Source organism: Glycine max, chromosome 9 (assembly GCF_000004515.6).
Source record: "Glycine max cultivar Williams 82 chromosome 9, Glycine_max_v4.0, whole genome shotgun sequence".
Classification (NCBI taxonomy): Eukaryota; Viridiplantae; Streptophyta; class Magnoliopsida; order Fabales; family Fabaceae; genus Glycine; species Glycine max.
Window position 1 is genome coordinate 14,727,753 of NC_038245.2, and position 144,179 is coordinate 14,871,931.

General features: G+C 37.8%; 1 non-coding gene across 1 annotated transcript; it reads right to left on the reverse strand.

The window, feature by feature from the left end:
• Positions 1-71,555: 71,555 nt before the first annotated feature.
• On the reverse strand, positions 71,556-71,662 carry LOC112997972 (small nucleolar RNA R71). Its single transcript, XR_003263019.1, has one exon. It is a non-coding gene; the product is annotated as a small nucleolar RNA R71 (small nucleolar RNA).
• Between the last annotated feature and the right edge of the window lie 72,517 nt (positions 71,663-144,179).

Below are 144,179 nucleotides of genomic sequence, written 5' to 3' on the forward strand. Positions count from 1 at the left end.
CCTGGAAGTGGTCTGATGTTGAAGCTTCTGGTGGGACATCTTGACTTGCTTTCCAATCTGACATTCCCCACAGATTCTGCCTTCTTCTATTTTCAGATTGGGAATGCCTCTAACAGCACCTTTGTCAATGATTTTCTTCATGCCTCTTAAGTGCAGATGTCCAAATCTTTGATGCCATATTTTGACTTCATCTTCTTTGGAGGATAGACATGTGGAGGAGTAACTGGTTTCTTGAGGTGTCCATAGGTAACAGTTGTCCTTTGATCTGCTGCCCTTCATTAGAACTTCACTCTTCTCATTTGTCACCAAGCATTCTGACTTTGTGAAGTTTACATTGAATCCTTCATCACACAACTGACTGATGCTGATCAAGTTTGCAGTCAGTCCCTTCACCAGCAGTACTTTGTTCAGACTAGGAAGTCCATCATGGACTAGCTTTCCCATTCCAGTGATTTTTCCTTTAGAGCCATCTCCAAATGTCACATAGCTAGTGGAGCAGGGTTCAATGTTCACCAGGAATTCTTTAACTCCTGTCATGTGTCTGGAACAGCCGCTATCTAGGTACCAATCTTCCTTAGCTGATGCCCTAAGTGAAGTATGAACAACAAGACTAACAATCTTGTGTTTTGGAACCCACATCATCTTCCTTCCGCTGCTGCTACTTTGAGTTCCATGATGTGGATGGCCATGTAGATGATAGCAAAAGGGCTTTATGTGACCATACTTGCCACAGTAGTGACACCTCCACTTCTTTCTTTTGCTCTTTTTCTGCTGCGTTCCATGATGTCGAGACCGATGTTGTGGCATCGTGGCTCCAATGCTGTTTTTGGCAGGAACAAATTCTGTCATGGTTGTTCTGCCAGCAGATTTATGATTAAATCCAAGTCCTCTCTGGTTTCCAACATTCTTCCCAAGCTGTAGCACCTCATCAAGCATATCTGAGCCTTTATTCAGCATCTTTATTGATTTTGTCATGTTTTCCAGTTTAGAGTTCAGAAAACCAATTTCTCTGATGCAAACTCCATTGGAGCTTGTAGGCCTAGGATCTTCTTCATCAATGGATTCCTTTGCTTCTTGGAAGATAAATGGCAGCGGAATGGAGAAGGAAGAGAGAGAGGAGACGCCACTTCAAGGAGAAGATGAGTCTAGAAGAAGCTCACCACCATAGGAGGCCATGGATAAGAGCTTGGAGGAAGAAGGAGATGAATGAAGGGAGAGGGAGAGAAGAGCACGAAATTTTGTGCTCAAAAGGAGCTCTGAAATCTGAAGTTAATATTCAAATGATCAAAGTTGAAAAAAATGCACACACATGACCTCTATTTATAGCCTAAGTGTCACACAAAATTGGAGGGAAATTCAAATTTCACTTGAATTTGAAATTGAATTTGTGGAGCCAAACTTTGGAGCCAAAATTTCACTAATTATGATTAGTGAATTTTAGTTATGGTTCAGCCCACTAATCCAAGATCAATTCCAAGATTCTCCACTAAGTGTGCTTAGGTGTCATGAGGCATGAAAAGCATGAAGGACATGCACAAAGTGTGACTATATGATGTGGCAATGGGGTGTAGTAAGCAAATGCTCACCTCCCCCTCTAAAATTTAATTGGATTGGGCTTCTACCAATTCAATTAAATTTATTTCCAACCACACACATCAAATATCCACTTAGTGCATGTGAAATTACAAAACTACCCCTAATACAAAAACTAGTCTAGGTGCCCTAAAATACAAGGGCTGAAAAATCCTATATTTCTAGGGTACCCTACCTACATTATGGAGCCCTAAATACAAGGCCCAAAAATAATGAAACCTTAATCTAATATTTACAAAGATAAGCGGGCTCGTACTTAGCCCATGGGCCCGAAATCTACCCTAAGGCTCAAAAGAACCCTAGGGCCTTCTCTTGCATCTCTGGCCCAATCTACTTGGAGTTTTCTATCCAATGCCCTTGCGGGGTAGGATTGCATCATTCCCTCCCCCTTGAAAAGGATTTGACCTCAAATCCCGAGGTTCTTGAAACTCTGGGCTTTTTTCCTCAACACCTGTAAAAAGAACAAAAACATATGTATTAGTGGTGTTTAGTATGTTGAAGTAAGGTAAGGTCTGGAAACTCATTTCCTGGGCATCTTCCCATGAAGGAACATGGTTCCTCACCAACTCAATGAGTGGTGCTACAAGTATAGAAAAATATGGGGCAAACCTTTTGTAAAAGTTTGTTAAGTCTTGGAAGCCCCAAATTTTTCTTACACTTGGTGGAGCAGGCCACTCAGGAATGACCTTTATTCTCTTAGGGTTCATGGGAACCCTTTGATCACAATTTAAAAAATTAAGAAAAGTAAAGCAATAGAACATACCTTTTTCTGTATTTTCATGTTGATTATTCCTACCAAAAAGTATGACAAACCTAAGGTGTCCCATATGAGTGCCTAAGTTTGTATTGAAACTAAAAATAAGAACAAACCTACCTAATGAGTCCCTATGTACACAAATCATGAAGATGTTGGGTGCATGAGTAATTTTACAAAAGAGTGTTGCACCACCCAAAGCATTCATCACACCACCTATTTTAGGGATTTGGTGCCTAATAATACCTATTTTGGGCACCAACAAAGCACAAGGATTTAATCTCTTGCGAAGCAAACCCTCATCCAACAACTCCTTTACTTGAGGAATAAACTCAAGCCTAAGAGATGTGGCAATGCTAACAAGTGTCTTTTTACAAAGGAGAAAATGTGGAGGTTGTCTAAGAAGGGAAATTTCTTTAATATTTGTCTTTATTTCAAAATGTCTTTCCTTCTTAGCTAACCTCTTGGAGGAGACACTTACCTCCTTACACTCCTCCTTAACCATTAAAGGTTGTCCTTCTTCTTGGGGGTAGATCTCTTCACTAGATTCTTCCCCTTTTGCTTCTTCACTTTTACTAGAGGAAGGTGAAGTAGTAGCCTCATCTTGGCTACTATAAATGTCTTGGCCCCTCATAATCATGGTTTTCTTGGTGGGGCATTGAGAAGTAATGTGTCCTCTTCCAAGACATTTAAAGCACTTCATGGAGCTAGTCTTCTCTTGCATACTAGCCTTAAGGGGTTGCTTTTCTATTGTCTTCCCCTTATCATCTTTGGGCTTAGAAGGTCTCACCCCTAAGATTCCTTGACCTTGGTCTTTCTTTGGATAAGAGTGAGAGCCATAAGATTTTGAAGTAGACTTCCTTTTAAGTTGTTGCTCTACCCTTATTTCCCAATCTAAATTGGCCTCTACATTGTCCTTCCCATGGAAGTATGGGAGTTTAATGTTAACCTCTTGAGGCTTTCTTTCATTTTCTCTCCTATGGGAGTGAGGTCTAAGATGTGACCTATGCCTTCCTTCATAATAGTCACGAAGTTCTTCACTTAGGCTCTTGCAAGAGTTATGACTACTATAGGAGACATGTTTTTCTCTTTTCATTTCTTTCATTATTTTTCTTCTTTCTTCCTCTCTTATTTTCTTTCTTTCATCTTGACTTATTTCTTCCACTCTTTTTTTACCTTTTTCTTTTCTCTCTTGTTTTTCTTTCCACAACTTAAGGGATCTCAACTCATCTAATATCTTATACAAGGGGTCCTTAGGAGTAGAACCCTCACCATTAACACTAGATGAAGAATGAAGACTCATGTTGGTTCCTAAGTTATGGTTCTTTCTTGTTGGGGGTTTGAAAACAAAAGGTAAAATAAACTATGGTTGAAACTAGCCAAAATAAACACTAAAAGAGGTGTGAAAGATAAGGTAAAAACTAATTGGTAAAAGGCAAGCTATCTAGGCGGTTTGACAATGGAGGGTAAAGGAAATAAGCTATGAAAGTAAGCAAGAAATTAAAGTGCAAGAAATGCAAACTAGGCGGATCCTAAGAGTGTTTGGATGACCTCATTTAAGGTTCCCAACAAAACACTCACTATCCTAAGGGAAAATTGCCTAAAACTATTACACACAAATGGAAGTAGGGTGACCTAGCGGAGGCTCCCAACTTACTTCCAATGAAAGGCCTTTTTGTTACAAAATTTGAAAGCAAAGCAAATTGCCAATTACAAAATTACAAAGAAAAAAGTCCTCAATTGTGGTGGCTATTCTCTCTTTAGTGTTTCACTCAATTTGGAGTGCTTCTTAGTCCAATAGCTCTTAAGGTGGTTGGCCCCTTGCTTCTTGACTCAAATTCTTCAAGATATGGCACCAATCCTCCTTTCCAATTCCCTATATGGCAACTCACAAGCAAGGAAACAAAGAGACAAGCAATAACCAAAGACAAAAAAAAAATGAAATGAAAGCTAAACCAATAGAGTTTTAACAAGACAAATTTCCAAGGATTATTCAACAATTAAAGCAATGAAAAGCACAAAAAGTAAGCTAGGACTCAAAGAGAAACCTAGAATGGCTCTAGAGTAGAGTAGAAAAACTCTAAAAAAAAAGACTCAAGAAACCTCTAGTTTTGGCACTTGTTTTCACAATAATGTTCAATTGAAATTTCAGAACTAGGATTGGTATAAAATATGCACCAATTATAGAACAAATTTTGAGCCAAAACAACAAGCACACTTTCCTTTCACTTTTCTTTTTTTTTCCTGGACACTGATTTTTCTGCCAACTTGTGAGATTTTTATTATTTTTTTCTTTAATCCAAATCGCTTGATTCTTTTTTTATAATTTTGGTCCAGATGTCTAGAAAATTCAGTAAAAGTTTCAGCTCAAAAAACGTAGTTACCAATTCCCAGTAATTTATACAAGTTCGTATGTTCAAGCTGGCAGCACCAGCGATTTCAGCCTAGAAATCAAGAGTAGTGTTTATGTTGCTTAAGGCTTGGATAGTTACAATTTGTGTTTGCTTATGCTCAATTATCTTGAATAACACAATTAAAGAGAGCTTAAGACTTATTTTGATTCACAAATCCAGCCACAACTCAGCACCACAACTCAACTTCATCATAGGCATCATGTAGGAAACTTAGAAAGCAAAAAAAAAAGTTCAAGAACAAGACTACTTCTAGGAATTGATTTAGAACATGTTATGAACTAAATAACATGCATGAATTAGACTCAAAATTCAAAAGATAGGCTAAGAATGACAAGAATACATGAACAAATGTGTCTAGAATTCAATAAACAAAATAAAATTCAACACAAACTTAGAACATAATGTGACAATTACTATGACTAAACATGACTCTAAGACAACATGGATTAAGTGATTTACACTTAGATTTTTGTGTTTTTTTTTTTCTAATCAATATTTTGGAACAAAATTTAGATCTAAAGGTTCAGAACAAGAATATTATGAATGAAAATTGATAGAACCTAAAATCAACACAAAAACAAGATTCAAGAGTAGATCTACAAAATTTGAACCATAGAAATGCAAGAACAAGTGTAGATCTAAGATTTAATCGGTTTATTTTTTTTTAATCTACTCTAAACAGCACCAAACCACAAGACAATGGAGGATATACATGGAGAATAAGATGAAGAAAAAGGAATTAAAGAGAATTCACCGAACAAAAAGATAGAGGAAGCAAAAGAACATCACCTAGATGAAGATGCTCTGATACCACATGATGCAAACTCCATTGGAGCTTGTAGGCCTAGGATCTTCTTCATCAATGGATTCCTTTGCTTCTTGGAAGATAAATGGCAGCGGAATGGAGAAGGAAGAGAGAGAGGAGACGCCACTTCAAGGAGAAGATGAGTCTAGAAGAAGCTCACCACCATAGGAGGCCATGGATAAGAGCTTGGAGGAAGAAGGAGATGAATGAAGGGAGAGGGAGAGAAGAGCACGAAATTTTGTGCTCAAAAGGAGCTCTGAAATCTGAAGTTAATATTCAAATGATCAAAGTTGAAAAAAATGCACACACATGACCTCTATTTATAGCCTAAGTGTCACACAAAATTGGAGGGAAATTCAAATTTCACTTGAATTTGAAATTGAATTTGTGGAGCCAAACTTTGGAGCCAAAATTTCACTAATTATGATTAGTGAATTTTAGTTATGGTTCAGCCCACTAATCCAAGATCAATTCCAAGATTCTCCACTAAGTGTGCTTAGGTGTCATGAGGCATGAAAAGCATGAAGGACATGCACAAAGTGTGACTATATGATGTGGCAATGGGGTGTAGTAAGCAAACGCTCACCTCCCCCTCTAAAATTTAATTGGATTGGGCTTCTACCAATTCAATTAAATTTATTTCCAACCACACACATCAAATATCCACTTAGTGCATGTGAAATTACAAAACTACCCCTAATACAAAAACTAGTCTAGGTGCCCTAAAATACAAGGGCTGAAAAACCCTATATTTCTAGGGTACCCTACCTACATTATGGAGCCCTAAATACAAGGCCCACAAATAATGAAACCTTAATCTAATATTTACAAAGATAAGCGGGCTCGTACTTAGCCCATGGGCCCGAAATCTACCCTAAGGCTCAAAAGAACCCTAGGGCCTTCTCTTGCATCTCTGGCCCAATCTACTTGGAGTTTTCTATCCAATGCCCTTGCGGGGTAGGATTGCATCATTCTCCTTTAAGTTCAGAGATCTCCTCTTCATGTGCCTCCTTCTCAGCCTCCAGATTTGCAATGACCTTCTTCAGTTGTGCTTCTTGCTGAAGAATCTTCTCACTTTTGATGCATAGTTCTCTATAGGATATAGCAAGCTCATCAAAGGTGATATCAATATCACTTGAATCTTCATCAGATTCAAATCTCCTAGTGAGTGCATTCACATCTCTGTCAGAATCACTTTCTTGTTCACTCTCTGTATCATCAGACCAACATACAGAAAGTCCTTTCCTCTGCTTCTTGAGATGGGTGGGACATTCAGCTTTGATGTGTCCATAGCCTTCACACCCATGGCATTGAATTCCTTTGCTGTGTCCACTAGAATAGTATTAGTTCGAAGATCTAACAGCCACTGTATACAACCTTCTCACCTAATCACTACCCATGCAACTTCTACCTAAGAGCCACTCTTAGATATGAGAACCCCTCTCACTCCCTCTCAATCACTTACCCGTGTTTACAAACAAATCAAAGACACACCAGAGATTGCTCTCTGAACAATAGAGATCAACTCTACACACTCAGGTCCAACACTTGATGTTAGGGTAACATCAAGGTGGCTCACAAAACACTCAAGTCCCAAAACTCACAAAATAACTCTTCAATCTTGGACTTGGTACAAAACCCGTGCAGCCTTCATGTTTATATAGCAGTGTACGTATCTGGGCTGCAACAACTTGCGCTGGATAAGATCTATCATTCTCCTGAAAAATCTGCACTTAAAGATCTAAAAGATAAAGTTTGATCTTTTAGTTTTTATCTTTAATCTTTAATCCCTGAACGAACTATTCAAGTTTGTAATTCGAACTTTAATTATCTTTTAATTCGTTCCTAAAGATAGATCGCCTAATCTGTTGCTGACTGCACATTAATCTGTTAAAGGTATAACAGATTTATGTGTCCAGTATTTTCGGGCAGGATGTCCTGGACATTGTATCCGACATCGTGGATCCTGCAGCTTCAATTCTTCATTTGACATTTTATCTTGCCTTGTGCATTGTGCAGCCCGATCTGATTCCTTGACATAATGTTAGACATCATGTGCAGCAACTCCAGCTTTCCTTCATTGTCTAAGTGCTTATGTTTTAACAAAATTTTAGCCAATCTTTTAAAACTCAGTAAAGCCAAGCACTAACACTTTGAATAGCACATGAATTTTTGACAAAACCTTTTACCAAAGAGTTTTTACTCTCTGGTAATCGATTACCATATTGTTGTAATCGATTACCAGTAGCAAAATGAGTTTGAAAAAGTTTTCAAACTGAATTTACAACGTTCCAATTATTTTCAAAAAGCTATAATCGATTACAATGTTTTGGTAATCAATTACTAGTGCCCTTGAATGTTGAAATTCAAATTCAAATGTGAAGAGTCATATCCTTTCACTTAAAAGCTTTGTGTAATCGATTACACTAATTTGGTAATTGATTACCAGTGACTGTTTCTAATAAATCAAAAGATGTAACTCTTCAAAAGGTTTTTGACTTTTTCAAATTGGTTTTAAGTTTTTCTAAAAGTTATAACTCTTCTAAATGGTCTTCTTGACCAGACACGAAGAGTCTATAAAAGCAAGGCTTTGGTTTGCAAATTAAATCAATTAATTCATTCAATACTTTTACTTTTCCAAACAATCCTTTACAAGCCTTGAATCTCTTTGAACTTCTTCTTCTTCTTTGTACTAAAAGCTTTCTGAAGTTTTCTGGTTTTCCAAACCTTGAAAACTTGTGCCATTAATCTTTTCATTCTCTTCTCCCTTTGCCAAAAAGAATTTGCCAAGGACTAACCGCCTGAATTCTTTTTGTGTCTCTCTTCCCCCTTTTCCAAAAGAACAAAGGACTAACCGCATGAATTCTTTTGTGTCTCCCTTCTCTCTTGTCAAAGAATTCAAAACGACACACTCTGAGAATTCTTTTGATTCTTCCCATTCCCTAATACAAAAGTGTTTAAAGGACTAACCGCCTGAGAATTCTTTTGTATCCCTATTCACAAAGTATCAAAGGTTTAACAGCTTGAGATCTTTGTCTTAACACATTGGAGGGTACATCCTTTGTGGTACAAGTAGAGGGTACATCTACTTGGGTTTGACTGAGAACAAGAGAGGGTACATCTCTTGTGGATCTATTCTAGTGGAGGGTACATCCACTAGGTTCAAAGAGAACAAGGGAGGGTACATCCCTTGTGGATCTTTGCTTGTAAAAGGATTTTTACAAGGTTGAAAGAAATCTCAAGGACCGCAGGTCGCTTGGGGACTGGATGTAGGCACGGGTTGTTGCCAAACCAGTATAAAAACTCTTGTGTGTTTGTTTCCTTCTTCCCTACTCTTTTACTTTCCGCTGTGCATTTAATTTCCACTTTTACTTTCTGTTAAGTTTCTCTTCCACTCCTCATTCTCTTAACAATTTAGTAAAAGCCTTAGAAGAGTAATTTTTAATTAGTAAAGGTTTAGGAATAATTAATTCAAACCCCCCTTCTTAATTATTCTGAGGTCACTCGATCCAACAAAAACATGCCGGGGGAAGTTCATGAGGGCTCTTTTGGTACGCACGCTAGTAGGCACGCCATGGCTAGAAAGATCTTAAGGGCGGGTTACTATTGGCTCACCATGGAGAGCGATTGTTGTCTCCATGTGAGGAAATGTCACAAATGCCAGACATTCGCAGACAATGTCAACGCTCCGCCCTTGCCTCTGAATGTCTTGGCCGCACCGTGGCCGTTTTCCATGTGGGGAATAGATGTGATTGGGGCCATAGAGCCCAAAGCTGAAAATGGACATCGTTTCATCCTAGTGGCGGTCGATTACTTCACTAAGTGGGTCGAAGCCGCGTCGTACGCTAGCGTCACCAGGAGTGTGGTGGTCAGGTTCATTAAGAGGGAAATCATCTGCCGATATGGTTTGCCGAGGAAGATTATCACAAACAACGACACCAACTTGAATAACAAGATGATGGGGGAAATGTGCGAGGAGTTTAAGATCCAACATCACAATTCCACACCCTACCGACCAAAGATGAACGGAGCCGTGGAGGCAGCCAATAAGAATATCAAGAAGATTATCCAGAAGATGATCGTGTCATACAAGGATTGGCACGAGATGCTCCCATTTGCGTTACATGGTTACTGAACCTCAGTGTGCACGTCAACCGGGACAACACTGTTCTCATTGGTATATGTAATGGAGGTTGTGCTACCGTTTGAGGTGGAAGTCCCGTCATTAAAAATCTTGGCGGAATCCGGATTAAAGGAATCGGAATAGGCCCAAGCACATTTCGATCAACTTAATCTCATAGAAGGCAAGCGTTTGGCCGCCATGAGTCATGGGCGTTTATATCAGAAACGAGTGAAGAACACTTTTGACAAGAATGTACGTACGTGCCGGTTCAGCGAAGGAGACTTGGTGTTGAAGAAAGTCTCCCAAGCTCTGAAAGACAATAGAGGGAAGTGGGCCCCGAACTACGAAGGGCCTTTCGTTGTAAAAAGGGCTTTCTCTGGAGGGGCCCTAGTACTCACCAACATGGATGGCGAGGAGCTACCTTCACCCGTGAACTCCAATGTTGTCAAGCGATACTACGCTTAGGATCTGGGGCAATTGACGAAGTCGCTGCATGTTCTTTTATTTTTGTGTGTCCTTCTTGGTTTCCCCCAGAGATTCTTGTCCTCTGTATTTTTCTCATCGCAGTCTTTTAAAAGAAAAGAACATGGGATTGAGGTTCCAGTCCTCACTTTGTGCTTTAAACTATGTCCAGAATTTGATAACCTGAGCCTTTTTTCTCAGTCCATAGGATGCCTCAGGCGCATAATTGAAACTGAACCTGGCCAGCTTTCACTAAAAAGATTATTGCATTTTAAAACTCTCATGCATACGCATACGCATGCATATTTTTTATCTTATGATAGGAGCAGAATCATCTTAGGCGATGGTCAAATACCGGGCCAAATCCAAAGGCAGAGACGAATCGAGGTAAATGGTAACGCGGCCACAGTTTGTTGCGCAATGTCGTTTCCTGCTTTCAGGTACTTAGGGACGAACACAAGTAGAGGCTAGGGCCATGATCGATGGATCGTCGTCCCATGCCCAACTCCGGACAAGCGGGAAGCGCAGCTAGGATGCCTAATCTACCCTAAAGGGGGGGGGGTTCGAGTAAGTGAACGCCAACCCATAGAGAGCGCATACATGTGTCTTCCCTAAATATAGGGTTAGCTCGCTTGGGCGAGCACCCCTGCACCTGGAAACATAAAAACGAGGGGAGGGGGAGTGTCTCTCCACCCAAAACTCCCCTCCCTCATTCAAAAAACGCAACACCCACGGGTTTTGCATATTTTCGCCCCTAGGCCACCATTTTTGCGCTTTTGCTTCCATTTTAAGTGTCTTTGGTCACTCCATACAAGTAAGTGCACTACCCTTTGGTTTCTAGCTTTCCATTGATGCCTTTTGTGCTTTGAATGGTACATAATTTGACCAATTCCGTGAGACAATTTGGGGCGAATTTATGCTTTGTTTCTTTGAATTAAAGGGTTGTAGGGGATGGCCTTAGGCCTAGGTTGTGTTCTGAGATGATGGGGCAATCCACATTGCCCCCATTCCCTTGTTGTTGGTACCTAAAAGTGCGCCCACCAAGTGCTCGGTGAAATGCCTCAATGGTATTTTCACCTAAGTTTGTAAAAATGGCTTTTAGATTGGATTTGTGTATGTATGATTACCATTTTTTGGATGTGGACAGCTTGCGAGAATTAGGATAAATGCCAAAACATGACTTAGGCCTAGGGGGCCCAAGCTTTTGTTTGTTGAAATACAATAAGGCATGATGGGTGAAAGCATGTTGATGAGGTTTCCCCTTAAGGCCAACACCTGGTTTGGGTTGCACCATGTTTTCCTTGTGCCTAGATAGTGTGAAAATGTCGTTCACCATGTACATGTGTATGTTGAATAGGTAGCTAAATGCTTTGCAAATGTGCATATATGTTGAAAATGGCACGAAAATGCGTCTCAAAGTAGGAACATATGATATGAAATTGCCTTTCAAGAATGTGAATGAGTAGTACAAAAATTACTTTCCCAACGAAGGTGCGATATGAATTTGTTTTCAAATGAGTGTAAGCATGTGCGAATATAACATGAAGTTGCCTCTCAAATGTATGAACATGTATGTGAATGAAATGTGAACATATAGCAAAAAGAATGGGGTAGGTGGGCAGCAAAAGCCTTGGAAAATATGTATGGATAGTTTGACACATAGCGTAAGGAATTTATTTGCCAAAAAAATAGGTGCATCTTGTAGGGTGCCGTTCATCAAGAGAAAGATAGGTATAAATATATGAATATCCTAGGAGAACCGCACATTAACGTGTAAGCATTCCTTTCAAAATTCATATGGATGTTCATGCTTTGTTGGAAAAAGGGTACGCTGTTTGGCTTGATCTGGCTTTTGTTTTGATTATGTTTTTCTTGAACTAACTTTCTAGACGATTTTGCAGGAAATGGCTCCGAAGAAACTCTCCATGAAGAGGTCTAGAAGAGATGCCACAGCGGAAGGGTCCAGTGCCACCCCCGAGTTTGATAGTCATCGTTTCCGGAGCGCCGAGCACCAGTAGCGCTTCAAGGCCATCAAAGGATGGTTGTTCCATAGAGAGAGGCGTGTCCAGCTCAGGGAGGATGAGTATACGAACTTTCAGGAGGAGATAGCTCACAGACGTTGGACGTTGCTGGTGACTCCCATGGCTAAGTTTGACCCTGAGATAGTCCTAGAGTTCTATGCTAATGCTTGGCCAACAGAGGAGAGAGAGCGAGACATGCGTTCATGGGTGAGGGGTCAGTGAATTCCCTTTGACGCATATGCCCTCAGCTAGTTCCTGGGTGACCCACTAGTTTTGGAGGAAGGCCATCAATGTGAGTTCAACCAGAGGAGGAACAGGGCCGACGGGTTTGACGAGGAGGCCATTGCCCAGCTATTATGCACACTGGGGCAGGATTTCGCCCGGACCGCTGTAGGGACGCGGGTGCGGATCATGCACACCAGCATGACCACTTTGACCCAGACGTGGATGACACTGCTGCTCAGCAATGTCTTGCCTAGTGATCATAACTTCGATCTCCCTCTGCCTAAGTGCCAGTTGGTGTATGCCATCCTGACACGGATGAGCGTCCACGTGGCCCAGGTGATTGCTGATGCCATCTATTTGTTTGCAGGTATGCCACCCACCAGGCACCCTCTGGACCCGGATAAGCCTAACAGGGCCCTGGGGTTTCCGATGTTGATCACGGGCCTCTGCAAGTCATTTGGGGTTCCCGTCACCCCCAATAAAGTGATCCGACCGTCGATCACCTGGGCCTTCATCGAGAAGTATTGCACGCCTAGGCAGGCGCAGGGTGATGCACATCAGGCCACAGACGCACTGCCACCACCTCGGCAGGCCGATCCCGCTGGATCACTAGGCATGGAGCGTTATCTACAGCACTTGGTTCTCCAGCAGGCGACCAACCACCGTGGGCAGGTGCAGATACATGAGTGTCTCTACCGGTTCAGCCTCAGTCAGCTGGGGCAGGGTTCCGCTCCTTTTGCATGCCCTACTCCGGAGCAGTTTGGGGAGGAGGTCGCATGGCCCGGAGACTAGCCCAAGGCCCAGGCAGGGGAGGAGCCTGCAGGATCCCCTGGTGAGGCAGAGGAGGCCCGTATGGATGAAGATATGACTGACTTGCTCGGTTTCTTGGGAGGAAGCGGAGCCACGTGACCGAGGTCACTGTACTTTTGTTATTGACATTATTGTTTTCTGTTATTGTACTTTTGTTATTGACATTACTGTTTTCTGTTATTGTCTATATGGTTACTAACGTTGCTGTTATTATTTTTTGTTTCTGTTAGAATTTGGCGTTATGGCTCTCAATTCTTTCGTCACTGTTTTTTATTGCAGCTTACCATTACATATTTTTTCGTTTACCTTGTGGTTAGGCATGAATAGGTAGTGTGCACCCTCGTCCGCACGACCTGTTCAAAGAGAAAAAGAAAAAAGAAAAAAAAAGGGGGAAATAAACAAATGATAATAACTTAAAAAGGGAAAGAAACAAGGGGGAGAGAAAATATATCTTTCGGCTGAAAAGCTAGCACATTTTTTAAAAGAAATAACTTCCAGCTTTTCTTTGAAAAAAGGATTCGCTGATCATAACCAATTTTTGAAAAAAAAATGTGTATGTACCTGAAGGGTGAATGCTGTGAAGATTTTCCCGAACACCCAAAATGGACTCGGATGAATGCATAAATTGATAAAGGAGCATATTTTGAAAAAACTGGGTTGACTTAAATAGGAAAAATGAATCGAGCCCTAGTGTCACGTGACCAAAAAAATTTGATGCTTGAGTTTCCACATGGGTGCGTGCATGACCAGTTTTGCATAAAATTTCCAAATCATCATTGTTGCGTGTGTGTCGTGGAAATAATATGGGACATCCCTTTTATCCCTGAACCGCTGGCCAAACCCACACCCTGACATATATCATGTCCAGCCGTTCTACAAGCCTTGAGCCAAATCCCAACTTACCATAAACCTTGACCCAGGGTGAGAATGTCCATCCTTGCTCTCGGAAGAAAACAAAAAAAGGAAAAAAGGAGAAAATGAGAAAATTCCCAATCAAAGAGTGGGAGAAAGCAAAAAAAAGAAGAAACTTGGTTAATCCTGCACAAGGAAAGATTTGTAAAGGCATGGACAGATAAAGTCATGCACTTGGGTAATACAACAACCAACATATAATTAACTTATAACCCATGGTCTATTAAACTAGTATTTGTATACAATGTTCATTCTATTGGGACGTTTGTTGCAAACTTGTTTTGTAGGGTTGAGTCTGCCCATTGGGTGTTGAAGGGGTTGCTCCAGACTTGCATGGGAGACTTGTGTAAATGTTGGAATGCAATCAACAACATCATCATTATGCAACATAATGAAATTAAAGCCTCATTTGAACATTGATTTCACACCATATGAATTCAATGTATTTTTTTATGTAGAGATGATTGCTTTTCTAATTTAGCTTTCACACCATATGAATTCAATGTGTTTAATTTAAACAAATTGGTGTGGATAAATGGATGATTGTACCAGACATGAGGTATGTTATTGCAAGTCGGTACAATGTAGTTCTTGTTTTGTTGTCGTTGAAGCAAAACATCAGTTTTTTCACTCTTAGAACTTAACCTCAGAAAGATAGCTTCATGCATCGTATCATATGCATAGGTCATGTTAATGGGAATTATTTTGTTTAGGTAAACCATTTGCTATGCTAAGAGTCATAACAAACTATAAAGTAGATTTTCACAATGTGACTATGTTTTTAATTATGTTATGTAGGTACATTTGACAAATTGTTCTCCCATACCAAGGTCTGATGTGTTGTGGTCCACACATCGTTATCCACTAGAAATAGAATATGTCATCCCTTATGTTAGCAGGATACAACAGTTTTCACAATTAATAACTGTTATATGTGATTATGTCAACCTTGGAGATGATTGATTTATGAAACATTTTGGTCATTTATGGTGTAGTCGGTTATGTTCATGTACTTTCCTACCATTTTTATGTAGTTACTTATTTCTATTGAAAATTTGACATATCCTCTTCTAAATAAATTACATACGCATAATTTGTCAATTTGTACATTCACTAAAGATGACGACAATAAGTTCATAAATTCATTAATGATAAATATAATAAGTCAATTACCACAACTGATTAGTTAATCTCAACACAGACATAAAGTGAACAAGTAAATAGATAATCTGGGCAGTAATACAATCCAACAACTATCAATGTCCTCCTTTGCCATGCCCACCTTTGGTGTCACCTCGTGCCCTATTGGTGTTCATAGCACCATCATCAGTTACTCCACGGGCTAATGCTAATGCCTCTTCAGTCACAAAATATGCATCAGTGCCTTGGGTAACCAACCTATGATCAATCATACGCTGTAGTAGTCGACCAATCCTATGACGTGTTTCCTACCATAGATACAACAAAGAAGTAAGTAAATGTCAGAACAATATACACATTATACAAGTAAATTCATTTACACATACTGTTGCAGGATTTGCTTAAACTATAGGATGTGATTGAACTCCAAGTTGGGCTTGATCCATAGATGCATCAAGGGGTGGAGCAAAATATCTTGGTTGCATAAAAGGATGCAAGACTCTGTAGAACCACACATAGTAACCAACATCACAATCTCATGGCTGAACTACACCCATTGTGGGTTGGATCAAGTGATTCTACGAGTGCAACCACCTATTGTCAACCTGTTGTAGGGTGGGAATCTCATCAGTGAACACAAAAGGGTGTTAGGGAATATTCTAGAGATACCCATATTGGTGCAACACCCTCCCTGACAAACAAAGGTGTAAATCTAGGCCTAAACGAATATATTTAAAGAATAAGGATATATTCTCAAACAGACGATGAGTCCTATGCGTCTCATATGGAGTCTACCTAACTCATTTGATGACCAGCTCATCAATTAGTTTCCTGTAATGGATTACTAACAAACACGACTTATTTGACCACCAACTAACATGTGGAGATGTATCTTCATATCCTAAGACATCGTTCCTAGAGCCAATGGTTACAAAATGTTCATAGATCCATCACTGTGTCACCAACAAAGGTATATACTCACTTTATCAATGACGATGTTAATAATATAACAAACAAATTACCGGAGAAATAATTACCTGAAGAAGAGTGGCATAGGCACTAATTTGCTTTGTGCCATCAAAACTAGCACTAGTAAGATGCTCACAAAGATAAGTCAAGGTAGTTGTGCCACATGAATACATGGAACATCCTTTGAGGTCACGAAAAAAATCTAAGAATTTTACCTCCACATAGGTTGCAATTTTATTAGCAAATAAGGTGCAACCGACTAGATGAAACAAATAGGCTCTTGCTGCTTCATCCCATCTTGTAGAAGCAAACTTCATTGCTTCATGATGATGAATCAAGATTGATTCAAGGTGTTTTGATGATAACAAAGATGATGACAAAAAGCACATGAGAATGATTTCAAGATTGAGTCAAGAACAATTCAAGAATCAAGAGAAAGATTCAAGAGAAAGTTTCATCAAGAAGATTCAAGATTCAAGAATAATCAAGATCAAGATTCAAGACTCAAAGATTCAAGAATCAAGAGAAGACTTAATCAAGATAAGTATTAAAAAGTTTTTCAAAACATCGAGTAGCACAAGAAGTTTTCACAAAATCATTACCAAAGAGTTTTACTCTCTGGTAATCGATTACCAGATTATAGTAATCGATTACCAGTGGTTTTAAAACGTTAAGATTTTCAAAATTCAAAATGAAGAGTCACATCTGTTGATGTGTAATCGATTACACCTTTATGGTAATCGATTACCAGTGACTGTTTTCGAAAAATTCATTTCCAAAAGTTACATTTCTTCAAGTGACTTGTTTCTGAAGATTCTTTCAAAAGTCATATCTTTTTAAGTGATTAGTTTTAAAGGAATTGCCAAGAGTCACAAAGTTTTGACTTGAGTCATCAAGAAACTATAAATATGCGACCTTGGCATGAAACAACAATTCAATTAATTCATATCCATCATCTCTTTCAATCATTCTATCTTTCAATCTATCTTTCAATATCTTCTTTCATTTCTTTCAGAACTTTCTGGTTTCATCTTCTCTTCATCTTTCTAAAAGTTTTTGTTCAAAACTTTCTCTTCCAATAAAAGTTCTTTGTTCAGAAACTTGTGCTATTCATCTTTTTCATTCCCTTCTCCCTTTGCCAAAAAGAATTCGCCAAGGACTAACCGCCTAAATTCTTTTTGTGTCTCTCTTCTCCCTTTTCCAAAAGAACGAAGGACTAACCGCCTGTATTCTTTTGTGTCTCCCTTCTCCCTTGTCAAAGAATTCAAAACAACACAGTCTGAGAATTCTTTTGATTCTTCCCTTTCTCATAAACAAAAGATTTCAAAGGACTAACAGCCTGAGAATTCTTTTGTTTCCCCCTTCACAAAGTTTCGAAGGACTAACCGCCTGAGAACTTTGGCTTAACACATTGGAGGGTACATCCTTTGTGGTACAAGTAAAGGGTACATCTACTTGGGTTGTTGTGACTGATCACAAGATAGGGTACATCTCTTGTGGATCAGTTCTAGTGGAGGGTACATCTACTAGGTTGTTCAAAGAGAACAAGGGAGGGTACATCCCTTGTGGATCTTTGCTTGTAAGAGGATTTTTACAAGGTTGAAAAGAAATCTCAAGGACCGCAGGTCGCTTGGGGACTGGATGTAGGCACGGGTTGTTGTCGAACCAGTATAAATCTCTTGTGTTTGTCTTCTTCTTCCCTACTCTTTTAATTTCCATTGTGCACTTTAATTATTGCTTTTACTTTTGGTAACATTAAGAAGGATAGATTTTTAATTAGTAAAGGTTCTTTAATAATTAATTCAACCCCCCCTTCTTAATTATTCCGAGGCCACTTGATCCAACACATCTCTCTTCTTCACACCTTTCCTTATATTCACCTTGCAACTAGCATAAACAGACTTGTCCTCTTCTTGTTTTATTTGTCTCATCAAAGGCATCCTTATATTCAACTCCAAGTAGCTCAACTAGCACGAGAATTGCTGCTTCCTTAACCATATGTTCACAGTTGTAAAAAGCGCTAGTAATGGGAATGTCAAGTAACGATGCCACATCATCAAGTGTTATTGTCATCTCTCCCACGGTCAGTTGAAGGTGTTTGTCTCTCTATTCCATCTCTTAGTAAAATAAACAATAGTCCCTTGTCTATTGTCTAATAACTGCATGTAGTCAACGAGAATAAACCAAACCCCTTGACTACATCGTGTATCTGATCATGTAGCACAATCTCTTACTACAACTTTCTCCTATGTGATACTAATTTAAGCTCACCATGCTCATACAACAACATAGATATTTACTAAATAAGTCCCAAAAAAAAACTTTAAGTGATTGAATCAATTTTCAATATTCAAACAAACATAGTAGTTTACCATGCCACCCTATACTTCCCAGGTCACATGATCAACGTATGAGGTCAACAATTACATTTCCTTAGGGCCACCTGGAAATCCAAGATCTAGTTCTGGCTCTTGTTGGTGCGTAGGCTGCACATGCTTAATAGGCTCCACTTCCTAAACAACATGGACTTGGTCAACATGCTCCACTTGCACAGGTTGCTCCAAAAGGTCCACCTGTTGAGCTTCTACATGTTGCCTTCATTCAGACATTGTTGGTCTATTGTGTTTGTCATTGTCATCATCACCATCTAAACATTAAATTTTAATCATTAAATTCGATAATCAGATAGGTTAAAAGCATTGCAAAGAAATTCATACAAATTGAGAGGAATTCTTTTACGCAGTTCTAAATATTTTGAACAATTTAAAAGAAAATCAAATTATAGCATTTATCTAAGTAATCATAAAATGTGTCTGTCATTGTTATCAAATATCAATAAGATATACTACACATACCAAATAGGAAATCCATTTGCAATGTCAAACCAAAGAGATTGAATTTGTAATCACAAGAATTACCAATAACTCATTTTGTGGGGTTTCATTGAGTATTAGTGGTGAAAATTGATGCCATCTTCAACCCAAAATACTAGTTAATTTCATAAAGAAGTATGAAGTTCCACCTTTATCTTCCCAAGTTAACTTTATAAATATATAATTGATGAAGAATAAAGGGTGATCATACAAATTCTAAAACAAAATGTACAGTGGACGAATATATTTCATAGTCAATGGATGATTATAGAGGTAAAAAAAAAGTTGAATTCACAAAATAATTATGAGAGATAATCTTAAATGAAATTTAAAGGGACATGAAAAGTTTTAAAAAAGAAAAAAAAGCCTTGAATAGCCTTCTAGAACAGGCATTTTGGAATAGCCTTCCGGAACAGGCATTTTGGAATAGCCTTTCCGAACAACCATTCCGGAATGACTTTTTCGAAGGAGGCAATCCGGAATAGCCGTCCAAAATGGCTATTCTGGAACAACCATTCCGGAATTGCTATTTCAGAAAAACCATTCCAGAATGGTTGTCCTGGAATAGCTATTTTGGAAGGCCTGTTCCGGAAGCTTGGTATTAACCCACCCCCACCCCCACCCCCATCCAAATCGGAACCAAACCTCATCCCATCCAACCTAAAACCAAAACCCACACCCAATAAAAACGAACGAAAGAGGAAGGAAGTAAGGACTTACTGATCAAGTCGAAGGAGGAAGGCAACTGTAACACCCTGTTTTTTCCTAAAATAAATTAAAAAATGGTTTTATTTAAAAATAAATAGTGTTTCAGAAAAATAATGAGGCTATTGTAATTAAATAAATAAGGAGAAATAGTTTTATTAATTAAAATAATGGTTTTAAGGTAAATAAAATAAATATGTGTTTTAGAAAATAAAAACATGTTTTATTTATTCATTTGATAGGAAGGAAAATACAGTTCATTTTTATAAAATAATAAAATAAATAAAAATAGAGTAAATAATAAACTCAGAGTACCCTAGTTATAAATAGAGATATATTAGGTCAATTTTTACATTTATGATATATTTCTACACTCTCTCTTTTTGCCAAATTCGTTCTACCTTCTTCCTTTCCCAAAACCCTCTCTTTTTTCCACATACACCTAAACTTGTCTCAGTAAAACTATGATCCTGGACATATTAACCGTTGGATCGTCCTGAAATTTGGACACCACCTCTGGATCTCATTTTCTTATATTCCTATAGTTGGGATTTGGAAAATAATGTCTGTTGAGGGAGAAATGTCCCTTGCACAGAGACAATGAAATTGAGGTTCCAATCCCTTCTCCTTTTCTCCAACGCTTGGAAACCCTAGCAATGCAACCAGAGAAAAAGCTTGAAGAATCTTAGGGAACCACTACAGATGTTGTTATCGCTACCGGACTATACACATGAGCTAGCTTAGAGGTAAGGAAGGAGTTTATTGCAATTGGAGTTAGAATGAACATGTTTAGGGATCCTAAGAGGATCAAATTGGGATTAATTTTGGGGTGTTTTATGCATTTTAATTTTTCCTGTACAATGATAACTATGAATTTCTCATGTTTGATGGGTCAATTTGATGCCCTAATGCGAATTGGATGGTTTAATTCCGTGTTTAGCTTTGAATGTTAGAAACCTAGAAATTTGGGAATTCTTGATTCTTGCATATTTTCTTGAAATTGATTGAGGGGTTTTGTTCTCCATGATGTGATAATGTGTTAGTGAGAATGTTTGATGAGACATGTGTTGTGAAAAGGTGTGGGATTAATATGTTCCTCAATGTGATTATACATCGTATTGTGAAGTGTAAAGTGATGGCATTGAGTTGTGAGCTATGAACTGTATAATCAACAACTGTAAGACCCTTTAAGGGCAACGAGTTAATGTGCAATGAGTATTGTGATGGGATCTATTGTGGGAACTGACAAGTTGAATTACTTTGAGGTGCAACGAGTTAAAATCATTTTGAAAACAATTTAGTAGTTGTGAGTATTGCATAATTCAAACTCCAATGACATATATATGATTTTAAATGTATGTTTTAATGAGATGATTAGTTATATGAATACAACATATTAATATTATTATTGTGTGATATGTATATGATGCATGAGGCATAATAATGCAATGTCTTGGGATTATGAAAGTGTGATGAACTGTGTGTAAGTGACAAGTTGAGTATGTGTTAAATTGTGAGAACACACATGTATTGAGATGTTGTGTGCATTGAGTTGTGAGCTATGAACCATACAATCACATGACTGTAAGAACCTTTAAGGGAAATGAGTTAATGCGCAACGAGTATTATGATGGGATCCACTGTGGGAACCCAACGAGTTGAATCACTTTGAGGTGCAACGAGTTAAAATTATTTTTAGAACAATTGAGGAGTTATGTGTTTGTATAGTTTATAGATAGAGTTTGCATGTTAAAATGTTTTCTGGGTTGGACCTGAATTAGGAGGGAGATGCCCTGATATTCTCTTCGAAATCTATACCTTAAGGGTAAATACACCCGGTTTGAGTGTTCTTTTAAGCCTGTGCCAATTCCACATGGTTAAAGCATTCTCACAAAATAGCATGACCTTGACTGGTCTTCCTATGATTTTACCTAATGAGAGTGACCTGACTTACCAGCGTGTGATCTATCTTGTCATGTACTCCTAGGCGCCTGACGAGGTTTTTCACTAACATGGTAGCACATTGCATATAAGATTGCGTCTTAGTGTATTTGTTGCATGACACCTCTGTAGTGATCATTGTGACTTGTTACGTAATGGTGGGTAATGAATTATGTGAGTTCAAGATGTTGTGTTGTAATTGAGATGTGTTGTTCTGAACACATGATTAATGTGAAGGTGTGAAATATGATTTTGTGATTAAATCCTTGGGACAAGTGATGTTACACAATGAGTGGTAAAATGATGCAAATTGTACTAAGTTGAACTTGTTATACTTATATATATATATATATATATATATATATATGCTTTTGTTTATCTCTACCTGTTTAGGAATGCGATAACTAACTCCCTATGTGTTGTTTGTGTTTGGATCCTCTGATAATTTCGAACCTTGTGTTCGTGGGAGAAGATGGTTAGGTGGATGACTTTAAAGAACCTCATGCTAAAGGATGCTGGAATACAATGCTCTGATAGGATATGGCATTGGAGCATGAGTTTCTATATTATTTGCATAATGTTCTCAACATGTTACTTTATGTTTTTCTGTTTCTTAACTTGTTTTCCTTTTAAAAATAATAATAAAATTGGACGATTTTGTTTTGGGCTAGAGATGTTTTCATATCCTTATTTGATAAGTTTTTAAATTGATTATTATTGTGGATGTGAACCTTTTACCCACGTGAACTATTTTATGCTTAGAACATAAAATATATTTTATGTAATTCCACATTTTTATATATTTTATTATATAAATATGTATATTAGGGTAAAGGGTGTCACAACGACGAAAGAGGAAGAAGGTGACGTGTGTCATTGGGGGAGGGAGGTGTGTTGTGGGGAGGGAGTTGATTGGATTTTGAGGGATGGGGGATAAGTTAGGGTTAGGGTTTCATTAAGGGTATTATCATAATTTTACCTAAAAGAGGGAGGTGTAGGATACAAAGAAGGAGGTGCAAAATTCAACACCCTATATTTTATATGGACCTTAATTTTTGAAATCTAGTTAGATCTGGTGGCTCACAGAACCGACTCATATTGGTTTCCATTTTACTTTTTTAGTCTAAATTTATATAAATTAAAAAAACAAAAAATAAAAATACTAGACCAAAATAGGCTTTGTTGAATTTGAGCTTATGTTTCTTGAGTCTAGTCTAGTCCAACGGATTCATTGGGTTGATTCAAATAGGTCCAACTTTATTTGGACCAACATTTTTCAGTCTAACTCAAACTAGGCTGATCCATTTTTCAAACTCTAGAGGGAGGGTTTCTAATATCTTATAGACTCATACATCACTTCCTTCTTCTTTATTTGCTTAGGCTGAATCACATGTGTATAGTAAGACTTGATTTTACTTTTTTTCTTTTTTCCTTGTTATTTGTTTAAGGAAAACAAACTTAAAAGGTTTAAATGTAATTTTTTGTTGAATAGATTTTTTCAAAATCTTTACCAATTCGTTCTTAACACAAATTAAAAACACACCTTTAAATCAATCAAAGTTTCTTCAAAAGATCTTTTTAAAACAAAAAATTCAGTGATTAAAACATGTATAAAAACAAATTCTATTATGATTGCCATTGACATCAATTACACTACCAAGATGAATATAAGACTCACAGTTTTGAAGAATAAGAGAATCACACAAGAGTTTATATTGATTTAGTCTCATCTGGACCCACATCCAGTTGTTCTAAGTCCTCTTAGAACTTCCACTATATAGAGAACACAAGTACAAACACTATGCACACCCAATTCTCTAATAGAATTCAAATCTTTGCCTTGAACCCTACTAGAAAAGACTTAGAACTGAAACTCTATTAGTTTTCTAACATCCCTGATAACCCTAACCAGGAACCACAATCTAAAAGAATGAAAGATTGAATACACTTGAAATATGTAGATCTTCAATTTTCAATATTTCTTCACAAGATGATCAATTCATGATGATAGAATGAATTATTCTTTGATCAACTTCAATCTTCAGACTAAATGCAATGTTATTCTTTTAGAAGACTCTCTTGAAATATTTTTCTCCAAGACTGAATGTATCAAGAGTCTCTCACAAAGAAAACACATAGGGGTATTCATAAATTTTGACAGTCAAATAGATCTAATCGATTATAAAATCAGGTAATCTATTAATTTATCAAAATCCCCTTTGTCCTACATTTCAAGAAACTGGTTAAAGTATTATTAAAAGGGTAATTGATTAATTCATTTCAATCTGAGAATTTTGTTCCTTCTGTGTAGTCTTGATAATTGACTATCATGTGCGGTAATTGATTATAGAATTACACAGATAACTTCTCTTTGTTTCCAGGAGCTGGGTAATCGATTATCCTAACCTCTAGATCCTTTCTTCTTCTGAAATTGGCTTGGTCATTCGATTACCAAGTGAGGCAATAAATAATACGGTGTTGCTAGCCAAATTTCAAGTAGAAGTAAGTTTTTAAGAAATTAGAGAATAAGAATACTTTGTTCACTTCATATCGATCAAACACTAAGCATAAAATTGACTTAGACTATATCATACACATGCCTAGTCTAAAACATTCAATACAGATGCCTCATCTATTAAACATGTTAGACATTGCAAAATTATCAGACCAGAACTAGAAACTAAGGGCTTTAAGCTTTGATCAAACAATCTCCCCCTTTTTGGTTTTGATCATGCCAAATCCATATGATGTGTTTTTATGTTTCCTTTCACGGTATCTGTCCTACTACATGCTTCACAAATACGTTAGTAGCAACTTTTCAATTCAAGTTTAAATGGTACAATTGCTTAACTTCAATCAATTAGCCATCAAAATCATCAATCTTTCTCAAAACATCAAAATCTTTCTCCCTGTTTTGGCATCACAAAGCCAAAAAGAGTGTGTATCATAAAGAATACAAACAATAACAGTTCAAGACAGACTAAAATAGAAAAGAAAGATATCGTATCATTAATTAAAAAAAATTACAATTGATTAATAAAACAAAGAATAAAATAGACAAAATATAGAAATAAACATAGAACAAAAGTCAAGGCTAGACTATATGCTTATGAGCTGGGAGGCTAACTATCTTAAGGCTCTAAGTGGATCTTAAAGGATAGGTCAGGTTAGATATCATCCACATGGGGTGCTCCCATAGCATCCAGCCTTTCTGAGGTAGACTCAAAACACTACTTAAGCTCAGTATAGTCTTCCTTATCCATGCTCATCCATCTTTGCTAGCATCATTTGCTCAAAGGGGCTCATGGGCTTCTCTTCTACTTCTTCTTGTTCTGTTTGATCCTCTCTGTTCTTCTCAATCCATCCAATCCCATCTTCTTCAATCTTGATGTACCCCATTTGCTTCAAGACTTTTGTCTTCACTTCAAACTTTGCCTCAACAAAACCAAATACTTCCTCTTGGGTATCAACACCAAAATAGTCAAGAATCCTGGAGATCAAAACTGCATAGGGACACTTGAAAGAGCCAATCCTCTTTGTCTTCAACATGATATAAACAAGAATGTTAATCCATTTGATCTTCATCTTCCCTTGCATTAGATTGATAAGGAGAAGATCCTCCTCGGTCAACTGAGCATGATTGCTCCCCCTCAGAGTAATAATGCAAGCAACCACATAGGCTAAAAGCTTATGCTCAAGCATCAGTGGACCAATACCAAAACGCTCTTTTCCCTTTGCTTTTGTAACAACAATAACATAGGTAGAAGGATTCTTCACACTACTACAGAAAAGGGTTTTAACATTAGTTCTAGAGGACTTTCAACATTGGTTAAGAACCAATGTTGAAATGATCGTCATTGAAAGTAGGTATTTTTTGACATCGATTTTAAAATCAATGTTGAAAATCAATATCTACATCAGTTCTCACTGAAACCAATGTAGAAATGTGGGATAAATTGTGTATTTTGAAGCGCTTTCTACACCAGTTCTGAAAAAACGATGTTGAAAGTTGCACACAACATTGGTTTTGCCAAACTGATGTTGTTGTTTTTTTTTGCAATTTTTTTATAATATTTTGTCTATTTTTAAAATGAACCAACCTGCAAATCAAAACCAGAACCAACCAAGATAGTTTGTATAATAATCGTATATATATATATATATATATATATATATATATATATATATATATATATATATATATATATATTCAAATTATTATTGAATAAATAGCTTGCAAATTATCACAAAACCATGATTGAAGTTATTGAAAAAATAGTGCAATAGTGGACAGATTGCTACAAGTTATGTAACATAATTAGGATAAGACACATAAGGGAATTTCTATACATTAATGCACCCCATAAAATAATTTTTCCTATCAAGCACATTTGTAAGTATGATGTGGTATAACACACTCGTTATAATCTCCCTTTACACATTATGATAATTAGATTTAAATTAGGATAACTTCTGCAATAAATCATTTTTTTCTACCACAAAATACTAGAATTCAACTTACACATTATGCTCATAGATATTTTTTGATAAACACCTCCATTAGAAGTCAAAAGTAAAATTAGGAACATTCCATCATAAAGTGGAAGATCTAAAATTTCTTGAGAATTCCCTTTCATAGTAAAGTCATCAAAGAAATTATCTATTTATAAAAAGAGATTAGATATTGCTAGTATTATTTTCAAGTGGACAGGAGAAAGAAAAATATAATACTCGTGATAACTTACAAAAGGGGTTAACAAATGGCTACAACTATCACCAAGTTTGAACTTTCGGATTCCTCGACTGACCTTTGTGACCTTGCTAGTTATATTAGTGCCTATAACAAAATGTAGTATCTTCAACATGATACTCTTGAAATATCTGGAAAACATAAGATAATTAGTAGATGATTGTAAACTATATTGTACAATTATAATTAAAATTATGTTTCAACATTAGAAGACTTAAGTATCAAGTTCAAGTTCAATATGCAGTATGTAATTGAATTAGAAAAAGCTTCATGTATTTTTGCTCTTGATTCAAGATCTTTCAGTTGAATAGTGAAATTGCAAAATTAGATCTATAACAATTTTATGTAACTAAGAAAGCCTACTGTATGAGTAAATGTTTCAACTTATCTGTCATATACTGGAAAAAGTAGCAATGGACTATGAGATCAAGAGGAAGACATTGCTACTTCAGTAATATATAGTATTTTCACAGAACATATCACACCCATGTCATTCCTATTTTTCTTATTCTTTCTCATCTACACCTTAGCATAGGTAAATGAAGGGGAAGAAAAGGGAAATGTAATGTTAGATTAATATCATCTTTGAAAGACAATGCTATAAATTCAAAAAACAAAAGATAGATAAAGGTTCAAGTATTATTTTGTATAAGTTAAAACTTCCAAGTTCATATAAAGCCCTAAACTCCATAATTTTCAAAAGCATGTGATAATTGTAACTAACTCACAATATTTGAAGGTTAATCAAGTTCTCTAGATCTGCACCAATGGATGTTATTTGATTGAAACTCATGTTCCTAAAAAGTTGAGCAACTATTAGTCTACTTTGCACAAAAACCAACATTCGAGGTCATGCTCTATGGAGACATTACAACTTCTCAAGATGTTGCAATTCATCCAAATTCTAAATTTCACTAGTAATCGACTTGTTGTGCAAATCCATGATAAATTATGAGGTTAAAGATGGAAATAATAAATTGAATACCAAAAACACATATAGTGCATCCTTGGAAACACTTAAATTTGGTGAAATAATGTTTTATTTTTTTTATCTCAAATTTATGTCTCAAAGATCCCTAAAAAATGGCATTGCTATTAGATCTCCAATGAAATAAAAACTAGTAGTATATTGAGATAAAGAAAAAATATTAGCGTATTGATTGCACACAAAATGATGTAACAAGGATTCCTTCATAGTCCATTTTCTCCCATGGAGAAGGAAGGCATGGTTCATCCTGCCATCCAAGATCCAATCCAATGGATTGCTAGATAACTTCCAGTGTTGAATTTGGAATTCAATTTGAGCAAAAGAATAAGTAATGAAACAAACGATAGTTACTGGAAAAAAGAACGAATTGTAAGCTAAGGCAAGGTGGAGAGCAACTTGTGGTTGAGGAGGAATCAGATGGATTATCAACCATCTTATAAACCTTCAATTCATTGATCTGAGGGTAAAAGCTAATACTCGTTAATGTTATATTCAAGCTCCCAATTCCCTCTCACGTTACGTATAAAACACTAGTTTTTGAGCTATTTATTGTGTAGTTTGATTTGACTAGTTCTCCATTTATAAGGACATCAAATGATGGGAAGATAGGAAGAATTCCAATAAATTACAACCAATAACAAAGTGTATGTTTAAAAAAGTGTGTTAAAGAGTCTGTTACTAGCATTTCTTACCTATAGAATCATCGGAGTGTCCAAAATCAATTCTATAACTCTTCCTTAGCAACTTATTAGAAAAATCTTCCATGCCATTTGTGTAGGCTCCTTGAGGAAGTGGCCTCAATTCAAGGGAAGAAATTATAGGTGAACCTTCTTTTATAATTTCATTTAAGCAAAATAACAGTGTATCCTTGTTAATAGTCCATAGAAACTATTCACTCCATGGATTTGATTCAACAAGATTTATGCTTGCACCAATAGCTATCCCAATGGAAACTGAGAACTTAAGGGATTTCCGAAGTCCATCATAGTTCTTGTACACAAATTTTGCTCTAACTAGAACCAATGTTACTGAATTGTTTGTTGGTAATTTGTAACATTTTCACCTTCTGGAATACGGGAAGAATCACGCTGAGATGTTCAATAATGAGGAACCATCACTATAAGTGATGGTGGTAGTCTTGCTTGAGGTTATGTAGGTGGTGTCTAGTACCCATGAAATGTTAGATGAATCCTTGAAACTAGTTATTCCACCACAAGAAAGACTCAAGAAACCTATCCATTGATAATCTATGAGAATTTTTTATTTTTTATTTGTTTTGTTGAAGAAAATCTATATGAATTTGGAAATACATAAGGTTGACTTTACTATGAAATTTGGGCATGTCTTTGACATTCAAACATGGAATCATCAATCATAGTGTAAAACAACATAAGTACAAAAGTTATTATTAATTGCTGAGAAAATGCAAAGTAATAATAACCTTTTTCATACCAACATTGCATTTTAGAGAACATTTACTAGGTAATGTCCTATTTTTAAGTACTGCCACAAAGCTAAAATCATGCTCATCATTTTCACTTCTTAACATATATGAAACCAAATGGAGAATAATTCCTTGAAAAAGGGAAGCCAACATCGATACTCAATGTTGTGAATGGTCTAAAAAAAGTATATATAAATATATATGTGAAAACAAACATGGCCAAGTGTCATACCCTAATTTCGTCCGGGGACCTTTGCTTGATGACATGCGACCTTTCTTTGGTCCTTGTGAGGTGCTTGGCACCCATCATTAGGCAATTTGTGAAATTCCAGGACATGCCGGAAAACCAAAAAATATTGATGCACAATCCGTAAGTTTCCGTGACACACCGGAAATCAAATGGAAGCATCGTTACATAATTAAGTGAGATTCCGTAACATTCCGTAAGTCAAAAAGGGGATGATTATGTAATCCGCAAGGTTCCGTAACATTACGGAAAGAAAACAAGTATCGTTACGAGATTCGTAAGTTTCCGTAACTTTACGAAAAAAGAATCACCAAAAAAGGTAAGGGGGTGAACTTATCAAGATAGGGGTGTAAATAGCAATTCAAATCTAGGCCCTTCCAGAACATTTTGGAAGTTGGGTTGCTTAAGGAGGAAGAACTGGGCGGCAAGCTCCTCCACGTTTTTGAAAAATGATTTTCGGGGCTTCCGCGGCTTCTGTAATACTTCCGTAAAATTTCCGAAAACCTTGGGTAAGCATATTCCACTTAACATTGGTGAAAGGGAAGAGAAAAAAGATGAAAATCAAATTCGAAAACAGTTCCGTAAGGCTTCCGTAACTTTTCCGTAAAATACGAAAAGGGGGGTGAACTTAGTAATTCGGGTGCGCTTAGAAATCTTCTTCATTAAGTCTTTGGGCGGCAAGCACCTCCCTTTTTTTCTATAAATAGGGGAGGGGGGAGCTGTTTCAAAATGTTCAAGACCCCTTTGGCTATGCATTTCGGCTATTTTGGGCAAAAAACACGTTTTCGTGAAGAAAAATCAAGTCGAAGTACTTCCGTAACGCTTTTGTAAGCGATTTTGTGGAAATTCTTCATCGTTCTTCGTCGTTCTTCACCGTTCTTCATCCGTTCTTCGTTCGTTCTTCGTTCTTCAACGGGTAAGTTTTCAAATCCGAGACTTTCAATTCATTTCTTGTTTTGTGTACTTTCACTTTAATTTCGTTTACTTTCAGTTTTCTTTTCTTCCGTTTTTAACGTGCTTTAACCATTTATTTAAGCCGTTTTCTCGTCTAATAAATGATAAAATGAATTTCAACCGATCATTTGTGTTGTAATCTCGTTTAATCACTGTTAAAACGAAATCTAACCGATCGTTCACGCTATAACCTCGGTTAAACCAAAAAAAGTAAAATAATAATAAAATAATCAAAATATCTTGAAAAATAATAATAAAATAATCAAAATATCTTTGAATAAAATAATAAAAAAAATCAATCGGACGTTTTTCTTTGGAAGTTTCCTTGAATGAATTGATTAATAACCAAAGTGAAACTAAGACTAAAATCAACTCACAAATCAAGTTTTTTCTGAAAAATCACTAAAAGCCATTTTAAGGTCCAACGCCTTAAACGGTCCTCTTTGCTTTTATCGGTTAACATGGACCGTTCAAAAGCATAAAATCAACATGTGACTTTACCGCTTTTGCAAGAACTACGTAGGTCTGATTTCCTCATCGCAATTGAGGATACGTAGGAGCAAAAGCCCCGCTTTTGTCGACCACCCCAAGAGATCGTTAATGGTCCAAATGCCTTAACGTTTCTCTCCTTTCAAAAACAAGAGATCGTTAATGGTCCAACGCTTTAACGTTTCTCTCCTTTCAAAATCAAAAGACCGTTTAATGGTCCAACACCTTAAATGACCTTTTGTTCAAATAAAAAACATATTTTGCAAAAAAGACAAAAAACAAACTTAAACCAAACACTTTGTTCCGAAAGAACTACGTAGGTCTGATTTTCTCATCCCAATTGAGGAATACGTAGGAGCAAAGGGAAACACCCTTGTCGACCACAAAAAGAGAAAAAATATAAAAAGGGTATAAAGGATTTAAGGACATAAAAGGGAACGTAAAAATCAAAGTCATGTTTGCACATTCGATTAAAGGCTGTCGTCCCTTGTGACGGACGTGTGGGGTGCTAATACCTTCCCCGCGCGTAAATACAACTCCCGAACCTTTCACTTAAAAGTTCGTAGATCGCGTCTTTTCCGGTTTTTCCGACGTTTTCCTCAAATAAACGTTGGTGGCGACTCCGCGCGTATTCCTTTCGTGGAACACGCATCCCGCGAGTCACGCGTCGCCCTTCCGCCGAAGGGTAGGTTGCGACACCAAGGAAATAGGATATTGATTTTCTTAGTTAATTTTCCACGAAATAGAAAAAGGTTAGCTAATAAAATGGCATTATTTTATAGGGAATTATAGACATACCATCTTGTTCAAAGAAAGTGACAAGCTAGAAGCTGCAAAACAGAAAGAAGCCAACTCATCCATCCCTCAAGTGCATGAGGTAATGAACACTGATGTCTATTATCTCTTTTTCTTAACTATAGATAATAAGAAAATCCATCAATGCATATATAGTGTCCAAGGTTGTACATTGAATTGATTCATAATCATAATCATTTCTAGAAGTAAAGAAAAATGATGAAAATAAAATGTAGGACAAAACTTGAAGGAAAGGAAAAGGAGTGGAAATTTAGAACGAATCTTTGTTTGGTGGGGTGAACAAATTATTAATGATAGAAAACTATGTTGAAGTATAAAGATCAGAGAACATTACTATTAACATGTTATGTATTGCATTATGAAAAGGTATGCATGAAGCTCTATCTAAAATATAGTCTAACATGAACGAAGGTAGAATGCAAGTTAATTTATCTGCATATTCATGCTCAACGAGATAGGCAGATGGCTCACCGTATGCATTTGCAGCGTTCACAACAACAACATTAGCCTCATTGTTAATTATTTTTATATGTTCCTCACTACCAAAACCTCCAAGTGTTGAAACAACTGTGGTAGCTCCAACAAGTACTTCATCCCAATTTACATAGAAAATATCTCCTACTCATCAGTGAAATGAAAATATCACTTGAAAAATTGCTTACATGGCATAAAGTATATTATTCTATTAATTTTATTCTTAAAAGTATATTCACTTTCATAATTATTTTAATAATATTATTTTATTAATTCTTTAAGAATCATATCAAACCTATTTGTCATTTTATCCAATATATATTTACCTTAATAAGAAATATATCCACTTTCATAATTCATGAATATAGCAACTTTGAAGCCAAGTTAATATTACATGCTAGAATCCAAATCAACATGTCCAAGCTAAGAAAAAATTCATTGGTTTGCTTTTTTACACTAATTTTTTTGTAAAAGCATGTCCAAACAATTAACTATATTATTTGATAAATAATATAATATGTCTTAAAAAGATATACTTGAACTTTTGCCTTGTATATATTTTATACTATTTTCTAATGGTCTTGCAGCCTAACTGATTCCCAATCTTACTATTAGAATGTTACTAAAGGTTGATATATACAACTGCAAAATTTCTTAAGCCAGTGAACACAAAGACCCACTACTAGAAAATAGGCTTTAAACATCGGTTTTTAGGAACTTTCTACATCAATTATGAACCAATGTTGAAACTACCGTCTTTAAATGAATCATTTTTAACATCGGTTATGAAACCAATGTAGAAATCTACTATATAACATCGGTTCATCCAAAAAATAATGTGGTATAGTAAGAAATATACAAAAAATGCAAAACAGCATCGGTTCAGCCAAAACCGATGTTGTAATGCACCAAACATCAGTTTTGGCATAACCGATGTTGTTTTGCTACCATACAACATCGGTTTTGGTCAAAACTGATGTTGTATGGCGCATTACAACATCGGTTATGCTAGAACCGATGTTGTTTTTACATTTGTTTAATATTATATCTATTTTGTTAATATTACCCAAATTAAACCTCCAAATTGAAAATAGAACCAATCCAGGAAGTATCAAGACAATACAATATATTATTGAACAAATACTATCAAATAAAAAAATACTGAAAGTAATTAAACAATAATCTCAATACATAAAATCATCTATAACCTAAGCTAAATAGAACTCTACTATTGTAAAATTCCTTAAACACTTAGTGCTTCAATTTTAACTCCTAGAAAACATCTTGCCCACTGAATGCGAATTTCCTTTATTCTCTTTTGTTCCAATGATCTTGGATCAGTAAATACTAGATGATATAATTAATCATAACTTAATTAGTGTAAATAATAACAACTATAACAAATGAAATTAGTTTTGAAGTAGATAATTATCATTTCCCAATTATCCTTGAAACCTCCTAGGACTATGATTGACATTCAATGCATGACGTAATAGCCACACTCAATGCTTCCTTTTTGCTTATTACACTAAATTCAATAAGATATTCAAAATTATCCCAAAATTAATGTACAAAGTAATACAATGTCATTTTGAAGAAACCAAGCAATGTTTAAATGACTTACTTTAATTGGAATCAATTTAGTAGGTACCTTTGATTTAGTTCCTTGATTATCATTTAATCCCTTCAAAGCATTGGTTAAGAGAAACATGCATGCATATTGTACAATTAAAATGTTGATGACAAATAGTAATGGTAAAGTAAATATGCTACAAATTAGAATTGACCTATTAACTATTTCTTTCAAGTAGTTGTCGGGCTTATTGTCCAAGGAACAGAACTAGGAGACAACATTGTCCTTAGGACATATAACCAATAGTTGTAAATGTCTACTACATTGGAAACATTAAGTTATTATAATGAATACATTATTTAAATTGATTTGTTCAGTTTTACATACCCATTCAAGTAGGCTTCTAGGTAAACATCTCTCTGTGAATTCTGCATCCATTTCTTAATATAATTCTCAGATTCAAATTGTGATTGCTCAGATCTCTGTATGGACGGTGACTCAAGAAATTCATACACAGAGGCATTCCTCAATCATAGACTTGAATCATTCATATGGCTATTATTGATAAAATAAAATAAATTATGCATCAATTTAAAACAATCAATTAGGTGATGGACTGTAATTTAAATTTACTTACATAATCCATAATTGTATAACAACGATGTTTAGACATTGACCATCGTGTGTTATTTCCCCAAGATCTTCATTCTTTATGTACAAGGGGACGTTATCATTGTACACCCATAACATAGTTGCATTCCATGACACCTGCATAGGCTAGAGGAAAAGTTGTGGGATCATCAATCTTATATGATATATGGGATCTTCGTTAGGTTCTGGCCTATGAACAAGTTTCATAGGTCCCTTTGGTACTTGTTTATCCTACACAATAAATAAACATAAGTCAATGACATTCAACACATTATTTGTAACAAATCCTTTTTTAATGATAATAAACACAACAAAAATGAAATACCTTTTCTATAAAAGGTTGTACAAGATGTGTCAACCTAGCAAGGAAGGTGTTAAGGGTTTACCCTACTAACTAAACCTTTTTAGTTTGTACAGGAACACGAGCATCAGCATCTCAAACTTCCTCAATGCCCACCTTCACCAGATGACGTGGTGCACGATTGTCAACTGTTAGTCATCACTTACGACTAACTTTTGTATAGAAAAGTTTTATAAAATGTTTATCTTTTCCCCAATTTATGGTTCTTTTTGTAGGTTTGTACATATTTTTAGGTTTAGTTTAATTTTATTCAGTAAAAATGCCCAACATTGTGAATTTAATGTGTTTCAACTTCAATTTCAGGTAAAAAGGATGAAGATTATGAAGGCTTGCAGTTGGTGTCTCGCTAAGCGAGGCTTGTGCACTTAGCGAGAATCATGCGCTAGGCGAGGCACTCAACCCGCTTAGCGAGTTAGGAGAATCTGAGAAACATCTGCGTGCTCAGCGCATCATCAGCTCACTCTACGAGGCATTTGTCTCTTCCCACGCTAAGCGCACCCAGCTCGCTTAGCGGATATCCACTAACTCACGCTAAGCGCAAAAATGGCGCTAAGCGAGCCTTCGAGGACAGAAAGCCCTTTTTAAGGTTGAAGTTGGAAAAATAAAGGGAGGCAAAAATTAGGCTAAGAGAGAGTAGAACAGAGGCAAAAAATAGAGCATGGAAGCCAAAAACCTCAGCCTTTAAGAGGATCTTAGGTGTAGGAGTAATTTCTAGGTTCGTAGTGGTAGAGGAGACATCTCCACCACTGTGTAATCTGTTATTTTCTTCTCAAACCCTCATCTTGTAGCTGAAAGGTGCTGCCTTGCGATGGAAGGCTAAGTATCTCTGTTGGGAAATTCTGCTGAAACTTGATGTAAATTCTTAACTATCTATTTAAAGTTGTTTTATGTGTTCATTGCTTCTATCTGCACTTAATTATTGCATGCTTTTGGTCTGATCACCCATTGGTGTGTAAAGTTAGAATTTTTAGCATTGGAAAATGTATTAATTCTTAGAACTGGATAGAGTAGGACTAGACAACTGCATTGCTAGACATAGAGTGTAGGGTTTTAGTTTTTGATATGTTGTGATTGTAATGTTGTTCGGTTAGGCTAAGTTTGATGAGACATTCGAGAACGAGGTTTAATTAGAATTAGTCCATTCACACGAGGAATCAATGTTTGGTATTTTAGTCTTCAGCGTAGAACAAGAAAATAACATTACAATCACAACATATTAATCATCTATTTTCTCTCCCGTTTTGGTAAGCGTAACTTGTAGTTATTTAGATTAAAAATATATACATCCTTTGCTCATTTTTATTTACATGACTTTATATCAATGTCTGCTTGTTGAATGAAACTTCACTAAATGAAACAAGTTCCCTAAGTTCGATACTCGGTTTCTTACCGTTTTATTATTACTTTAACGACTTGATACACTTTCTGATAAAGTTCAGGGTTATGCAGGGCTCGAACATTGACCCCTTACAAACTCTTGCAAGGGCAACCAAGCAAGGAGGATTGTCATCAACATACAACCCACGTCTATCTGATGCATCCGTGTTTGGGTCTTGCCCCGAGGGATTGACACAACTTCCTTTTGTGCTGACATGGGCAACATAAAGAGCTACCTTAGGCTTAATAGAAGTTATGATTCCTTGGGATTGCATCTAGGACTGCATTTGGCTAAAGGACAACATTAGTTGTCTTATCACTTTCTCAGTGATCGATTGCTCTAGCTCATCCCTAATATCCTATGATATCTCCTCCTTAAGATTTTGTTTGATTTTGTCCAATTCTTCTGGGCTGATCAATGTAGATGTGTGGGAGCTTGCTGAAGCTGGTCGAAAGTATTGCTTAATTGTCATACTAGTTCCAGCAGCACGGACTCGACTAGGGTGCTCTAGTTTCCCAATGGAAGTAGTTAGTACATCCTAATGTCCATGGGCTACAAAACTACCCTGTGTGGGCTGCTCTTCCTGAGAATCATGGAATAAAAAAAATGAAACTATTTAAGGACTATTGCTATTATTATATATAATGACCATTGAAACCAAAAATTAACTTACAATCCTATCAACAATTTGGTGTGCTGCCTTAGATGTCATCTGACCCAATTTTTTTTGTGCGAGCCATCTTTCACTTCATGTGTCATCTAATGGGAAATGGATGATCAATGATTGTTTTGGTGTTCCTAGATTGGGCTGCTTGCTCCAATTGGGTTTTTCTTTTCCTCTATTAACTTCTCTTCAAGATAGTCATAACCCCAACGAGACAACACTTGAGGAGTAGTGTTTTGTTTCTGAACAGAATGTGCCTTCTTTCTAACAACCTTTGACAAATAGACAATATATCAAAAACCTGCTTAAATTAATTGCAAATGTAAATTTGAAAAAGTTGAAGGATCACAACTAACCTCCTATGAAGGGTCTCTATGACTTTGAAAAAATTGGTTTAACTTCTCTTTGCTGATATCGTACTTCTTACAGACTTTTTCATCATCATCCTCCTTGCCTTGTGCTAGAGCCCATTTGGAGGTCAAATCAGACTTAAATTGTCTCCATCGCTCTCCTACGGTCTAGAAGATTTTTCTTCTTTGTCTTTCTATCGGATGTGTCATACCCTAATTTCATTCGGGGATTATTATTTGATGATATACAACCTTTGATTGGCCACTTTGAGACACTTGGCGTCCTTTGTTGCACAATGAATGAAATCCCGAGACGTGTCAGAAATCAAAAGGAAGCAGGCTTGCGCAATCCGTGAAATTCCGTAATGTGGCGGAAATCGGAAAGAGGTGTTTTTGCGCAATCCGTAAGTTTCCGTAACTTCTTCGAAAGCTAAAAAAGAGTAAATACATAATCCGTAAGGATTCGTAACCTTACGGAAGAAAAATAAGTATCGTTACGAAATTCGTGAAGTTTCGTAACGTTACGGAAAAAGAATTACCAAAAAAAAATAGAAGGGGGTGCATTTAGTAAAAAGGTGGGTACAAATAGCAATCTGGCCCACTTGGGCCTTCCAGATCCTTCCTCCAGAAGGTTGTTGCTTCTGGAGGAAGCAACCTTGCTCGCCTGGGCGAGCTGGGTGGCAAGCTCCTCCCCTATTTTGCTATAAATAAGGGGAGGAGTGAAGAAGAAAAAGGTTCAGCCTTCTTGGCACTTCTCTCTCTCTCGAAATTACTGAGGAAAATTATTTCCGTGAAGAAAATCCAAGCCGAGGCGCTTCCGTAACATTTTCGTAACGTTTCCGTGAGTAATTACGCGAAGATTCTCGACCGTTCTTCAACATTCATCGTTCATTCTTCATTTTCTTCAGTCTTCAACGGGTAAGTACCTCAAACCGAGCTTTTCAATTCATTCTATGTACCCGTGGTGGTCCACATTTTGTTTCATGTATTTTTATTCTCGTTTTCATTTGCTTTTTATACCCCCTTTTGACGTGCTTAAGCCATATATTTAAGTCATTTCTCGCTTAATCTAAAAATAAAATAAATTTCCACCGATCGTTTAAATTGTATCATCCGTTAATTTCGGTTAAAATGAATTCCGACCGTTCGGTTGTGCCGTAACCATGTTGGAAATCAAAAAAGAGGTAAAATAATAATATAATAATAAAAAAATGCCTTTTAGTAAAAGAAAGCGAAAAATCAATCGGACGTTTTCTCTTTGGGATTTCTCATTCTTAATTGAATTGACTAAATAACTAAAGTGAAACTAAGGCTAAAATCAACTCGCCTAGTCAAGCTCGTCCGCAAAAAATAGGGTTTTGAAAGTTTATCATTTCAGTTTCTTACCAAGTAAAATGGATCATTTTTAAGGTCCAACGCCTTAAAATGATCACCCTTCAAGTAAAAAGAATCACTTGATTCACGCATAAGAAAGAACTACGTAGGTCTGATTTCCTCTCCAAAGGAGGGTACGTAGGAGCAAAAGCCCCGCTTTTGTCGACCTCAAAAATAAAAAAAATAAAAGTTAAGATAACACAATTCCACAATTCTAAAAATAGGCTGTTGTCCTTTGAGACAAACGTGAGAGGTGCTAATACCTTCCTAAAGCGTAAATACAACTCCCGAACTTAGAATTTTCATTTTGACCGGTTTCCTTCGGATTTTTCCGACGTTTTCCACAAATAAATGTTGGTGGCGACTCCGCGCATCTTTCCTCCTTTGGAAAGCGCACCCGTGAGCCTCGCCCTCGCTCGCCCGCGAAGGGCACGTTGCGATAGTTGGCGACTCCACTGGGGACTATTTTTGTGAGTTAGGCCTATTTTAAGGAATTGTGAATTTGTGAAACTTCGTGTGTGCATTTGTTGAACTGTGTAAAATGTAAATAACTGTTGTCTATTTTGCATTCTTTACACTGCATTCTAAGCACCCACGGGTTTGAGTAAAAAAGGGGCCCTATACCCGGGTTCATGGGAATTTAAGGAGTGGAGACGAATCTATTATCATGCTAGGTCTCCGACTTGCTTGATAATAGTGAAACCTCGTCTAGAGCTTTCTCTCTTTATAATGTGTTGTCGCTGGTATTCCATACCGCCACAATATTATTATCTTGAGTGATGATACCTCTAGAAACCAGCCGTGTGAGTTATGAATTGTTGGGAAGTAGTTATTAGAGATCCCTAGATATTGTCCTATAGGTTCCCAAATAGGGGCAAAGAGCAAACACGCTCCTGTGCCATTCGTTCTCATGCATTTTTGGTTTATAGTTTTTGCTAGTGATGTTTGGTTTCTTTAGAGTAATACGTAACCTTTTTAATGCTATGTTAAGGCACCATCATGCCCAAAACGTAGCATTAAAATTGGGTCTCTGCGGTCTCGTATGTATGAATTACCCCTTTTCTTGTTTTCTTTCCGTTTCATGCATACGGATTGCATCATTCATGTCGGAGTCTTGATCCACCCTTTTTTAGGTAAATGATGGGGACAAATCAAAACGGCAAAAGGTTTTATCAAGTCAAGGTTAAAGGTCTAGATGTCACTAGCCTCAAGGAATTGGGACGATTGATGGGACCTCTCCAAAGGCAAGCCTTCCGCAAAGTGTACGGGAAGATTCTAGATTTGGCCGCAGCGGAGGTATTTACGGAAGCTGTCGTATCCCTCGCCCAATACTATGACCAGCCGTTGAGGTGTTTCACGTTTGGGGACTTCCAAATGGTACCAACTATTGAAGAGTTTGAGGAGATATTAGGATGCCCTCTTGGGGGAGAAAACCGTATCTTTTCTCCGGCTTTCTTCCTTCCTTGAGCAAGATTGTAGCTATGATTGGAGATTCAGCAAAAGAGTTGGATCGCATGAAACAAACTCGCAATGGAATAGTGGGCCTGCCACGGAAATACTTGGAAGGCAAGGCAAGGGATATGGCGAGCCAAGAGAAGTGGGGCCCGTTTGCGGATATTTAGCTTTGCTAATTTTTGGGGTTGTCCTCTTTCCGAACGTTGACGGTTTGGTAGAATTAGCCGCCATTGATGCTTTCCTCGCATATCACCATAGCAAGGAAAGTCTAGTGGTGGCTATCTTGGCAGATTTGTTTGACACCTTTGACCGGAGGTGTGAGAAAAATAGTGCACGGATCGTCTGTTGTTTACCCGCTCTCTGTGTGTGGTTGATTTCACACCTATTCCAACAAGACACAAGACACCCGTGTCCGCTTCAAAGCTATCGCTCATGCGCCGAAAAAGGAAGAGTCGATTGGGACCAACATTTGGCTGGGATAGGGGACAGCGCGATCAATTGGTTTCCTCGTTGGAAGGAAGGCAAGGAAGGAGTTCTCTTCTCGTGTGGGGACTACCCTAATGTTCCACTGATAGGGACTAGGGGTTGTATTAATTATAATCTCGCACTCGCCATCAGACAGCTAGGGTATCCCATGAGGGGAGCGCCGACAGAAGAAAGTCTCTCGCCTTTCCTTGTGAGGGATCTAGGCGCGCAAGTCTCAAGGTTATACAAAGAATCCACAAGGCGTGGAGAAGTCCGTTGAGGAAAGACAAGGAGCTTAGAGGCATCCGAAATGGCGTCATCGGTGGTTATCATGGATGGCTAAGATTCAACGCAGGGTTAGATTGGCTCTCCAAATTGAAAGTTATCATGAGGAGAACTTCGAAGCTCCGGAGGAAGATGAAGAAGTCCGAGCTCTAAAATTAGAGCTAGGGAAGGCGAGACTCGCCAAGGAGAAGTTCAAATCAGCTGCTACACACATCCGGAAAGAGTGTACCGAGTTACAAGAGGAAAACGCGGCCACTGCAAGAGCCCTTGAACAAGAAACAAAAGGGCCCACAAGGAGGAATATGGCCGAGAGAAATTCCGAGGAGCATTGTGGGGTAGCAACAATGAGCTCAAGCTCCGAAGAGAGGAAAGAGACCGGTCACGGGTGCATGGCATGATCTTAAAAGAAGAGTTAGCTGCTGCGCAAGTCCAAGAGGAGTTTGGCTCAACACTTGGAAGCCACGGAGCAAAGCATGCTAGCTATCATAGGGCAATACAAGGAAGAGTTGAACCAGTCTGTGGCCCATAACAAAAGCTAGTGGAGGATTTTGCACAAGTGTACGCCGAAAAAGAAGCAAGAGGGAGGGTGATTGATGCATTGCATCAAGAAGCGACTATGTGGATGGATAGGTTCGCCTTGACCTTGAATGGAAGTCAAGACCTCCCGCATCTATAGCCAAAGCAAAAGCCATGGCCGAAGTGTGTACGGCCCCCGAGGAGATTCATGGGCTAATCAATTACTGTCAACACATGATAGATTTGATGGCCCATATAATTAGAAACCGTTAGGTTCTCTTGTAACACCTTTGTATAATCTTGGCTAGATGAAAGCTTTGTTCTTTTTATAAAATGAGAAGTTCTGAACTCATCATGTTATCTAAAAAACCTTGGGGTGGATCCAAGTGCTCCGATCATTCATTTGCATATTCATGTTTTGGTGGCATACTCACCGTTGTTTATTTCTTTAGGAATTTCATCATAACTAAGAAAACACCAAGGCACCCCTATAACACTCGATCCAGAAAAAATGGATAATGAAGAGGGCGTGCAGGAACAGATGAAGGTCGATCTATCGGCCTTAAAAGATCAAATGGCTTCCATCTCGGAGGTCATGTTAAAACTCCAGAAAACCATAGAGGATAAAACCACGACAACCACCTCCAGTACAGTAAGGGAAGCGGAGCTGGTGCTGCAGCCCGCCTTGAATCCGGGCCTAGACAGAAACACGGCCGTGTTCGGTCGAACGTATAGTCCGCAAGCTTATCCTTATGGCCTGCCTCCGGACTTCACCCCCCGTGCCACCCCGGAAGATTTAAGCCAAGCCCTTACTTTCGAGGGGCAACTCCCACCTTATGAAGACTATCCCAGGCTAGACGATGGGGAAGGAGATACCCATCTTGGCCCCCTGCTCCACCTCAAAGATCCGTCCACACATGAACTACCCCAACCGAACATAGTCCGCCATACCCCGGCCTCACCCACACCCGTAAAAGAATTTGTTCCCTTTGCGGAAGATAAGGGAAAGATTGAGGCGCTTGAAGAAAGGTTAAGAGCAGTCGAGGGCCTCGGCAATTACCCATTCTCGGATTTAGCGGATTTATGTCTTGTACCCAACATCGTCACGCCTCCCAAGTTCAAAGTACCAGACTTTGATAAAGTACAAAGGGACGACATGTCCAAAAGGGCATCTCCGGATGTATTGCCGGAAGATGGGGGCGTATTCCGCAGACGAAAAATTGTTGGTCCATTTCTTTCAAGACAGCTTGGCCAGGGAAGCTGTAGCATGGTATACCAATCTGGAAGCTTCCCAGATCCGATCATGGAAGGACTTGGCAACTGCCTTCATTAGGCAGTACTAGTACAATACGGACATGGCTCCCAATCGGAACCAGCTTCAGGGTATGACTAAACGAGAGCATGAGTCCATTAAGGAATATGCCCAGAGATGGAGAGATCTCGCAGCCCAAGTCGTACCGCCCATGACGGAGAGGGAGATGATCACAATTATGGTAGATACGTTACCCACGTTCTACTATGAAAAGCTGATAGGCTACATGCCAGCTAACTTTGCGGATCTTGTCTTCGCCGGAGAAAGGATTGAATCCGGACTACGAAAAGGCAAGTTCGAATATGCTGCCAATATGGCCCCCAACAACAACAGAAGAGCCCCAGTAGTGGGCGCGAGGGAAAAGGAAGGAGACGCCCACACGGTCACCACCGCCCCAACATGGATGAAAGCACCCCAAAATATCCAAAGCTCCTACCAGCCCAATCCCCCAAATTTTTTAATCTGAGCCGGGAATTCCCTCCCGACCTAAGTAAAAGGACCACCCGCAGCAGAAAGAGTGCCGACCCAACGCACAGCTCCAGCCGCACCCCGGCCAGTTAATAATACAGCCCCCGGCGCGACCTATAAATATGCACAGCACCCGCCCCCGAAAGACAACTTCCCTCCTATTCCCATGGCATACTCCGAGTTATGACCTTCATTATTGGAGAATCATTTGGTGGTGGCCATACCCGGGAAGGTTCTCCAGCCACCCTACCCCAAGTGGTATGACCCGGGTGCCAAGTGTGTGTACCATAGTGGAGTTCCCGGACACAATATTGACTCCTGCATCCTGTTCAAGTATAAGGTGCAGCACCTGATTAGTGCCGACTGGCTATCGTTTCAGGAGGAAAGCCCAAATGTTAAAACCAACCCGCTAGCTAGTCATGGAGGGGCTAGCGTGAACGCCGTCAAAGAGGATGGCCCATCGCGAGCAAAGAGATTAGGAGAGGTGGCTACTTCTAGACGCTTCATCTATCAATCATTGCAAGCGGCGTGCATGGTCTCCCGTGGTGGAGACGAAAGGGATGAATGTTTGTTTCACCTCGGGGAGTCGCATGACATGGAAACCTGTCCCGCGGTAGAAGAATTGCTTCAGCGGCTCATGGATTGGGGGCAGCTTGAAGTGTCCATAGGAGGGAGGGAAGAACCACAAATTTGCATGCAGTTGGAAGAGAAGAAGGTTCCTCTAACCCCCAAGGCCCTAGTGATATGTTTTACTAGGAAAGGGACCGGCTCCACACCCATATACCCCCGAACGGCGCCCAAGCCAACGCCACTTGCATATCAATGTAATAAGGCCGTTTCGTGGAAGTATACCCCTCCCGCGTCCAGCGAAAGAGTTGCAACCGAAGTTGACTCCCTATCAGCTAAGGTAACCAACATCACCGGCCTCAGTGGCGTAACCCGCAGTGGTCTGGTGTTCGCTTCCCCTCACCCGGCGGAATTTCCCTCTAAAGGGAAAGCGCCCATGGTCCAAGAGCCCACAGACATGGCCACCCCCTCGAAAGAAGTAGATCCTCCAGTGGTAAGAGGGGTCGAAAAGAAAGAAGGTCTTCAAGGAAAAACACTGACTTTGGAAGAGGCCCATGAGTTCCTCCGCCTCATCCAACAAAGTGAGTTTAAGGTAGTCGAGCAACTGAATAAAACTCCAGCAAGGATCTCCTTGCTTGAACTACTCATAAACTCCGAGCCTCATCGTGCGCTGTTGATGAAGGTCCTTAACGATGCCCATGTAGCACATGATATCTCAATGGAGGGTTTCGAAGGCATCGTTAATCATATAACCACCAACAACTACATCGCGCTTGTGGAAGAAGAGATTCCCGTTGAGGGGAGAGGACACAACAAGGCTCTACATGTGTCGGTGAGATGTATGGACCACGTTGTCGCAAAGGTACTTATCGACAATGGATCGAGTTTAAATGTAATGCCGAAGACCACTTTGGAAAAGCTTCCTTTTAGTGCGTCACGTTTAAAACCGAGCTCGATGGTGGTGCGAGCCTTTGATGGTACTCGGCGAGAAGTAATGGGGGAAATCGACATTCCCATTCAGATAGGCCCCCACACTTGCAATGTGGTGTTTCAAGTAATGGATATAAATCCCGCCTATTGATGTGCCATCATTTTCTTCTATTTTCTAAACCCTTTTTGCACCATTTTAATTATTGATTGGTCTTAATTGTCAATTAATTAGGCAGTTTTATTATTTGGGCCCATTCAGCTAATTTGATGTTTTTAATCTAATTTCAGGAATTAATGAAGCATTCGGCTTGAATCTAGCATTGGGCTTGAATCTAGAATTGGGCTTGGACTTGAAGAGGGCAGACTAATTTATTCTATAAAATTAGATCTTATCTTATCTAGATATTATTTAGATTTGATCTCATCTAGATATAATTTCATCTAGATCTTATCTTATCTTATCTTATCTAGATTTGATTTGATTTTACTTATGGGCTTGGATTTAAAACATATTTGTAAGCTTTGGGGCTGAAAAAAAACTATATAACAACACCAAGGTTCTAGTTTAGAAGGCCCCCTCTCTCCCTCGCGGGAGACTCTCTCTCTCTCCTCTCTCTCTTCGATTATTCGTTTTTAGTTTTAGTCTCTCTTCTCTTTCTCTTTTATTTTCGTTTTTTTACAATTCCAGTTCAGACTTTTAGTTTTATCAATAAAATTTCATTCTCTATTTGATTAATGGAGGGCTAAGTCCGCAGCGTTGTTTTCCCTTGAGGATCAAGCACAGTTCTCTTTGAGGTTCTATTATTACTGTTAAATTCTGTTTAGTTTTTCCTCTTCACTAATTACTTTGAATTTGTTGCTTTTAATTCATGCATGCTTAGTGCTTGATTAATTGTCTCTGCGCTTAATTTACGTTCATGCTTAATGATCGTTTATGAGTAATTGGTGTATGTGATGCTTAATCACATAATGAATGCCTTATGTTGAATTTCGCTTAGTAATTTAATTTAGGGTTGGATTAAGTGGTTAAACTGATAAAGGATAAACTCTCGTAACCTAGGATAAGAGACTTGCTTGTGAATCAAGGGGAAGCAACGTGTTTTAATTCTGATATTTTCTAATTCACATATATTCGCTGTTTAATTTACAAAAGCAAACAACCCCCCCCCCCCCCAATTTGTTACTATTTCCTACTATCTGTTATGAACATTTGGTTTATCATTGCTCGTTGGGAAACGACCTAGGATCACTTCCTAGTTACTACATTTTAATGTTTATTTGATTCGGGTACGGCCTCGATCAAATTTGGCGCCGTTGCCGGGGAGCAGTGTCCAAAGGTTCATAATAGCTAGCTATTGTTGTGTGTTTAATCCTTTCGTGTTTTATGTTTAATTGTTAGTATTGTGTTAGTATGTGTGTTAGTGTTGATTAGTTCACTGGTATTGATAACAGACAAATCCAGAATCCATATATCTAGGCTAATTAGACTTGTCAGGTTTTAGCGATTTTAATATATAGATTTTAGTCCTTATTTTCATTGTCGGTCTTCCTTAGAAGTAGTTATTCCTTATTTTTTACTGTTGGGTTTTAGGAGTAAGTATTTAGATTTAGTAGATTTAGATCTTATTTATTTGAATTTCTTAGAAGTAGTTATCTTTTTCGCAATTTAAATATTTTATCATATCTTATCTTTAAATTTTTTATCTTATCTTATCTATTATCTTTATTTTCTATTTTGATCTTTCAATCTCTTATCTTCGAATTTTATCTTTAAATATCTTATCTTTTCTTTTATCTTCTAATTTTATCTTTAAATATCTTATCTTTTCTTTACCTTATCTTCTATCTTCTATTTTAAATTCTTATCTCTTGCTTTTAAATTGGGTTTGCATTAATCTAAATACAAACAAAGTCCCTGTTTCAGTCTTGGGTGTTTTGCTGTGAAGATTGTGCTTGAAAACTGAGTGAGTTAGATGAAATCCGCCTAGACGCCTACGAGAATGCCAAGTTCTACAAAGAAAAGACCAAGAAGTTCCATGATAGCATGATAGTTAAAAAAGACTTTGTGGTTGGGCAAAAAGTGTTATTGTATAATTCTAGGCTTGGACTCATGAGTGGTAAGTTGAGGTCTAAGTGGATTGGTCCTTTTGTTGTTACTAATGTTTTTCCTTATGGTACAGTTGAGATCAAAAGCGACTCCACAAACAAGAGCTTCAAGGTCAACGGACATCGACTTAAGCCATTCCTCACGAACCCTTCTTTAGTGGACGTAGTGGTGGAAGATACTTCCTTACTCCACCCTACTCTTCCTCCACCATGACTTAGGGAGTTTTTCTTTTCCTATCTCCTTCTTTGCTTTTATTACACTTGTCCGATTCTCTTTGATGATTTAATTGTTTTTAATCTTTTAATTGTGCTACATTGAGGACAATGTGTTGTTTAAGTATGGGGGGGGGGAGTGTTCTTTGGTTTTGCTAGTTTTGTTGGTTTTGTTAATTTGTTAGTTGTGTTAATTTGTTAATGTTGTTAGTTTCGTCGGATTTTCAGTTTAATATTTTGGGTCAATTTCGTGTGCACGTACGACTTTGCATGTTTTTCTTTGAATTATAGGATATGTTCAAGAAATGGGTAATTGTTTTGAAAATAAAAGTTCTTGACATTTTGTGACTTGAAATCCTTGATTCTTCTCTACATGTCATGATAGTTTTGAAAGCTCAATTTGAAAGTGATGATTTTACCTTTGTGAGAATTTGAGCCATCCATCATTATAATCATTTGGTGTGTTTTGCCCCATTGATTGCTTGCACAATAGCCTTGGCTTGATTCTTGTTGATGCGTCCTAATTCACATGCATATTTGGAAATGATTAAGGCAATTTTGTTCTTATAAGCTTCTAGCCAAATGGACTTACCTTGAATTAATTCCTTTGATAGCCCTTTTGAGCCTTGTTTCCCTTTCCTTGTTTTGAAGCTCACTACAAGCCTTAAGTGAAAAACCATGATATTACCATATCCTTAAGGAATTTTGGAGCTTTGGAATTGTTTTGGGAATAAGTGTGGGGGGTTTTTGTTTCATTGGACAACTTGTTTTGTTGGCTATGCTTCATGATGTATTTTGGGCCATACTTGATGTACATTGTATATTGGTTAAATGTTGGACATGCTGAATGAAATGTTGTTTCTCAAAGGCAAAAAAAAAAAAAAAAAATTCGAAAAAAAAAAAAGAAAAAAAAAAGCAATAAAGTTGAGTGAATAAGATCTTAAATGGCACAAGAATGATGAAACTCTTGGTTCTACTCTTCATGTTTAATTTTTATCTTTACTTCTTTTTATTTTCTTATTTTTTTTTCTTAATATGCACTTATTCCCCTTTGCTCCTCTATTCCTTTGGGATTTAGCCACTTATTCCATATTTCTCCATACCTTGTCCTTGGCCCCATTACAACCTTAAAAGACCTTTTGATCCTCATGTGCTTGTGTTTATGGGTTGATTGTCAATTTTAGAATCTTGCCAAGTTTATGTGGTGTTTGCTTTCATGGGTGCTTTGAGGGTAAATAGTAGCCTAGACACTTGAGAGATAGAGTGTATATCTTGTGAGGCTTTATCACTTTTCATTCTTGAGCTGATTAACTATTTTGCCATGATTGGGTTGCTTGGATGATTTTCATGAATGTCTTGACTTTTTGGATCTCCTTATGTTAGATGTTACCCATTCCTTTTATTCCTTGATGTTCATTGAGAAATATGTGAATGTTTTTGTTTGTCTCCCTCTGATATCCTTGGATTTTGTTCTTTGTTTCATTTTGCCCAGGAGTGCAAAAGGCTAAGTATGGGGGGTTTTGATGTGCCATCATTTTCTTCTATTTTCTAAACCCTTTTTGCACCATTTTAATTATTGATTGGTCTTAATTGTCAATTAATTAGGCAGTTTTATTATTTGGGCCCATTCAGCTAATTTGATGTTTTTAATCTAATTTCAGGAATTAATGAAGCATTGGGCATGAATCTAGCATTGGGCTTGAATCTAGAATTGGGCTTGGACTTGAAGAGGGCAGACTAATTTATTCTATAAAATTAGATCTTATCTTATCTAGATATTATTTAGATTTGATCTCATCTAGATATAATTTCATCTAGATCTTATCTTATCTTATCTTATCTAGATTTGATTTGATTTTACTTATGGGCTTGGATTTAAAACATATTTGTAAGCTTTGGGGCTGAAAAAAAACTATATAACAACACCAAGGTTCTAGTTTAGAAGGCCCCCTCTCTCCCTCGCGGGAGACTCTCTCTCTCTCCTCTCTCTCTTCGATTATTCGTTTTTAGTTTTAGTCTCTCTTCTCTTTCTCTTTTATTTTCGTTTTTTTACAATTCCAGTTCTGACTTTTAGTTTTATCAATAAAATTTCATTCTCTATTTGATTAATGGAGGGCTAAGTCCGCAGCGTTGTTTTCCCTTGAGGATCAAGCACAGTTCTCTTTGAGGTTCTATTATTACTGTTAAATTCTGTTTAGTTTTTCCTCTTCACTAATTACTTTGAATTTGTTGCTTTTAATTCATGCATGCTTAGTGCTTGATTAATTGTCTCTGCGCTTAATTTACGTTCATGCTTAATGATCGTTTATGAGTAATTGGTGTATGTGATGCTTAATCACATAATGAATGCCTTATGTTGAATTTCGCTTAGTAATTTAATTTAGGGTTGGATTAAGTGGTTAAACTGATAAAGGATAAACTCTCGTAACCTAGGATAAGAGACTTGCTTGTGAATCAAGGGGAAGCAACGTGTTTTAATTCTGATATTTTCTAATTCACATATATTCGCTGTTTAATTTACAAAAGCAAACAACCCCCCCCCCCCAATTTGTTACTATTTCCTACTATCTGTTATGAACATTTGGTTTATCATTGCTCGTTGGGAAACGACCTAGGATCACTTCCTAGTTACTACATTTTAATGTTTATTTGATTCGGGTACGGCCTCGATCACCTATAGCTGCCTCTTGGGAAGACCGTGGATTCATGCCCTGGGAGTGGTCCCTTCAATGCTTCACCAGAAATTGAAGTTCGCAGTGAGTGGACTTTTAGTGATAGTGTCGGGTGAAGAGGATATGTTAGTGAGCTGCCCCTCCTCCGCACCGTACGTAGAAGCGGCGGAAGAATCATTGGAAACGGCTTTCCAATCCTTTGAGGTGGTGAGCTGCGCCTCGGTGGAACTAAGTCTGTCGCTACCTTCTCTCTCCAACGCGGCCATAATGGTGGCACGTGTTATGCTCAGGAACGGATTTGAGCCCGGAATAGGTCTAGGCAAGGACTGCCTCGGGAATGCCGACGTGGTCGATATCAAGGGAAATCCATACAAGTATGGACTAGGGTACGAACCCGGGATGCAGAGGAGGAGGAATGTGCCGTCAAGATTTCGGGTGGATAGGATATGGCCCGGCCGTATTAGCCAGTGTTTCACCAGCGCTGGAATGGTGTCCGAGGAGGAGGTGGCCGCAATAGAAGAGGAGTTCCCTCAAGACCCACCAAGTTTTGTGCAACCATGCCACCCCGATTCCCAAGTGGGGAACTGGCGCGTGATAAGCCAGTCAGAAGTCTATACCGCTGATTCAATGTAATTAGAGCCTATAGATTTCCGTTCTCTTTTGTTTTGTGAAACCTACCTTATTAAATAAACAAAGAGATCTTGTTTCATCTGTTCTTGCAGTACCACCCTTTCTCATATCATTTTGCATGTTTTTTGTTTCTTTTGTCTTGTTTGGTATAGATATGAGGGTCGATTCTTTGAGGATCCTAACAACGAGGGTTTGACAATCGATTTCGATCGAGATATAAGCCAAACGATAAATGAGGAAGAGGAAGAGGACGTCCTGTCACCAGAGTTGGAGAGGTTGGTCGCTCAGGAAGAACGTGAAATGAAGCCTCACCAAGAAGAAACCGAATTGGTAAACTTAGGGACCACGGAGGAAAAGAAAGAAGTAAAGGTAGGAACCGGTATGACCGCGCCTATCCGTCAAGGCTTGATAACCCTTCTTCAAGAGTATCAAGATGTCTTTGCGTGGTCATATCAAGACATGCCCGGTCTGGATTCCGACATTGTGCAGCATAAGTTGCCTTTGAATCCTGGGTCTTCCCCGGTTAAGCAAAAGTTACGAAGAATGAAACCCGAGATGCCTTTAAAAATTAAAGAAGAAGTAAGGAAGCAGTTTGATGCAGGATTTTTAGCTGTGGCACGGTACCCGGAGTGGGTGGCCAACATTTTCCCAGTCCCGAAAAAGGACGACAAGGTTCGAATGTGTGTAGACTACCGGGACTTGAACCGAGCCAGTCCTAAAGACAATTTTCCCCTGCCACACATTGATATATTGGTAGATAATACAACCAAATTCGCCTTTTTCTCATTTATGGATGGTTTCTCGGGGTATAATCAAATAAATATGGCACCCGAAGATGTAGAGAAGACCACTTTCGTCACCCTATGGGGGACATTCTGCTATAAAGTGATGGCCTTCGGGCTGAAAAATGCTGGGGCAACCTATCAGCGTGCCATGGTGGCATTGTTCCATGATATGATGCATAAGGAAATAGAGGTCTATGTAGATGACATGATTGCCAAGTCTCGGACTGAGGACGAACACCTTGTCAATCTGCGTAAGCTGTTTGGAAGGTTGCGGAAATACCAACTAAAACTAAACCCAACCAAATGCACCTTTGGGGTGAAGTCGGGGAAGCTGCTAGGATTTATCGTAAGTCAGAAAGGGATAGAGATAGATCCCGAGAAAGTAAAGGCCGTCCTTGAAATGCCAAAACCACGCACGGAGAAGCAGGTTCAGGGGTTTTTGGGCAGGTTGAATTATATCGCGAGATTTATCTCGCAACTCACCCCTACCTGTGAGCCCATTTTTAAGCTTTTACGTAAGAACCAGGCGGTCCTGTGGAACAGTGACTGCCAAGAGGCCTTCGAGAAGATCAAACAGAGTCTCGCGAATCCCCCGGTGCTCATGCCACCTGTAACAGGAAGACCTCTTTTCTTGTACATGACCGTGTTGGACGAGTCTATGGGGTGCGTGTTGGGTCAGAATGATGATTCTGGGAAAAAGGAGCAAGCCATCTACTATCTGAGCAAGAAGTTTACCGTATGTGAGATGAATTACTCAATGCTAGAAAGGACGTGTTGTGCTCTGGTATGGGCATCACATCGGCTTAGGCAGTATATGCTCAGCCATACCACGTGGCTTATTTCCAAAATGGATCCCGTGAAATACATCTTTGAAAAACCGGCCCTCACGGGACGAATCGCTAGGTGGCAGGTACTATTATCTGAATTCGATATCGTTTACGTCACCCAAAAAGCGGTAAAAGGAAGTGCCTTAGCGGATTATTTGGCCCAGCAACCCCTCCAGGATTATCGACCGATGCACCCCGAGTTCCCAGATGAAGATATCATGGCCCTGTTTGAAGAGAAGCGGACCCACGAAGACATAGACAAATGGATTGTTTGCTTCGATGGGGCATCCAATGCTTTGGGCCACGGAGTAGGGGCAGTCCTTGTATCCCCGGATGAGAAGATAGCACAAAAAATTTCAGACAAAAATTCAAAGTCTAACTATGAAAGCTAAAATTGGTAGGTTAAGAAAAATAAGTGAATAAAACTTGAAAAATAAAAAACTTTTGACAGAATCGCTTTCTTTGGACGATGGAGACCTCAGCCGGCTAAGGCCGGCTGCCATGGCGTAGGAAAGTTTTTTCTACCCCAAATGCATATATAATAATTGCGATTCTGATAACCGGAGCAAAAGTTATGGCCGTTTGAAGTTTTGACAAACACAAAATTTGCTAGTTTTTTGGAACTTTCAAATCTGACCAAACTAAAGGCTCTAGCTATTTTTCCCACAAAATATGGATTAAAAGAAGTTACCACAAAAAAATTCAGCCAAAAATAACAACCCTAGCTACTAAAACAAAAAATCACAAATAATTCAGCATGGGTGGTCGCTAAAATCCGTCTCTAATTGATTTCTACTACTACTCTGTTTTTCCGCAAGCTGATTTCTACTACTACTCTGTTTTCAAGCACAATCTTCACAGCAAAACACCCAAGACTGAAACAGGGGAAACGCTTAATGGGAAAACTGAAACAGAACACACATTAAACAAAATACCAGGACACTAAACAACACTAACACACATACTAACACAATACTAACAATTAAACATAAAACACGAAAGGATTAAACACACAACACTAGCTAGCTATTATGAACCTTTGGACACTGTTCCCCGGCAACGGTGCCAAATTTGATCGAGACCGTACCCAAATCAAATAAACATGAAAATGCAGTAACTAGGAAGTGATCCTAGGTCGTTTCCCAACGAGCAGTGACAAGCCAAATGTTCATAATATACTTGCAGTAACAGTAACGAGGGGGGGGGGGGGGGGTTTGGTTGTTTGGTAATTAAAGAGCAGAACAAATAAAATGGAATACGAAACTACTAATATTAAAAACGGGTTGTTTCCTCTGATTCAGAAGCCACTCTCTTATCCTGGGTTATGGAGAATTCGTCCCTAACAGTCAACCACTTAATCCAACCCTTTTTCAATTTACTAAGCGAAAATCAACTTAGGGTTTTCAATACGTGATTAGGCACCACATACACCAGTCAGCCCTTCGTCCATTAAGCATGAACGCAAGTTAGGCTCAGAGGCAATTAATCAAACACGAAGCGTGCACTGATTAATATTCACGAAATTGGGATAATTGGTGAAGGGAAAACTGCCAGGAAACCACATTACAAACGAAACCTCAAAGAGAGTTGGGCTTCGTCCTCAAAAGGAAACAACACCAGAAAATCTAGCCTTCCATGGATTCAAACAGAAAACGCAAATGAAACATGAAGCAGAAACGTAAATGAACAAGAACGTAAATGAACAGAAACGTAAATGAACAGAAACGTAAATGAAAGTAGAAGAAGAAGCAAGAATGAACTCGTAATTAGAAGCAGAAAACGGAAATTTGCATTAAGAACGAAAACTCTAACAAGGGAACAGAAAAACGTGAAAACCTAAAACCAAAGCTCTGAATAATGAAAATAGCATAGCAGAATAGAATGCCCTCACGAATCCCAAGGCAGCTATTTAAAAAGAGTCACTCATAGTCACTGGGCCCTATTACAATACTCTGGCCCAAAACGAAATAAACATTGAACAACATAAAATAAAATTGCGAAATTTCCTAATTAGAAATTAACTAAGGTAAGCGCTGCTTTATTTGCCCTCTTCAAGTCCACAACCAAAATCCGGATTAAGCCCAATGTTTCATTAATTCCTAAAATTAGATTAAAAACATCAAATTAGCTAAATGAGCCCAAATAATAAAACTGCCTAATTAATTGACAATTAAGACCAATCAATAATTAAAATGGTGCAAAAAGGGTTTAGAAAATAGAAGAAAATGATGGCACATCAATGACCGTGTTGGACGAGTCTATGGGGTGCGTGTTGGGTCAGCATGATGATTCTGGGAAAAAGGAGCAAGCCATCTACTATCTGAGCAAGAAGTTTACCGCATGTGAGATGAATTACTCAATGCTAGAAAGGACGTGTTGTGCTCTGGTATGGGCATCACATCGGCTTAGGCAGTATATGCTCAGCCATACCACGTGGCTTATTTCCAAAATGGATCCCGTGAAATACATCTTTGAAAAACCGGCCCTCACGGGACGAATCGCTAGGTGGCAGGTACTATTATCTGAATTCGATATCGTTTACGTCACCCAAAAAGCGGTAAAAGGAAGTGCCTTAGCGGATTATTTGGCCCAGCAACCCCTCCAGGATTATCGACCGATGCACCCCGAGTTCCCAGATGAAGATATCATGGCCCTGTTTGAAGAGAAGCGGACCCACGAAGACATAGACAAATGGATTGTTTGCTTCGATGAGGCATCCAATGCTTTGGGCCACGGAGTAGGGGCAGTCCTTGTATCCCCGGATGATCAGTGTATTCCTTTCACGGCTAGGCTAGGTTTTGATTGTACCAACAATATGGCCGAGTACGAGGCATGCGCCCTCGGGGTTCAGGCGGCCATTGATTTTGATGTAAAACTACTCAAGGTGTATGGAGACTCAGCTTTGGTGATACGCCAGTTGAAAGGAGAATGGGAAACTAGGGATCCGAAGTTGATACCCTATCAAACTCACATCTTGAGGTTAGCCAAGTACTTTGACAACATTTCCTTCCACCACATACCTCGGGAAGAGAATCAAATGGCTGATGCATTAGCCACCTTGGCATCCATGTTTCAACTTGCCCCACACGGGGATCTGCCGTACATCGAATTCAAATCTCAAAGCAGGCCGGCATATTGTTATGCAATAGAGGAAGAGCGGGATGGGAAACCGTGGTATTTCGACATCAAGCAGTATGTCAAGAACAAAGAATACCCACCAGGGATTTCTAACAATGACAAAAGGATGTTGAGGAGATTGGCTACTGGTTTCTTTGTAAGTGGTACCATCCTGTACAAACGAAACCACGACATGACTCTCTTACGATGCATAGATGCCAAAGAGGCGAACTTCATGATTGAGGAGATCCACGAGGGTTCCTTTGGGACACATGCCAATGGGCATGCTATGGCCAGAAAAATCCTTAGGGCCGGTTATTATTGGCTCACCATGGAAAGCGATTGCTGCGCTCATGTCAGGAAATGTCATAAATGTCAGGCATACGCGGACAATGTCAATGTTCCGCCACATCCTCTGAATGTTATGTCCGCCCCTTGGCCCTTTTCCATGTGGGGAATAGATGTCATTGGGGCCATCGAACCCAAAGCGTCGAACGGTCACCGCTTCATTCTTGTGGCGATAGATTACTTCACCAAATGGGTCGAAGCAGCTTCTTATACTAATGTCACAAAGAATGTGGTAGTTAGATTCATAAAGAAGGAGCTGATTTGTCGATACGGACTCCCAAGGAAGATCATTACTGACAATGGAACCAATCTGAACAATAAGATGATGCAGGAGATGTGCGAAGACTTCAAGATCCAGCATCATAACTCTACCCCTTATCGGCCAAAGATGAATGGGGCTATAGAGGCTGCGAATAAGAATATTAAGAAGATTGTTAAAAAAATGACAGTGTCATACAAAGATTGGCATGAGATGTTGCCTTTCGCCCTACACGAATACAGAACCTCGGTACGAACTTCTACTGGGGCAACGCCATATTCCTTGGTTTATGGGATGGAAGCAGTGCTCCCATTTGAGGTAGAGGTTCCTTCTCAGAGGATAATGGCGGAGTCGGGCCTAGAAGATTCAGAATGGGCTCAAGCACGCTACGACCAACTTAACCTTATTGAAGGTAAGCGTTTGGCCGCCATGAGCCATGGGCGTTTGTATCAATGAAGGATAAAGAACGCATTCGACAAGAAGGTACCCCCGCGCAAGTTCAACGAGGGGGACCTCGTGCTGAAGAAGATGTCCCACCCTGTTAAAAATAATCGAGGCAAGTGGGCCCCGAATTATGAAGGACCTTTCGTGGTGAAAAGAGCTTTTTCTAGGAGTGCTCTGATACTCACCCACATGGATGGCGAGGAATTGCCTTTTCCCGTGAACTCCGATGTAGTTAAACGATATTACGCTTGAAATCTGGGGCAATCAAGGGGACCGTTGCAGTTTCTTTTAATTATGAGTTTTTGTTCTTCTTGGTTTCCTCCAGGGATTCCCTTCCTCTGTATTTGTCTCGTTCTTTTAAAAGAAGAAAAGATGGGCGAGGTTTTTGTCCTCCCTTTGGTTTCAAACCTTGTGTTTAAGATTTGTTATAACTTGAGCCCTCTTCGCTCGGTGTATGGGGTGCCCCAAACGCTTATTTAAAATTGAATCTAACCAGCCTTCACTAAAATAAAATCATCTCATTAGAAACATTCATACATGCACATGCACATGCATATCTTGTGATAGCAAGGAGCATAATTGTCTCAGGCCACGGTCAAAAGTCAAGACAAGTCAATGGCAGAAATCAACCAAGGTAAGACGATGACGGGTCACGATTGGTCGCATATCATTTGGCTCTTACTTGCAGGTACTTAGGGATGGAAGCGAATGAAGGATAGGATCGCGACCGACCAAGCGCCACCCCTTCCCGGCGCTAAACGAACAGAGAACGTCGCTGCAAGGCAGCCCAGTATCCTTTGCGTTCGCAGTTTCTTTTACTATTGTTTGTTTTAAATAAGTAATCGACACCTAATTCTAATTTAAGTCGGTTCAAGTGGGCAAACGCTAACCCATAAGGAAGGAGGGGACATGGTTAATGTTCCCCTCCAAAAAAAAAATGGCAGGTTAGCTCGCCTGGGCGAGCAACCCCTGCATTCAAAATATAAAAACGAGGGAGGGGAGCGTTTTGGCATCCAAAAAAACTCCCCCCCCCCCCTCATTCAAAAGAAAGAACACGAAGGCTTGCGGTTCTTGCTCCCTCAAGCCACTTTTGGTTGCCTTTTGCTTTCATTTTTGGTGTTATAATTCACTCCAACAAGTAAGTATTCAATCCTTGATGTTTTTAGCTTCCCATTGGTATATTTTCTTCATCTTTTGGTGCTCCAAATTGTGAGAATGCGCTTATATTTGTGGGGCAGTTTTGGTTTGTTTTTATGCTTGTTTTCTTGAGTTGAGGATTTGAATGAGAAGGCCTTAGGCCTATGCTGTATTCTGAAGCAATGGGGCATGCCACATTGTCCCCATTCTCTTGCAATTTATGTCGAAACGTGCGCCCACCAAGTGCTCGGTGAAATGCCCCAATGATGTATGAATATAATTTTGTAAAATGGGGAGAGTGGGACTGTTTCTTATATGTAGGTACAGTATAGGAGATTCAAAATAGGTGCCCAAATGCAATTCCAAGCTTAGGAACCCAAACTTGTAGCTTCAATGCAAGGAAACATGCTTATGGCTAGGAATCCAAAATTTGGTTTTTAGAGTTAGAAAAACATGAAAATTAGGATTTGCTTGTGAGAGTTTTTGCTCGAATTTGGGCTGCCCCATGTTTGATACTTTACATAGAGGCAGCGTGGAAAACACCTTGCAATAGTGTGTATACATAGGTAAATATAAGGAGTATGAAATTCCTAGCAAAGTATGAATAATTGTTTTCTTAAATGAATGTATGATAGTGTGGAATGCCCTTTTTGAATGCAAATATGTGCAGGATGTAATTAGCTTTCCAATATGCATATAAATGAATAGGAGTGAAACAGTAAAAATTTGTATGGTGTACTTCAAATGTATGTAAGTAGTTTGTAATAGCAAATGTTTAGGATATAAATTAGGTGTAAAGTTTGACGCAACACTTTGAGCATGAAAGTGTGTTTTCTTTTTTAGAATGTATATAGGTGTATGGCAATTAGAATATATTAGATGTTCTTGTATGTTGACATGGGTAATAGGATACTTTCTACACATGCGCGTGTGCATAAATGGATTACATGAGTTTGGTCTAAATCAGAGGGGCTAGCACGGCATTTTTGCGTTAATATAAGCATTATCTTGTAAAACTAACTTCTGAATGTTTGTTCTCGCAGGAAATGGCCCCGAGGAAACTTGCCTCAAAGAGATCCAGGAAGGATAAAGCGGCCGAAGGAACTAGTTCTGCTCCCGAGTATGACAGTCACCACTTTAGGAGCGCTGAACACCAGCAGCGCTTCGAGGCCATCAAGGAATGGTCATTCCTCCGGGAGCGACGCGTCCAGCTCAGGGACGACGAGTATACCGATTTCCAGGAGGAGATAGTTCGCCGGCGGTGGGCATCACTGGTCACCCCCATGGCCAAGTTCGATCCAGACATAGTCCTTGAACTTCATGCCAATGCTTGGCCAACAGAGGAGGGCGTGCGAGATATGAGATCCTGGGTGAGGGGTCAGTGGATCTCGTTTGATGCAGATGCTATCGGCCAGCTCCTGGGATATCCTTTAGTGCTGGAAGAGGGCCAGGAGTGCGAGTATGGCCAGAGGAGGAACCGGTCCGATGGGTTCGATGAGGAGGCCATCGCCCAGTTGCTATGTATACCGGGGCAGGATTTTGCCCGGACTGCTGCCAGGAGACGGGTGCGGATCATGCGCACCAACATGACCACCCTGACTCAGATCTGGATGACTTTGCTGCTCAGCAACATCCAGCCCAGCGACCATAATTCCGACCTCCCCATGCCGAAGTGTCAGTTGGTGTACGCCATCCTGACGCGGATGAGCATTGATGTGGCTTAGTTAATCGCTGATGCCATCTATATATTTGCAGGTATGGCGCCTACCAGGCACCCTCTGGACCCGGATAAGTCCAACAGGGCCCTAGGATTTCCCACCTTGATCACAGGACTCTGCCAGCCGTTCAGAGTCCCCGTCGCACCTAGCAAGGTGATTCGGCCGCCCATCATTCGAGCTTTTATTGAGAAGTATTGCACACAGAGACAGGCCCAGGGGGATGCTCCGCAGGCCGCAGACGCGCCGCCACCTCATCAGGCCGGTCCAGTCGGATTATTTGATACGGAGCAGTATTTGCGGCATTTGGTTCGCCAGCAGGCGGCCAACCACCGGGCACATGTACAGACCCATGATTGTCTTTATCAGATGAGTCTCAGCCTGCAGAGCCAGGGTTTTACTTCTTTTCCGTGCCCTACTCTGGACCAGTTCAGGGCAGAGGTCGCATGGCCTGGAGATTGGCCTGAGGCCCGGGCAGGAGAGGCACCAGCAGAGGCTCCCGACGAGGCAGATGAGGCCCGCGAAGACGAGGAGATGACCGATTTACTTGATTTCTTAGGAGGGAGCGGGGCCACATGATTGGGAGATCCCTTGATCCATATTTCTTTTTGTTTCCATTTGTTTTTTCTGTTACATATCATCTTATTTTTGTTTGACTAAGGGACTAACGTTTGTTTCATGTTTTGACTTTTGTTTTGTACATACATATCATTTGAGTTGTTACGTCGGTACTTGTTTCGTTGTTGTCAATAATGTTTGTTGAAATTCCGGAACCGTGTAGAGTTTTTCATTTAGGAACGTCGTCCTAAAAAATAAAATGAACCAAAAATCCTAATAAAAAGAAAGAAGCGTTGTGAATAAAAGTCATGTTCATAAAGAAAAGAAAAAGGTTTTTATCTATACATGTATGTAAAAGGAAAATGTGTATAGAAGGTCTTTGTGTGTAAATGATGCGTGGAAAGGAATTCTTGTGTGTGTGAGCAACGAGTGTATATGAAGAAACTTTTGTGTGAACTATAGGTGTGCGTTGGAGAAAAACGAAAAAGATATTTGAATGTAAATAGGGTTTGTATATAAACCGTGTGACGTAAAGAGAAAAGTTCTAATGCGTGTACAGAAAAAGTTTGTCATAGATGTACAAAGGAAGGTTTTCCTCATAAAGGACCACAGGTGTATAATTTTAGTGAATATATATAAAAATAAAACAAAAAGTAAAAAGAAAGAAAGACCGCGAAGGTCGACATGTTATAGTTAAGAAGTATAAATCATTCGTAAAGAGCAAACATATCTTCTGGAAACAAGGGACTGATGCTAAGAGTTTATTTTCCGGAATGAATCGAGATAAGGATGGATGAATTCATTGAACTGATGAAAGAACATAACTTGGAAACGTTGGGTCTGTCTGTGTAAATTCCCAACCGTAGTATCACAACGCCATAAACAGGATGCTTGAGTGCCCACCTGGCTGTAGCCATGACTAATTTTGCACGTTGTTTTCAAATCATCATTGTCACGCGTGCCTTATGGAACAATATGGAAGCTCGTCCCGAAATCGACACCTTGACACCCAAATTTGTTTCGCCCCAGATATCAAGATTGGGTTCACACGATAAAAGACCCCATTGAAACACAACCTTAGACTTTTTGAACCTTGGCCTATAAAAAAGGGAATCCTCATTCTTTCCCCCGAAGCAAAGGACAGCGGAATCTCCTCAAGGGAGAGCGAATAGAATGCTAAAACCCGATTTCCCGAAGAAAGGGATGGGGAAGGAGAAGTGAAAAGAAAGAAAAGGAAGAAATGGAAAGAAAGAAAAAGAAAAAAGATGAAAATAAAGAAAAGAACAAAAAAGAAGAGGAAAGATTCCCGGTCGAAGGTCGAAGGGAGGTGAAAAGGGAAAATAAGCAATTCTCAATTAATGAAAGAAAGAGGACAGAAATTCTTCAAGCCAGATTGCCACTCGAAATCGTTCTCGACTGGCAATATCCCACCCTACATGAACAAAGAGGAAAAGACCGAAACACCCAGCTTCCTCTCCAAAAACACCACCCTCGAGAAAATCCTATTGATCCGTGATCGTACGTGTGATCTCTGATTCGATAGGAAATCGTGTGCAAAATAAAGTCATGGTACAGTTATGGTTTGGGAATAGGATAAAACACTTGCCTTGTGAGTTTTATACACTATGAGTGATTTATTTTCAGCTTAACCCGATGTTTCCCCTGCATGTTCATTTAAAAGCTAAAAGTTGGCATCCTACCCTTCATTCTCGATTACAAGGAAGATTACCCTTGGCACAAGTATATTGTTTCCCTAAGATATGGTGCTCTCGCGAATGATTTATTTTTCTTTACAAAAAGCATGTTTGCCTTTCAGGTGGGAAAACCCGGTGGACCGTTCGGTCCCGCCAACCCCCTTTTTTCGGAGCTCCATGAATTGCGTTTTCGTTCATGTGTCCTCCACTTTCGAGTTTGGAGCTGTGTTTCATGATTGCCTAAGTGCGGACCCTCAAGGCAATCCTCCATTCTCCCCCTTTTTCGGAGCTCCATGAATTGCGTTTTCGTTCATGTGTCCTCCACTTTCGAGTTTGGAGCTGTGTTTCATGATTGCCTAAGTGCGGACCCTCAAGGCAATCCTCCATTCTCACCCTTTTTCGGAGCCCCATGAAGGTTATTGCCTAGCGCTATTCATGTATCCTCCACATTCGAGTTTGGAGCTGTGTTTCATGATTTCCTAAGTGCGGACCCTCAAGGCAATCCTCCATTCTCCCCCTTTTTTCGGAGCTCCACGAATTGCGTTTTTGTTCATGTGTCCTCCACATTCGAGTTTGGAGCTGTGTTTCATGATTGCTTAAGTGCGGACCCTCAAGGCAATCCTCCATTCTCCCTTTTTTTTCGGAGCCCCATGAATGTTATTGCCTAGCGCTGTTCATGTGTCCTCCACTTTCGAGTTTGGAGCTGTGTTTCATGATTGCCTAAGTGAGGACCCTCAAGGAAATCCTCCATTCTCACCCTTTTTCGGAGCCCCATGAATGTTATTGCCTAGGGCTGTTCATGTGTCCTCCACTTTCGAGTTTGGAGCTGTGTTTCATGATTGCCTAAGTGCGGACCCTCAAGGCAATCCTCCATTCTCACCTTTTTTCGAAGCCCCATGAATGTTATTGCCTAGCGCTGTTCATGTGTCCTCCACTTTCGAGTTTGGAGCTGTGTTTCATGATTTCCTAAGTGCGGACCCTCAAGGCAATCCTCCATTCTCACCCTTTTTCGGAGCCCCATGAATGTTATTGCCTAGCGCTGTTCATGTGTCCTCCATTTTTGAGTTTGGAGCTGTGTTTCATGATTGCCTAAGTGCGGACCCTCAAGGCAATCCTCCATTCTCCCCCTTTTTTCGGAGCTCCATGAATTGCGTTTTCATTCATGTGTCCTCCACTTTCGAGTTTGGAGTTGTGTTTCATGATTGCTTAAGTGCGGACCCTCAAGGCAATCCTCCATTCTCACCTTTTTTCGAAGCCCCATGAATGTTATTGCCTAGGGCTGTTCATGTGTCCTCCACTTTCGAGTTTGGAGCTGTGTTTCATGATTGCCTAAGTGCGAACCCTCAAGGCAATCCTCCATTCTCACCTTTTTTCGGAGCCCCATGAATGTTATTGCCTAGCGCTGTTCATGTGTCCTCCACTTTCGAGTTTGGAGTTGTGTTTCATGATTGCCTAAGTGCGGACCCTCAAGGCAATCCTCCATTCTCACCCTTTTTCGGAGCCCCATGAATGTTATTGCCTAGCGCTGTTCATGTGTCCTCCACTTTCGAGTTTGGAGCTGTGTTTCATGATTGCCTAAGTGCGGACCCTCAAGGCAATCCTCCATTCTCACCCTTTTTCGGAGCCCCATGAATGTTATTGCCTAGCGCTGTTCATGTGTCCTCCATTTTTGAGTTTGGAGCTGTGTTTCATGATTGCCTAAGTGCGGACCCTCAAGGCAATCCTCCATTCTCCACCCTTTTTCGGAGCCCCATGAATGTCATTGCCTAGCGCTGTTCATGTGTCCTCCATTATCAAGCGCGAAGCCTCTGGTGACTGGGAAACACGTTCTTCTGTTGTTTTCCGGATCGGTTCCTTCGCCAAATATGTGTATATGTGTATATGTATATTATATTCATTGCTCTGGTTGTTGTTTGTATTTTGTTTTGTGCAGAAGAAAAAAAGAAGGAGTAGAGACGAGAGTCGTCATCACGGAAAGGGCAGGACGGACGAAATCAGTGTCCTATCTTTGCTTTCCTCTTATCTCCGATGAGAGGTAAGTAAAGAGGGGCAACTGTCATACCCTAAAGTCGTCCGGAGATTATTATTTGATGATATACAACCTTTGATTGACCGCTTCGAGACACTTGGCGTCCTTTGTTGCACAATGAATGAAGTCCCGAGACGTGTCAGAAATCAAAAGGAAGCAGGCTTGTGCAATCCGTGAAATTCCGTAATGTGGCGGAAATCGAAAAGAGGTGCTTTTGCGCAATCCGAAAGTTTCCGTAACTTCTTCGAAAGCTAAAAAAGAGTAAATACATAATCCGTAAGGATTCGTAAACTTACGGAAGAAAAATAAGTATCGTTACGAAATTCGTGAAGTTTCGTAACGTTACGGAAAAAGAATTAATAAAAAAAATAGAAGGGGGTGCATTTAGTAAAAAGGGGGGTACAAATAGCAATCTGGCCCACTTGGGCCTTCCAGATCCTTCCTCCAGAAGGTTGTTACTTCTGGAGAAAGCAACCTTGCTCGCCTGGGCGAGCTAGGTGGCAAGCTCCTCCCCTATTTTGCTATAAATAAGGGGAGGAGTGAAGAAGAAAAAGGTTCAGCCTTCTTGGCACTTCTCTCTCTCTCGAAATTGCTGAGGAAAATTATTTCCGTGAAGAAAATGCAAGCCGAGGCACTTCCGTAACGTTTCCGTGAGTAATTACGCGAAGATTCTCGACCGTTCTTCAACATTCATCGTTCGTTCTTCATTTTCTTCAGTCTTCAACGGGTAAGTACCTCAAACCGAGCTTTTCAATTCATTCTATGTACCCGTGGTGGTCCACATTTTCTTTCATGTATTTTTATTCTCGTTTTCATTTGCTTTTTATACCCCCTTTTGACGTGCTTAAGCTATTTATTTAAGTCATTTCTCGTTTAATCTAAAAATAAAATAAATTTCCACCGATCGTTTGAATTGTATCATCCGTTAATTTCGGTTAAAATGAATTCCGACCGTTTGGTCGTGCCGTAACCATGTTGGAAATCAAAAAAGAGGTAAAATAATAATATAATAATAAAAAAATGCCTTTTAGTAAAAGAAAGCGAAAAATCAATCGGACGTTTTCTCTTTGGGATTTCTCATTCTTAATTGAATTGACTAAATAACTAAAGTGAAACTAAGGCTAAAATCAACTCGCCTAGTCAAGCTCGTCCGCAAAAAAATAGGGTTTTGAAAATTTATCATTTCAGTTTCTTACCAAGTAAAATGGATCATTTTTAAGGTCCAACGCCTTAAAATGATCACCCTTCAAGTAAAAAAGAATCACTTGATTCACGCATAAGAAAGAACTACGTAGGTCTGATTTCCTCTCCAAAGGAGGGTACGTAGGAGCAAAAGCCCCGCTTTTATCGACCTCAAAAAATAAAAGTTAAGATAACACAATTCCACAATTCTAAAAAATAGGCTGTTGTCCTTTGAGACAAACGTGAGAGGTGCTAATACCTTCCTCAAGCGTAAATACAACTCCCGAACTTAGAATTTTCATTTTGACCGGTTTCCTTCGGTTTTTTCCGACGTTTTCCACAAATAAACGTTGGTGGCGACTCCGCGCATCTTTCCTCCTTTGGAAAGCGCACCCGTGAGCCTCGCCCTCGCTCGCCCGCGAAGGGCACGTTGCGACAGGATGCTTCCAGAATATGAAATTCAGGAGGATAGGAGCTCGGTGGTGTAGCCATGTACTAGTTAAAAAACAACATTAAGTCAACTCAAAAGTATAGTAAGTTATGTAATTGTAAATATGGAAATAGGTATATATAAAAAATGATTACATTATATGATGTTAATTAATTCTCCTTCATCATGATCATTATGATTTGCATGGACGTTGTTCACTTCTTCTTTTTCTTTGAGGTTAAGCATGTGTGTGGAGAAAAAAGTGTGACAAGTATCAAGGGTTGAATCATCTTCTTCAAGATTAACACCAACGGTTTTTCTATGTAGAACCACTGACCACCTATTTAGCTTGTTCTACCATGATGAAAGGTTCATTATGATAAGCTAGCTTCTTCAGATCTACCAAAGTAAATATGAAATCATCGGTTCACACACCAATATTGCTATCAACCCACTTATACTTAAAAACATACAATGAATTTAACATAATTAAGCTCCTAGATTTCTTCAATGACTCCAAAGTAAGGCATGGACACCAGGCATGGATTGTCATCATTTGTAGTAGCAAAGTGTTGGGATTCAGCTCTAAGACTAACCCCATTGTTTTGCACTGTACTCTTGTCGTCTTGTGATTTGGTGTAGAATGAATACTTGTTGATATTGTATCCCTACCAACTTCTAACATTTCTTTTAGGCCCATATGCTAACTTCCTTAACATTTCAAAAGCATTATGTCACCAAAGATTGTATCTTTAAGCCAATTTAGGAAAGTCTTGTTATGCTCTTTCAACACCCTATTCTTGGCCATTTTTGGGTTACTTTCCTTGATTAAGGCTTCGTGACGAACTATGTATGACACAACTTCATTACTGTTATATACAAATAAAATTTTTTCAATTCCTCTAGACTCGGAGTTATAACATGCAACCCTCGTGAACCCTTACCTTTCACTCTCTTGTTATGCCGAGACTTAGGAAGCCCAACATGTTTTGCCTTTTCAATGTACTTTGAACAAAACTCAATAGCTTCTTTTGGAATGTACCTTTCAACAATGGATGCTTATGGACGGTGTAGATTCTTTGTATACCCTTTTAAGATCTTCATGAATCGCTCAACCAGGTACATTCAACATAAATAAATGGGACCACACAATTTAGTTTCCCTCACTAGATGAACAATTAAGTGAAACATGGTGTCAAAAAAAGAAGGATGAAAATGCATCTCTAATTGACACAAGATATATTCTTGAACCTATACAAAACTAATTAAGACTAGAATGAGAGATAAAGATAAGATCAACAGAAGAAGTACACAACCTTTTTATACTGGTTCACTCTCTATCACTAGAGAAGCTAATCCAGTTATCTAATCCAAAACACAAATTAGATTTTCATTATGCATATAGAATCCTTACAAGTAATCACAAGAAATCTACAATTCCCACCCCGAAAAAAGAGACTTAGGCACCCAATATTAGGGTTCTATGTGAATAAGAGCATAAGAAAAACCTACCCTTAGCAAAAACTAGAAACACCTATTCTAGCATGCCTTAAGCAATTCATGCACTAACAAAAAGATGTGTAAAACCATACATGAAAAACGAGAGTAAAGATAGATACAACCTGATCAATCCTTTCCACAAAACCTTGCTTGACTAAAGAGGTGTTCTTCTTGAATTCGAGAAAGTGACACAACTCACTTATCACAAAAGATCTTCACAATCAAATGATTTGATGGTGTGAGTTACTTTTCTAAACACTTTTCTTATCTTCTTTCTTTAACTAATAATAGCATGTGATCTTGGCTCATTCAAAAGCTTATTTCATTGTTTCTTTTTTGAAGAGAACACAAGCTGGTTATTTATGGAAAAAATAGTTATAATTGCCTATAATCGATTAAATCTACAAGGTAATCAATTAATTCAATGAAGTAACCAATTAGATTATCTTTTTAATTGATTAAAGTGTTCTTCTGAAAACCTGGAAACAACTCAAGAATAATGTAATCCATTAGATACTCAAAGTAATCAATTAAAATGTTCTTGTTCACTTCTGAAACACTTGTGGAAAAAGAAGTAATCGATTATAGCACATGGTAATCGATTAAAGCAGAGACTCCTGAATAAATCAATCATTGTCCAAAAACAACTATGTAATCGATTACGATAAGGTTGTAATCGATTAAACTGATACGAGACATAACTTTGGAAGCTTCAGAAAACTTGTGTAATCGATTATGATAAGGTTGTAATCAATTAAAATAAAGAGTTTTGCCTTCAGAAGAAACTTTTCTAACTTATTAATTTTTCTTCTTACTTACTCATGATAATGCATGATGAAAAAGAGATATGATATGGACTAAGATGCAACATTCAATATAACAACCAATACAAGTGCCACTCAAGGGAGTTGGGCATGTAAAAGACAAAACATCTTCAAGCTTTTCTCCAAGCTTCAAGCTTTAGTCTTCATGTTGGTCATGTGTTCCCCCTATCTCTAACAATCTCCCCCCTCTTGGCTTTGATGATTCCAAACTTGAATATGACATTGAGTGCATTTGGAAGGTTTGAGTCTTGAGATTAGAGAATTGTTTTCCTTAGTCAATCATGAAATTTTTAACACTTGAGAAAGGATTAATTCATCATATCATCATCATCATGATATATCTTACTATATAACTTTACTGATGCTAATGCAATCAATATGCACTTCATCTCCCAATATGCAAATATGTAGTTCAAATATGCAACATTTCATCTCCCCTTTTTGGCATTAACAAGGCCAAAAAGTTTGAACTTATACACAAAATAGAACACACAAATTGAATGGAAATAGAACCCCATTTTGGAGGTAGAAGAAAGTTAAGGTTGCCTTTTATAGAGAAATAATGACGTTCTGATTAGCTGAGGTAGGTGGCAGGAGTAAATACCACATTTTAATTGATTACCATTTTCGTGATGAGGCATGTAATCGATTAAACAAATAGGTAACCGATTAAAACAAACAATTTTAAACAAAAACACCACAATCACGAAAACGGTAATCAATTAAAATGCGGGGTAATCGATTAGGACAAAAGATTTTCAAAACTTATAACACATACCAATCAATGGTAATCAATTAAATAATGGCGTAATTGATTAAAACAGAAAGTTTTGAAAAACTGATCACACAACTGACCATGGTAATAAATTAAAACAAAGAGTAATCGATCAAAAGATAAAGAAATCATGAAATAACCAAGGAAAACATGTGATTTTTCTAAAAAACAAATGATTAAACACACATATCAACAAACTAAGACACATTAAGAGAAATCAAGTGATATAGAATGCAATATGAAACACATAATGTGCATTAAACAAAATGTCATTCTATGCTAGATCGATATAAGATGCCTAGTTCATTTCTAATGAAGAACAAACTATCTCTAGCAAGTGGTTTAGTGAATATATCTGCTAAGTTATACACACTATCTATGAACTCAATGCAACAATCACCTTTTAAGACATGACCTCTTAGAAAATGATGTCTTATTTCTGTCTTTAGTCCTAGAATGCATGATGGGATTTTTAGTTAGATTGATCACACTTGTGTTGTCACATTTTAGAGGAATGTGATCAAGGTTTACTCCAAAGTCTTCAAGTTGTTGCTTCATCCAGAGACTTTGAGCATAACAACTTCCAGCTGCTATATACTCAGGTTTTGCAGTGAAAAGTGCTACACAAGCTTGCTTTTCGAAATTCTAAGACACAAGAGAGCTTCCTAATAGGTGGCATGTCCCACTTGTGCTTTTTCTATCTAATTTGAAACCTACAAAATTAGAATCTTAAAAGCCTGTTAGATTTAAGTAGGTACCCTTGGGATACCACAAACCTATATTAGTTGTGCCCTTAAGGTACTTAATTATCATTTTGACAGCTATTAAGTGAGATCCCTTAGGATTGGCCTGATATCTTGCACATAAGAAAACGCTTAGCATGATATTTGGTCTACTTGCAGTTAAGTAGAAAAGTGATCTAATCATACCTCTATATCTTGACTCATCCACTGATTTACCTTTCTTATCTAAGTCAAGGTAGGTTGAAGTTGCCATTGGAGTAAGTGCTTTGCATCTTTCCATGCCAAATTTCTTAATTAGTTCAATATAGTATTTAGTTTGACTTAGGAAGGTTCCATGTTTCATCTTCTTGACTTGGAGTCGAAGAAAGAAGTTCAACTCTCCCATCATAGACATCTCAAATTCCTTCATGACCTTGGTGATTGCTTTAAACCATACATAACCTTTTTCAGTCTATAGACATGGTTAAGATGTTCATAGTCCACAAAACCTGGTGATTGATCTACACACACTTCTTCTTCAATGAGACCATTGAGGAAGATGCTCTTCACATCCATCTAAAAAAGTCTGAAATCCATGATACATGCAAACACAAGCAGCAGTCTTATGTCTTCTAACCTTGCAATTGGAGCGTAGGTTTCATCATAATCGAATCCTTCTTCTTGGTTGTAACCTTTTGCAACCAATCTTGCTTTATTCGTTACTATGATGTCAAATTCGTTAAGTTTTTTTCAAAACACCCACTTGGTTCTGATTGACTTGTGAGAGGTTCGTTTAGGAACTAAGTGATGTGCCATTATTTTCTCCTATTTCTTAACCCTTTTTGCACCATTTTAAACACTGATTAGTCTTAATTGTCAAATTTATGAGGCAGTTTTATTATTTGGGCCCATTCAACTAATTTGATGTTTTTAATCTAATTTCAGGAATTAATGAAGCATTGGGCTTGAATCTAGAATTGGGCTTGGGCTTGAATCCAGAATTGGGCTTGGACTTGAATAGGGCAGACTAATTTATTCTACAAAATTAGATCTTATCTTATCTTATCTAGATATTATTTAGATTTGATCTCATCTAGATATTATTTCATCTAGATCTTATCTTATCCTATCTTATCTAGATTTCATTTGATTTTACTTATGGGCTTGGATTTAAAATAGATTTGTAAGCTTTGGGGCTAAAAAGCTATATAACAGCACCAAGGTTCTAGTTTAGCTCTCTCTCCTCTCTCTCTTCTATTTTTCGTTTTTAGTTTGAGTCTCTCTTCTCTTTCTCTTTTATTTTCGTTTTTTACAATTCCATTTCAGACTTTTAGTTTTATCAATAAAATTTCGTTCTCTATTTGATTAATGGAAGGCTAAGTCCGCAACGTTGTTTTCTCTGGAGGATCAAGCACAGTTCTCTTTGAGGTTCTATTATTACTGTTAAATTCTGTTCAGTTTTTCCTCTTCACTAATTACTCTGAATTTGTTGCTATTAATTTATGCATGCTTAGTGCTTGATTAATTGTCTCTGCGCTTAATTTACGTACGTTCATGCTTAATGATCGTTTATGAGTAATTAGTGTGTGTGATGCTTAATCACATAATGAATGCTTTAGGTTAAATTTCGCTTAGTAATTTAATTAAGGGTTGGATTAAGTGGTTGAACTGATAAAGGATAAATTCTCGCAACCTAGGATAAGAGACTTGCTTGTGAATCAAGGGGAGGCAACGTATTTTAATTATGATAATTTGTAATTCAATTTTACTCGCTTTTTAATTTACAAAAGCAAACAACCCCCGCCCCCCAATTTGTTACTATTTCCTACTATCTGTTATGAACATTTGGTGTATCATTGCTCGTTGGGAAACGACCTAGGATCACATCCTAGTTTCTACATTTTAATATTTATTTGATTCGAGTACGACCTCGATCAAATTTGGCGCCATTGTTGGGGAGCAATGTCCAAAGGTTCATAATAGCTAATAATTTGTGTTTTATGTTTAGTTGTTTTATGCTTTCGTGTGTTGTGTTAGTGTTGTGTTAGTGTGGTATTCGTGTTGCGTTAAGTGTGTTTAGAGCCTTGTTATTTTGTTTATTGTGTGTTCTGTTTTAGTTTTTCTGTTCAGTGCTTTCCCTGTTTTAGTTTTGGTGTTCTACTGTGAATAGTGATTTGAGACGGATTTAGTGACCACTTTTGTTGAACTGGAAAACAGGGTAGTAGTGGAAATCCCTTAGTGACAAATTTTAGAGGCCACCCTTGCTGAATTAATTTTGATTTTTTGTTTTGGTAGCTATAGCTGTTATTTTTGGCTGAATTTTTTTGTGGTCACTTCTTTTGATCCATATTTTGTGGGAAAAATAGCTGGAGCCCTTAGTTTGGTCAGATTTGAAAGTTCCAAAAAAGTAGCAAATTTGATTTTTGTTAAAACTTCAAACGACCATAACTTTTGCTCCAGTTATCAGAATCGCTATTATTATATAAGTATTTAGGGTAGAAAAAAATTTCTCATGCCAAGGCAGCCGGCCATAGGCAGGCTGAGGTCTCCTTCTTCCAAAAATTGCGATTTTGCCAAAAGTTTTTTATTTTCCAAGTATTATTCTCTTGTTTTTCTTAACTTATCATTTTTAGCTTCTATAGTTAGACTTTGAATTTTTGTTTGAAATTTTGTGTGCTATCTTCTCATCATTTTATAAGGTTGCTCACAAAATTTCAAGTCCTTTGGATATCATTTAATGGTAGCTGTAGTTCAAACCTACATTGTTACTTGCATAAGAAGGCAACTAGCTGTGCATGCTGAATATAGTGTATGACTAGAGGCAATCCTTCTGACTTACAACCCTTTGATCCTGAGATAGATAGGACATTTGATAGATTATTTAGACATCATTTAGTACCTTTTGAGCATCCTAAGCATTCTGTTATTGGTGATTTTGAATATTCTGAGAACATGGCATAACCTTCACCCCGTGAGAGGACTCTAAGGGAAATGGCTGCACCTGACTTCACCTACGAAAGCTTGTGCATCCAATACCCTGATGAGGATGTCCCATATGTTCTTTAAATTGGACTGATCCATTTGCTTCCAAAGTTTCATGGCCTTGCAGGTGAAGACCCGCATAAACATCTGAAAGAATTCCATATTGTCTGCTCCACCATGAAACCCCCAGATGTCCAGGAGGATCACATATTTCTGAAGGCCTTTCCTCATTCTTTAGAGGGAGTGGCAAAGGACTGGCTTTATTACCTTGCTCCACGGTCCATCACGAGTTGGGATGACCTCAAGAGAGTATTCTTAGAAAAAAGTTTCCCTGCTTCCAGGACCATGACCATCAGAAAGGATATTTCAGGCATTAGACAACTCAATGGAGAGAGCTTATATGAATACTGGGAGAGATTTAAGAAACTATGTGCCAGTTGCCCTCACCACCAGATTTCAGAGCAACTTCTCCTCCAATATTTTTATGAAGGACTCAATAACATGGAGAGAAGTATGATAGATGCTGCCAGTGGTGGAACCCTTGGAGACATGACCCCTGCTGAAGCCAAAAATGATGCTATTGTCATTAGAGGAGTGCATGAAGTAGCCACGAATTCATCTTCATCAGCCGAGACTAAGAAGCTTGAAGGTAAAATAGATGCCTTGGTTAACCTGGTAACCCAACTGGCCGTGAATCAAAAATCTGCACCTGTTGCCAGACTCTGTGGTTTATGCTCCTCTGCCAACCACCACACAGACCTTTGCCCTTCTGTGCAACAATCTGAAGCAATTGAATAGCCTGAAGCTTATGCTGCAAACATCTACAACAGACCTCCTCAACCTCAGCAGCAAAATCAGCCACAACAGAACAATTATGACCTCTCCAGCAACAGGTACAATCCCGGGTGGAGGAATCATCCCAACCTTAGATGGTTGAATCCTTCACAACAGCAGCAACAACAACCATATTTTCAAAATGCTGTTGGCCCAAGCAGACCATACATTCCTCCACTAATCCAACAACAACAACAGCAACCCCAGAAACAGCAAATAGTTGAGGCTCCTCCGCAACCTTCCCTTGAAGAACTTGTGAGGCAAATGACTATGCAAAACATGCAGTTTCAACAAGAGACCAGAGCCTCCATTCAGAGCTTAACTAATCAGATGGGACAATTGACTACACAGTTAAATCAACAACAGTCCCAGAATTCTGACAGATTACCTTCTCAATCTGTTCAGAATCCCAAAAATGTGAGTGCCATTACATTGAGATCGGGAAAGCAGTGTCAAGAACCTCAACCAGCAAATGAACCTGCCCAACCTCACTCTACTCCAGAAAAAGATGATGCCAAAAACGAAAATGTAAAAAGTAAGTTACCTAACAATTTCTATGCAGGTGACTCTAAAGAGTAGCAGCATATCCCTCTTCCATTCCCTCCAAAAGCAATTTCCAAAAAAAAATGGAAGAGACAGAGAATGAGATCTTGGAAACATTTAGAAAAGTAGAAGTAAACATACCTCTGCTAGATGCAATAAAGCAAATTCCAGGATATGCTAAATTCTTGAAGGAGTTATGCACTAATAAGCGGAAGCTTAAAGGAAGTTAAAGAATTAGTATGGGCAAAAATGTCACCGCATTGATTGGTAAATTTGTTCCCCAAATCCTTGAAAAATGTAAAGATCCAGGTACATCCAACATACCTTGTATTATAGGGAATAGTAAGTTTGACAATGCCATTCTAGATTTAGGAGCTTCTGTTAGTGTGATGCCTCTGTCTATTTTTAATTCTCTATCTCTTGGTCCCTTGCAGTCAACTGATATGGTAATTCATTTAGCTAATAGAAGTGTTGCCTATCCTGCCGGTTTCATAGAGGATGTCTTAGTTAGAGTTGGTGAACTGATTTTCCCTGTTGATTTTTATATTTTGAATATGGAGGAAGGATTTTCTAAAGGATCAGTTCCCATCATTCTAGGCAAACCTTTTATGAAAACTGCTAGAACTAAGATGGATGTATATGCAGGCACACTATCTATGGAGTTTGGTGATATAACTTTTCATTTTAATATTCTTGATGCTATGAAACACCCATCTGAAGATCTTTCTGTATTTCGTGTTGAAATAATTGACCATATTGTTGATGAATACATGACTGATCTTCATTCTAATCTGCATGCCTGTCACTCTTCATGCATTGAATCTGAACTTGTACTTGATCATATGACTGAATTTGATGCTGAGAGTGAATCTGAAATTGATATTGATTACATGTCTGGTGATGTTTTACCTCTTGAGATTGATTTTATAAAGTCAGATAGAACTAACCATGTTCAAGAAGTACACATACTTCTTACTTTCTTTATGAGGTACAAGCTAAGAAGCCATCTCTTTCTACCACTATCTAGCCGGCCACACTAGAATTGAAGCCTCTACCATCAAATTTAAAATATGCTTACTTGGATGATAGCAAAAGTTTTCCAGTAATTATATCTGCCTCCCTTGCTGACGAGCAAGACGAGAGGCTATTATCAGTTCTCAAGAAGCATAAGAAGGCTATAGGCTGGACCCTGGCGGACATTCCTAGTATTAGCCCATCCACATGTATGCATCGAATAAATTTAGAGGATGGGGCTAAACCAGTAAGACGGCCACAAAGAAGACTCAACCCAGTGATTCTTGATATAGTGAAGAATGAGGTAACCAAGCTTTTGCAAGCCGACATCATTTATCCTATCTCTGATAGCCAATGGGTGAGTCCCTTCCAGGTAGTCCCGAAGAAAACCGGCCTCACCGTGATAAAAAATGAGAAGGAGGAGTTGATTCCTACTCAGGTGCAGAACAGTTGGAGAGTCTGCATCGACTATAGGAGGCTGAACCAGGTTACCAAAAAGGACCATTTTCCACTGCCATTCATTGACCAGATGCTTGAACGCCTGGCAGGTAAATCTCACTACTGTTTCCTTGATGGTTTTTCTAGTTATATGTAAATCACTATTGCTCCTGAGGATCAGGAAAAGACCACATTCACCTGACCCTTCGGCACTTTTTTACCTATAGAAGGATGCCTTTCGGCCTGTGCAATGCCCCTGGTACCTTCCAGCGGTGCATGATTAGTATTTTTAGTGATTTTTTAGAAAATTGCATAGAGGTGTTTATGGATGATTTCACTGTATATGGATCTTCTTTTGATGTTTGTTTGGATAGTCTAGAAAAGGTTTTGAATAAATGCACTGAAACTAACTTTGTTCTAAATTTTGAAAAATGTCATTTTATGGTTGAGCAAGGTATAGTTTTAGGCCACATTATTTCCAATAAGGGCATTGAAGTAGATCCTGCAAAAATTTCTGTTATTTCACAATTGCCTTACCCCTCTTGCATGCGAGAGGTGCTATATTTTCTTGGTCATGCAGGATTCTACAGGCGCTTTATAAGAGATTTTAGCAAAGTAGCCCTTCCACTATCCAACTTGTTGCAAAAGGAGGTGGAGTTTGACTTTAATGATAAATGCAAAGAGGCTTTTGATTGCCTCAAAAGAGCACTGACTACCACCCCCATCATCCAGGCACCCGACTGGATGTCCCTTTTGAGCTTATGTGTGATGCATCCAATTATGCATTGGGGGTTGTCCTTGCTCAGAAAATTGAGAAATTACCTAGGGTGATATATTATGCTTCTAGGACTTAGATGTTGCCCAAGCGAATTATACTACTACTGAAAAAGAGCTACTAGCCATAGTTTTTGCTCTTGAAAAATTTCGTTCTTATTTGCTTGGTACTCACATTATTGTTTATACTGACCATGCAGCTTTAAAGTACTTGTTGCAGAAGGCTGATTCAAAGCCTAGGTTGATTCGATGGATGCTCTGGCTCCAAGAGTTTGACTTGGAGATCCGTGATAGGAGCGGAGCACAAAATTTAGTTGTTGATCATTTGAGTCGGATCGAACATGTGTCTGATGAGGACTCACCCATTCGGGATGATTTCCCGGATAATCATTTATATATATTGTAAAGTATTTCTGATTCTCTTTCTACTCCCTGGTTTGCTAACATTGTCAATTATTTAGTTGCTTCTAAGGCCCAAAAAGATAAAATTAAAAGTGATGCTAAGCATTTTATTTGGGATGACCTCTACTTGTGGAAATTGTGCAGTGATCATGTCATTAAATGATGCATTCCAAATCATGAGACTGACTCAGTCCTGCAGTTCTGTCATTCTTCCGCACCGGGAGGTCATATGGGTGTTCAAAGGATAGCTCACAAAGTACTTGACTGTGGCTTTTACTGGCCCACCATCTTTAAAGATGCATGGAAGATTTGTAGCACTTGTGAGCAGTGTCAGAGAGCAACAAGTGCACTTACATGGCGATAACAAATTCCTCAACAACCTATGCTATTTTGTGAGGTGTTTGATGTCTGGGGTATAGATTTCATGGGCCCTTTTCCTGTATCTTTTGGTTATGTTTACATTCTCCTTGCAGTTGATTATGTTTCAAAATGGGTGGAAGCCAAGCCCACTAGAACTAATGTTGCTAAGGTTGTTGTAGATTTTGTCAGATCTAATCTATTTTGCAGGTTTGGAGTACCTAAAGCAATCGTTAGTGATCAAGGAACCCATTTTTGCAATAAATCAATGCATGCCTTGCTTAAAAAGTATGGGGTTGTCCACAGGGTATCCACACCATACCACCCCCAAACCAATGGACAGGCATAAATTTCTAACAGGGAGATCAAGAGAATTTTAGAGAAGATTGTGCAGCCAAGCAAGAAAGATTGGAGTACCAGGCTAGATGATGCTCCTTGGGCACATAGGACTGCCTACAAAGCACCCATAGGAATGTCTTCTTATCGGGTTGTCTTTGGAAAGGCATGTCATCTTCTAGTTGAGATTGAGCACAAAGCATACTGGGCAGTGAAGACCTACAACTTCTCTATGGATCAAGCTGGTGAGGAAAGAAGGTTGTAACTGAGTGAGTTAGATGAGATCCGCCTAGAAGCCTACGAGAATGCCAAGTTCTACAAAGAAAAGACCAAGAAGTTCCATGATAGCATGATAATTAAGAAGGACTTCATGGTTGGGCAAAAAGTGTTATTGTATAATTCTAAGCTTGGACTCATGAGTGGTAAGTTGAGGTCTAAGTTGATTGGTCCTTTTGTTGTTCCTAATGTTTTTCCTTATAGTATAGTTGAGATCAAAAGTGACTCCACAAACAAGAGCTTCAAGGTCAATGGACACCGACTTAAGCCATTCCTCATAAACCCTTCTTTAGTGGACGTAGTGGTGGAAGAGACTTCCTTACTCCACCCTACTCTTCCTCTACCATGACTTAGGGAGTTTTTCTTTCCTATCTCATTCTTTACTTTTATTACATTTGTCTGATTCTATTTGATGGTTTAATTGCTTTTAATCTTTTAATTGTGCCACGTTGAGGACAATGTGTTGTTTAAGTATTAGGAGGGGGGAGTGTGTTCTTTGGTTTTGGTTTTGTTAGTTGTGTTAAATTAGTTTAATTTTGTTAGTTTTGTTGGGTTCTAGTTTAATTTTGTTAGTTTTTTGTGTTAAATTTGCATGTTTGTCTTTGAATTATAGGATATGTTCAAGTAATGGGTAATTGTTCTGAAAATAAAAGTCTCTTGACATTTTGTGATTTGAAATCCTTGTTTTTCCTTTACATGTCATGATAGTTTTGAAAGCTCAATTTGAAAGTGATAAGTTTACCTTTGTGAGAATTCGAGTCATCCATCATCATAATCTTTTGGTGTGTTTTGCCCCATTGATTGCTTGCACAATAGCCTTGGCTTGATTCTTGTTGATGCTTCCTAATTCACATGCATATTTGGAAATGATTTAGGCAATTTCATTCTTATAAGCTTCTAGCCAAATGGACTTACCTTGAATTAATTCCTTTGATAGCCCCTTTGAGCCTATTTTCCCCTTTCTTTGTTTTGAAGCTCATTACAAGCCTTAAGAGAAAAACCATGATATCACCTTACCCTTAAGGAATTTTGGAGCTTTGGAATTGTTCTGGGAATAAGTGTGGGGGGCGGGTATGTTTCATTGGAAGATATGATTTTTGGCCATGCTTAATGTTTTATTTTGGCCATGCTTGATGTATATATATATTGCCTAGTTCTTTCTTTAATCTTCAATTTCGTACTGTTCAATAAAAAAATTAAAATCAAAAATCAAAAATGAAAAAAAAATCAAAAAAATTCAGTTGTTGCAAATTCTGCAATTTCGTACTATTCAAAAAAAAAAGAAGAAGAAGAAGAAAAGAAGTGAAGTTGAATAAATAAGGTCTTTATATGAGAACTTGATTTGGGAGCCTTGGTTGATTTTGTTGATATTAGAGGGTTTGGGTTTACTACTTGTGCTTAATTTCCACTTATTCCCCATTGCTCCTCTATTCCTTTGGGATTTAGCTACTTATTCCATATTTTTTTCCCTACCTTGTCCTTGGCCCCATTACAACCTTTAAAGACCTTTTGATCCTCATATGCATGTGTTGTCAAGTCGTTTGTCAATTTTAGAATTTTGCCAAGTCTATGTAGTGATTGTTTTCATGGGTGCTTTGATAGTAAACAATAGCCTAGACACTTGAGAGATAGAGTGTATATCTTGTGAGGCTTAATCATTTTTCATTATTGAGCTGATTAACTATTTTGCCATGATTGGGTTGCTTGGATGATTTTCACGAATGTCTTGACTCTTTGGATCTCTTCATGTTAGATGTTACCCATTCCTTTCATTCCTTGATGTTCATTGAGAAATATGTAAATGTTTTTGTTTGTCTCTCTTTGATATCCTTGGATTTTGTTCTTTATTTCATTTTGCCCAGGAGTGCAAAAGGCTAAGTATGGGGGGTTTTGATGTGCCATTATTTTCTCCTATTTCTTAACCCTTTTTGCACCATTTTAAACACTGATTAGTCTTAATTGTCAAATTTATGAGGCAGTTTTATTATTTGGGCCCATTCAGCTAATTTGATGTTTTTAATCTAACTTTAGGAATTAATGAAGCATTGGGCTTGAATCTAGAATTGGGCTTGGGCTTGAATCCAGAATTGGGTTTGGACTTGAAGAGGGCAAACTAATTTATTCTAAAAAATTAGATCTTATCTAGATATTATTTAGATTAGATCTCATCTAGATATTATTTCATCTAGATCTTATCTTATCCTATCTTATCTAGATTTGATTCGATTTTACTTATGGACTTGGATTTAAAATAGATTTGTAAGCTTTGGGGCTGAAAAACTATATAACAGCACCAAGGTTCTAGTTTAGCTCTCTCTCCTCTCTCTCTCTTCTATTTTTCGTTTTTAGTTTGAGTCTCTCTTCTCTTTCTCTTTTATTTTCGTTTTTTACAATTCCAATTCAGACTTTTAGTTTTATCAATAAAATTTCGTTCTCTATTTGATTAATGGAAGGCTAAGTCCACAGCGTTGTTTTCTCTTGAGGATCAAGCACAGTTCTCTTTGAGGTTCTATTATTACTGTTAAATTTTGTTCAGTTTTTCCTCTTCACTAATTACTCTGAATTTGTTGCTATTAATTCATGCATGCTTAGTGCTTGATTAATTGTCTTTGCACTTAATTTACGTACGTTCATGTTTAACGATCATTTATGAGTAATTGGTGTGTGTGATGCTTAATCACATAATGAATGCTTTATGTTAAATTTCGCTTAGTAATTTAATTTAGGGTTGGATTAAGTGGTTGAATTGATAAAGGATAAATTCTCGCAACCTAGGATAAGAGACTTGCTTGTGAATCAAGGGAAAGCAACGTATTTTAATTATGATAATTTCTAATTCAATTTTACTCGCTATTTAATTTACAAAAGCAAACAACCCCCCCCCCCCCCAATTTGTTACTATTTCCTACTATCTGTTATGAGCATTTGGTGTATCATTGCTCATTGGGAAACGACCTAGGATCACTTCCTAGTTACTACATTTTAATATTTATTTGATTCGGGTACGACCTCAATCACTAAGTCCCACACTTCATTTCTCTTCAACTGATTTAGCTCTTCATGCATTGCCATCAACCAGTGTTCATCACACGAGGTTTCATCGATGTTTCCTGGTTCAACCTGAGAAACAACAGCCATGTTGTTACATAAAACCTTGAGTCTAGAACGAGTAGAGACACCCTTTGAGATTTCTCCAATTATGTTATCCAAGGAGAGGCCTTTCTTAGTTCTCCATTTTTTAGGAAATTCTTTAGGCATTGTTGTATAGATCTCTTTGCCTTGTTCAAGCTCTTCAGGTTTGATATAATTTTTAAGAGCAGAGTCCTTTTCTTGAAAACCTACATCTTCTTCTAAAGAAATATCTTGAACAATAGAGTTAGTTTCATCACATACTACATGAACAGATTCTTCAACACTTAGAGTTCTCTTATTGAATACTCTATATGCTTTACTATGCAATGAATAACCAAGAAAAATACCCTCATCAACCTTTGCATCAAATTTTCCAAGAGAGTCTTTATTGTTGTTTAAAACAAAACATTTGCAACCAAAGACTCTCAGGTGAGAAATATTTGATTTTCTTCCTTTATACAATTCATAAGGAGTTTTCTTTAGAATAGGTCTAATAAGTACTTTGTTCAAGGTGTAACAAATAGTGTCTACAACGTTAGCCCAAAAGTACTTAGGTAGCTTTGTTCCATTTAAAAGGGTTCTTGCACCTTCTTCAAGGGATCTATTTTTCCTCTCCACACAACACCATTCTGTTGAGGTGTTCTTAGGGAAGAAAAATTGTGGTGAATTCCATTTTCTTCACAAAAGCTTTCAAAAGACTCATTTTTGAAATTCACCTCGATGATCACTTCTAAGTGAAACAATATAAAGACCATTTTCATTTTTGAATCATCTTGGCAAGTTTGTGAAAAGCATCAAAAGCTTCATTTTTGGTTTTCAAAAACAAATGTCCATGTGAACCTTGAGTAATCATCCACTATAACTAAGACATAGTAATTACCACCCAAACTCATAATTCTAGAGGGATCAAATAAATCAATGTGAAGTAGTTCAAGGGGTTTTGAAGTAGAAATAACATTTTTACTTTGAAAAGAGTTTTTGACTTGCTTCTCTTTTTGACAAGCTTCTCACAATTTATTTTTCTCAAACATGAGTTTTGGATGACCAATTACTAAGTCTTTCCTAACTAGATGATTGAGATGATGCATGTTTATGTGTGTAGTCCTACGATGCCACAACCAAGAATCATCTATTTTTCTTACCAAACAACTCAGCTCATGAAATGATGCATGTTCAATGTTTAATATATAGATATTACCTATCATTTTACCTATATGGACAACCTCACCGGACATGGCTTCATTAATAAGGCATAAATTCTTGTTGAATTTGATTTTGAAGCCTTTGTCACATAGTTGGCTAATGCTCAGGAGGTTATGCTTTAGTCCATCAATATATAAAACATTCTTTATCAGTGTTTTGTATTGATTTCCAATATTTCCTTCTCCCATAATTTTCCTTTTATTGTTGTCTCCAAAAGTGACGTATCCTCCATCTTTTGACATAAAGTTAGTGAGTTTGGACTTATCACCTGTCATGTGCCTAGAGCAGCTACTATCACTACTGGACAAAGCGCTTTCCACATCAGTTAAAAGACACATTCAACATCGGTTATTAACCATTGTCGTAGCCAATATTGCAAAAAGTCTTAACTTTCTACAACAGTTCCATAAAAAACTGTCTTAGAAAAAGGTATCCTTATCAGGCAGTTCTTACCTAAAAATTGTCTTAGAATTTCTAAGACGATTCTTGGTTAAAAGCCGTCTTAGAAGGGTAGATTTTGCAAGATGGTTTTTTAGAGAACCGTCTTAGAATGTATTTTTTCCTAAAAAAAACATTAAAATATATTGAGGATTCTAAGACGGTTTTTTGAGAAAACCATCTTAGAATGTAGACATTCTAAGATGATTTTTTAGAGAACCGCCTTAGAATGTGTTTTTTTAAAAAAAAAATTAAAAAAATTTAACTACAATTGAACCACATGCATCCACCGAAAGAATAGAATACAAAAGAGGATTTCATAAAGCAAAAAATTGTTTGTACATCTCACTTACCTTCTTGGTCCAAAGAGATGCTCCTGAGGGTGAATGCAAGTTGAAAACATCTTGTTAAAGCCATGTAATTTGACGCCTGTGAAAAGTAATTAACAAACTTAAGGAAAAACAATCATGCAATACTACTTGAATTATAAATAGAATTATTGTTAGTGAAATCTTAAGTTGTTTTTATAGAATAAACAATGTAAATCCACTAAGATTAGGTACTTCAAATTTTACTCATATATTGCTTATAACAACCTACAAAGGATCATTTTAGCTTATGATCTTATATCATAAATCCATAGTACAATTAAGTTATCTCTCGAGATATGCAAATAATGGAAACTAAAACATACAACACTGTCATCGACCTTGAACCACTTGCTTTGGAAATTCTTCACATGGCACACATAATGACCCGAAAAAGCAACATTCATGATATCCAGGTGAACAACTACTCCATATAGCCTATATATAGGCAAATCACTAGTCCTACTCATGAAAGGTGCAAATTCCAATATTTTAGGAAGCTGTATAGGTTTATTGAGCTTCCCAAATTTTCCAGACTCAAATAACACAACAAATATTAAAATCTTCATACAAGATGGTTGATAAAATCTTATCCTTAAATGGAACAAATACCTAAAATCTCTTTGTCAGACCCTAATTTCATCTGGGGACTATCATTCACTAATGTTTTGATTCTCGATAGCCGAATTGTGGTGTTCGACACTAGTTTCCGCACAAAGCAAAGGATCACTCAATGTTTTGATCAAGAATACAAAAGGATACCAAGGAATGAGGGAAAAGGGTCTCCTAGCTCGCCCAGGCTAGCATCTAGCTCGCCTGGGCCATGGAATTACCTCCTGGCTAAGCAACCAGCTCACCTGGGCGAGCTTATTACTTCAAGGCTAAGGTTCAGCTGGCCTGGGCAAGCTTTTAAGGCCCCAAGGGGACTATTTTCCTATAAATAGGCATGATGGGGGGTGTTTTAAGGGGTTAGAAGGTTCAACATTGAAGGGAATTGAGAGAAAAGAAGAAGAAAGAGAAAAAGAAGAAGAAAGAAGAGGAAACGAAGCCGAGACGCTACCGAATCGCGACCGCGATCAGTCCCTATGTCGTTTATGGTTCTGTGTTCTTCGTGCGGCAGTCGATTAGTTTTATTTTTAAAGATTGAATGTGATCTATGTACCCTTAGGGGTCCCCCTTGTTATTATGTGCACATTCATCTCCTCCATCTATCATCGGTAATCTAGTTTTTTTTTTATAAAGTTTAATCTCAACCGATCACTAGTGTCATAAAGTTGTCTTTTAAGAGATTGAAAGTTAATAGACAAAAAACCAAAATAAAACCAACTCATAACTATACTTCATTTCATCAAATATCACTTGAGATTTTTCAAGGTCCAACGCCTTAAACGACTCTTTGTTCGTGATTAAAATGAATATTTCAAAAGCATAAAACCAACTCAACACACAAACTTTTAGACTTAAAGAATTATGTAAGTCTGAATTCCTCATCGTACCTGAGGATACGTAGGAGCAAGGGCAGCTCCCTTGTCAACCCCATAAAATAAAAAAATAAATAAAGGGAAAATAAATAATATTAAAGTCACGTTTTTGCACATTTGATTAAAGGCTGTCGTCCCTTGTGTCGGGCTCATAGGGTGCTAATACCTTCCCTATGCGTAAACAACTCCTAAACCCTTCTTTTCAAAATTCACAGACCTCTTTTTGGTTTTCTAACGTTTTCCTTAAATAAACATTGGTAGCGACTCCTACACATTTTCTTTTTAGAAGACGCCTTTTAGTTTTCGCCCATATGCCCGTCGTAAGGTAGGTTACGATAGATGGCGACTCCACTGGGGAATTGTTAGAGAGTTAAGCCATTTGATCAGTGTGCAATTTTATTGTGACTTCTTTGTTATTTATGTTCCCTTTTCTCTTTTATATTTTATTTTGTTCATGTTTGTGTATAACCTTTGCTATGTTATTGTCTTTTGGTGTGTATCTGTCTGTCTATTATGTTCGTGGTTAGGAATATTTTTGTGCCATTGAGTCATGTGGTGGACGACATGTGACATACTTGTTGCCTCTACCTAGGAGTTATCTATTTGCTTGACAAGTTGGGTGGGGTAATTCTTAGATTGTTCTATACACACATGGCACTTACACTTTTGAACACGCGCTGAGATATTAGGCCCTATACCCAAGTCTGTGTGAGACATAGGGAGTGGAGGTCGATCAGTGGTCATGTTGGGTCTCCAACTCACTTGATAACAGAGAATCCTCATCTAGAGTTTTCCATTTTTGATGATGCATTGTCGCTGGTAGTCCCTACTGCCACAATGTTGTCACCTAAGAGGATGATATCTCTAGAAGCCAGTAAAGTTACATAAAACCTCCCTTGGGAGTTATCACTAAAAGGTGACTTTTGGATTCTTTCCATTAGGTTCCTGAATTAGGGGCACATAGCAAACTCACTCTAGCTTGTTCCTTGATTGGATCATGCATCTCTTCATGGCATCATAATGGACATATCAGTCCTGCATTTATCATTTATCATATTCATGCATTACATTTGCATAAGTCATTGCATTATCATACATCTTCATTTAGCATGCTTTTTTTTTTGTTCTGCCAATTGCATACATTCTATTTCCATTGTTCGCATATTATGTTCACTCAAGCATGATCTTGATACATAGTTTCCCGTGCCTTGTATTTTCCTCTGCAAAAAAAAAAAGAACAAAAAGAAAGTCACAATGAAGCGTGAACGTTTACACCACATTCTTAGTTACATGTGTTGGGTACCATGATGATAGCTATAAGCAGACCATGTTGGGATTATACACTCATTTCTCTAGAAAAATGATTGAAAACATGTGAACATGGTACCTAATGCATTGTTAACTAGGAAAGGATGGTTCTTCGGGCATGTCAATCTCATAATTACATTTGTCATGCATAACATAAGTAAGCCCTAATCATTCATCTTTATGATTGGTTGTCAAAGTATTGACAATCAAAATTTCCATCCCTTGGATTATGGGGTCGATCCAAGCACATGCTTTTAAGAAAAGGTTTTCATCAAGTCAAGGTCAAGTGTGGAAGTAACCAGCTTGCAAAAGTTGGGGCAGAAGATGGATTGAGTTTACATAACTTCTTTGGCTACTGCCAACACATGATTGAGCTAAATAATTTACAAAATTTTGAGACGGTTGATGTCCATGTTTATTTCCAATTGCACTTTGACTTTGACAAGATGTAATGAACAATGTTGTTTTAATGAAAATCTAAATTGATTCGACCTTATGTTCTACAGAATGTCCTGTGTAAAATTTGCAATACTTCAAGAATGTATCATTCACATACATCCATGCTTACTTTTCTTTTCACATTGGTTGCATTGCTTATTGCATTCTTTCCTTGAAATTCGAACTATAATCATTGTAATCAAAAGGAAAGAATGTGTTTTATGATGCCTTTACCGAACACGTGCCAAAGCTAGAGTGATGAGTGAAATAGAGGAGGTACAGGAACAGATCAAGGCCAACATGGAGGCCATGAAAGAGAAAATGACCACAATGATGGAAGCCATGATGAGTATGAGAAAAATGATGGAGGTCAACACGGCTATAGTCGTTGTCGCAAGTACCGCCACTGACGTGGACCCAACTCAACCATCAGACTTCAATCAAGTAAATCATCCAGTATCGGATATGGTAGGTCAGGGAGGCGGAGCATTGGGAAGTACGGGTGGCCCCCATTTTATGTAGGTCCAGAGCAAGCATTCTTTCCCACCAAATGGCTTGCCTCCCAACTATACACCACCCAATGTTGTACATGCTCCCGATGAGAATGTCGATATCCCATACCCATTGGGAGCCAACAACCCCAATCTGGTCATTCGCAGGTCCCTCAACCTATGGGGGAGACACATGAAGTACCTCGAGACCATGCTCTAGCCGACTTCGAGCCTTACCTCGGATATGCCACTGAGGGGCAGACATTTTGTGGCATACCCTTACCAAACACTTTGGGGGGCCCTCAGTATCGCCCACAACCACAACCCTTACATTTTGCGGTGGGAAGACTGCCTCCTGCCATGGTGGAAAGGGAAAAATTTGATCATATAAAAGAAAGGCTGCGGGAGATTGAAGGAGATGGAAATTATGCCTTTGCTGACATGGTAGAGTTGTGCCTAGCGCCCGATGTGGTCATTCCTCCGAAGTTCAAGGTGCCGAATTTCGATAAGTACAAGGGGACTACTTGCCCTAATAATCACCTAAAGATGTACTGCAGGAAATTAGGGGCATACGTGAAGGATGAAAAACTCTTGATGCATTTTTTTCAAGAGAGTCTGGCTAGGGCGGCTATCGCTTAGTACACTAATCTGGAACCTTCCCGGGTCCATTCTTGGAAGGACCTAATGGTTGCCTTCATTAGGCAGTATCAGTACAATTACGATATGGTTCCAGATAGAATGCAGCTACAAAACATGTGTAAGAGGGAGCATGAATCTTTCAAAGACTACGCCCAAAGGTGGAGGGATCTAGAAGCTCAAGTAGCACCCCCAATGATGGAAAGGGAAATGACAACAATGATAGTAGACACATCACTTGTGTTCTACTATGAGAAGATGGTGGGATACATGCCTTCGAGTTTTGTAGATCTAGTGTTTGCAGGCGAGAGGATCGAGGTAGGCCTAAGAAGAGGCAAATTTGATTATGCTGCTTCAATGAATAGAAAGCCTGAGGAAATGGAGAAAATAAGAAGGAGGGAGGAACCCATGCTATGACTGTCGTTCCTACATGGCCAAATTTCCCACTAGCTCAACAATATCAATACTCAGCCAATATCAGTCAGTCCTTCTCATTACCCACCACCCTATAAGCCAAGAACACCAAATCATCCATAAAAGCCACCCCTAAATCAGCCACAAAACCCGCCTGCTGCACATCCGAGGCCAAACACTACCCTTAATATGAACCAAAACACCAACTAGGGAAGGGATTTTCCAGAAAAGTAGCCTATAGAATTCACCCCAATTCCGGTGTTGTAGGCTAACTTACTCCCATATCTACTCAATAATGTAATGGTAGCCATAATCCCAGCAAAGATTCCTCAAACTCCATTTTCCCAAGGATACAACTCGAATGCAACATGTGCTTATCATGGAGGAGTTCCGGGGCATTCCATTGAGCATTGTATGACCCTAAAACATAAGGTGCAAAGTATAATTGATGCAAGTTGGCTAAAATTCGAGGAGGACAATTGCTTGTGAATTCTGATGTTGCTGAGCGACACTAGGCATGTGGCAATTTGAAGGTTGTTGTTAGATGTCTCCAATGACTTATTAGGATTTGGCGTAACGTGCCCTCCGGCGGGGGCATGAAAAGGCCTCTCGCAAGGGCCTAGGGTGTGTCTTCCATCAAAGGAAAATGCGTGGAGTCGCCGCCAACGTTTATTCGAGGAAAACGTCGGAAAAATCAAAATGGAAAAGGTTGAAGGTCTACATATTTTGAAAATGAGGGTTCGGGAGTCATTTACACACAAGGAAGGTATTAACACCCCACGCACCCGTCACAAGGGACAACAACCTCTAATCGAGTGTGCAAATCATGACTTCAAAACTATGTATTTCCCTTTTTATGTTTTTTAAATTTTGTTCCTTTTATGTTTTTTTTTTACTTTTTTGGGGTTGACAAGGGTGTTTCCCTTGCTCCTACGTATCCTCAAGTGTGATGAGGAAATCAGACCTACGTAGTTCTTTAAGAACTTGTCATACCCTAATTTTGTCCGGGGACCTTTGCTTGATGACATGCAACTTTTGTTTGGTCCTTGTGAGGTGCTTGGCACCCATCATTAGGCAATTTGTGAAGTTCCGGGACATGCCGGAAATCAAAAGAAAATACTGATGCACAATCCGTAAGGTTCTGTGACACACCGGAAATCAAATGGAAGCATCGTTGCATAATTAGTGAGGTTCCGTAACATTCCGTAAGTCAAAAGAGGGGATGATTATGTAATCCGCAAGGTTCCGTAACATTACGGAAAGAAAACAAGTATCGTTACGAGATTCGTAAGTTTCCGTAACTTTACGAAAAAAGAATCACCAAAAAAGGTAAGGGGGGTGAACTTATCAAGATAGGGGTGTAAATAGCAATTCAAATCTAGGCCCTTCCGTAACATTTTGGAAGTTGGGTTGCTTAAGGAGGAAGCAACTGGGCGGCAAGCTCCTCCACGTTTTTGAAAAATGGTTTCCGGGGCTTCCGCGGCTTCTGTAATACTTTCGTAAAATTTCCGAAAACCTTGGGTAAGCATATTCCACTTAACATTGGTGAAAGGGAAGAGAAAAAAGATGAAAATCAAATTTGAAAACACTTTCGTAAGGCTTCCATAACTTTTCCGTAAAATATGAAAAGGGGGGTGAACTTAGTAATTCGGGTGCGCTTAGAAATCTTCTTCATTAAGTCTTTGGGCGGCAAGCACCTCTTTTTTTTCTATAAATAGGGGAGGGGGGAGCTGTTTCAAAATGTTCAAGACCCCTTTGGCTATGCATTTCGGCTATTTTGGGCAAAAAAACACGTTTTCGTGAAGAAAAATCAAGTCGAAGTACTTCCGTAACGCTTCCGTAAGCGATTCTGTGGAAATTCTTCATCGTTCTTCGTCGTTCTTCACCGTTCTTCATCCGTTCTTCGTTCGTTCTTCGTTCTTCAACGGGTAAGTTTTCGAATTCGAGACTTTCAATTCATTTCTTGTTTTGTGTACTTTCACTTTAATTTCGTTTACTTTCAGTTTTCTTTTCTTCCGTTTTTAACGTGCTTTAACCGTTTATTTAAGCCGTTTTCTCGTCTAATAAATGATAAAATGAATTTCAACCGATCATTTGTGTTGTAATCTCGTTTAATCACTGTTAAAACAAAATCTAACCGATCGTTCACGTTGTAACCACGGTTAAACCAAAAAGAGGTAAAATAATAATATAATAATCAAAAAATATTTTTTAGTAAAGTAAAGCGAAAAATCAATCGGACGTTTTCGCTTTGGGATTTCTCATTCTTAATCGAATTGACTAATAATTAAGGTGAAACTAAGGCTAAAATCAACTCACCTAGTCAAGCTCGTCCACAAAAATAGGTTTTTGAAAGTTTATCACTTCAATTTCTTATTAAGTAAAATGGGTCATTTTTAAGGTCCAATGCCTTAAAATGATCACCTTTCAAGTAAAAAGAATCACTTGATTCACGCATAAGAAAGAACTACGTAGGTCTGATTTTCTCATCCCAATTGAGGAATACGTAGGAGCAAAGGGAAACACCCTTGTCGACCACAAAAAGAGAAAAAATATAAAAAGGGTATAAAGGATATAAGGACATAAAAGGGAACGTAAAAATCAAAGTCATGTTTGCACATTCGATTAAAGGCTGCCGTCCCTTGTGACGGACGTGTGGGGTGCTAATACCTTCCCCGCGCGTAAATAGAACTCCCGAGCCTTTCACTTAAAAGTTCGTAGATCGCGTCTTTTCCGGTTTTTCTGACGTTTTCCTCAAATAAACGTTGGTGGCGACTCCGCGCGTATTCCTTTCGTGGAACACGCATCTCGCGAGTCACGCGTCGCCCTCCCGTCGAAGGGTAGGTTGCGACAGAACTGAACGTTGGTTAAATTGTTTTTTTTTTATCTTTTTTGAAAGATTAGACCTCGAAATGATCTTTTGATTTTTGAAAGGAGAGAATCGTTAAGGTGTTGGACCTTGAAATGATCTCTTCATTTTTGAAAAGATGAAAAAGATTCATTTAGCCGTTGGACCTTCAAACGATCTTCTCAAGTTTGAAAGGTGAGAATCGTTAAGGCGTTGGACCTTTGAACAATCTCTTGCTTTTTGAAAAGAGGAGAAAGAGTCGTTTAGGTGTTGGACCTTGAAACTATATTCTCAAGTTTGAAAGGCGAGAATCATTAAGGCATATGACCTTTGAACAATCTCTTGATTTTTTTATGAAAAGAAGAAGTTTATGAGTTGGTTTTATTTCGTTTTGGCTCATTAATCTTCAATCCTTTTTTAGAGATAACTTGCGGCGCTAATGACTGGTTAAAACTAATTTTACATTGATGAAAAGAGTTTATGACACAAACGATCGGTCAAAACTTATTTAAATAGTGATTAAGTGAGATTACAACACAAATGATCGGTCAAATTTTATTTTAATGGTGATTAAACGAGATTACGGTATGAACGCTCGGTTGAAACTCGCTTTAAACAAAGCAAAAGATCACCGATGATCGAAGAAGGAGATGAAGATGCACAAACAATAAAGGGGAACCCCTAAGGGTCCATAAATCAAGTTCAAATCCTTAAAAGCAAACACTAATTGGATAAAGAACGAAGAACAATGAAGAACGAAGAAGAAAGGTCGAAGAACAAATGACGAATGGTGTAGGAATTGATCACGGATGCGATTCAGAAGTGTTTCATCCTTGTTTTCTCTTCTTTCTTACTCTTTTCTCTTATTTCTTCCTCTTTCTGCACCTCTAGACTTCAGGTAACTTCAGGGACCCTTTACTTCAACCTTCTCGCGCCTATTTATAGAAAAATGAAGCATTTGGGCTGAAGGTAGCCCGCCCAAGCGAGCTGATAACTTCATTCTGAAGTAACTTGCTCGCCCAGGCGAGCTGGTTACTTCATCATGAAGTTATCTAGGTGGCTTTGGGGCTGAAAAATGCCCCAAAAGTGACCCTTTTGCCCCTATTTTGGGTATTTTGCACATTTCCTTCAAAAACATCGAAAAACCTTACAGAATGCGCAACAACTGGTGTTAAGCAACTCAATTCAGCTGGCAAGAATTCAAATGTTTGCAAATGATCGTCCCCAGAAAAAATTAGGGTATGACAGTTGCCCTTCTTTACTTATCTTTTATTGGAAATAAAAGGGAAGAAAAGATAAAGACACTAATTTCGTTCGAGGGATCTCACTGATGTAACTCTTATGGAGCTTGTTTGCCTTGGATCTTCTTCATCAATGGATTCCTTTGCTTCTTGAGGTCTGATTGCAGTGGAATGGAGAAGGAGAAAGATGAATGGAAACGCCACTTTAAGTAGAAGATGAGTCTAGAAGAAGCTCACCACTATAGGAAGCCATGGATAAGAGCATGAAGGTAGAAGAAGATGAATGAAGGGAGAGGAAGAGAAGAACACGAAATTTAGTGCTTCTAAAGAAGTCTGAACTTTGAAGTTTAATTCTCAAATGATCAAAGTTGAAAAATGCACACACATGACCTCTATTTATGGCCTAAGTGTCACAACAAATTGGAGGGAAATTTGAATTTCAATTCAAATTTCACTTGAATTTGAAATTGAATTTGTGGAGCCAAAATTTCACTAATCCAAGATCAATTCTAAGACTCTCCAATAAGTGTGCTTAGGTGTCATGAGGCATGTAAAGCATGAAGGACATGCACAAAGTGTGACTATATGATGTGGCAATCGGGTGTAGTAAGCAAATGCTCACCTCCCCCTCTAAAATTTAATAGGATTGGGCTTCTACCAATTCAATTAAATTTATTTCCCAACACACACATCAAATATTCACTTAGTGCATATGAAATTACAAAACTACCCCTAATACAAAAACTAGTCTAGGTGCCCTAAAATACAAGGGCTGAAAAATCCTATATTTCTAGGGTACCCTACCTACATTATGGAGTCCTAAATACAAGGACAAAATATAATGACATCCTAATATAATATCTACAAAGATAATTGGACCTAACCTTGGCCCATGGGCTCAAAAATCTACCCTGAGGTTCATGAGAACCCCATGGGCCTTCTTTAGCAGCTCTAGCCTAATCCTCTTGGAGCCTCTTACTCATGGCTCTAGTGACTAGTCCCTTCCTAGGGAGGATTGCATCACTCACCATCCAACCGGCCACTAACGGAAGTCTAAGCAATAAAACCCGTGAAAGCATGAAGACATTGAAGTTCTTCTTTTTTCGTTTTCTTAGTTTTCTTTTCATTTTCATTTTCATTTTCTATATATCTATTTTTTTTATTTTTTTATTTTTCTTTTAAAAGCATAGAAATCGAGGACATTGAGTCCTATGAAGAACAAGGAAAAATGACATTGAAGTCTTTGAGATGAAGACATTGTCATCTTCGAAAGCGTAAATGAATGCATTGTCGCCTTTTGAAAGCATGCAATGACTGAAGACATTGTCGTCTTTGAAATGTAAATGAGGGCATTGTCGCCTTTTGAAGGCATGCAATGACTGAAGACATTGTCGTCTTCGAAATGTAAAGAGGCCATTTGTCGCCTTTTGAAAGCATGTAATGACTGAAGACATTGTCGTCTTCAAAATGTAAAGGAGGGCATTGTCGTCTTCGGAATGTAAATGGGGGTCATTGTCATCTTTTGAAAGCATGCAATGACTGAAAACATTGTCGTCTTCGAAATGTAAATGAGGGTCATTGTCGCCTTTTGAAAGCATGCAATGACTGAAGACATTGTTGTCTTCGAAATGTAAATGAAGGTCATTGTCGCCTTTTGAAAGCATGCAATTACTGAAGACATTGTCGTCTTCAAAATGTAAATGAAGTCATTGTCGACTTTTGAAGACATACAATGACTGAAGACATTGTTGTCTTTGAAAAGGGGCAGATGATCATAATTTGTCTCTGCGTGCCATCGGACTTGCATGTCTCTGGATAGCAAAGGTGTGCGGATGACCATAATTTGTCTACACATGCCATCGAACTCACTTGTCTCTAGATAGCAAAGGTGTGCGGATGACCATTATTTATCTTCGCATGGCATCGGACTCGTTTGTCTCTGGATAGCAAAGAGGGTGCAAATGACCATAATTTGTCTCCGCGTGCCAACAGACTCGCTTGTCTCTGGATGGCAAGGGAGACTTCAATAGTCTCAATCGAAAGACATGGAAGTCTTCGAAATAAAGGGCAAATGACCATAATTTGTCTCTACGTGCCAACAGACTCGCTTGTCTCTGGATGACAGAGGACTTTGAGTCCTATGCAAGGACTTTAAGTCCCGTGAAAGATAAAGGGTAGGACTTTAAGTCCTATGAAAGATAAAAGCGAGGACTTTGAGTCCTATGAAAGATAAAGACAAGGACTTTGAGTCCTATGCAAGATAAAGATGAGGACTTTGAGTCCTATGCAAGATACAGTGAGGACTATGAGTCCTACGAAAGATACAAGTGAGGCCTTTGAGTCCTATGAAAGATATAAGCGAGGACTTTGAGCCCTACGAAAGATAAAGGTGAGGACTTTGAGTCCTATGAAGGCGAGCCAATAGGTACAAGTACCAAAGGACTTTAACCTTACAAGAAAGCAAGAGGTTGACTCTTTGAGAGGGCCTCTCATCTATTCACTTATTACCTAATATGAACATGATGATTTTTTGGGATGCAAATGTATGCAACCTTCATCTTGAAATGCAGTAAATGCAGGCTTTGTATGCAATAATGCAATGTTATGGAAAATTGTACAATGTTCATGACATTTTTTCCTATTTTTGTGATTTTGATATGATTTGATTTTTTTCTTTTTGTGGAAAACACATATTGACTATTTTTTGAAAGATGTGATAACTTATGCAACCTCATCCTACTTTTTTGAAAAACTCATTGGGGACTCCCTCAGAGTGTATCTTCGGTTTGATCCGGTCTCTTGACAATTTTGGAGTGACGGCAATGGAGTCGTTTGACATTTAATCAATCAACCAAAATATTGATTTTGGGGTCCCCCCCCCCCTTTTTAAAAACTTCAATTTATTCTGCACAGCAAGAAAATATATGGCCTTGGGACCAATCGCATGCACCATTGAAGGATGGCAATGGATTGTTACACTTTGGTGTATGACCAAGTGAAACTTTCTTGATTTAAGGACATAAAGTAATGCCAAGGGTCTATTGATCCCATTGAAACATGATGACATGGGTTGATCTTGAAAGAATTTATATAGTGAAGACTGTGCCCTTGGATTCGAAAGGAATCCTAAGGAGTCTACATGAGAGACTAACATCAGATGTGTACCCTATTATCACAGTTGTCTTTGGGCATTTTCCACGAGCTCTTGGTCAAATGAGTTTTCTTCTCAAATGTGCAAGTGCGAACCTCAGGGGTTTTTCTTTCTTTTGGTGTGTGTGTGTGTGTGTGTGTATTCAACAATCACAAGCATGCGCGGGTTTCATTCCAGAATCCCAACTTAAAAGCATATTAGTCATTCCTTGATCCACATGGGCTTTATTGGGCTTGTAATGTGGCCAGGGGTAAAGTGGATATGAAATAAAGGATTAGAGGCTCAAAGAGTGTTTAAGGGTTATATTGAATAAGAACCTTGAGAGTCTTGCTTGTACTTTTGTTCCCTTCAACTCTTGGGTTGGGCTCTACTCCTTTTGTCTTATACATTAATCTTTTGTATTGCACTTTTATGCTTTCCTTGCAAAATTTGGAGATCTTTTGTCTCTTTTTTTTTTTCCTTTTTTTTACTTGCCTTTGGCGGATCTTATTTTCTTTTTTCTTTTCATTGTTGCCTAACTTCAAGCATGCATTATTTGCATTGCTCTTCTCGCTGGTTTAGCAGTGGTTCCCACTTAGGGTTTCTATTTTGCTTTTGCTGTTTTTTGTTGTTTTCAGAAAACAAATATGCTTTGGCTTGGAGGGGGTAGCAAGGGATAAATTAGTGTTTGGGATGTTGAAACATGGCCATGTGTCACTTCAAGTCTTGACTAAATATTTTTGTAGTTTGGATTTTGGGACAAAACATTAATAACATGCCCCTAATTGTTTTTCTTTAATTTTATCATCAACCCTAATTTTTGCTTAGGCCGCCCTTTTGGGTTTTCAACCTACAGGTGAGGAATTTTGATCTGCCCCTAGGTGATCGGAGGCATCTATTGTTGCCTTTTGCTATGACCTTGTGGCAAGGAAACTATCATGTGAGAACTTCTGATATGCTCTTAGGTTTGCTTGAGGATGGTGCCTGGTGCCCCCTTATTGCCCCGGTGTGGGGCTCTGAGGCATCCATTGTTGTCTCTTGTCGCGACCTTGTAGCAAGGCAAGATGAAAGAAACTGTGCAGATTCTCGAAAAGAATTTTCAAGGACGAGAAACATTTAAAGGACTTTCAATTGACATATTAAGTCAAACGACACCTGTTCTTGATAACTCATTTTTCTCTCAAAAGACAAACTCTTAGGAATGATAAAATGAGGTCACATGAATGTCCGTACTTTTTATTTGAAACACAGTCAATCAAATGTTTTTCTGTTTTGAATTTTTTTTACTCATTGTTTACGGCACCCTCATCGAATGTGTAGAACGAGCGATTTCTGATTCTACAGTCTTGGAAGTCAAAACTCAGGAGCACCGATCGCTTGAGAAAACAAACCAACGACTTACACTCACATTCTAGTGGAAGTCAAATAAGCAAAGATGTAATTGTGAGAGGATGAGAGACAAGGATGTCAAATTTATCCATATTATTAGCATTGTAACTGTGGTTTACAATAATGGCATAAACTTGACAATTCTAATGAGTCATTAGAGACATCTAACAACAACCTCCAAATTTCCCCATGTATAGTGTTGCTTGCCAATGTCAGAATTCACACGCAATTCTCTTCAAATTTCAGCCAGCCTGAATCAATTAGACCTTGCACCTTATGTTTCAGGGTCCTACATTGCTCAATGGAATGCCTTGGAACTCCTCCATGACAAGCACATGTTGCGTTCGAGTCGTATCCTCAAAAAAATGGAGGTTGAGGAACCTTGGCTGGGGTTATGGCTACCATTGAATTAATGAGTAGATATGGGAGCAAGTTAGCATAGAACACCGAAATTGGGGTGAATTCTACAGGTTTTTTTGCTAGAAAACTCCCTTCCTGGTTGGTGTCTTGGTTTGGGTTAAGGGTGGTGTTTGGCATTGGATGTGCAGCAGGCGGACCTTGAGGCTGATTTAGGGACGACCTTCATGGTTGATTGGGTGATGGGTAATGAAAAGAGCTGATATTGGCTGAGTAATGACATTGTTGAGCTGGTGGGAAATTTGGCCATGTAGAAATGGCAGCCACAGCATGGGTTCCTTCCTTATTCTCATCCTCTCTATTTGCCCCACGCTTCCCATTCATCAAAGCAGGATGATCAAATTTGCCTCTTTTCAGACCCACTTCGATCCTTTCGCCGACGAAAACTAAATTTGCAAAGCTTGAAGGCGTGTAGCCCACCATTTTTTCATAGTAGAACATTGGTAATGTGTCTACTATCATTGTTATCATCTCCTTCTCTGTCATTGGGGGCGCCACTTGAGTTGCCAAATCCATCCACCTTTGGGCGTATTCTTTGAAAGATTTGTGCCCCTTTTTGCACATATTCAGTAGTTACATTCTATCCAGAGCCATATAAAAATTGTACTGATACTGCCTAACGAAGGAAACCATTAGTTCCTTCCAAGAATGGACTTGAGAAGGTTCCAGATTGGTGTACCAGGTGATGACTGCCCTAGTAAGACTTTCCTAGAAGAAATGCATCAAAAACTTTTCATCTTTTGCGTATGCTCCAATTTTCCTGTAGTACACCTTTAGGTGATTCTTGGGGCAAGTTGTCCCCTTGTATTTATCGAAGTCCGATACCTTGAACTTCTGAGGAATGACCATGTCGGGTACTAGGCACAAATCTTCCATGTCAGCAAAGGCATAATCTCTGCCTTCTTCAATGACCTTTAGCCTTTCCTCTATCTGATCCAACTTTCCCTTTTCCGCCATAGCAGGAGGGACTTTCCCCGCCGCAAAATGCAAGGGTTGTGGTTATAGGAGAAATTGAGGGCCCTCCAAAGTGTTTGGCAGGGGTACACCACCAACTGCTTGTCCTTCAGTGGCGTATTTGAGGCAAGGCTCGAAGTCGGCTAGATTATGGTGGGGTATTTCATGTGCCTCCCTCATGGGTTGAGAGACATGTGCATGATCAGATTGAGGTTGTTGGCTCTCAATGAGTATGGGAGTGGAGTTATTGACATTCTCATCGGGAGCATGCACCACATTGGGTGATGTATAGTTGGGAGGCAAGCCATATGGTGGGATGGCATGCTTGTTTTAAACTTGCACGAAATGGGGGCCTCTCGTACTTCCCAATTCTTTTCCACCCTGACCTATCATATTCGAGGTTGGATAATTTATTTGGTCGAGGCCAGATGGGGGAGTCGAGTCCACCTCAGCAACGACGCTAGTAAGGGCAGCTGCAACTGCATTGGCCTCCAATATCTTCTTCATGCCCATCATGGCCTCCATCATTGTGGCCATTTGCTCTTTCATGGCCTCCATGTCGGCCTTCATCCTCTCTTGTACCTTTTCTATTTCACTCATGACTCTGGCTCTAACACGCATTCGGTAAAGGTGCCGTAAAGCATGTTCTTTCCTTTGGATTACAATGATTATAGTTCTGATTTCAAGGAAATAATGCAATAAGCAATGCAACCAATGAAAAACACGGATGTATGTGAGTGACGCATTATTGAAGTATTACAAATTTCACCCAGGACATAGGGTTGAATCAATTTAGATTTTTCATTAAAACAACATGGTCCATTTCATCTCATCAAAGTGAAACTGGAAATAGCACATGCACGACAATAGTCCTTTTTTTTTTTTGAATTGTCACAATTATGTGTGGCAGTAGACAAAGAAACGATGTAACTCGATCCATCTTTTGCCCCAACATTCGCAAGTTGGTTACTTCCATACTTGACCTTGACTTGATAAACTTTTTCTTAAAACATATGCTTGGTTCAACCCCATAATCCAAGGAAAAGAAATTTTTGACCGCCAATACTTTGACCACACATCATAGAGATGAATCACTCGGGCATACTTATGCTATGCATGGCAAATGAAATTATGAGATTGACAAGAGAGGCCCTAGGAACCACCACTTTCCTAGTTAACCAAGCATTAGGTACCATGTTCACATGATTTTCAATCATTTTCATTTTTTTAGAGAAATGGGTGTATAATCCCAACATGGCTGGTTTATAGCCATCATCATGGTACCCAACACATGTAACTAAGAATGTGGTGTGAACTTCCATGCTTCATTGGGACTTTCTTTTTGTTCTCTTTTTTTGTTTTTGTTTTTTGTTGTTCCTCTTATTATTTTTTTTTGCAGAGGAATATGCAAGGACCATGCATGAGTGAACATGAAAATAAAAGGCATGCAGTTCGTAGAACAAAAAACATGTTAAATGAAGATGCATGATAATGCAGTGATTTATGCAAATGCAGCGCATGAATATTATGCAGGGGTGACATGCCCATTACGATGCCATGAAGAGATGCATGACACAATAAAGGAATATGCTAGAGTAAGTTTGCTATGTGCCCCTAATTCGGGAATCTAATGGAAAGGATCCAAAAGTCTTTTTGTAGTGACAACTCCAAAGGGTGGTTTCAAGTATCTTTACTGGCTTCTAGAGATATCATCCTCTTAGGTAACACATTGTGGCGATAGGCACTATCAGCGACAATGCATCAATAAAAGAGGAAAACTCTAGATGAGGCTTCACTGTCATCAAGTGAGTCGGAGACCCAGCAAGACCACATATTGACCTCCACTCCTTATGGCTCACATAGACCTGGGTATAAGGCCTAACATTTCAATGTGTGTGCGAGGTGTAGGTGTCATGTGTGTGTAGAAAAAGTATTTCGAACTATGAATGTAATTGATAGAAAAACACACCAAACACAACAAATGTTATGTACAAATATAGACAACATAAAAGATAAAAAGGAAAAGGGAAAATAGATAAAGAGGAAGTCATGATAAAAATATTGCACACTGACTGAATGACCTAACTCTCTAACAGTTCCCGGTGGAGTCACCAACTGTCGCAACCTGTCCTCCAGCAAGGGCTTGAAAAGGCCTTTCTCATGGGCCTAGGGTACGTCTTCCATCGAAGGAAAACATGTGGAGTCGCCACCAACGTTTATTCGAGGAAAACGTCGGAAAAACCAAAATGGAAAAGGTCGAAGGTCTGCGTATTTTTAAAATGAGGGTTCGGGAGTCATTTACGCATATGGAAGGTATTAGCACCCCACACGCCATTCACAAGGGACGGTAGCCTCTAATCGAGTGTGCAAATCATGACTTCAAAACTATGTATTTTCCCTTTTTATGTTATCTTTTTCCCTTTTTATGTTTTTTAAATTTTGTTCCTTTTTATGTTTTTTTTCCTTTTTTGGGGTCAACAAGAGTGTTTCCCTCGCTCTTGCGTATCCTCGGGTGCGATGAGGAAATCAGACCTACGTAGTTCTTTAAGAACTGAACATTGGTTAAATTGTTTTTTTTTTATCTTTTTTGAAAGATTGATTTTAACCGAGCAAGAGTCGTTTAAGACATTGGACCTCAAAACGATCTTTCAATTTTTGAAAGGAGAGAATCATTAAGGCGTTGGACCTTGAAACGATCTCTTGATTTGTGAAAAGAGGAGAAATAGTTGTTTAGGTGTTGGACCTTGAAACGATCTTCTCAAGTTTGAAAGGCGAGAATCGTTAAGGCATTGGACCTTTGAACGATTTCTTAATTTTTTTTTCATGAAATGAAGAAGTTTATGAGTTGGTTTTATTTGTTTTTTGCTCATTAATCTTCAATCCTTTTTTAGAGATAACTCGCGGCTCTAATGACCGGTTAAAACTTATTTTATATTGATGAAAAGAGTTTACGACACGAACGATCAGTCAAAACTTATTTAAAGAGTGATTAAGTGAGATTACAACACAAATGATCGGTCGAATTTTATTTTAATGGTGATTTAACGAGATTACGATATGAACGATCGGTTGAAACTCACTTTAAACAAAAAAAAAAGGATCACCGATGATCGAAGAAGGAGATGAAGATGCACAAACATTAAAGGGGAACCCCTAAGGGTCCATAAATCAAGTTCAAATCCTTAAAAGCAAACACTAACCGGATGAAGAATGAAGAATGATGAAGAACGATGAAGAACAAAGATGAACGGTCAAAGAACGAATGATGAACAGTGTAGGAATCGATCACGGATGCAATTTGGAAGCGTTTCGGCCTTGTTTTCTCTTCTTTCTTCTTCTTTCTGGACCTCTGGACTTCAGGGAACTTTAGGGACCCTTTACTTCAGCCTTCGCACGCCTATTTACAGCAAAATGAAGCATTTGGGTTGAAGGTAGCTCGCCCAGACGAGCTGATATTTAATTTTTTTATTCATTATTATTATTATTTTATTAACTATTAAAAAAATGAAATACAATATTAAAAAGAAAAACTGTAAGTGAAAGTTTCTATCTCACATACATTAATTGCTGGAAAAATATCGTACGCATCGATATGAAAAGAAAATATTTGATACGCGAAGACATAATTGAATGTATTTTTCAATTATTTCTATAAGATAAAATCTAGTAATCGATTAAAGTGTTCCTGTTCACTTCTGAAACACTTATAGAACATTGAAGTAATCGATTAGATTATCTATTTAATCGATTAAAGTATCCTTCCCAAAACCTGAAAACAAGTCAAGAACAATGTAATCGATTATATACTCAAAGTAATCGATTAAAGTGTTCTTGTTCACATTTGAAAAACTTATAGAAAGAGAAGTGATCGATTATATCACATGGTAATCTATTAAAGCAGAGACTCCTGAATGAATCAATCATTGTGTCAAAAACAATTGTGTAATCAATTAAACCGATACAAGACATAACTCAGCAAGTTTTAGACAACTTGTGTAATCGATTACGATAAGGTTGTAATTAATTAAAACAGAGAGTTTATCCTTATGAATAAACTTTTCTAACTTAGATCTTCTCACTTACCCATGATGATGCATGTAAAAGAAAAAACATCTTCAAGCTTTTCTTCAAGCTTCAAGTTGTAGTCTTCATGTTGTTCATGTTGCTCCCCTTATCTCTAACAACTAGTAGCAAGTATATTTTCTTACCATTAGACCTTGGATGTAATTGGTGATGTACCTGTCTTAGCTAGATCTTGATGAGTATTCAAACCATCCTTTGTCTTGCCTTGAATGTTAAGAAGCATGTCGATGACACTATCACACATTTTTCTCTACATGCATAACATCAATACAATGTCTAACATCTAGATTGGATCAGTATGGAAGATCAATGAATATTGACCTCTTCTTCCATATGCAAATTTTACTTGTCATCTACTTTTGGGCCTTTCCAAATATAGTATTGATATCCTTAACTCGCTTAATAACCTATTGACCAATTAAGGGTATCGACACAATTTCATGCTCTTGACTTCCATTAAAGTCTTTTTTCTATTGTTGGTTAGGGTGATAAGGTTTCAAAAAAATCAATGTCGAGTGTACATTATTTTTCTTCTATATTTTAGTTGTACATAGCTTGTCTTCTTCATAGATAGGGCATGTATGATGGCCCTTAACATTGTATCCACTCAAATTCCTATATGCTGGAAAGTCATTAATGGTACAAAATAACATTGCATGCAACTTGAATGTCTTATTTCAACTCCTATCAAACACATCAATCCCCTCGTCCCATAACTTTCTTGATGCAATCCTACCCCATAAGGACATTAGATAGAAGACTCCAAGAAGATTGGGCCAGAGATGCAACAGAAGGCCCTAGGATTCGCATGAGCCTTAGGGTAGATTTTGGGCCCATGGGCTAAGTATGACTTCACTTATCTTTGTACATATTAGATTAAGGTTTCATTATTTTTGGGTGTTGTATTTAGAGCTTCATAGTTTAGGGAGGGTATCCTAGTAATTTAGGATTTTTCAGCCCTTGTATTTTAGGGCACCTAGACTAGTTTTTGTATTAAGGGTAGTTTTGTAAGTTCACATGCATTAAGTGCACTATTTGATGTGTGTGTGTTGGGAGATAAATTTAATTGAATTGGGAGAATCCCAATCCAATTAACTTTTGGACCATCTTAAGGGGGAGGTGAGCATTTGCTTACTACACCCCATTGCCACATCATATAGTCACACTTTGTGCATGCCCTTCATGCTTTACATGCCTCATGACACCTAAGCACACTTAGTGGAGAATCTTGGACTTGATCTTGGATTAGTGGGCTGAACCATAGCTAAAATTCACTAATCATAATTAGTGAAATTTTGGCTCCAAATTTGGCTCCACAAATTCAAATTCAAGTGAAATTTGAATATAAATTCAAATTTCCCTCCAATTTTGTGTGACACTTAGGCTATAAATAGAGGCCTCGTGTGTTCATTTTTTCAACTTTGATCACTTGAGAATTAAACTTCAAAGTTCAGATCTCATTTGAGACATACAATTTCATGCTCCTTCTCTCCTTCTTCCTTCAATCATCTTCTCCTACCTTCAAGCTCTTATCCATGGCTACCTATGGTGGTGAGCTTGTTCTTGACTCATCTTCTCCTTGAAGTGGCATCTCCAATCATCTTTCTTCCTTCTCCATCCCGCTACCATTGATCTTCAAGAAGGAAAGGATTCCATTGATGAAGAAGATCCAAGGCCTACAAGCTCTATATGGAGCTACATCATTTCTCAAGTCTTCAATCAAGAGATGGAGATAAACATCGATGTCATTTCCCGGCTTGGGACCAATATTATCATAGACAACATCATGTATTTTTGCTTCATGCACAACCAAGGAGGCAAGTTGTAAATTGTTAGCAAAATTGGCCACGAATTGTGGTTAGTGCTTAAACTGTCAAAGGGATTCATTCCATCAGTGGCAAGTTCAAACCTAAGATTTCTTGCCTCTTTCCCAAAATATGGATACAAACTATTAATCTTCTTCCAATAGGAAGAATCAGCTGAATGGCGGAGTATTCCATTGCAATTTCTTCCATCTGATTTCCATGTAAGTTCTTTTGCATCATCTCCATTAGCAAACAAATGCTTAAACCTTGGAATGATACGAAGATACCAAAACACCTTCGCTAGGAGGCCTTTCTTTGTGCTTTCATCACTGCTACACTTGTTATCATCCTTCACTTTGTACCGTGATACCCCACATCTAGGGTATTTATGTATTTCTTCAAACTCATCTTTATACAATATGCAATCATTACGACATGCATGAATTTTCTGATACTACCTATTGGGCACTATCTTCTTTGCCTCATAGTAACTTTTTGGCAACGTTTTTTCTTCTGGAAGCATACGCTGCACTACCTTAAGCATCAAAGTGAAGCTTTTGCCACTCCACCCATACATAGCCTTCACATTAACTAGACTTAACACCGCTGGCAACAGTGTCAATGATTTCTTGCACCCCAGATACAAAGGATTCTTCAAATCACTTTCCAATGCATTATACATAGGGGTATGTACTTGCTGAAAAGACTCTTGTTCAAGACCACGAAATTTCATCAAATTTAAGAAAATAACCTATGTGTATGAATCTAGTATAAAAAAAAATTCTTCCCAAACTGTCCAAATAGACAATTCAAGATTCAATATAACAACTAATCCAAACTATCTTAATGAATTATTGTATTGAATCTCAAACAGAAAACTAAGGTTCACTCATAATGAACATAATTTGTATATAAAACAACAACCATTAATAGAACGGAGAGATACATTAAAATAATCATACCATACACAACTTTTATCAAACAATTTCAAACTTGTAACAAGCACAAAAGTGTATGGAATAGATACTTACAATCGAAGAAGGTCGCTGATGACAACAAAGAGTGTGGCGATGGCGATGCAAATGGTAAAGGAAAAATAGCCTGCAAATTATCACAAAATCATGATTGAAGTCATTCAAAAGTGTTTCTAGTATTTTCAAAATAATCATACCATACACAACTTTTATCAAGCAAAACAATGAGATGCATGTCCAATTATAGTTAATTTGTGTATCATTGATTAAGATCTCATGGATCAAGAAGCTCCAATATAGTCCCAATCCAAGCATATGCAGACATTGCAATTTTTTTTAAAGAAATTGGAAACATATATGGTTCCGATAATTTCACAAAAAACTAACTAAAAGCAACAATTTGACATCTAAGGAGGCACTTATTTGATGACATTGACTCATTAATTATATCTTATAATTAATGTGAGATGACACATTAGAAGTGAGTCATGTCTCTTGAGAAAAAGATGTGCCTTCAAGAATAATTTTCTCAAGTCAATTCAATCATGGAGTGCTATTATGAAAATGAGTGCATGTTGAATAAATTTAAACTTGAAGGTTGAAAAGTATAATATTAATTAAGGGTTTAAGCCATAAAAAAGTATACGTGCTTGGCCAGAAAAATTTCACAACTCCTTGTACAGGAATTAGTCTTATATTTAAGACGTGTAAAGAATAAAACGTAATAGCAAAATAAATAATTTTATAATTTTCTATCAAGTTTTCTTATTTAATATGTTGAATGTACTGTCAAATTTTAATTATTTTGTTAAGGATATATAACAGCTAGAACTCTTACGGAGGCTTACACTGATATTTCTGTGTATCCAAACACAACATAAAAGGTGTCTTTAACCAACTAAGAAATCAATAATATGCTAGCTAGAAGATTTTCTATACCCAAAAGGCCAAATAAATATAAAGCGCATAAACCTCCATTCCCCACACCTCAAACACCATCAGAAAGCAAACAGCTACGCGCTTTTGGAGTGACTAAATCCTAACCATAATTGACAATAAACCAACTCTCACCCCTCTCTTTCTAATTATGCCTTAACCTCGCACACATTCTCATAAACCAGAATTGGCAATATCACACTCTCTAAAGACTGAGACCACCACACCACCAATCTATCAATTATTTTTCTCTTTCTCTTTCATGCATATTCACAAACATATAATGCTCACCACCTATTTCACCCAAAATCCAAGTAAACTCAAAGTAAATAAATTAAAAAAACGTATAAATATAATCCATATAGAAGTAAATGGTTGTTCAGGCAAAACATACATGTCATCAATAAAATCAAAATTGGAAAAATAATAAATAAAAGTGAGCAGCAAGCGACAGAGAGAAAGAGAGAACCTACGAACGAGAGAAAGAGATAGGAGTTTCACGGGATTTTCAAAACATGATACTGCTGTTTTGCTTCCTAAACATGTTGCCTAGATACGTGGACTGATTTTGTATAGTTACTCCAAGGAAGTAACATGATAATGATTTCAACATCTTGCATAGATTTAGAATATCAATAATCTTGCATAGATTTTTTATTTATTTTTTAAGTTCTTTTCAAGCGAGTGCAAATTAAAGAGCCTATAGCTCTCATTTCGACATTTGACAGACACTTTTTTATTGGCACCAACCATTTGGCAGACATGACCTAATTCAAATGAAAACATGTGAATTAATGACATGCATATCATGATCTACGAGGAGATTTTGATTAATTGTATGACAGCACTACAACATATATAATATGAATAAGAATCACCAATCAAAATGATTTACTTAGTCAAATTTGAGAGAGAATAAAATTTGTCAGTTTGAAACATACTAGAAGTTGCTAAGAAAGAAGCTAGGGAGTTGCTAGGTGCACCTAGCACCTTATGTGAAAAGGCAAGAATATCTCCGGGTTTATTTAAAGCATTTGTTGTGCATCCAACTCATTCAACTTGATCCGTGTATTTTATAATTTATTTGTTGACAAAGGTGATCCGCAATTGATCCATAGTTGACAAAGTTGATCCGCAAGTTGTTTGTGGATCACGTTGATCTGCAAGTAATTTGCGGATCAACTTGATCCGTAAGAAACTTGCGGATCAACTTGATCCACGAGTTGCTTGTGGATCAACTTGATCTATAAGTTGCTTGCGGATCAACTTGATCCGCAAGTAACTTTTATCTTTGTTTTTTTATTTTAGAAGGGAATTTTATTTTTGAATACGAATAACAAAAAATTTGCACGAATTTAAACGTGAAATATTCCAAACATAAAATAACATTACATTAACTTAAACAATATAATATGTTAACTTCAACATAGTGGAAACAAATTAGCATTAAATACTACAACTAAGGCAAGCTAATTTTGCGACAAGGACACATTATCTTCCCTTTCTATTACATGCTTACTAAAAACAACTAAAATTTCTATTGACCCGATTTTTTTCCAGTAGTTAGAATGCACTAACAACTTCAGCACGTCATCGTTGGTTTTAAGTTCAATAATTTTGAATTTGATAATTTTATCTGAATACTCATAGTGACTTGGTTGTCGAAAAAACAATCGTCTTACCATTTGTATTTCATGAATACCACAAGGGGGAATCCCTTGAGGCACAACTTGCTTGACCAAATCCTTCAGTTCATCCATGGTACATTTGGAAGGAATGTCAAACTTTTTTGGGATTTTTTCCTGTGAACGAGTAACCAACAAACTCATTTTTGCATGACATGTTCCACCTCCCATTGTAATATAATAGGACATCATGAGTAGGGGTCATAGTGGCTTCAAGTAAGTTTAATATACCATCTGGTGTTCTACCAATGCTGCATAATAACTCAATCAGACCAACACATGAAAATTGATGATTACACATTAACATTGTGTTAACATCATCATCATTTTTCAGTTGCATACATTGAAAGCGAAGATGGTTACCTGTATCTGTGAATGACTGCTGGTAGTAAATTTCATCCAAATATTGTTCGTCGGTTAGCTGAAGGGTATTGTGTATTCTGGTTTTTAACGTTTGAAAATCACAAACGTTAGGTAGCCGAAAAGGTACTGGAGTGGAGGTTTGAAAATAAACACCATTGTCATTGTGAACAATGGAGTCATTTGGAAAAATAAAAGCTAATGTGGAGTTCACAATTGTCTGACTGCTTGTTTCTCCCAAGAATGCCATACTTTGTTCAAAGAGTTAAGTTAGGAATGAAAGTTAGATTTTTTGTGGTGTTCGGATGTGTGATATATATAGATGAGTTTTAGGATCATTGATTCAATTTTTTAAAATAAATACATACGCGGGCAAATGGTTTCTGTCTGTGTTGTGAACCACACCAATGACGTGACATGGTAACATGCTTTATGTTAACACACTTGCATTTCCCAATGTGTAGTCAAGTCTTACAGTGTCATGTCATGCTTTATGTTAACACAGTTGCATTTCCCAATGTGTAGTCAAATCTTATAGTGTCCTGTCACGTTTTATGATAACACTCTTTATTTTAGTTGCACCATTTATTTTATTTTTGAAAAAACAACAATTAACTAATAATTTTTATGTTAACATAACAAATAAATAAAGACAGATAATTCTAATGTCAGATTCAAATTCAAAACGATCAGTCATTCAAAGGTACATTTTCAATCATCATTTAAGTCAACATAGTCTCTTTTGTACATCACGAAGCTTCTATAATGTTGCATTTTACTATTATATTGTGTTGGCCACTGCCTTGCCTGGGGATGACAATTGGTAGACCATAACAATGCTACCGATGGTAAAGGACCATGGTCTTTTAAATAAATCTGTGTACATGAAAAAAAAACTAGTAACTCAATTGTACACAACTGATTGCATAAATATTAAAAAAGAACCTTATATCTACAATGTACTTGAACAAAATGATTGCCATAAATGTGACCGATACAAATTATGCAATGCACCAAAGAATCTCCCGATGGCTGACTTCTAAGAGGAAAGAACGTCATGCTTTGTCGATGAGACAAGGATACAAGGATTACATTATACCTTGATGCAATCACATATCCCATGTCGGTTATATCCATCCACTTATCCATAGTGACCTGAATGAAACAAATATAGACGTCAAAATTAATTTTAAAGCTAAGTCTTAAAAATCAAAAACATCAATTAAATACCTGGGTTAGCCCATCAACATGTAGTGACATCCTTAATTCCTCAAATCTGTCTGTGCCACCAAAGAATATGATATAGTCTTCTAAGAATTTGCCAAGTTCTATAAGCAGATGGGTGCGGACCAACGACCAAGAGTTTTCACCTATACCTAATAAACCGACAACCGACCGATACCCATAGTTTCCATTAGCTTGGACATCAACAATGTTATCAATGAAGTCATGGATAAATGGCTAAAATTGATCCAAGATAGGCATGATCCTTCTTGGATTGGGCTGCTTAGAAGATGATGCACTATGCTTCACTGACGAATTGCTATTTTGCTGAGAATAAAAAACATCTACATACTCCTAGTAAGATGGATCACGCTTTGTTGACCTTGGGTTTCTGTTAATCAGTTTCTTCGATGCACCTTTTGTGTTAACCTTTTCTGGAGGAGGACACATCAAATTTTGATCAGGGTATGCAATCTCCCAAAGCTTAGTCTTCAGAGTAAACTTACCACAAACATCAAGTTCTTCAAATCTTTTGGATATAGTTGCCATTACTTCTTTGATGCTCACCTAGGGCTCAAATAACCCTTGGTCTGAAAAATTGAGTCTCCTCCAAAACATATGGATTGAATCCAGTGGGATGCAACCAACAACATATTTTGATAGCTCACAAGCATAAGGAAAACCATGCGTGGTTCTCATCACACAACCACAAGTGGAAGGATTCTTTCCAGCATAGTGAACACGCTCAAATTCAGTAGCAATATGATTTAAAGCATACCTTGAAACCATTCCAAGAAGCCTTTTGTATAAGGTTTTTTTGAAGACATGTCTAACGACATGTGTACTTGTTTCAAAGGATGCTCTAATTTTATTGTGTTGCAGCGTCATCATGTTGTTCATGGCATCCCAGACACTACATAAGTCTCCAAGGCTATTCTGTAACACTTTTTTTAAATCCCAGTGAGTAGATTCAACCCTACATTTCAAATACACAAATAACAATAAACATATACAACAATAAAAATCCATCAATTCATCAACGTTAATAGAAATAAGTGAACAGTTTCATACCTTTTTGTTGTTGTGTTCCCTAAGTGCATCACCTTATTCGTCCACGCGGTAACAAATTTTTCCTTGTGTGGGATTATCCAAGTATCCTTGACATAATCAACAAACATTGGCCAAGGTGAACAAACCATTTCAAACCTCTTTAGGCACTCATCAAACTGCTGCTCCGAAGGACAATCAACAAGAGTTCCCCAGACACTCATGACATATTCCCAAGCATTTTTTGACCAATTAACGATTTACATTTGGCCTTCACATTCTTGTTTATGTGAAAGCTGCACAACAAATTTGTACACTCAGGAAATACAGTTTTCACTACATTCATCAATGCTAGGTCTCTGTTAGTGACAATAACTCGAGGGAGGACATCACGTCTTAAAAATATACCACGAAAGCATTCTAAAGCCCAAACCACATTATTAAGACGTTCACCCTCCAGATATGCAAAATCGGCAGAGAATGTCATCCCAGTTGGTGTCACCCCAACAAAATCAAGCAATGGGAGTCTGTACCTGTTTGTTTTGTAGGTACTGTCTATCAAAAACACCAAATTACATGCGTTGACTAACTTCACTGCATCAGGTGACACCAAAAGATATCACGAACCACGTCTTCGTCCTTTAATCTGTGCCAATGAATATATTGATCTCATTCAAGAAACTTCATTAGATGTTGCATTTCAGTATCACTTCCTCTTATGGAAGAATGGTATGCACTTCTTGCATTGTATATTTGTTTGATGGTCGTACAACTATTGGCATTGTGCTCTTTTAGAGTCAGCAGAATGTTTCTTGGTTTGACCATTGACTTCGTCATGTCAGCAATAACTGTCTTTTTAGCTTTAGTCAATTGCTCGACATATGGATGTCCAACTAATGACTTGATCAATTCATGATTATGAATGCCACAAATCAATTTCACCATCTAGCCTTGTCCTCCATCCACTGGCTTGCCACAAAGCTTGAAGGGACATCCACATTTCCTAGTCTTATTGTCTCTTGTAACAAATTCTTTCTTCCTACACCTATACTCGCCACTCTTTTCACAGCCAATTAACACAAATGAAGTCCTTCCTCTACTACCAGTGTTTGTGTCAGACCTTATAATCACCGCCACAAATCCATTTTCATGAGCAACGGATCAAGCCCACCACAAAACATCCTCTCGACTGTCAAACACCTACAAAGCAATCTACATTATTTTAGTTTTCTACAACATATTCATTTTATTAAATCACTCACAATCATCAACATTATTACCTGAGAAGTATTAAACGCTTCCGAACAATCGACATGTGGTTCATTCACACCACATTCTTCTTCATTTTCATGACCCATATTCACTTCTTCAGGTATTATACTTTCATACATCCACTGATCTTCGTCCATCTTAACAATAAATCAAAAAGTTTCAACACAGGCATACAACACCTAGCCAAACTATACATAACATACAAAACTATACATAATAACTCATCATTAGTATAAAGCCAAACCCTATATCATTGTACACGTATAAACAATTCAAATAAAAAATGACAATGCAAACAAAGTAATACTTTAAAAACAAAATGAAGCTTTAAAATTTTAAAAATATAACCTGTTATGGATCAAGTTGATCCGCAAGTAAGTTGCGGATCAAGTTGATCTGCATGTAGATTGTTTGCCTGTGGATCAAATTGATACTTGCGGATCAACTTGATCCGCAATACTCAAGTTGATCCGTATCTTTAAAATTAACATGCGAATCAAGTAGATCTATAATTATATTGCGGATCAACTTGATCTACACGACCTGCGGTACACCAAAATGCACACCCAACACAAATGCATACTTCGTATGCCGCCGACGACCACCACAACGCTGAACATCGGTACCTTCACCTTCACCGAACCTAATCAAGTGCAAGGAAACAAAGAACAACGATGAAGCACTATGCACCGAAGAGAGAAACCGACTGAGAGAATGAGGAAGGAGAGAAGCACTGCGCAAACACTCCACTGTGCCATTGTTTTTAAAAATGTAAAAAAGCTTTTGTAAACATGCAGGGGCAGTTTTTGGTTTTTTAAAATTTGTTGGGTGCACCAGTAATAATGCTGGGTGCACCTAGCAACTCCCAAGAAGCTTTGAGAGAGAATAAAACTTGTTAGCTTTAGAAGCACTATCATTGTTTTTCACACAAAATACATTTGGTGGAGATAGTAAAGCACATAAGTGATAACTATGAGGGAAAAAAAAAGAAGCTAAGAAAGAGTACTACTCATTTATGGAAATAAGAAAATAATAATCATAATCAATATTCAAAGATGTTATTGAACATCACCATATATGGAAGTGACTTGTTTCCTATAGTTTTGAAATTCAAAAACAATTGATGTAAGCTCCATTGCAGCTTGTAGGCCTAGGATCTTCTTCATCAATGGATTCCTTTGCTTCTTGGAAGATGAATGGAGAAAGGAAGAGAGAGAGGAGATGCCACTTCAAGGAGAAGATGAGTCTAGAAGAAGCTCACCACCATAGGAGGCCATGGATAAGAGCTTGGAGGAAGAAGGAGATGAATGAAGGGAGAGGGAGAGAAGAGCACGAAATTTTGTGCTCTAAATGAGCTTTGAAATCTGAAGTTTAATATTCAAATGATCAAAGTATTAAAAAATGCACACACAAGGCCTCTATTTATAGCCTAAGTGTCACACAAAATTGGAGGGAAATTTGAATTTCTATTCAAATTTCACTTGAATTTGAAATTGAATTTGTGGAGCCAAATTTTGTAGCCAAAATTTCACTAATTATGATTAGTGGATTTTAGCAATTTTTCAGCCCACTAATTCAAGATCAAGTCCAAGATTCTCCACTAAGTATGCTTAGGTGGCATGAGGCATGTAAAGCATGAAGCACATGCACAAAGTGTGATTATATGATGTGGCAATGGGGTGTAGCAAGCAAATGCTCACCTCCCCCTCTAAAATTTAATTGGATTGGGCTTCTCCCAATTCAATTAAATTTATTTTCCAACACACACATCAAATATTCACTTAATGCATGTGAAATTACAAAACTACCCCTAATACAAAAACTAGTCTAGGTACCCTAAAATACAAGGGCTGAAAAATCCTACATTTCTAGAGTACCTTACCTACATTATGGAACCCTAACTATAAGGCCCAAAAATAATGAAACCTTAATCTAATATGTACAAAGATAAGTGGGCTCATACTTAGCCCATGGGCCGGAAATCTACCCTAAGGCTCATGAGAACCCTAGGGCCTTCTCTTGCATCTTTGGCCCAATCTTCTTGGAGTCTTCTATCCAATGCCCTTGGAGGGTAGGATTGCATCAACAATCATCTATATTTAGGAATGAATTTGTAGTAAAATTCAACATCCCTTTAAATCCAAAAATTAAAATTATATATATATATATATATATATATAAGCTGTTGGTAATCTATATATATATATATATATATATATATATATATAAGCTGTTGGTAATCTATGAATGTGCAGGTGTGTTTAGAAAGGAACGATAATAGGCTTATAATTAGTGAATATTTACTTTTCAGCTTGCTACATAATATCAAGGGAATTTTATTGCATTGCTTGTTCTTTTTGCATGTTCTAGCCCTACATAAGTAGTTGTAGTTTGATAAGTATGGTCAAGATTGTTTTTTCTATTGCAAGGTTAATATAGCTTGGTTTCCTAATGTCTGTAGGCATTCCAATGTTTAGAGACAAAAGGAATTTTCATGATTAGCAGATACACATTTGTATCCATGTATTTCAAGAAAAGCCACATCTCCAACTTGGTGCTAACACACTAGCTCTGTATGGGCTACTATTTTTAGTTCATAATATTGGTTTAACAAAAACAAATCAAGCCATCAAATATGAATTTCAATTCTAGAAAGTTTCCGTACATACTAACATAGCTAAAAGAATAGTGAATTATCTATCAGACTGGGTTCATAGTTCAGTTACACCACTTTAGGTCAATGACATATAATTAATTTCAAGTTCCTTATATCATTGTCATCAAATTCTCAAATAAAATAGTAGCATGCTCATCCTTAACAAACAGCTACCATGTATCCTTAATTCCACACACTGCAACATCTGATAATAAAGAATTCAAATTCTGGGACCCTACTCATCCACAAACTCAAATAAACAATCATTATTACTAGCACTCACCACGGTCTCTATCCCAACTAAAAGTGGGGAAAATCTATAACCAAATTCCTCTAAAGAAGGAAAAATAGCCCTTAAGATCTTTACTTAATTAAATAATGACCAAATTCTACTGAAGTACAGAAGATAAGATTTTCTATGAATTTGCACACAAAAACAGAATCAAGGTAAAAAGTATGGTAAAGATGCCTTTATTCGTGTCTTATATAGAGAAAAGAAGAAAATGTCACACATCAACTGATGTAGCTCCATATGGAGCTTGTAGGCCTCAGATATTCTTCATCAATGGAGTCCTTTGCTTCTTGAAGTTTAATGATAGCGGAATGAAGAAAGAAGAACGATGATTGGAGACGCCACTTCAAGGAAAAGATGAGTCAAGAAGAAGCTCACCACCATAGGAAGCCATGTATAAGAGCTTGAAGGAGGAGAAGATGAGGGGAGGGAGAAAGAGAGAAGGAGCACGAAATTTTGTGCCTCAAATGAGGTCTGAACTTTGAAGTGTAATTCTCAAATGATCAAAATTGAAAAAATGCACACACATGACCTCTATTTATAACCTAAGTGTCATAAAATTGGAGGGAAATTTGAATTTCTATTCAAATTTCACTTGAATTTGAAATTGAATTTGTGGAGCCAAATTTTGGAGCCAAAACTTCACTAATTATGATTAGTGAATCAGGCCACTAATCCAAGATCAAGTCCAAGATTCTCCACTAAGTGTGCTTAGGTGTCATAAGGCATGTAAAACATGAAAAACATGCACAAAGTATGACTATATGATGTGGCAATGGGGTGTAGCAAGCAAATGCTCACCTCCCCCTCTAAAATTTAATTGGATTGGACTTCTCCCAATTCAATTAAATTTATTTCCCAACACACACATCAAATATCCACTTAATACATGTGAAATTACAAAACTACACCTAATACAAAAACTAGTCTAGGTGCCCTAAAATACAAGGGCTAAAAAATCCTACATTTCTAGGGTACCCTACCTACATTATGGAGCCATAAATACAAGGCCCAAAAATAATGAAACCTTAATGTAATATGTACAAAGATAAGTGGGCTCATACTTAGCCCATGGACCCAAAATCTACCCTAAGGTTGATTAGAACCCTAGGGCCTTCTCTTGCATCTCTGGCCCAATCTTCTTGGAGTCTTCTATCCAATACCCTTGGGTGTAGGATTCCATCATTCCCTCCCCCTTGAAAAGGATTTGACCTCAAATCCAGAGGTTCTTGAAACTCTAGGCTTCTTCCCTCAACACTTGTAAAAAGAATAAAAACATATATATTAGTGGTGTTTGGTATGTTGGAGTAAGGAAAGGTCTGAGAACCCATTTCCTAGGCATTTTCCCATGAGGGAACATGGTTCCTCACCAACTCAATGAGTGGTGCTACAAGTATAGAAAAATTTGGGACAAACCTTTTTTAAAAGTTTGTTAAGTCATCGAAGCCCCAAATTTTCCTTATACTTGGTGGAGTGGGCCACTCAGGAATATCCTTTATTCTCTTAGGGTTCGTGGGAACCCCTTGATCACTATTTAAAAAATTAAGGAAATAATGAAATAAAACATATATTTTTTGTATTTTCATGTTGATTATTCCTACCAAAAAGTATGACAAACCTAAGGTGTCCCATATAAGCACCTAAATTTGTATTGAAACTAAAAATAAGAACAAACCTACCTAATGAGTTCCTATGTATGTGAATCATGAAGATGTTGGATGCATGGGTGATTTTACAAAAAAGGGTTGCACCACTCAACACATTCATCATACCACCTATCATAAGGATTCAGTGCCTCATAATACCTATTTTGGGCGCCAACAAAACACAAGGAGTTAAGCTCTTACGAACCAAACTCTCATCCAATAACTCCTTTAATTGAGGAATAACCTCAAGCTCAATAGGTATGGCAGTGCTAAGGGATGTTTCCCTTGATAGGAGAAGGTAGAAAGATTGTTTAAGAAGGAGTGCTCTTTTGATATCACCTTTTGTTGCAAAATGATTTTCCTTCTTAACAATCTTCTTGGAGGAATCATTTTCCTCTTTTTCCTTCCCCTTGCCTTTTGAAGACAAGGCCTTACTATCCTTCTTTTTTCTTTTGTTTTTCTAGCAATGCTAGCAAGTGTCTTTTTACAAAAGAGAAAATGTGGAGGTTGTCTAAGAGGGAAATTTTCTTTAATGTTTGTCTTTATTGTAAAATGAGTTTCCTTCTTAGCTAAACTCTTGGAGGAGAAACTTACCTCCTTACACTTCTCTTTAACCACTAATGGTTGTCCTTCTTCTTGGGGGTAGATTTCTTCACTAGATTTTTCCCTTTTTGCTTCTTCACTTTCACTTGAGGAAGGTGAAGTAGTAGCCTCATCTTGGCTACTATAAATGTCTTCGCCCCTCATAATCATGGTTTTTGTGGTGGGGCATTGAGAAGTAATGTGTCCTTTTCCAAGACATTTAAAACACTTTATAGAGCTAGTTTTCTCTTGCATACTAGCCTTAGGGGCTTGCTTTTCTATTGTCTTCCCCTTATCATCTTTTGGCTTAGAAGGTGTCACCCCTAAGATGCCTTGACCTTGGTCTTTCTTTGGATAAGAGTGAGAGCCATAAGATTTTGAAGTAGACTTCTTTTTAAGTTGTTGCTCTACCCTTATTTCCCAATCAAAGTTAGCCTCTACATTGTCCTTCCCATGGAAGTATGAGAGGTTAATGTTAGCCTCTTGAGGCTTTCTTTTCTTTTCTCTTCTATGGGAGTGAGGTCTAAGATGTGACCTATGCCTTCCTTCGTAATAGTCACGAAGTTCTTCACTTAGGCTCTTGCAAGAGTTATGACTACTATAGGAGGCATGTTTTTCTCTTTTCATTTTTTTCATTATTTTTCTTCTTTCTTCCTCTCTTATTTTCTTTCTTTCATCTTGACTTATTTCTTCCACTCTTTTTTTTTCCTTTTTCTTTTCTCTCTTGTTTTTCTTTCCATAACTTGAGGGAACTCAACTCATCTAAGATTCTAGATAAAGGGTCTTTATGACTAGTACCCTCGCCATTAACACTAGATGAATGATGACTCATGTTGGTTCCTAAGTTGTGGTTCTTTCTTGTTGGAGGTTTGAAAACAAAAGGTAAAAGAAAGTATGGTTGAAACTATCCAAAATAAACACTAAAAGAGGTGTGAAAGATAAGGGAAAAAACTAATTGGTAAAAGGAAAGCTATCTAGGCGGTTTGACAATGGAAGGTAAAGGAAATAAGCTATGAAAGTAAGAAAGAAATGTAAACTAGGCGAATCCTAAGAGTGTTTGGATGACCACATTCAAGGTTCCCAACAAAACACTCACTATCCTAAGGAAAAATTGCCTAAAATTATTACACACAAATGGAAGTTTGGTAACCTATTGGAGGCTCCCAACACACTTCCAATGAAAGGCCTTTTTGTTACAAAACTTGAAAGCAATGAAGGTAAGTAAATTGCAAATTACAAAATTACAAAACGGTCCTCAATTTTGGTGGTTGTTCTCTCTTTGGCGATTCACTCAATTTGGAGTGCTTCTTAGTCCAATAGCTCTTAAGGTGGTTGGCCCCTTTCTTCTTGACTCAAATTCTTCAAGGGATGGCACCAATCCTCCTTCCAATTCCCTATATGGCAACCCACAAACAAGGAAACAAAGAGACAAGCAATAACCAAAGACCAAAAAATGAAATGAAAGCTAAACCAATGGATTTTTAACAAGAAAATTTTTCAAGGATTATTCAACAATTAAAGCAATGAAAAGGACATAGAAGAAAGCTAGGACTCAAAGAGAAACTTAGAATGGCTCTAGAGTAGAGTAAAAAAAACTATAAAAAAAAGAGACTCAACAAACCTCTAGCTTTGGCACTTGTTTTCACAGTAATTTTAAATTGAAATTTAGGAACTAAGATTGGTATAAGATAGGAACCAATTATAAAATAAATTTTGAGCCAAAACAACAAGCACACTTCCTTTCACTTTTTTTTTTCAGGATACTGATTTTTCTACCAACTTGTGTGATTTTTCTTATTTTTTCCTTTTATCCAAACCACCTGGTTCTATTTTTATAACTTGTTTTCATATGTCTAGAAAATTCAGTAAAACTTTCAGCTCAAAATTCAAAGTAACCAATTCTCAGTAATTTTTACAACTTTGTATGTCCAAGCTGCCAGCACCAGCGAATTGTTTTTTTTTAAGCATGTTATATTGATTGCCTTGGGCTTACTTTCAACCTTCCTATGTATGTTGAACTCACTAGGATTGTTTACCACAGTTTTAGGAGTTCAATATTCACTTAGGATCAACATTTCAGCCAGCAATTCAATCACCAAAACTCAAATTCACAATAGACACAATCAAAAGGAAACCTAAAAGTTCAAGAAAAAGTTCACAATCAAAGACTCTCTAAGAATTTTGCATGAACATGTTAAGGACTAATTAACATGAAAGATTTGACTCAAATCAAATAATAGGCTAAGAGAATTTCATACACTCATGAACAAATGATTTAGACAAAGAAACAAGAAAAATAAAATTCAGCACAACATAAGAAATCTTATGTGACAAGTTTCATGACTAGACATGACTTCTATGACAAAACTACAATAGGTGAACAAGTCACTCTAGATTTTTGAGGTTTTCTTCTACTTTAATATTTTTGTAAGAATTTTATGGTTTAGGTTTCAGCCACAAAAAATAACAAGACATAACTCAAAGGAACCTAAACTCAACACAATTCATGGTTCAAGAACAAGAACAAGAAATTTGAATCATAGAAAATCAAATCTAGCTTCTACAGCAAGCTTAATCGGTGGAAACTCTAAAGAATCATGTTAAAAACATTTATCACAAGACATGTGAGGAGATAAATGGAGAAAAATGAAGAAACAACAATGGAAGAGAAGGTAAAGCAAAAAATTAATGGAGGTTTAAGGAGCACCTACTTGAAGCTCTTGTGCTCTGATTACCACTTGATGGAAACTTGCTTGTGGGGCTTCTATGGAGGCTGGATCTTTGAGCTTCAATGAGGTCCTTTAATGGTGATTTTCCACCATGGAGATGCAGCGGAAGACAAAGGAGAAGAGGTGAGAGGAGGCGCCATCCACTAGGGAATAAGCCATGGAAGAAGGAGCTTCACCACCAAGATGAGCCTTGGATAAGAAGCTTGGAGAGGATGCTTCAATGGAGGAAAAGAAAGAGGGAGAGAAAGAGAGAGGGGGGAGCACGAAATTGAAGGGAGAAAAAGGGAGAGAAGTTGAACTTTGAGTTGTGTCTCACAAGACTCTCATTCATCAAAGTTACCACAAGTGTTACACATGCTTCTATTTATAGACTAGGTAGCTTCCTTGAGAAGCTTTCTTGAGAAAACTTCCTTGAGAAGCTTTTTTTGAGAAAACTTCCTTGAGAAGCGAGAGCTTAACTACACACCCCCTATAATAGCTAAGCTCACCCACATGATAAAATACATGAAAATACAAAAAATTTCCTACTACAAAGACAACTCAAAATGCCTCGAAATACAAGGCTAAAACCCTATACTACTAGAATGGCCAAAATACAAGGCCCAAACGAAGGAAAAACCTATTCTAATATTTACAAAAATAAGTGGGCTCATACTTAGCCCATGGGCTCAAAATCTACCCTAAGGCTCATGAGAACCCTAGGGCCTTCCCTTGGATCTCTGGCCCAATCTACTTGGAGTCTTTTATCCAATGCCCTTGCGGTGTAGGATTGCATCACCTTCCTTGGATAAGAGTGAAAGCCATAAGATTTTGAAGAAGGCTTTCTTTTAAGTTGTTGCCCCACTCTTATACAAAGTTGGACTAGCTCGTCTAGATCCCTATATGGAAGGAGTTCAACCTTATCCCTCACTTCCATATTAAGCCCACTAAGGAACCTAGCTATGCTTGTTCTTTCCTCCTCCCTAAGTCCAACTATTAAAAGGAGTAGTTCCATTTGTTGTATATATTCTTCAAGACTCATACTCCCTTGTCTAAGCCTTTGGAGCTTGTCCATAAGCTCCTTTTCATAGTAGGAGGGAATGTGCCTCTTCCTAAGGGCACTCTTAAGATCATTCCAATACTCTACTGGAGGATCCCCATGAATTCTTTGTTCCCTAACAAAGGAAGTCTACCAATAAAGGGCATACCCTTGAAAGCTAAGGGTAGCCAATGAAACTTTTCTCTCTTCACTAATATGATGGCAAGCAATGTGTTGCTCAGCCTTCATTTCCCAATCTAAGTAGGCCTTAACATTATCTTTTCCATGGAAATATGGGAGGCTAATGTTAACTTCTTGACGCCTTCTATCCTTTTCTCTTCTTTGGGAATGGTGTTTAGTATGTGAACTATGGCGCCCACTATAATAGTCGCTAAGTTCTTCACTTAAACTCTTTCAAGAGTCATGACTACTATAGGAGGCATGTTTTTCTCTTTTCATTTCTTTCATTATTTTTCTTCTTTCTTCCTCTCTTATTTGTTCTCTCTCATCTTGATTTATTTCTACCCTCTCTTTCCTTTTTCTTTTCTTTCTAGTTTTTCTTTCCATAACTTGAGGGAACTCAACTCATCTAAGATTCTAGATAGAGGATCCTTATGACTAGTACCCTCACCATTACCACTAGATGAATGATGACTCATGTTGGTTCCTAAGTTGTGGTTCTTTCTTGTTGGGAGTTTGTAAAAGGTAAAAGCTAGGGTTCAATAGAACTCAAGATAAACGTGATAATTAAGAAGAAAGCATTATGTAATTACAAGATAAACTAGGCGTGACTAGTAAAGAAAATAAGCTATAAAAGTAAGCAAGAAATTAAAGTGCATGAAATGTAAACTAGGAAAATCCTAAGAGTGTTTGGATGACCACATTTAAGGTTCCCAAAAAAACACTCACTATCCTAAGGGGAAAATTGCCTAAATTATTACACACAAATGGATGTTTAGTAACCTATTGGAGGCTCCCAACACACTTACAATGAAAGGCCTTTTTGTTACAAAACTTGAAAGCAATGAAGGTAAGTAAATTACCAATTACAAAATTACAAAACGGTCCTCAGTTTTGGTGGTTGTGCTCTCTTTTGTGATTCACTCAATTTGGAGTGCTTCTTAGTCCAATAGCTCTTAAGGTGGTTGGCCCATTTCTTCTTGACTCAAATTCTTCAAGGGATGGCACTAATCCTCCTTTCCAATCCCCTATATGGCAACTCAAAAACAAGGAAACAAAGAGACAAGCAATAACCAAAGACCGAAAAAAATGAAATGAAAGCTAAACCAATAGAGTTTTAACAAGACAAATTTTCAAGGATTATTCAACAATTAAAGCAATGAAAAGCATATAAAAGCAAGCTAGGACTCAAAGAGAAACCTAGAATGGCTTTAGAGTAGAGTAAAAAAAACTAAAAAAAAAATAAGACTCAAGAAACCTCTAGTTTTGGAACTTGGTTTCACACTAATTTTCAATTTAAAATTCAGAACTATGATTGGTATAAAATAGGCACAAATTATAGAACAAATTTCGAGCCAAAACAACAAGCACACTGATTTTCCTGCCAATGTTTGTGATTTTTATTAATTTTTCATTTTATCCAAATCACTTGGTTCTTTTTTTATAATTTTTTCCAGATGTCTATAAAATTCAGTAAAAATTTCATCTCAAAATTCACAGTGACCAATTCCCAATAATTTTTACAAGTTCATATGTTCAAGCTGCCAGCAGCAGCGATTTCAACCTAGAAATCAAGAGTAGTGTTTATGTTGCTTAAGGCTTGGATAATTACAATTTGTGCTTGCTTATGCTCAAATGTATTGAATAACACAATCCAAGAGAGCTTAAGACTAATTTTGATTCACAAATCCCGCCACAACTCAGCACCACAACTCAATTTCTTCATAGGCATCATATAGGAAACTTAGAAAACAAAACAAAGTTCAACAATAAGACTACTTCAAGGAATTGATTTAGAACATGTTATGAACTAAATAACATGCATCACTTAGACTCAAAATTCAAAAGATAGGCTAATAATGACAAGAATACATGAACAAATGCATCTAGAATTCAATCAACAAAATCAAAATTCAACACAAACTTAGAACATAATGTGACAATTATTATGACTAAACATGACTCTAAGACAACATGGATTAAGTGATTTACACTTAAATTTTTGTGTTTTTTTTTTCTAATCAATATTTTGGAAGAAAATTTAGATCTAGAGGTTCAGCACAAGTGGATTATGACTGAAAATGATAGAACCAAAATCAACACAAAAACATGATTCAAGAGTAGATCTATAAAATTTGAACCATAGAAATGCAAGAACAAGTGTAGATCTAAGATTTAATCGGTTTATTTTTTTTAATCTACTCTAAACAGAACCTAACCACAAGAAAATGGAGGATATACATCGAGAATAAGATGAAGAACAAGGAATTAAAGTGAATTGATCGAACACAAAGATAGAGGAAGCAAATCACCTAGATGAAGATGCTCTTGATACCACATGATGTAGCTCCATATGGAGCTTGTAGGCCTTGGATATTCTTCATCAATGGAGTCCTTTGCTTCTTGAAGTTCAATGGCAGCGGAATGAAGAAAGAACAAATATGATTGGAGATGCCACTTCAAGGAGAAGATGAGTCAAGAAGAAGCTTACCACTATAGGAAGCCATGGATAAGAGCTTGAAGGAGGAAAAGATGAGGGGAAGGAGAAGGAGAAAAGGAGCACGAAATTTTGTGCCTCAAATGAGGTATGAACTTTGAAGTGTAATTCTCAAATGATCAAAGTTGAAAAAATGCACACACATGACCTCGATTTATAACCTAAATGTCACACAAAATTGGAGGGAAATTTGAATTTCTATTCTAATTTCACTAGAATTTGAAATTGAATTTGTGGAGCCAAAATTTCACTAATTATGATTAGTGAATTAGCCCACTAATCCAAGATCAAGTCAAGGATTCTCCACTAAGTGTGCTTAGGTGTCATGAGGCATGTAAAGCATGAAGGACATGCACAAAGTGTGACTATATGATGTGGTAATAGGGTGTAGCAAGCAAATGCTCACCTCCCCCTCTATAGTTTAATTGGATTGGGCTTCTCCCAATTCAATTAAATTTATTTCCCAACACACATCAAATATTCACTTAATGCATGTAAAATTAAAAAACTACCCCTAATACAAAAACTAGTCTAGGTGCATTAAAATACAAGGGTTGATGTCGCAACCTGCCCTCCAGCGAGGGGCGCTGTTAGTCAGTGAAAACAACTAACTTTTGTGTATAAAACCTATATAAATTGTGTCAAACTCTCCCAATTTATGGTTATTTTGTAGTGTTATAAATATTTTATTTTAAGTATAGGTAATAAATACTTAGTATTTTCATTTTGTGTGTTTAATAATCATTTTCTCTCAATTTCAGGATTAATTAGGCAAGCTCTGGAAAGTGCTATTTTTCACCTTCTCGCTAAGTCAATCTTCTGGCTTTGCGAGCATGCACTAAGCGCAACTCTCAGTGGCTAAGCGCAAGGAAGAATCCAAAAGAAGATGAGTTGTACAGGTTTGCTGAGCGCACCGCTCCAGGTCATCAAGCGTACCACTTCAGCTCATCCGCTAAGCGAGAGAAACGCGCTAAACCAAAAATCACCAACGTGCACTAAGCGGTCCATACGAGCGCTAAGCGAATGAGCACGAACAAGGCCACCTATTTAAACCTGAAATCAGATTTTGTGAAGGGAGTTTGGACTAGGATTCAGAGCTTTGCATTTCTAGGGTTTCTAGAGAGAGAAAGGTCCAAGTTCTAGAGAGTTTTGAGAGATTTTGCTATGTGAAGATCTGCAGAGACCAGAGCTTGAAGTAGGAGCCGGTTTGAGAGCTTCAAATGAGTTTGTGAGTGATTGTGAGATCCTAGAGGTGAAGGAGACATTCTCACCACTTGTGTTTTTGTAATCTTTCTTCTTGCTCTTCTCTTTGTTGTTAAGAAGGCTTCCTGGTATGGAAAGCTAAATCCTCTGTTGGATCTTCCCTGTAGGTACCTGATGTAAATATATTTATATCTATTTAAGGATGTTTTGTGTGTTCTCTGTGCTATCTGCTTTTCATTCCAGTATGCCTTTACCTTGATCATGTAGATGCATTCTTTGTTAGGGTCATTCAATAGTGGAAATTGGTTTGACTCTAAAGTCCTTGATAGTGCAGGGCTAAGTTATCGTGCTTTCATGAGGAATCGGGGTGCAATAATTTAGTTGAGTATGTGTATCTTAATGCGATCCTGGTTGAGTTTAGTTTTACAAGAGGGATCTGCGGACGATGCTTGATCAGGATTAGGCTAAACTATCATGAGGAATCGGGGTTTAGTATCTCAAGAGACACCATAAGAACACAAGAGCATTGTTAGATAGAGAATATCTTTTTAGCATCAGGCACCTATTAGGAAGACCAACATGTTCTCTACTTGTTTTTACACATCATTTCTCTCACGTGATTTTCTTTCTTTTTGCACAAATAGTTTATACACCTGTTCATATTCACACTTACCTTTACACACCAGACACCTATTTGCTGAAATAGCTTACCAAATAACACAAGTTCCCCGAGTCTTTGATACTCTGTTCTTACCATTTTATACTACTTGTGCGATCTGGTGCACTTGCCGGAACCAGCAAACAGGCGCGAAAAGGCCTCTCAGTCGGGCCAAGTGTGTGTTTTTTGTTGAAGGAAAACGTGTGGAGTTCCCACCAACGTCTATTTGAGGAAAACATTAGAAAAACCAAAAGAGGATGGTCTGCGTATTTTTGAAATGAAGGTTCGGGAGTTGTTTACGCATGGGGAAAGTATTAGCACCCTACATGCTCGTCACAAGGGACGGCAGCCCCTAATCGAGTGTGCAAATCATTACTTATTTTCCCTTTTATCTTTATGCTTTTTTATGTATTTTTCCTTTTTTATGCTTTTTTATGTTTTTCTTACCTTTTTATGTTTTTTACTTTTGTGTGGTTGACAAGGGTGTTTCCCTCGCTCCTACGTATTCCCCAATTGTGATGAAGAAATCAGAACTACGTAGTTCTTTGAGAACTGAATGTTGGTTAAGTTGTTTTTACCTTTTTTGAAAGATTGATTTTAGTTGAAAACAAAAGTCTTTTAAGGCGTTGAACATTGAAACGATCTTTTGATTTTTTTTTAAAAGAGGAGAGAGTCACTAAGGAGTTGGACCTTGAAACGATCTTCTCAAATTTGACAGGCGAGAATCATTAAGGCGTTGAACCTTGAAACGATCTTTTGATTTTTTATGAAAAGAAGAGAGAGTTATTAAGAAGTTGGACCTTGAAACGATCTTCTCAAATTTGACAGGCGAGAATCGTTAAGGCGTTGGACCTTGAACGTTCTCTTGATTTTTGAAAGGTAAGAATCGTTAAGGTGTTGGACCTTGAAACGATGTCTTGATTTTTTTTATGAAATGAAGAAGTTTATGAGTTGGTTTTTATTTGGTTTTGGCTCATAAATCTTCAATCCTTTTTTAAAGATAACTTGCAGCGTTATTGAATGGTTAAAACTTATTTTACATTGATTGAAAAAGTTTACGACACTAACGATCGATCGAAACTTATTTAAACGGTGATTAAGTGAGATTACAACACAAACGATCGGTTGAAATTCATTTAAATGGTGATTAAGTGAGATTACAACACAAACGATCGGTTGAATTTTATTTAAATGGTGATTAAGTGAGATTACGCTATGAACGATCATTCAAAACTCGCTTAAAACAAAGAAAAAGAATACTAAAAGTAGAGGAGATGAAGATGAAAACATACAAAGCAAGAATGGACCCCTAAGGGTCCATTGAATGAATTCAAAGCTTCGAAATCGAAAACTAACGGTCGAAGGACAATGAACGATGAAGAACGGTGAAGAACATTCACGGATTTGGTTACGGAAACATTATGAAAGTGTTACGGAAGTGCCTCGGCCTTGATTTTCTTCTTCTTTCTCTTTCTTTTCACTAATTTTAAGTGAAATGTGCTTTCCCAGGGTGCTGAACTCTTTCCTTCAACCTCTCATGCCCTTTTATAGCCAAAATAGGGGAGGAGCTTGCCACCCAACTCACCTGGGCGAGCTGGTGGCTTAAGCCTGAAGTAACATGCTCGCCCAGGCGAGCTAGTTGCTTCATGTAGAAGCTTTCTGATGGGCCTAAATGGGCCCAAGGCTGAAGAACACCCCATAAATTGATCAGTTCACCCCCATTTTGAGTTTTTGGCTTATTTCATTCTGAAACATCGTGAAATCTTACGGATCGCGCAACAATTGGCTCTAAGCACCATAACATGACCAGAAAAAACCCACATGTCGACAAAAAATTGTCTTCGGACAAAATTAAGGTATGATAGTTGCCCCTCTTTACTTATCTTTTATTGGAAATAAAAGGAAAGTAAAGGCAAAGACACTAATTTCGTTCGAGGGATCTCACCATCCAACTGGCCACTAGCGGAAGCCCAAGTAGTGAAACTGAGGAAGCATGAGGACATTGAAGTTCTTCTTTTTCATTTTCTATATATCAAATTATTATTATTATTATTATTATTATTATTATTATTATTATTGTTATTATTTTTTAAAAAAGCATAGAAACAGAGGACATTGAGTCCTATAAAGCACAAGGACAAAAGACATTGAAGTCTTTGAGATGAAGACATTGTCGTCTTCGAAAGTGTAAATGATGACATTGTTGCCTTTTGAAGGCATGCAATGACTGAAGACACTGTCGTCTTTGAAATGTAAATGAGGGTCATTGTCGCCTTTTGAAGGCAGGCAATGACTGAAGACATTGTCATATTTGAAATGCAAATGATGATCATTGTCGCCTTTGAAGGCATACAATGACTGAAGACATTATCGTCTTTGAAATGTAGATGAGGACATGATGGTCTCCGCATGCCATCAGACTTGATTGTCTCTAGATAGCGACCGAGACTACAATAGTCTTGAAAATAATAAAAGTGAATGACCATGATGGTCTTCACATGCCATCGGACTCGATCATCTCTGGATGACAGAAAAAGACTGCAATGGTCTCGAAAAACAATAAAAAAGAATGACCATGATGGTCTTCGCATGCCATCGCACTCAGTCGTCTCTGGATGATAGGGGAGACTTCAATAGTCTCGATCAAAGGACACTAAGGTCTTTGAAAAGGAGAAGATGACCATAATTTGTCTCTGTGTGTCATCGGACTCGATTGTCTCTGGATGGCAAAGGTGCGAATGACCATAATTTGTCTCTGCGTGCTATCAGACTCGCTCGTCTTTGGATAGCGAAGGTGAGACTTCAATAGTCTCAATCGAAATACATTGAGCCTTCGACAAAGAGAGCAAATGACCATATTTATCTCTATTTGTCAACAGACTTGCTTACCTCCGGTTGACAGGGGAGACTTCAATAGTCACGGTTGAAAGACATTGAGTTTTCGTCAAAGAGAACAAATGACCATATTTGTCTCTGCGTGCCATCGAACTTGATTGTCTTTGGATGACGAAGGGAGACTAAAGTAGTCTTGATCGATAGACATTGAGTCTTCGACGAAGGGAGTAGATGACCATATTTGTCTCTGCATGCCATCAGACTTGATTGTCTCTAGATGACAAAGGCAGACTGCAATAGTCTCGATCGATAGACATTGAGTCTTCGACAAAGGGTGTAGATGACCATATTTGTCTCTGCATGCCATCGGACTCGCTTTTCTCTGGATGGCAAGGGGAGACTAAAGTAGTCTCAGTCAAAAGACATTGAGTCTTCAACAAAGGGAGCAAATGACCATATTTGTCTCTGCATGTCACCGAACTTGCTTGTCTCTGGATGACGAAGGGGAGACTAAAGTAGTCTCGGTTGATAGACATTGAGTCTTCGACAAAAGGAGCAGATGACCATATTTGTCTTTGTGTGTCAACAGGCTTGCTTGCCTCTAGCAGAAAAACGGAGACTAAAGTAGTCTCGATTAAGCATAAATGATAGAGGACTTTGAGTCCTATGAAGGCGAGGACTTTGAGTCCTCTGAAGGCGAGGAACTTGAGCCCTCTGAAGGTGAGGACTTTGAGCCTTCCGAAGGAGAGGACTTTGAGTCCTCTGAAGGCGAGGACTTTAAGCCCAACAAAGGCGAGGACTTTGAGTCCTCTGAATGTGAGGACTTTGAGCCTTCCGAAGGAGCGGACTTTGAGTCCTCTGAAGGCGAGGACTTTGAGCCCTCCGAAGGCAAGGACTTTGAGTCCTCTGAAGGCAAGGACTTTGAGCCCTCTAAAGGCGAGGACTTTGAGTCCAACAAAGGCGAGGACTTTGAGTCCTCTGAAGGCTAGGAATTTGAGTCCTCTAAAGCAAAGGACCAACGTCCTATGAAACAAGCTAATGGGCACTAGTACCAAAGGGCTCAACCTTATGAGAAAGCAAGAGATTGACTCTTTGAGAGGGCTTTTCATCTTTAAAGAGAAATCTATGCACTTAATATGAACACAATTTTTTGGGGGTGCAGATGCATGTAACCTTTATCTTGAAATGCAGAAAATGTCGGCTTTGTATGCAACAATGCAATGCAATGGAAATTTGTTCATGACATTCTTTCCTATTTTTGTGATTTTGATTTTGATTTGATTTTTTTTTGTGCAAAACATAGATTGACTGGTTTTTTTTTTTTTGAAAGATGTGATAACTCATGCAACTTCATCCTATTTTTTTGCAAATCTCTTCGTGGACTCCCTCAGAGTGTATGTTCTATTTGATTTAGTCACTTGACAATTTTGAAGTGATAACAATGGAGCCATTTGACATTTAATCAATCAATTGAAATGTTGATCCTAGGGTTTTCCCCTTTCTTTTAAAAAACTTTGATTATTCTGCACAGCAAGAGAAATATAAGGCCTTGGGACCAATTGCATGCACCATTGAAGGATGGCAATGGATTCTTACACTTTGGTATATGACCAAGTGAAACTTTCTTGATTCAAGGCCATAGAGTGATGCCAAGGGTCTGTTGATCCCATTGAAACTTGATGATGTGGGCTAATCTTGAAAGAATTTATATAGTGAAGGATGCCCTTTGATTCGAAAGGAATCCTAAGGAGTTGACATGAGCGACTAACATTAGATGTAACCTACTATCACTATTGGCTTCGGGCATTTTCTGTGAGCTCCTGGTTGAATGAGATTTCTTCTCAAATGTGCAAGTGCAAACCTCAGGGGTTTTTTCTTATATATATATATATATATATATATATATTAACAATCACAAGTGTGTGCAGGTTTCATTCTAGAATCCCAACTTAAAAGCAAATTAGTCATTCTTTGATCCACATGGGCTTTATTGGGCTTGTAACATGGTCAGGGGTAAGAGGGATATGAAAGAAAGAATTAGACAGACTCAAAGAGTGTTTGAGGGTTATATTGAGTAAGAACCTCAAGAGCGTCTTGCTTGTACCTTTTGTTCATTTCAACTTTTGAGTTGGGCTCTACTCCTTTTGTCTTGTACATTAATCTTTCATTGCACTTTTGTGTCTGTCTTGTAGAATTTGGAGATATTCTGTCTCTCTTTTTTCTTTTTTTTGGTATCACACGCCTTTGGCGGATTTATATTCTGTTTTTCTTGCCCAATTTCATGCATGTGTAGTTTGCATTGCTCTTCCCGCTGGTTTAGCAGTGGTTTTTACTCGGGGTTTCTATTTCGCTTTTGCTATTTTTTTTGTTTGTTTTTAGAAAACAAATATGCTTTGGGTCGGAGGAGGTAGCAAGGGATTAGTGTTTGGGATGTTGAAACATGGCCATGTGTCATTCCAAATCTTGACATAGATCCTTTTATAGTTTGGATTTTGGGAAAAACCTTAACAACACACCCGTGATTTTCTTTTTTTGTTTCTTTTTATTATTCTCTTTATTTTTATATATTTGGAACCGTAATTTTTGCTTAGGCCGCCCTTTCGGGTTTTCAACCTACCAGGTAAGAAATTTTGATCTGCCCCTATGTTCGCTTGAGGCTCATGCACAGTGTCTCTCGTTGCCCCAGTGTAGGACTATGAGGTTTCTATTGCTGCCTTTGTCATGACCTTGTAGCGAGGAACAAAGAAAGAAATTGTGCAGATTCTCAAAAATGATTTTTTCAAGGACGAGAAACATTCGTAAGATTTTTCAATTGACAGATTAAGTCAAATGACTCCTATTCCTGATAACTCATTTTTCTCTCAAAAAGACAACTTTTAAGAATGATAAATTGAGGTTGCATGAATGTCTGTACTTTTTATTTGAAACACAGTCAACCAAATGTATTTTTTTATCTTTTTTTTAACTTATTATTTTGAACTTTACTCGTCATTTTATGGCACCCTCACCAAACATGCAAAACGAGTGACTTCTGATTGAAAAAACTTGGAAGTCAAAACTCAGGAGCACAGGTCGCTTGAACAAACAAACCAACGACTTACATTCACATTCCAGTGGAAGTCAAATAAGCAAAGATATAATTGTGAGAGGATGAGAGACAAGGATATCAAATTTATCCATATTATTAGCATTGTAACTGTGGTTTACAATAATGGCATAAACTTGAAAATCCTAATGAGTCCTTAGAGACATCTAACAACAACCTTCAAAATTGCTCCATGTATGGTGTTGCTTGCCAAACGTCAGAATTCACAAGCGATTCTCCTCAAATTTCAGCCAGCCCGCATCAATTAGACTTTGCATCTTATGCTTCAAGGTCCTACAATGCTCAACAGAATGCCCCGAAAGACGCGTGGAGTCGCCACCAACGTTTATTTGAGGCAAACGTTAGAAAAAACCCAAAAGACGACGGTCTGCATTTTTTTGAAATAAGGGTTCAGGAGTTGTTTATGCACGGGGAAGGTATTAGCACCCCACACGCCCGTCACAAGGGACGGCAACCTCTAATCAGGTGTGCAAATCATTACTTCTTTTCCCTTTTATCTTTATACTTTTTTGTATGTTTTTTCTTTTTTTGCTTTTTTATGTTTTTCTTGCCTTTTATGTTTTTTACTTTTTTGTGGTCGACAAGGGTGTTTCCCTCGCTCCTACGTATTCCCCAATTGTGATGAGGAAATCAGACCTACGTAGTTCTTTGAGAATTGAACGTTGGTTAAGTTGTTTTTATCTTTTCTGAAAGATTGATTTTAGTTGCGAACAAAAGTCTTTTAAGGCGTTGGACCTTGAAACGATCTTTTGATTTGTTTTGAAAAGAGGAGAGAGTTGTTAAGGAGTTGGACCTTGAAACGATCTTCTCAAATTTGACAGGCAATAATCGTTAAGGCGTTGGACCTTGAACGTTCTCTTGATTTTTGAAAGGAGAGAATCGTTAAGGTGTTGGACCTTGAAAAGATCTCTTGATTTTTAGATGAAATGAAGAATTTTATGAGTTGGTTTTTATTTGGTTTTGGCTCATAAATCTTCAATCCTTTTTTAAAGATAATTTGCGACGTTATTGACCGGTTAAAACTTATTTTACGTTGATGGAAAGAGTTTACAACACAAACGATCGATCGAAACTTATTTAAATGGTGATTAAGTGAGATTACAACACAAATGATCGGTTGAAATTCATTTAAATGGTGATTAAGTGAGATTACAACGTAAACAATCGATTGAATTTTATTTAAACGATGGTTAAGTGAGATTACGGTATGAATGATCAATCAAAACTCACTTAAAACGAAAAAAACTACCGAAAGTAGACAAGATGAAGATGAAAACATACAAAGCAAGAATGGACCCCTAAGGGTCCATAGAATGAATTCAAAGTTTCGAAATTGAAAACTAACCGTTCGAAGGACGATGAACGATGAAGAACAGCGAAGAACGTTCACGGATTTAGTTATGGAAGCGTTACGGAAGTGCCTCAACCTTGATTTTCTTCTTCTTTCTCCTTCTTTTCACTAATTTTAAGTGAAATATGCTTTCCCAGGGTGTTGAACCCTTTCCTTCATCCTCCCATGCCCTTTTATAGCCAAAATAGGGGAGGAGCCTGCCGCCCAGCTCGCCCAAGCGAGCTGGTGGCTTAAGCCTGAAGTAACATGCTCGCCCAAGCGAGATGGTTGCTTCATGTAGAAGCTTCCTGATGGGCCAAGATGGGCCCAGGGCTGAAGAACACCCCCTAAATTGATTAGTTTACCCCCATTTTGAGATTTTGGCTTGTTTCCTTCTGAAACATCGCAAAATCTTACGGATCGCGCGCAATTGGCTCTAAGCACCTCAACGTGACTAGCAAAAACCTTAATGTCAACAAACAATTGTCCCCGGACAAAATTAGAGTATGACAGCTGAAAAATCCTACATTTCTAGGGTGCCCTATCCACATTATGGAGCCCTAAATACAAGGCCCAAAAATAATGAAACCTTAATCTAATATGTACAAAGATAAGTAGGCTCATACTTAGCCTATTGTCGCAACCTACCCTTCGGCGGGAGGGCGACGCGGGGCTCACGGGTGCGTCTTCCAAGTGAGGAAGGTGCGTGGAGTCGTGACCAATGTTTATTCGAGGAAAACATCAGAAAAATCGAAAAGGTGTGGTCTACGAACTGTGTGAAAAGGTTCGGGAGTTATTTTTACGCACGGGGAAGGTATTAGCACCCCACGCGTCCGTCACAAGGGACGACAACCTTTAATCAAATGTGCAATATCATGTCTTCAATTTGTTTTATTTTCCCATTTTTACATTTTTATGTCTTTTATGCCTTTTGTATTTTTTTTATCTTTTTGTGGTCTACAAGGGTGTTTCCCTCGCTCCTATGTATCCTCAATTGCGATGAGGAAATCAGACCTACATAGTTCTTTGAGAACTGAACGTTGGTTAAGTTGTTTTTATCTTTCTTTTGCAAGATATATTTTGACCGAACAAAAGTCGTTTAAGGCATTGGACCATTAAATGATCTTTTGATTTATGGAAAGGAGAGAAACGTTAAGGCGTTGGACCATTAATGATCTCTTGGTTTTGAAAGGAGAGAAACGTTAAGGAGTTGGACCATTAACGATCTCTTGGGGTGGTCAACAAAAGTGGGGCTTTTGCTCCTATGTATCCTCAATTGCGATGAGGAAATCAGACCTACATAGTTCTTGCAAAGAGGACCGTTTAACGTGTTGGACCTTAAAACGGTTTTAAGTGACTTTTGACAAAGTTTGATTTGTGAGTTGATTTTAGCCTTAGTTGTAAACAAAGCATCAAGCTGAATGTTTTGATGATGCCAAAGGTTCACATGCGTCTCAAAGCTTTATTCAAGACAAAGAAATTAAAGATATTCAAGATGGATGACCAAGACAAGTCTCTAGTCTTAGAAAGGGTATATTAAATAGGAGGGCAATTCCAATTGAAGTAGCAAAAGGTTTGGCCAAGAAATTTAAGTTAAAAAAGTCTTTTACAAGAAATTTACTCTCTGGTAATTGATTACCAGAGGATGTAATCGATTACCAGTGGCCAAAACTGATTTACAACAGCTATTAAAATTTGAATTCAAAATTTGCACTGTGTAATCGATTACACATATATGGTAATTGACTACCAGCAGTTTTTGAACGTTTTAATTCAAATTTTAAAGCTTGTAATCGATTACACATATACTGTAATCGATTACCAGAGCAGATTTTCAGAAAATATTCTCAACAGTCACATCTTTTTATGTTGTTCTTGAATGGCTATCAAAGGCCTATATATATGTGACTTGAGACACGAATTTGCTAAGAGTTTTTTTTTAGAACAAAAAGGTCTTATCCTCTTATAAAGCAAAATCATTTTATCCTCTTACAAATTCCTTGGCCAAATTACTTGTGATTCGATAAGGAATTATTTGAGTTCTCAAATTGTTCAATCTATCACTTTCAAGAGAGATTTCTTCTTCTCTTCTTCTTTATTCTGAAAAGGGATTAAGAGACCGAGGGTCTCTTGTTGTGAAAGAATTCTAAACACAAAGGAAGGATTGTCCTTGTGTGTTTAGAACTTGTAAAAGGAATTTACAAGATAGTGGAACTCTCAAGCGGGTTGCTTGGGGACTGGACGTAGGCACAAGGGTGTGGCCGAACCAGTATAAATCTGAGTTTGCACTTTCTCTTCCCTTAAACTCCTTTATTTATTATTGTTTTATATTCATATTCAGATTGTTCTATTTGAATCATTATTTAAGAAATTCATTATTAAGGGAATTTATAACTTGAATAGAAAGTTAAATAGAATTTTTAATTGGGGAAATAGTTTGTAATATCTTAATTCAACCCCCCCCCCTTCTTAAGATATCTGAGGCCACTTGTCCAACATTAGTTTCACTTTGGTTATTAGTCAATTCATTCAAGGAAACTTTCAAAGAAAAACGTCTGATTGATTTTTTTAATTATTTTATTCAAAGATATTTTGATTATTTTATTATTATTATTATTTTTAAAGATATTTTGATTATTTTATTATTATTTTACTTTTTTTTTGTTTAATCGAGGTTACAGTGTGAACGATCGGTTAGATTTTGCTTTAACAGTGATTAAACGACATTACAACACAAATGATCGGTTGAAATTCATTTTATCATATATTAGGCGAGATAACAGCTTAAATAAACTGTTAAAGCATGTTAAAAACGGAAGAAAATAAAATCAAAAGTGAACGGCATGAAGATGAAAACAAACAAAACAAGAAATGAATTGAAAGTCTCGGATTCGAATACTTACCAGTTGAAGAACGAAGAATGAATGAAGAAAGGTGAAGAACAGAGGAAAATCTTCATAGATTTGCTCACTGAAACGTCTCGGAAGCGTTACGAAAGAACTTCGACTCGATTCTTTTTCACAGAAACGTATTTTTTACCCAAAATAGCCAAAATGCATAGCCTAGGGGTCATGAACATTTTTGAAATAGCCCCTCTCCCCTATTTATAGGGAAAAAGGGTGGTGTTTGCCGCCCAGAGGCTTCTTGAGGAAAATTTCTAAGCGCACCCTAATTACTAAGTTCACCCCCTTTTTGTACTTTACGGAAAAGTTATGGAAGCCTTACGGAAGTGTTTCGGATTTGATTTTCATCTTTTTTCTCTTCCCTTCCACCAATATTAAGTGAAATATGCTTACCCAAGGTTTTCGTAAATTTTACAGAAGCATTACAGAAGCCACCAAAACCATTTTTCAACAAAACGTGGAGGAGCTTGCCGCCCAATTGCTTCCTCCTTAAGCAACCCAACTTCCAAAATGTTCCGAAAGGGCCTAGATTCGAACTTCTATTTATACCTCCCGTTTTACTAAATACACCCCTTTTGTGTTTTTTATATCGATTTCTTTCTGAAACCTTGTGGAACTTTACGGATTGTGCAACAATACTCTTTTTGACTTCCAGAATGTTGCAGAACTTTACGAATTGTGCAACAATGCTTATTTTGACTTCCATAATGTTGCGAGACTTTACGGATTACACAACGATGGGTGTTAAACATTTTGAGGTGGTCAAGCGAAGGCGCATGCCAAAAAATAATGATCCCTAGACGAAATTAGGATATGACACCTATGGGCCCAAAATCTACCCTAAGGCTCATGAGAACCCTAAGGCCTTCTCTTGCATCTCTAGCCCAATCTTCTTGGAGTCTTCTATCCAATACCCTTAGGGTGTAGGATTGCATCATCAACATTCCAATTAGACTCTATGTTAAGGCTAAGGAAATGAAAAGCAAAAGAGTAATACTATCCTCCCACCATACTATCACAGTTAAAACAAAACATGGTATATTCATAATCATATGCAACCCCAAACACATAGAAGAATGTATCAAACTCTAATAATTTTCAAACCAATTTAATTAGTTGCATGAGAGAAGGACAAAAATTGAATAAGCGAACTAGCTAGCATTAACATAAAACTAAATTACCTTAATGGGTCTGAATTCAGATTTCGAACAAAGTCTAGGATTTGTTGGTCTAGAGTCTCTCTAAATACAAAGCCATAAATGCTAGGAGAAAATATCACAAATGCAACTTCTTGATGAACAACTCAATGACGAAAAGAGGCGATAGTGATGGCAGTGGCGATGACATGCAAAAGTGACAGTAGTGGCGGTAGCAGGCAACAACTTTAGACTGGTTTGGCCATGACAACGCCGCCTAGGGCTATGGCGACAATGACAATGTTGGTAAAACCAATGTTGACTCATGATTATTAACATTGGTTTTTCATAAAATTGATTTTGACTCACGACATTCAACATCGGTTCTCATAAAACTGATTTTTGAGTACAATACTTAACATCGGTTTTATGAAAAACCGATGTTAACAACTTCCAAATTTTTACAAAATTGCCACCGCACATTTGTTAACATCGATTTTCATATAAACCGATGTTAACTACGCGATGTTATATCCCAATTTTCTAGTAGTGGCCTAAATGCTTTTTTACATAGGAAATGTACTAGAAAGCTACAAAATAAATTCATTCCACTAATATAAACAAGCTCATTAGAGGATTAAGCTTTGCAATGGTAAAGGCTCTAAACAAAAGTGAATTAACGTGTAATTAAATAAAATTTCAGAGTAAGGATTTCCTCATCTGCATTCACAAGTGATTCAAATAAAAAGCATACTAGTTCTTTGAAGGAAGAAATTGTTGGATCAAGTGGCCTCGGAATAATTAAGAAGGGGGGGTTGAATTAATTATTAACGAACCTTTACTAATTAAAAATCTATCCTTCTTAATATTACCAAAAGTAAAAGCAATAATTAAAGTGCACAACAGAAATTAAAAGAGTAGGGAAGAAGAAGACAAACACAGGAGATTTATACTGGTTTGGCAACAACCCGTGCCTACATCCAGCCCCCAAGCGACCTGCGGTCCTTGAGATTTCTTTTCAACCTTGTAAAAATCCTTTTACAAGCAAAGATCCACAAGGGATGTACCCTTCCTTGTTCACTTTGAAAAACCTAGTGGATGTACCCTCCACTAGAACTGATCCACAAGAGATGTACCCTCTCTTGTTCTTAGTCACAACAACCCAAGTAGATGCACCCTCTACTTGTACCACAAAGGATGTTCCCTCCAATGTGTTAAGACAAAGTTCTCAGGCGGTTAGTCCTTCGAAACTTTGTGAAGGGGGAAACAAAAGAATTCTCAAACGGTTAGTCCTTTGAAATCTTTTGTTTATGAGAAAGGGAAGAATCAAAAGAAATCTCAGACTGTGTCGTTTTGAATTCTTTGACAAGGGAGAAGGGAGACACAAAAGAATTCAGGGGGTTAGTCCTTCGTTCTTTTTGAAAAGGGAGAAGAGAGACACAAAAAGAATTCAGGCGGTTAGTCCTTGGCGAATTCTTTTTGGCAAAGGGAGAAGGGAATGAAAAGGATGAATAACACAAGTTTTTGAACAAAGAACTTTTCTTGGAAGAGAAAGTTTTGAACAAAAACTTTTAGAAAGATGAAGAGAAGATGAAACCAAAAAGTTCTAAAAGAAATGAAAGAAGATGTTGAAAGATAGATTGAAAGATAGAATGATTGAAAGAGATGATTGATATGAATTAATGTTTCATGCCATGGTCACATATTTATAGTTTCTTGATGACTCAAGTCAAAACTTGTAACTCTTGGCAATTCCTTTAAAACTAATTACTTAAAAAGTTATGACTTTTGAAAGAATCTTCAGAAACAAGCCACTTGAAGAATTGTGACTTTTGGAAATGAATTTTTCGAAAATAGTCACTGGTAATCAATTACCATAAAGGTGTAATCGATTACACATCAACAGATATGACTCTTCATTTTGAATTTTGAAAATCTTAACGTTTTAAAACACTGGTAATCAATTACTACAATCTGGTAATCGATTACCAGAGAGTAAAACTCTTTGGTAATGATTTTGTGAAAACTTCTTGTGCTACTGAATGTTTTAAAAAACCTTTTAATACTTATCTTAATTAAGTCTTCTCTTGATTCTTGAATCTTTGAGTCTTGAATCTTGATCTTGATTATTCATGAATCTTGAATCTTCTTGACGAAACTTTCTCTTGAATCTTTCTCTTGATTCTTGAATTGTTCTTGACTCAATCTTGAAATCATTCTCTTGGGCTTTTAGTCATCATCTTTGTTATCATCAAAACACCTTGAATCGATCTTGATTCATCATCATGAAGCAATGAAGTTTTCTTCTACAGAAATTGAATAAATTGACCTTTTAGAGACTTAGATTTTCCACAGCTTCCTACCAGTCCTCTGATAAGACTTTTACTTCTCTTCTCTACAACAACAAATAACATGAAGATAAGTAATGCAACCTACACCATACTAACTACAATATATCTTAATGCAATAACGCATTTGTTCCTAGTGGCTCATACATAATTCGGGGTAAAGACAAAGAAAGCTCTGACATGCACTTGTTCAATATATAATCATTTTTAGATTTATAACTTAAGAAAAGTATGGACCAATATTAATGAAATCTTCAAGTTTATTAGCCCATAGTGCCCATAGTTAGCACAAACAACCGACTTTCAAACCCATCCAAAGAATCAAATCAAATTCAAGTATAGGGTAACTTTCCAAATAAGCACCAAAGTACCTTAAAGGAAAGTTAAAACTCTCAACTAATCCCAACCCTTAAAAGGCTTGGTACTGCATCAAGCAGGGTGAACTTTCCCAATGGAATATTAAGCAATTAAGGAACAAACCACCATTAAGAACAATCTCTACCATAACTCTCAACTAAATTTGTAGTTTTCATACCAAGAAGTTCTTGGCTCGTAACTGAACTACAAATCAATAGGCTCTATGTGTTCCTTAGGAGTCACACGTCCATACATTGATAATACCTAATACATGTAGGGATTAGAAAACCAAAATCGAACCTATGAAAACCTGTCGCAACCTACCCTTCGGTGGGAGGGCGACGCGAGACTCGCGGGATGCGTGTTCCATGAAAGGAATACGCGCGGAGTCGCCACCAACGTTTATTTGAGGAAAACGTCGGAAAAACCGGAAAAGACGTGATCTACGAACTTTTAAGTGAAAGGCTCGGGAGTTGTATTTACGCACGGGGAAGGTATTAGCACCCCACACGTCCGTCACAAGGGACGACAGCCTTTAATCGAATGTGCAAACATGACTTTGATTTTTACGTTCCCTTTTATGTCCTTATATCCTTTATATCCTTTTTATATTTTTTTTCTCTTTTTGTGGTCGACAAGGGTGTTTCCCTTTGCTCCTACGTATTCCTCAATTGGGATGAGGAAATCAGACTTACGTAGTTCTTTTACTGCGTGAATCAAGTGATTCTTTTTACTTGAAAGGTGATCATTTTAAGGCATTGGACCTTAAAAATGATCCATTTTACTTGGTAAGAAACTGAAATGATAAACTTTCAAAATCCTATTTTTGTGGACGAGCATGACTAGGCGAGTTGATTTTAGCCTTAGTTTCACTTTAGTTATTAGTCAATTCAATTAAGAATGAGAAATCCCAAAGAGAAAATGTCCGATTGATTTTCCGTTTTATTTTACTAAAAGATATTTTTTGATTATTATATTATTATTTTACCTCTTTTTTTTATTTTCAACGTGGTTACGGCACGACCGAGCGGTCGGAATTCATTTTAATCGAAACTAACGGATATTACAATTCAAACGATCAGTGGAAATTTATTTTATTTTTAGATTAAGTGAGAAATGACTTAAATAAATGGCTTAAGCACGTCAAAAGCGGGTATAAAAAGTAAATGAAAACGAGAATAAAAATACATGAAACAAAATGTGGACCACCACGGGTACATAGAATGAATTAAAAAGCTTGGTTTGAGGTACTTACCCGTTGAAGACTGAAGAACGATGAAGAACGAATGAAGAACGTCGAAGAACGGTCGAAAACCTTCGCGAAATCACTCACAGAAACGTTACAGAAGCGCCTCGGCTTGGATTTTCTTCACGGAACTAATTTTCCTCAGTTATTTCGACAAAGAGAGAAGTGCCTAAGGGGCTAAACCCTTTTCTACTTCACTTCTCCCCCTATTTATAGAAAATTGGGGGAGAAGCCTGCCACCCAGCTCGCCCAAGCGAGCTCAGCTTGCCCAGGCGAGCAAGGTTGCTTCCTCCAGAAGCAACAGCCTTCTGGAGGAATCTTCTGGAGGGCCCAAGTGGGCCTGGTTGCTATTTACACCCCCATTTTTACTAAACACACCCCCCTTTGCCTTTTTTTTGTGATTTTTTTCGTAACATTACGAAACTTTACGAATTTTGTAACGATACTTGTTTTCTTTCTGTAATGTTATGGAACCTTGCGGATTACATAATCATCCCTTTTTTGACTTACGGAATGTTACGGAACCTCACGAATTATGCAACGATGCTTCCTTTTTGATTTCCGGTGTGTCACGGAACCTTACGGATTGTGCATCAATACTTTCTTTTGATTTCTGGCACGTCACGGAACTTCACAAACTACCTAATGATGGGTGCCAAGCACCTCAAAATGACCAAATACAAGTTGCATGCCACCAAGCCAAGGTCCCCGGACGAAATTAGGGTATGACAAAACCAAAACCATACACAACAATAATCACCACATAAAAACCCAACCTACACCATACATAAAGAAAGAAATCGAAGGAAAACTTGAACCTTAGCAGTGAGCACAACATTGAGCACTGAATCATCTAAACTCGTGGTAGGGTTTGTTGCTTCCAATTGAATCACCAACTTGGAAACCTCAAAATGAACCCGTTCAACTTTAGTGGTGCCTACATCTCCTCAAAAGAGTCAATGTTGTGTGATTGATGAAGTGCCTGACAATGCTGCGCAATGACATCATCAGTTAGTGGTGATGTTTTCTTAGATGTAAGGAGGCATTGGAGGAGCTTTCATCTTAGGGTTTCAAATTTGGGGATGAGAGAGTTTGAGGGAAAGCTTGCATACTGTGTAGGCTACTTGAGGATAACAATTTGAGAGTAAGCATAAGCGTAAGAATGAGAAGAGTTTTAGAAAAAGGACAACATTAGTTTTTTAAGAATCGTTGTTAATGCATGCTAAACAATATTAGTTTTTGAAAAACTAATGTTAAAAACAATCAGACAACATTGGTTTTTATAAAAACCGATGTTAACATCGACACACAACATTGGTTTTTGAAAAACCAATGTTAACAAACTCAATTTATATACAAATATGCCACCACACTTTTTTTAACATCGGTTCTTATAAAATCGATGTTAAAATGGTGCTTTTAAAAACATATTTTCTAGTAGTGTCATCACCAAATTGTACTTTTTGACCTTGTTGAAAGCAAAATCAACTTCCTTGAGACTCACCTGGTTCGCCATAACTCGCTTTAAAGATATCCCAACAATGTCTAACCAAACTTTTGGTGTCATCACAATTTGTTTCCCTTTCACCTCAGCACATAGAAACTTAGTATCACCATCAATATGAGCTATGGTGTAAAAAAAATTTACGAGGTTAGTGTAGTAGGTGCCCTTCATCTCCACCAACTTCTTCAACCTGTGATACTCGATCAACTCAAGAAAAGCAAAACCTTCACTTTTGAACTATGCCAGACTGATGTACTTCAGTTGAATCATCTCCTTCTTTGCATAACTGAATTTGTACGAAGACTTATAGTGTTCTTTAGAAAACCAAGGAGTTTCCTTTGGAGTAGTAAGAGGTAAGGGAGAATGTGCAATCCGTTTTCCTCTGCCTGAAGGACCACCTTTTTCTAGTTCCTTCTCTTTCTACATTCTGGAGGTTATGGTTTATGCCCAATGCTCTTGATCCTTTTGCTCTTCTTCTCTACCATTGATGGAGGCTGAGGGTGAAGGTAGAAAGAGAGTTTTAGGTGTTTAGAAGGTTGAAAGGCTAATAAGGATACTCTCTTAGGTTTTGAAAAGAGGTCTAAAATAGAATGTGAGAGATTTCCAGGTCTTGGCAAGCTTTAAAAAGAACAGGGGAGGTATTTTTTCAATTTCTGAAAAAAAAATTTAATGCCTGGTAATCGATTGCCTAAAGTGGTAATTGGCTATAGGTTCAGACAGAGAGTAAGGATTTTTGTCTTCACTAAAATAATCGATTTCCCAAGTTGGTAATCGATTGCAGATTTACCCAGAGAGCTTAGATATTGGCCTCACCTCGAAATAATCGATTACAGGAGATGCTAAATGATTATCATGCATGCTAAATCAAAATTTTCCAGAATTAAACATTCTAAAATGGTTTTTATGAATATTAAGTGCTCAAAAAATGCAAACCACATGCACAAACAAAAGATAAATGCATATGTACATGAATGAGTACTCCCTAATTGGCTTAAGTAAGATTAGACTCACTTAGAATGTCAAGTTCATTATGAAGGTGGAAGAACCTATCCCTTGATGAAGGTTTAGGGATGATATCAACTAGTTGTGAGTCCATATCAATAAACTTTATATCATGATCACCCTTGTGATTATGATCCCTAATGAAATGATGCCTAATCTCTATATGCTTTTTCTTAGAATGCATGATACGATTTTTGGTGAGACTAATGGCACTAGTGTTGTCGCATCTTAAAGGAATATGCTCTAAATGCAATCCAAAATCAAAAAGTTGTTTTTTAAGCCACAAAATTTGTGCACGACAACTCCCTTCAACATTCAGCCTCAGTCGTAGATAAGGCAACACATGCTTGCTTCTTGCTATTCCAAGATATTAGGCTATTTCCTAATAAGTGACAAGTTCCACTTGTACTCTTCCTATCTAGTTTGCATCCTGCAAAGTCTGAATCTGAGTATCCCACTAGAGAGATCTCAACACCTTTAAGGTACCATAAACCAATATCTAAGGTTCATCTAAGATATTTCACAACTCTCTTAACTGCTGAGAAATGTGACTCTTTAGGACATGATTGATTGCGAGCACTCATGCAACCACTAAACATAATATCAGGTCCACTAGCAGTCAAATAGTGTAAAGAACTAATGAAACCTCTATACTTTGTTTGGTTAATGAGTTTCCTTTTTTTCATTCACACTAAGGTAGCAATTTGTAGCTATAGGAGTTGCAACTTCCTTGCTCTTATCCATATCAAACTTCTTGAGAATTTCCTTGCAATACTTGGTTTGATGGAGAAAAGTTCCATGGTTCATTTGCTTCACTTGTAGATTGAGGAAATAATTCAACACTCCCATCATTGACATTTGAAACTCCCCCTGCATCTTATGCACAAAATCTTTACAGAGAGATTTATTAGTAGAGCCAAATATGATGTCATCTGCATAAACCTACATAAGCAAGATGTCATAAGAGGATTTCTTAATGAAAAACGGCTTATGAACTTGTTCTCTTTCAAATTTTTTATCAAGGAGAAAATTGGTAAGTATCACATAGCATTGTCTTGGTGCTTGTTTAAGTCCATAGAGAGCTTTCTTAAGCTTATACACATGAGTAGGATTTTTATGATTCTCAAAACTAGGAGGTTGAGAAACATATACTTCCTCTTCAATGTATTCATTTAGAAAAACACTTTTCACACCCGTTTGGTACATTCTAAAGTCCATAATACAAGCAAATGCAAGCAACAATCTTAGCTTCTAATCTAGCCATCAGAGCATAGGTTTCACCAAAGTCTATACCCTCTTGTTGGTTATAATCTTTGGCTACTAGCCTTGCTTTGTTCCTAGCTATTAAGCCATGTTCATCTAGCTTACTTTAGAAAACTCATTTTGTACCTATAATGTTTGTCTTACTAGGCCTAGGTACTAGTTCCCAAACTTCATTTTCTTTTAACTGATTAAGTTCATCATGCATAGCCATAACCTAATGTTCATCAACAAGCGCCTCTTCAATAATTGAAGGTTCTACCATAGACACAAATGCATTAAATTCACAAAATAGATTGAGTGAGTGTCGAGTAGAAACTCCCTTTGCAATATCACCTATGATGTTGTCAATAGATAGGTCTTTAGGTGCTTTCCACTTTTTAGGAAGATTTTTGTGTTGTAGTGGGTGCCTTTCTAGGGGTTATTGTTCATTACCTTTTTTCTTGTAGGAGAGGATTTTATAGGACTTCCTACGTCATCATCATTATCATCACCATAAAGAGGTATTTTTCCTAATCTTTGGAGGTTAGTTTCATCAAAAACTACATACGTAGAATCTTTTATTCTTAGTGTATGTTTATTAAAGACTCGATATGATTTTCTATTTGTAGAATAACCCAAGAATAAACCTTCATCATCCTTTGAATCAAACTTCCCAATTAACTCCTTACCATTATTCAAAATGAAACACTTACTACCAAAAAATTTTAGATGTGACACATTGGTTTTCTGCCCTTGTATATTTCATAAGGAGTTAATTTTAGAATGGGTCTAATCGTCGCCTTATGGAGTACATAACAGCTTGTGCCAATGGCATCGACCCAAAAGTATTTAGGAAAATTATTCTCATTAAGCATGGTCCTTGCTAGTTCCTCAAGGGACTTGTTTTTCCTCTCCACAATCTCATTTTGTTGTGGTGTTCTTGGAATGAAAAGTTATGATTAATGCCATTTTGTTCACTAAACAACTCAAAGTCATCATTTTGAAATTTTCCTCCATGGTCACTTGTCAAACTTTTAATTTTGAAATCCTTATCATTTTGAATAAGCATGGCAAGTTTTTGAAAAACTTTAAAAGCATTACTTTTAGAAGATAAGAATAAAGTGCAAGTATATCTAGAGTAATCATCTACAATAACTAAAGATAGTAATTCCCTCCAATGCTCATGGTTCTAGAAGGACCAAAAAGATCTAAATGTAAAAGCACTCTATAGGTAGAAACATCAGTTTTAGATTTGAAAGATGTTCTAGTTTGCTTTCCCTTTTGACAAGCATTACATAATCCATCCTTCTCAAATTTAAGCTTTCAGAGTCCTCTAACTAACTCCTAAGTGACTAGCTTATTTAGATGATTCATATGGATATGAGCTATTCTCCTATGCCATAGCCAAGAGAGATCATCATTACTTATTAAGCACGCCATGTTGGAATGAGATGCACTTTCTACATTAAGCCTTTAGGTATTGCCAATACTGCTACCAACAAACTTAATGTTGTTTGCCAATACGTCTTAAAAACAATTTTAAAACCCTTATCACATAGTTGGCTTATGCTTAACAGGTTATGTTTCAGCCCTTCCACATATAAGACATTCTTTATGGAAATAAGGAATTGGCACATTACCTACACCCATAATTCTCCCTTTGTTGTTATCACCATAGGATACAAAATCCTCCTTCCTTAGCTTTTAGAGACATGAAATTTGACTTTTCTCCTACCATATGCCTTCAACAGTCGCTATCAAGATGTCGTAGTGTTGGATTGAGTGGCCTCAAAATAATTAAGAAGGGGGGTTGAATTAATTATTCCTTGTAGAAGCAAAGCTTCATGGTGAATCAAAGGTGATTCAAAAGTGTTTTGATGATAACAATGATGATAACAAAAGATGATGACAAAAAGCTCAAAGATCAAGCAAAGAACAACTCAAGTGAATCAAGAACAAGTCAAGAGTTCAAGATAAGAATCAAGAAGCATTCAAGACTCAAGAAGAAAGTCTAGAGTCAAGAATCAAGATTCAAGGTTCAAGATCTCAAGAATCAAGATCAAGATTCAAGACTCAAGATTCAAGAATAAAGAGAAGACTCAATCAAGATAAGTATTAAAAAGTTTTTCAAAACTTTGAATAGCACATGAGTTTTTGACAAAACCTTTTACCAAAGAGTTTTTACTCTCTAGTAATCGATTACCATATTGTTGTAATCGATTACCAGTAGCAAAATGAGTTTGAAAAAGTTTTC